The sequence below is a fragment of the Megalobrama amblycephala genome, linkage group LG24 (assembly GCF_018812025.1).
Source record: "Megalobrama amblycephala isolate DHTTF-2021 linkage group LG24, ASM1881202v1, whole genome shotgun sequence".
NCBI lineage: Eukaryota > Metazoa > Chordata > Actinopteri > Cypriniformes > Xenocyprididae > Megalobrama > Megalobrama amblycephala.
Genome location: NC_063067.1, coordinates 505,920 through 627,815, shown reverse-complemented (window position 1 = coordinate 627,815; position 121,896 = coordinate 505,920). Strand labels below are relative to the sequence as shown.

General features: G+C 36.4%; 8 protein-coding genes across 17 annotated transcripts in view; 2 read left to right on the top strand and 6 right to left on the bottom strand.

Annotated features, from left to right (window-relative positions):
- Window positions 1-1,036: 1,036 nt before the first annotated feature.
- Window positions 1,037-18,750, bottom strand: tfr2 (transferrin receptor 2). 2 transcript variants are annotated; one of them, XM_048177755.1, is made up of 18 exons: window positions 18,654-18,750; window positions 16,343-16,385; window positions 14,098-14,314; window positions 13,813-13,999; window positions 12,165-12,305; window positions 11,904-12,012; window positions 11,587-11,829; window positions 9,886-10,025; window positions 9,614-9,795; window positions 9,415-9,534; window positions 9,064-9,146; window positions 8,922-8,985; window positions 8,753-8,820; window positions 8,579-8,649; window positions 8,418-8,502; window positions 7,925-8,152; window positions 3,275-3,415; window positions 1,037-1,474 (listed from the first exon to the last, which is right to left on the bottom strand). In XM_048177755.1, exons 2-18 carry the CDS (start codon window positions 16,373-16,375, stop codon window positions 1,232-1,234), a joined length of 2,355 nt encoding a protein of 784 aa, XP_048033712.1. In that variant the 5' UTR covers window positions 16,376-16,385; window positions 18,654-18,750; the 3' UTR covers window positions 1,037-1,231. The 2 variants fall into 2 exon arrangements, with proteins under 2 accessions (XP_048033712.1, XP_048033713.1); XM_048177756.1 differs by lacking the exon at window positions 18,654-18,750 and adding an exon at window positions 18,516-18,642.
- A 57-nt stretch (window positions 18,751-18,807) lies between these two features.
- On the bottom strand, window positions 18,808-44,418 carry ctc1 (CTS telomere maintenance complex component 1). Of its 2 annotated transcripts, none has more exons than XM_048177754.1 (23): window positions 44,211-44,415; window positions 42,634-42,797; window positions 42,287-42,524; window positions 41,761-41,966; window positions 38,333-38,465; window positions 37,923-38,177; window positions 37,640-37,768; window positions 37,304-37,527; window positions 37,024-37,174; window positions 34,072-34,411; window positions 33,660-33,774; window positions 33,051-33,432; window positions 32,094-32,183; window positions 28,667-28,795; window positions 28,532-28,578; window positions 28,346-28,452; window positions 28,089-28,254; window positions 25,720-25,794; window positions 25,067-25,223; window positions 24,895-24,959; window positions 21,126-21,282; window positions 20,935-21,049; window positions 18,808-19,078 (listed from the first exon to the last, which is right to left on the bottom strand). In XM_048177754.1, exons 1-23 carry the CDS (start codon window positions 44,250-44,252, stop codon window positions 18,978-18,980), a joined length of 3,588 nt encoding a protein of 1,195 aa, XP_048033711.1. In that variant the 5' UTR covers window positions 44,253-44,415; the 3' UTR covers window positions 18,808-18,977. The 2 variants fall into 2 exon arrangements, 1 of the variants encoding a protein (XP_048033711.1); XR_007182908.1 differs by having other exon boundaries at window positions 19,045-19,078; window positions 21,200-21,282; window positions 44,211-44,418.
- A 219-nt stretch (window positions 44,419-44,637) lies between these two features.
- hmgb2b (high mobility group box 2b) lies at window positions 44,638-49,340 on the top strand. Its single transcript, XM_048177757.1, has 5 exons — window positions 44,638-44,794; window positions 46,574-46,733; window positions 46,816-46,967; window positions 47,042-47,216; window positions 48,982-49,340. The coding sequence occupies exons 2-5, from the start codon at window positions 46,584-46,586 to the stop codon at window positions 49,144-49,146; spliced, it is 642 nt and encodes a 213-aa protein (XP_048033714.1). The 5' UTR covers window positions 44,638-44,794; window positions 46,574-46,583; the 3' UTR covers window positions 49,147-49,340.
- A 6,226-nt stretch (window positions 49,341-55,566) lies between these two features.
- Window positions 55,567-69,663, bottom strand: sh3gl2b (SH3 domain containing GRB2 like 2b, endophilin A1). The gene is made up of 9 exons (XM_048179232.1): window positions 69,333-69,663; window positions 63,508-63,576; window positions 61,671-61,743; window positions 60,479-60,622; window positions 60,187-60,320; window positions 59,956-60,114; window positions 58,678-58,781; window positions 57,610-57,734; window positions 55,567-57,393 (listed from the first exon to the last, which is right to left on the bottom strand). Exons 1-9 carry the CDS (start codon window positions 69,375-69,377, stop codon window positions 57,197-57,199), a joined length of 1,050 nt encoding a protein of 349 aa, XP_048035189.1. The 5' UTR covers window positions 69,378-69,663; the 3' UTR covers window positions 55,567-57,196.
- A 4,079-nt stretch (window positions 69,664-73,742) lies between these two features.
- On the bottom strand, window positions 73,743-90,815 carry si:ch73-168d20.1 (NACHT, LRR and PYD domains-containing protein 3). Its single transcript, XM_048179233.1, is given in 18 exon segments — window positions 73,743-74,028; window positions 74,761-74,934; window positions 75,205-75,378; window positions 75,481-75,654; window positions 76,329-76,502; window positions 77,008-77,181; window positions 77,311-77,484; window positions 78,408-78,581; window positions 80,296-80,469; window positions 80,614-80,787; window positions 81,428-81,582; window positions 81,954-83,704; window positions 84,182-84,386; window positions 85,199-85,265; window positions 85,941-86,039; window positions 87,335-87,421; window positions 88,163-88,216; window positions 90,730-90,815. Coding segments are annotated over 17 exon segments (4,089 nt in total). The 5' UTR covers window positions 88,204-88,216; window positions 90,730-90,815; the 3' UTR covers window positions 73,743-73,910.
- A 92-nt stretch (window positions 90,816-90,907) lies between these two features.
- On the bottom strand, window positions 90,908-99,673 carry LOC125260727 (zinc finger protein basonuclin-2). Of its 2 annotated transcripts, XM_048179229.1 has the most exons (6): window positions 98,828-99,673; window positions 96,216-96,417; window positions 95,896-95,958; window positions 94,989-95,091; window positions 94,663-94,898; window positions 90,908-92,470 (listed from the first exon to the last, which is right to left on the bottom strand). In XM_048179229.1, the coding sequence occupies exons 2-6, from the start codon at window positions 96,246-96,248 to the stop codon at window positions 91,325-91,327; spliced, it is 1,581 nt and encodes a 526-aa protein (XP_048035186.1). In that variant the 5' UTR covers window positions 96,249-96,417; window positions 98,828-99,673; the 3' UTR covers window positions 90,908-91,324. The 2 variants fall into 2 exon arrangements, with proteins under 2 accessions (XP_048035186.1, XP_048035187.1); XM_048179230.1 differs by having other exon boundaries at window positions 96,216-99,673.
- A 4,417-nt stretch (window positions 99,674-104,090) lies between these two features.
- Window positions 104,091-117,200, bottom strand: LOC125260720 (coiled-coil domain-containing protein 171). Of its 3 annotated transcripts, none has more exons than XM_048179217.1 (24): window positions 116,902-117,200; window positions 116,351-116,502; window positions 114,465-114,615; window positions 113,975-114,149; window positions 113,470-113,660; window positions 113,249-113,395; window positions 112,932-113,024; window positions 112,658-112,818; window positions 111,597-111,777; window positions 111,267-111,378; window positions 110,905-110,978; window positions 109,487-109,576; window positions 109,168-109,326; window positions 108,062-108,229; window positions 107,844-107,987; window positions 107,233-107,752; window positions 106,949-107,121; window positions 106,436-106,570; window positions 106,108-106,293; window positions 105,729-105,874; window positions 105,264-105,309; window positions 105,003-105,128; window positions 104,605-104,733; window positions 104,091-104,325 (listed from the first exon to the last, which is right to left on the bottom strand). In XM_048179217.1, exons 2-24 carry the CDS (start codon window positions 116,470-116,472, stop codon window positions 104,203-104,205), a joined length of 3,552 nt encoding a protein of 1,183 aa, XP_048035174.1. In that variant the 5' UTR covers window positions 116,473-116,502; window positions 116,902-117,200; the 3' UTR covers window positions 104,091-104,202. The 3 variants fall into 3 exon arrangements, with proteins under 3 accessions (XP_048035174.1, XP_048035175.1, XP_048035176.1); XM_048179218.1 differs by having other exon boundaries at window positions 116,913-117,200; XM_048179219.1 differs by lacking the exon at window positions 116,902-117,200 and having other exon boundaries at window positions 116,351-116,515.
- A 175-nt stretch (window positions 117,201-117,375) lies between these two features.
- Window positions 117,376-121,896, top strand: part of psip1b (PC4 and SFRS1 interacting protein 1b) — a 17,154-nt gene continuing 12,633 nt past the window's right edge. For 4 of the 5 annotated variants that reach the window (XM_048179224.1, XM_048179223.1, XM_048179221.1 and 1 more), the window contains exons 1-4: window positions 117,449-117,614; window positions 117,880-117,972; window positions 118,060-118,121; window positions 120,379-120,517. In XM_048179224.1, coding sequence (XP_048035181.1) covers window positions 117,597-117,614; window positions 117,880-117,972; window positions 118,060-118,121; window positions 120,379-120,517 — 312 coding nt within the window. In that variant the 5' untranslated portion in view covers window positions 117,449-117,596. Of the gene's footprint in view, window positions 117,615-117,879; window positions 117,973-118,059; window positions 118,122-120,378; window positions 120,518-121,896 lie in introns of all 5 variants that reach the window. The other variant, XM_048179222.1, reaches the window with a different exon arrangement.

Below are 121,896 nucleotides of genomic sequence, written 5' to 3'. Positions count from 1 at the left end.
GGCCATGTGACATCATAGAGTTGATTGAAAGCAGATGCTGCTTTTTGATTGGACGACAGTATGACTGTCATAATTATGAGAGTCACTGCTCTCGATAATTACTGCTCACATTCATAAGAATCTCATTATCACTCAGTAATAAAAAAAAGAATCTCTTCTCAATCATAACTGTTAATTAACAAATTAATTTACGAGGAGATATTCAGTGGTCGCTTAGAGATCACCGGAAGAGACGAAAAAGTAAATCACAGTTGTGTTGAGCAGATATGAAAATACACTCTGAACCAGAAGCGATATTTTAGAAACGCTTAACGTGAAAGTAACAGTTTAATGGACGACTGGGGAAGAAAACGCTTGAAGGATTAGTTCACTTTCAAATTAAAATTTCCTGATAATTTACTCACTTCCATGTCATCCAAGATGTTCATGTCTTTCTTTCTTCAGTCGAAAAGAAATGAAGGTTTTTGATGAAAACATTCAAGGATTTTTCTCCATATAGTGGACTTCAATGGGCACCAAACGGTTGAAGGTCAAAATTACAGTTTCATTTTCAAAACATTCTACACGATCCCAGACGAGAAATAAGAGTCTTATGTAGAGAAACCATCACTGCTAAGTGTATTACTGCCCTCCACAGGTCAAAGTTTGAACTAACTGTTATATACTTGCACTAGCATATTGAATATGACAACTTAGTTCAACTTTGACCTGTGGAGGGCAGTAATACACTTAACAGCGTCTACACTGCTGGAATTCAATTAGAGAAGAAGAAGAAGAGAGCTAGTTCAAGATGAGCATTTATGGTTAAAAAGTATATAATGTTTTTTTTTTTTTTTTAGAAAATGTCTGATGGTTTCTCTAGATGAGACTCTTATTCCTCGTCTGGGATCATGTAGAGCTCTTTGAAGCTGCACTGAAACTGACATTTGGACCTTCAACCCGTTGAACCCCAGTGAAGTCCACTATATGGAGAAAAATCCTGGAATGTTTTCCTCAAAAACCTTAATTTCTTTTTGACAGAAGAAAGAAGGACATGAACATCTTGGATGACATGGATGAGAGTAAATTATCAGGAAATTTTAATCTGAAAGTGAACTAATCCTTTAACGTAAAATTATTGTCTTTCCACTTGGATTAATGATGTCCACTTGTTAAAATATTAAGCGTTTTTCACATTAAGCGTTTTAGAATATCCCATGGATAAATAAATGCTGAAGTTGAACGTGGAGCTCTAGAGAGGGTTGTCGATGTTCCAGACGTCTCCGCTGAGCGCGTTGGCGGCGCCCTGCAGCGTCCAGGTGAAGAGCGCCAGCTGCCGGCGGAAACGGGCCTCGTCGAACTGCTGCGGGTCGGAGTGCAGGAGCGACAGATGATCGGCCAGGGCGCTCAGAGTGTGATCTCCACGACCGTGAAACACGTGACGGAACGGCGTCTCGACCACCGAAACGTACTGCGACAGGAAGTAGTATTCCACCTGTGCACAATAAACACCAGCGTTTGTTTTGATTGTTCTGTTATCATTTACTCACCCTCACGTTGATCCAAACCTGTAGGACGTTTTTTCTTCAGTGGATAAACAAAAGATATTTTGTGAAATGTACAGTAATCTGAGGCTGTCCAGCTCCAGAAATGGACCATATCGTTGTGCAGTGAAATTTCAGCAATTAACCCTTATAGGGTCTTTTTAGACCCCAAACGAAGTTTGCTAAAATAAAAAAAAAGTTCTCTTTGTCCAAATGACATGAAACTTTGTACAGTTGTTAACGCTTTCTAGATCTACAAGTAAAATAAATAATTGGAGCAATATCCAATATTAATATATAAATATTGGAGCAATAATAATGTTTTTATGTTAGTGTAGGAAAGAAAGTCACACTCAGGGTCTTTGGGGTCTCCAGAGACCCCAGGCAACAAAATGTAATTTTGTAATAAAATAATTGTTTTTTAAAAAACAAAATGTAATTTTACTCTGTTTATTAATGTTTTTACTTCATATCTGTGCAGATTTTGGAGGATTTTTCGTATTTTTTAAATTTATATAAATAAATAAATAAAAATTTTGATGAGTAGGTTTTTATACAAAAACAGCTTTTTATGTAAAGTTCCCTTTATAAAAAACCCACATTTCTGACTTTCATTCATGGGGATAACATGGATAATTTGACATGGTTTAGTGTAAAATTTTTGCCCATCTTTTGGAAAATGCAGTTTTAAAAGTAAAACAATTAAAACTAACGTAAATCAATTAGCACTTTTACCAGTAAATGGCTGCAGAGCTCCACTATTTGCTATGTGCTATTTTACTATCACAATTATGACAATAAAAATTACTTTTTGTCAAAGTTTAGCATTTTTTTGTACTGAAAAAAATACGTTTTTCAAAAATGTTGATTTTGAGGATGAATTTTGTCCATTTTTGAAGTGGGGTCTCATCATAATGTAACAATATTGAAAAACTGATTTATTTTTATTACAAAAAATACTAAACTTTGATAAATACTTTGAAAAATACTTTTATTGTCATAATTGTGATTTCATAATATTTAGACATGAATCCAGCTCTTTCAGTCAGTCAAACAGCAAATAGTGGAGCTCTGCAGCATCTACTGGATAAAGTGATCATTTTTTTACTTTTAAAACTCCATTTTCCAAAAGATGGACAAAAATCTCACACTAAACCATGTCAAATTATCCATGTTATCCCCATGAATGAAAGTTAGAAATGTGGGTCTTTTGTAAAGTGAATTTTACATAAAAAGCTGTTTTTGTATAAAAACCTATTTAAAAAAATATTTTTTCATTTATTTATATAAATGTAAAAAATATGATAAATCCTTCAAAAATGGTAGAAATGTCGAGTAAAAACATTAATAAACAGAGTAAAATTACATTTGTTTAAAAAAAACAATTATTTTGTTACAAAATTACATTTTGTTGCATGGAGACCCCAAAGACCCTGAGTGTACTTCCCAAACGAAGACCGCACAAGAGTTAAAAATATTTAGCAGAATCAGAAAAAAAAAATTGGTTTCAGCCAAAATGGTTTTAGAGAGCCAAAATCATTGACAGAAACATTTAATGATGCATTCAAGTTATTGTGGCAAGTTCGTATTTACGAGTTGGAAAGTCGGAATTACGACTTCAGGTGCGTTCAAATCAAGATGGACTCTGGACATTCTATAAAGTGCCTTTGAGTTCGGAATGACATGAAGGTGAGTATATTATTGTTTTTCATTGAATTTTTATAGTGAATTATTCCTGTAGCTGTGTTCACCCTCATAATGCGTGTGTTGTAGAGTCTGGCCAGCCTTTCGTCCTGAATGTCGCTGTTCTTGATGGCCTCTTGCAGGTTTTTCGCCGCTCTGCTGTAATCGCCTCGTGCGCTGAAAACCCACTGCGGAGACAAACCGCGCGACTGACAGAGAGGAAGACAGAGACGGGCAAATCAGCTGAAAAACTGGAGTTTTCTTGGTGTAAATGTAGATTTACAGGAACAAATTTGTTGAAACTTGTCAATGTTTCCTGAAGCATTTGGGTTATGTACGTCATATAGGAACAATACAAGTCTATGATATGTGCTCACTGTAAACATTTCTGTCATTTTTGCAGAAATGCTACAGTGAAAACGTGTTAATTGGTGAAAAGTTACCTACCTAACCATACAGGATGAAAACTATGTCATTTTACTGTAAAATACTGTCAAATTTAAGTTTAAGTAAAGTTAAGTAAAAACGATGAATTACCATATAATTTATGGTAAAAAATTGTAAAAGGACATTCCGAGAAGTCCCTGTGGGACACATCAGACATGATTATATTTTTTTAATAAATAATTTTGTTTCTTCTTAATTTTATCTCTGAAAGCTTGATTCCGTCAATTAAAAAAGTAACTGCGACTTTTATCTTTGTGAGTTTATATCTCGCAATTCTAGTCTATCAACTTGTAATTCTGAGTTTATAACTCACTTTTTGTCTCTGAATTGTGATAAAGTCAGAATTCTGAGTTTGTAGACTTTTTTGTCTCAGAATTAAGAAATATAAACTTGGAATTGAAAAGAAAGTCAGATTTGCAAGTTTATAGACTATTTTTCTTTAAAAAAAAAAAGAAATAAAAGTTAAAAAAGAAAGTCAGAATTGCAAGTTTGTAGACTTTTTTTTCAGAATTAAGAAATATAATCTCAGAATTAAGAAAGAAAGTCAGAATTGCGAGTTTATAGACTTTCTTCAGAATTAAGAAATATAAAGTTGGAATTAAAAAAGAAAGTCAGAATTGCGAGTTTATTCGACTTTCTTCAGAATTGAGAAATATAAAGTTGGAATTAAAAAAGAAAGTCAGAATTGCGAGTTTATAGACTTTCTTCAGAATTGAGAAATATAAACTCAGAATTAAAAAAGAAAGTCAGAATTGCGAGTTTATAGACTTTCTTCAGAATTAAGAAATATAAAGTTGGAATTAAAAAAGAAAGTCAGAATTGCGAGTTTATAGACTTTCTTCAGAATTAAGAAATATAAAGTTGGAATTAAAAAAGAAAGTCAGAATTGCGAGTTTATAGACTTTCTTCAGAATTAAGAAATATAAAGTTGGAATTAAAAAAGAAAGTCAGAATTGCGAGTTTATAGACTTTCTTCAGAATTAAGAAATATAAACTCGGAATTAAAAAAGAAAGTCAGAATTGCGAGTTTATAGACTTTCTTCAGAATTGAGAAATATAAACTCAGAATTAAAAAAGAAAGTCAGAATTGCGAGTTTATAGACTTTCTTCAGAATTAAGAAATATAAAGTTGGAATTAAAAAAGAAAGTCAGAATTGCGAGTTTATAGACTTTCTTCAGAATTAAGAAATATAAAGTTGGAATTAAAAAAGAAAGTCAGAATTGCAAGTTTATAGACTTTCTTCAGAATTAAGAAATATAAACTCAGAATTAAAAAATAAAGTCAGAATTGCGAGTTTATAGACTTTTTCTTCAGAATTAAGAAATATAAACTCAGAATTAAAAAAGAAAGTCAGAATTGCGAGTTTATAAACTTTCTTCAGAATTAAGAAATATAAAGTTGGAATTAAAAAAGAAAGTCAGAATTGCAAGTTTATAGACTTTCTTCAGAATTAAGAAATATAAACTCAGAATTAAAAAATAAAGTCAGAATTGCGAGTTTATAGACTTTTTCTTCAGAATTAAGAAATATAAACTCAGAATTAAAAAAGAAAGTCAGAATTGCGAGTTTATAGACTTTCTTCAGAATTAAGAAATATAAAGTTGGAATTAAAAAAGAAAGTCAGAATTGCGAGTTTATAGACTTCAGAATTAAGAAATATAAACTTGGAATTAAGAAAGAAAGTCAGAATTGCGAGTTTATAGACTTTCTTCAGAATTAAGAAATATAAACTCAGAATTAAAAAATAAAGTCAGAATTGCGAGTTTATAGACTTTTTCTTCAGAATTAAGAAATATAAACTCAGAATTAAAAAAGAAAGTCAGAATTGCGAGTTTATAGACTTTCTTCAGAATTAAGAAATATAAAGTTGGAATTAAAAAAGAAAGTCAGAATTGCGAGTTTATAGACTTCAGAATTAAGAAATATAAACTTGGAATTAAGAAAGAAAGTCAGAATTGCGAGTTTATAGACTTTCTTCAGAATTAAGAAATATAAACTCGGAATTAAAAAAGAAAGTCAGAATTGCGAGTTTATAGACTTTTTCTTCAGAGTTAAGAAATATAAACTCGGAATTAAAAAAGAAAGTCAGAATTGCGAATTTATAGACTTTCTTCAGAATTAAGAAATATAAACTCGGAATTAAAAAAGAAAGTCAGAATTGCGAATTTATAGACTTTCTTCAGAATTAAGAAATATAAACTCGGAATTAAAAAAGAAAGTCAGAATTGCGAGTTTATAGACTTTTTCTTCAGAATTAAGAAATATAAACTCAGAATTAAAAAAGAAAGTCAGAATTGCGAGTTTATAGACTTTCTTCAGAATTAAGAAATATAAAGTTGGAATTAAAAAAGAAAGTCAGAATTGCGAGTTTATAGACTTCAGAATTAAGAAATATAAACTTGGAATTAAGAAAGAAAGTCAGAATTGCAAGTTTATAGACTTTCTTCAGAATTAAGAAATATAAAGTTGGAATTAAAAAAGAAGTCAGAATTGCGAGTTTATAGACTTTCTTCAGAATTAAGAAATATAAAGTTGGAATTAAAAAAAAAGTCAGAATTGCGAGTTTATAGACTTTCTTCAGAATTAAGAAATATAAAGTTGGAATTAAAAAAAAGTCAGAATTGCAAGTTTATAGACTTTCTTCAGAATTAAGAAATATAAACTCAGAATTAAAAAATAAAGTCAGAATTGCGAGTTTATAGACTTTTTCTTCAGAATTAAGAAATATAAACTCAGAATTAAAAAAGAAAGTCAGAATTGCGAGTTTATAGACTTTCTTCAGAATTAAGAAATATAAAGTTGGAATTAAAAAAGAAAGTCAGAATTGCGAGTTTATAGACTTCAGAATTAAGAAATATAAACTTGGAATTAAGAAAGAAAGTCAGAATTGCAAGTTTATAGACTTTCTTCAGAATTAAGAAATATAAAGTTGGAATTAAAAAAGAAAGTCAGAATTGCGAGTTTATAGACTTTCTTCAGAATTAAGAAATATAAAGTTGGAATTAAAAAAGAAAGTCAGAATTGCGAGTTTATAGACTTTCTTCAGAATTAAGAAATATAAAGTTGGAATTAAAAAAAAGTCAGAATTGCAAGTTTATAGACTTTCTTCAGAATTAAGAAATATAAACTCAGAATTAAAAAATAAAGTCAGAATTGCGAGTTTATAGACTTTTTCTTCAGAATTAAGAAATATAAACTCAGAATTAAAAAAGAAAGTCAGAATTGCGAGTTTATAGACTTTCTTCAGAATTAAGAAATATAAAGTTGGAATTAAAAAAGAAAGTCAGAATTGCGAGTTTATAGACTTCAGAATTAAGAAATATAAACTTGGAATTAAGAAAGAAAGTCAGAATTGCGAGTTTATAGACTTTCTTCAGAATTAAGAAATATAAACTCAGAATTAAAAAATAAAGTCAGAATTGCGAGTTTATAGACTTTTTCTTCAGAATTAAGAAATATAAACTCAGAATTAAAAAAGAAAGTCAGAATTGCGAGTTTATAGACTTTCTTCAGAATTAAGAAATATAAAGTTGGAATTAAAAAAAAGTCAGAATTGCAAGTTTATAGACTTTCTTCAGAATTAAGAAATATAAACTCAGAATTAAAAAATAAAGTCAGAATTGCGAGTTTATAGACTTTTTCTTCAGAATTAAGAAATATAAACTCAGAATTAAAAAAGAAAGTCAGAATTGCGAGTTTATAGACTTTCTTCAGAATTAAGAAATATAAAGTTGGAATTAAAAAAGAAAGTCAGAATTGCGAGTTTATAGACTTCAGAATTAAGAAATATAAACTTGGAATTAAGAAAGAAAGTCAGAATTGCGAGTTTATAGACTTTCTTCAGAATTAAGAAATATAAAGTTAGAATTAAAAAAGAAAGTCAGAATTGCGAGTTTATAGACTCTTCAGAATTAAGAAATATAAACTCGGAATTAAAAAAGAAAGTCAGAATTGTGAGTTTATAGACTTTTTCTTCAGAGTTAAGAAATATAAACTCAAAACTACAAAAAAGTCAGAATTGCGAGATAAAAAGACATAATAACCTTTTTTATTTTTGTACTGTGGCGGAAAGAAGCTTCTGTCGTTATCAGTAATGTACATTAGTGTGTTTTGTGTTATATTTTGTAATTTAGTGAATGTTATTATGGCATTATAATATATATATATCATTATTTTAGTGTCGTGTTACTCTGATGGTGTTTTGTGTTTGTCTATATACGAGTACTGGCCGCTTACGATGCTTTCTAGCGTGGCGTTATCGGGTGTGTACCTGTAGCTGCGCGGCGTGCAGGTTGAGAGTGGAGCTGAGCTTCAGTGCCGTGCTGCTGTAGCAGGTGACGTCCAGCGGCAGAATGTGATCATGGGAGAGTTTCAGCACCATCAGACCCACCAGCTCAGTGACGGCACGACCCACCGAACCCAGACGCCCCTGCAGCAGCTCCTGCAGCCGGTCCACGCTGTCCAGCTGAGTGTTGACGAACGGGTACGAGCGAGCGTCCTGAACACACACATCACTGCTGTTCATAAAACACGCAGGTTACAGAAATACTGCTCACATGCAAGATTTTAATGAAGTCTCTTCCGTTCATCAAAAATACAGTCTTTCAGACAAATAGTTTAATATGTGGTTGCTAAGGTATTCTGGGTGGTTGCTAGGGTACTCGGATGGCTGCTAGGGTGTTGCTATGCAGTTGTTAGGGTAAAAATATAGAACTTTTGAACAGTAGTTTCATAAAAATACACAGTGGAGTTCTTCATTTTACTTCGTTGAAATGCAGCTGCATGGCAGGAACTCCTCCAAACGTGGTGAAACTGTAGGCGCCGCTGTTCAGGTACAACGGCTTCACTCTGCAGCACAAACAAACTCAGATCAGAGCGAACATCTGGAGAACTGACTCATTAAGAAGACGAGCGGTTTCCTCACATGTTCCTCCAGCTGCCCTGACGCTGCACCAGAGACAGAATCGACTGGCCCGTGTGTTTGGGATGCTCAACCTGCAACACAAAGTCTTCTCAAAACACGTTTCCTGTTGTTCAGGTGAATCGTGCTGCTTCACGACTGTTTTCACTGTGAGAAGAAAGCGTAAGACACACAAACTTGTTTGATGGCTCCCTCGACGAGGTCCGTGAGCAGAGGACTGGAGTAGACGGAGAGGTTATCATCACCTACACACACGGGTTTAGATTATTCTGCTGTAGAAACACTCTCTCACATGAGTGTGTGTGTGTGTGTGTGTGTGTGTGTGTGTGTGTGTGTGTGTGTGTACCCAGGATGGCCTGATCCAGACTGAAATATGCCACAGCTCTCAGGTGCAGCATCGTCAGATAACCCTGAAAATACAGAGAGTCAAACACACATTCACAAGAGTCAACATGAGCATCTATCTAATGTTTGTGTGCAGTTCTGACCTCCAGCCACTCGGTGGCACCAACATTCCCAAAGTCTCCTCCATCCCAGCTGACGAAAAGCAAACTGCGTCTGGGGTAAAAGCCTGAAGACCATCAGACAGGTGAGTGTGAGAGTGTGTGTGTGTGTGTGTGTGACATTTTAGACACACCTGAGACTCTAGATGTAGGTTAATAATGGAAATGACTCAAAAGTTTATCATCAATATGATGGATTTATTTTTTTGATAAATATCAATATCAGCCCTAATTTTGATTCAATCAAAGAAATTTAACTCTGTATCAAAAGATCAAGTAAAAACTGGTTCCTCATGATCCGAGTCCTTTAATCTACGAATTATAAAGTGTGTTTACCGTTTTCCACCATGTTGCTGAAGGTTCTTGCTAGTTCCATCAGGAGGGCCGTTCCGACTCCAGACTTCACGGCTCCGGGGCCCCAAGAATCCCTCTGGGCCCCGACGATTATATAGTGATCTGACAGAAAGAGGCACAGATGACAGTGTAACACACTCATCCGCTGATCCGCGGCTCACGGACACTCAACGTGACGTACCGGGTTCGATTTTGCCCTCTATGGAGGCAAAGATGTTGTTGAGCAGCACCGGCTTCATGGTGTTATAGACGGCCATCTTCACCCTGCGCTCAGACGGCCCCGTGAAGCTCGGCCCCAAAACACACTGAACGTACGGCAACCGGCCCTGCCAACCCCGCGGGCAGTCGGGGCCGGACAACTGACTGACACACACACACACACACACACACATAAATACATCTCACTGTCACATACTGCGTACAAACATGAGTGAGGAAAGGGGCGGGACCGACCTCAGCAGTTTGGAAGCAACGTTGGCGCTGATTGGCTGAGCAGGAATGATTGGCAGGCCGGAGGATTGGGTGGATGGGAACTGGGTGTGGTTAAAAGAGGGAAATCCAGGTGTGAACGGGTCACCGGAGCCCAGATGCACCTGACAGGAAACAGAGCAGATGACATCACTAACTCTGAATGGTTCAGGAACACGTCTGGTGTGACAGTAAATATACAAACTGCACACAGAAACTCCACATGAAGTGAAAACATGATTATTTTTCTTATGGAAAAAACTTCAAAGTTTAATTTATCTGACTTTAACATTTTGAAATGTATTTATTTAACATTTATTGTGTTTAGTATTAACATTTATGCAAATTTAACATTTTACCATTAGGGAAAAAGTGGCAAATGATAAAGTTCTTTTAATCTTTACTTTAAAACTAGAATGAATTTTTTAAAATAATATAGACAGCAGTATAAAAAAAATATACAAAAACTGCACATATAAATACAGCATGATGTGAAATATAATTTTTGAATATTCATATGAAAAAGTGCAGTTTAAACTACTTTTATAAATTTATTAATGAGGAGTAAATACAATTACAGACAAATTCTGGCAAATTTCAACTCTTAAAAATCAGGAAAAAGTAATTAAATTTAAATCTATCATTTACAACTAGAATTATTTTTTTTAAATTTCCTTAAAGGCAAAAAGGCAAACAAAAGCACATGACGTGAAATATGAATTTTAAACATTCTTATGAAAAAGTGCTAGTAAAATGTAACTATAAAATGTTTTTATGAATTTAGTAAAGGGGTAAAAATATTAAGAAAGAAATCAAAGTCAAGGGCAAAACTGAGCAATTCTGGCAAATTTAACATTTAATTATTTAATTAATTTAATTAATATAACTATATTTATTTAAAAAAATAGACATCTTAAAATAGACAGCTGTATAACCAATAATTAAAAAAATGCAAACTGCACATAAATACCACATAAAGTGAAATATATATTTTTTAATATTCATATGAAAAAGTGCAGATTAAACTTCTTTTATAAATTTATTAATGAGGAGTAAATACAGTTTTTAATAAGAAATAATCAGAGACAATGACAGAGAAATTCTGGCAAATTTCAACTAAAAATTAGGAAAAAAAGTAATTAAAAAAAAGTTTAAATCTATAATTTAAAACTAGAATTAAAATAGATACTGGTATAAAAAATTAAAATAAAAAAACTGCAAACAAAAACCACATGAAATGAATTATGATTTGTGCTAGTAAAATGTAACTTTAAAATATATTTACAAATTTAGTAAAGGGGTAAAAATATTAAGAAAAGAGAAAGTCAAAACTGAGAAATTCTGGCAAATTTATCATTTAATTAATTAATTCTCATTAATTAATTAATTAATTAACATTATTTAATTATTTATTTAATGAACTAGAATTATTTTTAATTTTATTACTTAAAATAGACAGCAGTATAAACAATGATTAAAAAAAAACACAAACTGCACATAATCACCACATAAAGTGAAATATGAATTTTAAACATCAAAAAGTTATAGAAAAATTTAACTTTAAAATATTATTATAAAATTAGTAAAAAACAATATTAAGAAAAGTCAGTGAAAAAGTCATCTCAAAAAAAGAGGACAAATGAAGTAAAATAACTAGAATGACTTTTTGATAACGTTTTTACATACGTGTTCTGAGATGACGGCGTTGCTATGGAGACCGAGTCGCCGTGGATCCTGGGGCACGTCGGCGGGGTCGGGGTAGATGAGGACGCCCACATGCCCCGCCTCCTGCGCGTGCCACACCTTCTCTGCAAAGCTCACGGCCCCGCCCACCCGCGCCACGGCGATGGAGCCGTTGAGGGACACGCCCATCGCGCGCAGCTGCTTGAAGTCCTCGCGGCGGCCATAGTTCACGTACACCACGCCTCCCTGCAACAACAACACACATGGAGGAACACGCTCGGCTGCGCGGGTTTATGAACGGCTGCGGTCGTCGTGGTTACCGTGGCCGTTCCCGTGGCGCTGTAGGCGCAGTATCCCTCGCTGTCTAACGCAATCTCTTCAAGCTCCGCCCCCTCAGAATCGACCAACCAGAGAGTGTTCCGCTGCGTCCTACAAGAGCAGAACAGTGCGTCAGAGAGAGAGTGGGCGGAGCTAAAGAGCTCCTTTGGTGTGATTTGCTGGCAGATACTCTCTGGCTGGTGGGATTTTCTGAACAGCATTGTGGGTAATGTAGTTTAATAGGTTGAGAATGTTGCGCTGACCTGGAGGGAAACTGCAGCGTGGCGTAGTGCGAGTCGGTCCAGGTGTGATCCATGCGGAGGTTCTGCAGGTTCTGCAGGATTTCTCTGGCCACAGCGTTCCCTTCTGAAGATCCCGGAGGATGAGACGCCCGGCTCACGCGCCTGAACCAAAACACCATCACGGGTCAGAGGTCAACTTCACATTCACGTGTTCACGGGTGTCTGATGCTGGTTAGTGGTCACATGACATGCAGCCGAACTCATTTTTGGACGTTTTTGATAGTCATTTAATAATTGATTTTTAGAGTTTTATTTTAAAATCATTTATTTATTTTAATTGTACATTTTATAATTTCATTAATTTTTAGTAGTTTTATTTTTAATTTGTTTTTCACTTCATTTTAATTTGACATTATGTTTTGATTAGTGTTTTGAAGTGTTTTATTCTATCGTTTTATTTTTAAATCCTTTAATTTGACATTTTATGAATTAACTGTAATGTTGTATTTTCAGTGTTTTATTTTAAAACCATTTATTTGTCTTAATTGGATATTTTATAATTTAATTCAATTTTAGCAATGTTTTATTTTGATTTGTTTTGACATTTATTTTATTTGACATTTTTAGTAAGCTTTATATTTTTGTTTTATTTTAAATTTACTTATTGTAATTTTCTATTTTTATGATTTAATTTTAGTGAGTGTTTATTTTTGATAGTTTTATTTAAAAATAATTTATTTATATTAAGTTCCCATTTTTATCATTTACTTTTATTAAATGTTTATTTTTTTGTTTTATTTTATTTTTAATTTTATTTTATGATTTATTTGTTTTTACATTAATTTATTTGACATTTTTATGACTGAATTCTTTATTAGTAATCATATTATTTTTAGTGTTTTATTTTAAAATTATTTATTTAAATTTTTCATTTGCATGATTTAATTTTAGTGTTTCATTGTGATATTTCCCATTTTAAAATCCATATTTTAATTTGACATTTTTATGACCGAATTAATTATTAGTAAGTGTTTTATTTTAAAATCATTTATTTATTTTAATTGTACATTTTATAAATTCATTAATTTTTAGTAGTTTCATTTTTAATTTGTTTTTCACTTCATTTTAATTTGACATTATGTTTTGATTAATTTAGTAAGTGTTTTATTTCATCGTTTTATTTTTAAATCCTTTATTTATTTTAATTTTACATTTTATGATTTAATTGTAGTGTTGTATTTTCAGTATTTTATTATTACATTTTTAGTAAGCTTATAATTTTTGTTTTGTTTCAAAATGATTTACTTATTTTAATTTTCTATTTTTATGATTTAATTTTAGTAAGCGTTTATTTTTGATAGCTTTATTTTAAAATAATTTATTTATATTATTAAGTTCCCATTTTCATCATTTACTTTTAGTTAATGTTTATTTTTTTTAGTTTTATTTTATTTTATGATTTACTTGTTTTTACATTAATTTATTTGACATTTTTACAACTGAATTCATTTTTAGTGTTTTATTTTAAAATCTTTTATTTATTTTATTTTGCCATTTGTATGATTTAATTTTAGTGTTTCATTGTGACAGCTCCTTTTTCATAATTATGTATTTGAATTTTTATAATTTAATTAATTTCTAGTAAGTGTTTGAGTTTGAAATCATTGACCTGAGTGTGCTCTCGATCCGCTCCTCCCTCAAGTACTTCTTCAGCATGTCTCTGAGTTCGGCCATGTACAGCACCCCTCCCTCGGGCGAGTGGTCCGCTCCCGCCGCGTCGCTCAGAGGAATCAGGTCCCCCTCGTCCCCGCACAGATGGCACATCCCACGGAACGCCACGTATCCCAGCAGGAACGCTGCAGAGGAGACCGGACTCTGAGGATACTGTACTGATAGGAATACCAGTGTGTGTGTGTGTGTGTGTGTGTGTGTGTGTGTGTGTGTGTATGAAGACCTGTGCTGAATATCAGCAGGCCGATCAGCGTGAGGTAGACGGCTGCTTTCCTGCGGTCCATCTGCTGCTGCAGCATCATGGTCGTGATGTCACTGTTCAGCGTGGCCTCTGACCCCTCCTCCAGCGAGACCAGCTTCATTTCAACGTGAGGGACTCGCCGCCTGACTCCGCCCCCTTCCTCCACGCCCTCGTCAGCTTGAGCTCCGCCCCCTGCCGCCTGCTCACACAGAACATTTAACACAATAAATGAACATTAAATGTGTTTACGGTAATAAACGTACAGCGGAGATTTGGACATCACACTGTTTGTAGAGTATAATCACACAATCACATGAGAAACACCGTCTTTAATGACCAGATATACACCTGCTAACATTCACTAAGTGTGTTCCACCTCAAAATGAAGATTCAGACAATAAACACTTCACTGACGAGCCAAAACATTATGAGCTGATCATCTCCTAACATGGCCACATATTCCGGTCTGGATCCGGCTGACTGCGGTAACCTCGGGATAAACAGAGGGACTAAACCATTTAGTGCTTTGTAAGTAATCAGCAAGATTTTAAAATGTATATGATGTTTAACAGGAAGCCAATGCAGTGTTGACAGAACCGGTCTAATATGGTCATCCTTCCTGGTTCTAGTTTTGTGTTTTGGATGAGCTGGAGTTTGTTTATTAAGCGTTCAGGGCAACCACCCAGTAATCTAGCCCTGAGCTCATGAACTACACTGGATTTAAGTAGAAAAATACTTAAAGGATTAGTTCACTTCTGAATTAAATTTTCCTGATAATTTACTCTCCTCCATGTCATCCAAGATGTTCATGTCTCTATTTCTTCAGTGGAAAAGAAATGAAGGAAAACATTCCAGGATTTTTCTCCATATAGTGGACTTCACTGGGGTTCAACGGGTTGAAGGTCCAAATGTCAGTTTCAGTGCAGCTTCAAAGAGCTCTACATGATCCCAGACGAGGAATAAGAGTCTCATCTAGAGAAACCATCGGACATTTTATAAAAAAAATAAACATTTATATCCTTTTTAACCACAAATGCTCGTCTTGCACTGCTCTGTGATGCTCCACGCATGACGTAATCATGATGGAAAGGTCACGCGTGTACCGCGGTAAAACTACATCTCATTTTCTCCACCAACTTCAAAATCATCCGACATCGTTGTTTTACCTTTTTTCGTAAAGGGCGTTTGTCTTAGTCTTTGACGTTCACTTTGTAAACACTGGATCGGTACTTCCGCCTACATCACGCGTGACCTTTCCAACATGATTACGTCATGCGTGGAGCATCACAGAGCAGTGCGAGACAAGCATTTGTGGTTAAAAAGTATATAATGTTTATTTTTTTTAGAAAATGGCCGATGGTTTCTCTAGATAAGACTCTTATTCCTCGTCTGGGATCATGTAGAGCTCTTTGAAGCTGCACTGAAACTGACATTTGGACCTTCAACCCGTTGAACCCCAGTGAAGTCCACTATATGGAGAAAAATCCTGGAATGATTTCCTCAAAAACTGAAGAAAGAAAGACATGAACATCTTGGATGACATGGAGGAGAGTAAATTATTTTAATTCTGAAGTGAATTAATCCTGTAAAAGTGTATGACTGGATCATTATTGCAGTGATTATTATGTTTCTAGCATGTTTTATGTTTGGCAACGGTACTTTGAACCCTAAAAGATGGAGTGTGTAGCTTTTCATTTCCTAAACAAGCATGTAGGAAGACACATCATGGCCATATTCCAGGATGACGATGTCAAGATTCATCAGGCTCAAACTGTGAAAGAACGTTGGGAAGGAGGATGAGGAATCAGAGCTTAAATTCAGTGAAAGTCTTTGTGTTGTGCTGGAGGAGACGTCACAGAGTGCTCACCTCTTACACTGTCAGTACAAGATCTTGAGCAAAACTGATGCACCTCTTGATGGAAATAAAGATTTTAGTGTTAGCAGCACACAGACGACCAACAGCATGTAAAGTTTTGGCTCATCAGTGTATATAGTTATATTTTAAAAAATAAAAAATTTGACAAAAAAAATGCCAAGATTAAAATGGAAAAAGTTACAATAAAAATTACAATAGTTTCTCAATGATACTAAAGTTTTTGAACCAATGATTATGTCTATGGCAAAACACTGATTGTGATTTATATGGAGCAAAAATAACAGGTCTGAACTATCAGAGACACACGAGGAAGAAAAAATGAACAGAAGAATGAATGAATAAAGCTCTTACCGCAGTGATCAATCCTGTGACAGAATCCATCATCCTACAACACCTGAAAGTCACACACCAGTCGTCAGTTTAGTTTATTCTCATTACGGCAAAACTGAATTATTTCATACTTATTTTCTAGATCTCACGCCTGCGTCACAAATCAAACACATTCAGCTGATTATCTGAGTCATGTTGGAAATTCCTGGCATGTTTTTCACTGGATCAATGAAGTCAACAGATCTGATGCAACGCCGGCCTCGTTTGAGCTCATTTCCCATCAATCCCAGCGGTGATGATGACATTAGTCTTCCTCTCTGTCTATCTCTACTGTCCAGCGACAGATAAACCAGAGACACGCCTGCCAACACCAGAGACGAGCAACAGACGCAGGAAATGACCAAACACACACACATCCTTGTTTATACTACTTTACATCCTAATTATTGTTAATATGTAATTATTTCCAGGAGCTCATTGCTTCTGCCTTCAGTTAAACTGCTAACAGTGATTGTAAATTAATTGCCTAAATTATTACATTATTTGCATTCTTTAAATAATGATGTTGACATGCATTCTCTGTAAAGCTGCTTTGAAACGATATGCATCGTGAAAATGAAATGTGAATTGAAAAAAAAAATTGAATACTACTTTATGAGGTCCAAATGACCCCACTGAGAGAGTAAGATGAAGAATTCCTTCAGTCAGACCCACAAAGATACTGTAAGAATGTATGACAAAATCTTACCATAGTACGGCCCTTCCCTACACTATCCCTAACCCTCCCCGTCACAGGAGCCTGACGCAATTTTAGCGTTCTTATACGGGTCATTATACAGAATTGGTTCAAAGTCAGAGTTTGAAACGTCTTGAAAAACAAATTTTCCACAAATTTTTTGTTTATGCAAATTGTATAATATCCAAGCTACACATTTCTAGTAATTATGCAGTTAATTCTCATATTGTATTTTCAGAAAGTTTTGGAATATTTTTCATCTCTCCAAATTTGTCACTACCGAAACACAATAATAAATAATTTAATCAGAAGAGTTTCATTGACCTATTGAGATTTTGTTTATGTTTACCTCATAAATATAGTTTTTGCTATTTTTAAAAATAGTTTTCACTGGTAAATTAATAATAATTACAATTTGAACAATATTTCAAGTGTGATTTATGAGATTTGTTGTATTTTGAATCCAGTTTTTCTTTGTAAAAGTCATAAAGTTTATCAAACTGATTTCAAAGTGAAGGATTCATTAGTTTGAATAAACATTGAATCAAACACTATAATAACATCTGAGTTGATCATTCAATATACTTTATTTTTGACAAATCATCCCATGTTTCGGTCATGATGCACAGTTTCAGTAGTGACAGTAATGTGTTGGTAGTGACACATCACATGACACAATTTAACTCACATACTAAAACATATTAAAACACTAATGATTTGCATAACTGTACTAAAATTGTGTTTATTTCCCCCAAATAAATGATTATGAGTTCCTTTTGTCACTACCAGAACAATGATGTCACTACCGACACATGTGGTGAAGTTTCGGTAGTGACAATTTTCGACACTTTTGAGCCGCTCAAAGATGATGATCAGCACAGATCTGAACAGTTGAACACACACAAAAACTACATTTAATGGAAAAACACCCAAAAAAGGTTTGCTTATTTGCAGAAAAAAGTGTTTGTTAGTGACGTTCCTTGAAGCTCCACACAGATTTTCAGGCTTTTGAACACATTTAACTTAAAATCTCAGTTGGGAGTCTCTGCATCAGTTGGAGTTCGATCTACAGCAGCCCTTCAGATGGAGATCATGTGACCAGAACAGACACAAATACACCGATCTCTAACCACAAACCAGTGCGGTTACCGGTGTCAAACCACCAACACTGACTAAACCCACCAGAAGCTTCTTCAGAGGGTCCTCGTCTCGCTTTGAAGCTTTATTTACTCACCTGCTGCACATATTGATTTCTATAGCAAACACACACACACACACACACACACACACACACACAGAACCAAGGACACACACATCTACTAGAGACAGAATTGTGTGTGTTTGATAAAAGCCGTTAAAATGAACAATATTCAACATTACCAGATCACCACACACATAAATCTCACAATATTAAACGCAAACACAGAGAAAGTGACGCGACGTGAGAAGATATCAGACCTCCAGAAACGTGAAATCCTCACGACGGCTGAACTCACACGAACTCAAGCGTTATGACATGATCAATCCACAATGAGCGCCAATCAATCGCATGAAGAGTGAAATAATCCTCTACTGAACATGTAATGTGTGACATACCTTCTGTCCTGCTGCTGCCTGTCTGATCAGTGACCGTACATAAGCTCCGCCCTCTGTAAGGAGCTCCGCCCTAACATGCTTTGCTACCCTGTGATTGGTCAGTGGTGACACACTTCAAACTGAACTGACATGCAAGACATCTATAAATCAAACATAATAAATCAAAAATAATTTATTTCTGTTTCTGAACAAGAGTTTTATGTTACAATATTTACTGTTATTTTGTAACAAACATAATTCAGTGAACACAAGAACGGCATCAGAACATTAAACATGTGAAACAGAGCAGCATTTGAGTCATGTTGTGCGTATTAGTGTGTGTGTTTAGCGTGTGTGTATGCGTTGGCATTGTAACTGCAGTGCAGGTGTGAATTTGCAGATGAATTCTGTTTGTCCTCGATGAACCTTCCTCAGCTGAGGTTTCCCTGAAACACACACACACTTCGTTTAGCATTTCTGTGTGTTATTCTCCAGACAGGTTTTGTATGTAGATTAGGGCTGCATTAATAATCAAAAATATAGCTGCGAGCAGCAATTATCGGGGTTCAAGCGCTTTAAGACCTTTAAGCACATGTGTAAAAAGGTATTATGTTTCATTTAGCAAGCCTGTAACACACATATTGTGTGTACTTGTGAAACTCCACGTGATTAAAGGGTTAGTTCACTCAAAAATGAAAATAATGTCATTAATTACTCACCCTCATGTCGTTCCACACCCGTAAGACCTTCGTTCATCTTCAGAACACAAATTAAGATATTTTTGATGAAATCCGATGGCTCCGTGAGGCCTGAGCAATGACATTTCCTCTCTCAAGATCCATTAATGTACTAAAAACATATTTAAATCAGTTCATGTGAGTACAGTGGTTCAATATTAATATTATAAAGCCACGAGAATATTTTTGGTGCGCCAAAAAAACAAAATAACGACTTATTTAGTGATGGCCGATTTCAAAACACTGAAGCTTCGGAGCGTTATGAATCTTTTGTGTTGAATCAGCTGTTCGGAGCACCAAAGTCACGTGATTTCAGCAGTTTGACACGCGATCTGAATCATGATTCGACACAAAAGATTCATAACGCTCCGAAGCTTCCTGAAGCAGTGTTTTTGAAGTCGGCCATCACTATATAAGTCGTTATTTTGTTTTTTTGGCGCACCAAAAATATTCTCGTGGCTTTATAATATTAATATTGAACCACTGTACTCACATGAACTGATTTAAATATGTTTTTAGTACATTAATGGATCTTGAGAGAGGAAATGTCATTGCTCAGGCCTCACTGAGCCATCGGATTTCATCAAAAATATCTTAATTTGTGTTCTGAAGATGAACGAAGGTCTTACGGGTGTGGAACGACATGAGGGAGAGTAATTAATGACATTATTTTCATTTTTGAGTGAACTAACCCTTTAAGGAGGCATAAAACTAGTGACCGATTTCTTTCAAAATTCTTATAGAACAATGAGTCGAAAAGGCCCACCAAGTTTCGTTCCGACCAGCCTCTATTAGCTTTGTCTAATAGGTGCTCAAAATTCATTGGCCGATGACGGCCACGTTTTTCAAGATGCACCACAGACAACCATGGCACGTTGGACCAAGACACTTCATGTCAATTTTCAAGTCAATCGGACTAACGGTTGCAGAGTTACAGCTGTTTTCATGTTTTTTTTCAAGTTATAGCGCCACCAAGTGTCCAATCGCCACGACTTTTTTACTGTGACCAAAGATTGAGTCCATACACATGTGTACCAAGTTTGATGTAAATATCTCATTCCCTTCATTTTATAGCCATTTAGTTACAGCCATTTTTGTTAAACTGGCTCCGCCCACCCCGAACGTTTTGGCGCCCCTTAGTGACCGTGAATCGTAATTTCTACTTTTTTGATAGCTTTTGATATTCAGACTCTTTTGTTCATCTTGAGCCAAGGATTCCAACGATTAAGGCACAACAAACGGTACAGAAGTTTTGAGAAGTTTCACATTTTTGAGCGCTGTAGCGCCACCTATTGGCCAATCACGGTCAATCCTAGTCAGTCTCTCCCCAAATTGAGATCTACCATCTGGCCAAGTTTCAAGTTTCACATTCACTATGTGCTTGAACCCCTAATAAAGCTGAATTTGTGAAGCGGCTCAGTGCGAATATCAAATAAAAAGACTGTGATTTAATGAAATAAATGTATGCGCTGTGTGTTTCAGAGTGAAGCGCAGCACTGTGTTCATTTACACTTTTCCCCAAATCATGCATCCCTATTGGACGGATTTAGCGTGAGTGTGTTCACCTGTTCTCTGAGCTCGTATGCGGCAGGTGAGGTGAATCTGTCGACACACGGCGCCGCTGGAGCACACACAGTTCAGATACTGAACTAAAGAGTCGTCAGGGTCGTCGTCACACATCTGCAAACACAAACAGAGTGATCACATGATCACAGGAAAGCGCTCATGTAAGTGTGTGTAGAGTTGAAACGCTCACCATGTTGTATCCGCGTGTGTACACCTTCACGTGACCTTTGACCCTGATGTGCCTCTGAAGCCCCTCCCACTGACCTGCATTCAACATCAGCAGATCGCAGACCGTGTCAGACGAGAACCAGACGTGAGCCTCACCAGAACCGTCCTCCACCACCACCCTACACACACACACACACACACACACACACACACACACACACACACACACAATCAATGACTGAACTTTCACGAGTTTCCATCATCTACTCACACACACTCTCACACACACTCTCACACACACTCTCACACACACTCTCACACACACTCTCACTCACACTCTCACACACTCTCACACACACTCTCACACACACTCTCACTCACACTCTCACACACTCTCACACACACTCTCACACACACTCTCACACACACTCTCACACACACTCTCACTCACACACACACACTCTCACTCACTCTCACTCACACACACACACTCTCACACACACTCTCACACACACTCTCACACACACTCACACACACACACTCTCACACACACTCTCACTCACACTCTCACTCACTCACACTCTCACACACTCTCACTCACACACACACACACTCTCACTCTCACTCACACACACTCTCACACACACTCACACTCTCACACACTCTCACTCACACACACACACACTCTCACTCTCACTCACACACACTCTCACACACACTCTCACTCACACACACTCTCACTCACACACACTCTCACACACACTCACACACACTCTCACTCACACACACACACTCTCACACACACTCTCACTCACACTCTCACACACACACTCTCACACACTCTCACTCACACTCTCACTCACACACACACACTCTCACACACACTCTCACACACACTCACACACACACACTCTCACACACACTCTCACTCACACTCTCACTCACTCACACTCTCACACACTCTCACTCACACACACTCTCACACACACTCTCACTCACACTCTCACTCACACACACACACTCTCACTCACACACACTCTCACACACACTCTCACACACACACTCACACTCTCACTCACACACACTCTCACACACACTCACACACACACACTCTCACTCACACACACTCTCACACACACTCTCACACACTCTCACACACACTCTCACACACACTCTCACTCACACTCTCACACACTCTCACTCACACACACTCTCACACACACTCTCACTCACACACACTCTCACACACACTCTCACACACTCTCACTCACACACTCTCACTCACACACACACACTCTCACTCACACACACTCTCACACACACTCTCACACACACTCACACACACACACTCTCACACACTCTCACTCACACACACTCTCACACACACTCTCACACACACTCTCACACACACTCTCACACACACTCTCACACACACTCTCACACACACTCTCACACACTCTCACTCACACACACTCTCACTCACACTCTCACTCACACACACACACACTCTCACACACACTCTCACACACACTCTCACACACACTCACACACACACACTCTCACACACACTCTCACACACACACACTCTCACACACACTCTCACACACACTCTCACACACACTCTCACACACACTCACACACACACACTCTCACACACTCTCACTCACACACACTCTCACACACACTCTCACACACACACACTCTCACACACACTCTCACACACACTCTCACTCACACACACTCTCACTCACACACACTCTCACTCACACTCTCACTCACACACACACACTCTCACACACACTCTCACTCACACTCACACACACACACTCTCACACACACACTCTCACACACACTCACACACACTCTCACACACACTCTCACACACACTCTCACACACACTCTCACACACACTCTCACACACTCACACACACTCTCACACACACTCTCACACACACTCTCACTCACACACACTCACAATCACACACACTCTCACACACACTCTCACACACACTCTCACACACACTCTCACACACACTCTCACACACACTCACACACACACACTCTCACACACACTCTCACTCACACACACTCTCACACACACTCTCACTCACACTCTCACACACACTCACACACACACTCTCACTCACACACACTCTCACACACACTCTCACACACACTCTCACACACACTCTCACACACACTCTCACACACACTCTCACACACACTCTCACACACACTCTCACACACACTCTCACACACACTCTCACACACACTCTCACACACACACTCTCACACACACACTCACACACACTCTCACTCACACACACTCTCACACACACTCTCACTCACACTCTCACTCACACACACACACTCTCACTCACACACACTCTCACACACACTCTCACACACACACTCACACTCTCACTCACACACACTCTCACACACTCTCACACACACACACTCTCACTCACACACACTCTCACACACACTCTCACACACTCTCACACACACTCTCACACACACTCTCACTCACACTCTCACACACTCTCACTCACACACACTCTCACACACACACACTCTCACTCACACACACTCTCACACACACTCTCACTCACACACACTCTCACACACACTCTCACACACACTCTCACACACACTCACACACTCTCACTCACACACACACACTCTCACTCACACACACTCTCACACACACTCTCACACACACTCACACACACACACTCTCACACACTCTCACTCACACACACTCTCACACACACTCTCACACACACTCTCACACACACTCTCACACACACTCTCACACACACTCTCACACACACTCACACACTCTCACTCACACACACTCTCACTCACACTCTCACTCACACACACACACACTCTCACACACACTCTCACACACACTCTCACACACACTCACACACACACACTCTCACACACACTCTCACACACACACACTCTCACACACACTCTCACACACACTCTCACACACACTCTCACACACACTCACACACACACACTCTCACACACTCTCACTCACACACACTCTCACACACACTCACACACACACACACTCTCACACACACTCTCACACACACTCTCACTCACACACACTCTCACTCACACACACTCTCACTCACACTCTCACTCACACACACACACTCTCACACACACTCTCACACACACTCACACACACACACTCTCACACACACACTCTCACACACACTCACACACACTCTCACACACACTCTCACACACACTCTCACACACACTCTCACACACACTCTCACACACTCACACACACTCTCACACACACTCTCACACACACTCTCACTCACACACACTCTCACACACTCTCACACACACTCTCACACACACTCTCACACACACTCTCACACACACTCTCACACACACTCACACACACACACTCTCACACACACTCTCACTCACACACACTCTCACACACACTCTCACACACACTCTCACACACACTCTCACACACACTCTCACTCACACACACTCTCACACACACTCTCACACACACTCTCACACACACTCTCACACACACTCTCACACACACTCTCACACACACTCACACACACACACTCTCACACACACTCTCACACACACTCTCACACACACACTCTCACACACACTCTCACTCACACACTCACACACACTCTCACACACACTCTCACACACACTCTCACACACACTCTCACACACACTCTCACACACACACTCTCACACACACACTCACACACACTCTCACTCACTTCGCCTCAGCCTGAAACACTGCGCTGGTCGAGTCACATGGTGGGTGAGTTCGGCCACAGGACGTCTATAGGGACAAAAAGGTCACAGGGTCAAAAATACTTCTGAAACAAAAGGACAGGAAGGAATTCTGGGTAATCAGCCTACATGTGACACGAACGACGACATCACTACCTGTCTGAAGATGCTCCCGCAGAGAGAACACGTCCACTGCAGCCGCAGAGACAGCACACGCACCACGTGACCTTTGACCTGACCCACCACACCCCGCTGCATCCTGGCCCACTCGCCCAAGAGCATCATGGGAGGAGGAGACTGAGACGCACCTGACCTGCGGAATGAGGGACGGAAACACTGAATTAACACATTTTATCTCAGCTTTGAGTCTGTTTGTATATTTGTGAGAAATCAAAGACATAAAGTCACTTATTTATCAGCAGAATTCATTATCATAAAATCACATTATTCTCAATATTTGAGCTCCATTTTAATTCTGCTTTCATAAACTGAACTTTTATCACGGCTAATCGAAGCAGAATAAGAACTTTTTTGTCCGTTGGAAACTGATTGGATCGTAGAAAGTGGGCGTCGTAAACTAAATAGAGGCGGATCTGAAGACAATGATATGCACGCATAAATCATTCAACTAATAATTTGTGCATTAGTGAAAAATAATACACAATAGCACATAAAATTAAGATAAATCATTCATAATAAAAAAAAAATTAACATTCCATTGAAAAGAAAACTACAATTCTACATCCTGTTTGTTACCTGGTTCAAATGCAGTGTAAATAACCACACACGTGTACATAAGCGCGACTCACCCTGAACGGACTGAGCTCAGATCAGTGACGCTCACACAGCTGATGGGAAGAGAGCGGCAGTACACGTTACACGCTCTGAAACACACACACACACACACACACACACACACACACACACACACACACACACACACACACACACACACACTCAAGTCAAGGCCATTTATTTCTATAGTTTATCATAAACACATCAAGCAGAAAACAGAAAATCATGATGTGATTATAGTCACATCTATTAGAGCTGAACCGTAATATAGTTTCATTTTGTGATGATATAAACCATCATAATATAATATAATATAATATAATATAATATAATATAATATAATATAATATAATATAATATAATATAATATAATGAAAAAAGTGGTTTGGAGAATGTATGTATTATATTATATTACATTATGTTTTGTTATATTATATTATATTATGACGTAGTTTGGATAATATAATATAATATAATATAATATAATATAATATAATATAATATAATATAATATAATGAAACAAGTGGCTTGGATAGTGTATGGAATATATTATATTATATTGTTATATAAAATGATATTATATTATGTTATATTGTTATATTATATTATATTATGACATCGTTTGAATAATATAATATAATATAATATAATATAATATAATGAGAAAGTGGCTTGGAGAATGTATGGATTATACTATATTATATTATATTAGTTATATTATATTATGTTATATTGTTATGTTATGTTATGTTATGTTATGTTATGTTATGTTATATTATATGATATTATATTGTTATATTATATTATATTATGACGTAGTTTGGATAATATAATATAATATAATATAATATAATATAATATAATGAGACAATTGGTTTGGAGAATGTATGGATTATATTAAATTATATTATATTATGTTATATTATGTTTATGTTATATTATGTTATGTTATATTATTATATTATATTATATTATATTATATTATATTATATTATATTATATTATATTATGACGTAGTTTGGATAATATAATATAATGAGACAAGTGGCTTGGAGAATGTATGGATTATATTATATTATATAAGTTATATTATATTATGTTATATTGTTATGTTATGTTATGTTATATTATATTATATTATGACGTAGTTTGGATAATATAATATAATATAATATAATATAATATAATATAATATAATATAATATAATATAATGAGAAGTGGTTTGAAGAATATATGGATTATATTATATTATATTATTTTATATTATGACAAGTAGTTTGGATAATATAATATAATATAATATAATATAATATAATATAATGAGACAATTGGTTTGGAGAATGTATGGATTATATTAAATTATATTATATTATGTTTATGTTATATTATGTTATGTTATATTGTATTATTATGTTATGTTATATTGTATTATTATATTATATTATATTATGACGTAGTTTGGATAATATAATATAATGAGACAAGTGGCTTGGAGAATGTATGGATTATATTATATTATATTATATTATATTAGTTATATTATATTATGTTATGTTATGTTATATTATATTATATTATATTATATTATATAAGTTATATTATATTATGTTATATTGTTATGTTATGTTATATTATATTATATTATGACGTAGTTTGGATAATATAATATAATATAATATAATATAATATAATACAATATAATATAATGAGAAGTGGTTTGGAGAATATATGGATTATATTATATTATATTATATTATTTTATATTATGACAAGTAGTTTGGATATATATATAATATAATATATATAATATATATATATAATATAATATAATACAATATAATATAATGAGAAGTGGTTTGGAGAATATATGGATTATATTATATTATATTATATTATTTTATATTATGACAAGTAGTTTGGATAATATAATATAATATAATATAATATAATATAATGAGACAATTGGTTTGGAGAATGTATGGATTATATTAAATTATATTATATTATGTTATATTATGTTTATGTTATATTGTATTATTATGTTATGTTATATTGTATTATTATATTATATTATATTATATTATATTAGTTATATTATATTATGTTTGTTATATTATATTATATTATATTATATTATATTATATTATATTATATTATATTATATTATATTATGACAAGTAGTTTGGATAATAATATAATATAATATAATATACAAAAAAAGAAAAAGAAAAGAAAAAAAGGAAACTCTTTGGATAAGACTAAGAAATGAATCAAATCTGTATATAGTGCAGTGGTGTCCAATCAAACACAGGGAAAGTTTCAGACAATCACCTGTTAGATCTAGAGTAAATGATTTGAGAAGAACCATGAGAGCATCACACCTGGACACTTTCCGCTGAACGTGATGGATCTGAAGCGCAGCTCCGGCGATCAGACCGTGTGTGTACGGACCACATGACAGATCCAAATACACGTCGATCACCTGACCTGGACATTCGGCATCTTGGACGGTCAGACGGACCCTCAGATCCTCTTCAGTGTTTGGATCTGGATGATTACAGTGAAGGAGATTTCTGTGAAACAGAGACTATGACTGGATCAGCAGCTGTAGAGGGAGAAAGTGGAGGCGGAGCCAAACCTTTAGCAGCAGTCAGTGATTGGATCTTTGGTTTTGTTCCGATGTCCTCCTGTAATGAGATTCGCTGAGAAATGACTCCATAAAAGGAGACGATATCAGGGGCGGAGCTGTAAAAACACACAGACTGTCCCTCAGTGACTGACAGAAGATGTGAACGTCTACAGATCTAAAGATGATGATCGTCACCTGCTGTGAAGAACTTCAGAAACGCTCATGAGCGCAGGAACACCTGACTGAGGATGAAGAAGATACGAAAACAGATTTTATTTCAGCTGTTTTCATTTAGTTGAACTTGAGGTACTAAACTAAAGCGAACTGTACCTGTGCGTCAGGAAGCTCGTCTGTGAGCGTGTGCATGCGCCACTGCGGCTGCAGCAGGAGGGCGGGGCTACTGAGCTGTGTGACTCCGCCCCTCGCTGAAACTCCTTTGGCTTTTAACACACTCACATCCTGAGAGAGAGATGACATCATTGTGTCTTCATTCACTCACAGTATGACATGCTTTCTTCTCTATAGGCTTGGATCGAATGTGAGTAAATGACGACAGAATAATCATTTCTGGTGTACTGTCTCTTTAAGAAAGTAAATCAATTATATCTGTAAACTAGATGAGGAAAGTTTGATAAACTTTCATGTTGGCTTGACAGTTTGAAATAACTTTGAAATGCTTGAAGTTTGTAGATTTTACTCAAGGTGATTAAAATATTATAAACATGTTGTAACACATTGCTAACATGTTTTAGCATATTACAGACATGTTTTATCATTCCTAGCATGATTTAACAGGTTGCTAGTATGTTTCTAGCATGAATCAACAAATTGCTAACATGTTTTAACATGTTTCTAGCATGATTTAACACATTGCTAGTATGATCTAGCAAGTTGCTAACATTTTTCTAGCATAAATTAACACCTAACATGATTTAGTAATGTTGCTAACATGATTTAACACATTGCTAGCATGTTTCTAACATATATTAACACCTAGCATGATTTAGCATGTTAACACGATTTAACACATTGCTAGCATGTTTCTAGTATGATTTACCAAGTTGATAACATGTTCCTAGCATTAAATTAACACCCAACATGATTTAGCATGTTGCTTGCACGATTTAGCACATTGCTAGTATGTTTCTAGCATGATATAACAAGTTGCTAGAATGTTTCTAGCATTAAATTAACACCTAACATGATTTAAAATGTTGCTAACATGATTTAACATATTGATAGCATGTTTCTAACATATATTAGCACCTAACATGATTTAGTATGTTGTTAACACGATTAATCACATTGCTAGCATGTTTCTAGCATGATTTATCACATTGCTAGCATGTTTCTTACATATATTAGCACCTAGTATGATTTAGTATGTTGTTAACATGATTTAGCACATTGTTAACCTGTTTCTAATATGATTTACCAAGTTGATAACGTTCCTAGCATTAAATTTACACCCAACATGATTTAGCATTTGTTTGCACGATTTAACACATTGCTAGCATGTTTCTAGCATTAAATTAACGCCTATGATTTAAAATGTTGCTAACATGATTTAACATATTGCTAACATGTTTCTAACATGAATTAGCACCTAGTATGATTTAGTATGTTGCCAACACGATTTAGTACATTGTTAGTGTTTCTAGCATGATTTAACACATTGCTAGCATGTTTCTAGTATGATTTATCAAGTTGATAACATGTTCCTAGCATTAAATTAACACCCAACATGATTTAGCATTTGTTGCTTGCATGATTTAGCACATAGCTAGCATGTTTCTAGCATGATTTAACACATTTCTAAAATATATTAGCACCTAGCATGATTTAGTATGTTGTTAACACGATTTAACACATTGCTAACATGTTTCTAGCATGATATAACAAGTTGCTAGAATGTTTCTAGCATTAAATTAACACCTAACATGATTTAAAATGTTGCTAACATGATTTAACATATTGCTAACGTTTCTAACATGAATTAACACCTAACATGATTTAATATGTTGCTAGCATGATTAACACAATGCAGGCATGTTTCTAACATAAATAAGCACCTAGCATGATTTAGTATGTTGCTAACATGATTTAACACATTGTTCGCATGATTCTAGCATGATTTAGCACATTACTAGCATGTTTCTAACATATATTAGCACCTAGTATGATTTAGTATGTTGTTAACACGATTTAGCACATTGCTAGCATGTTTCTAGTATGATTTATCAAGTTGATAACATGTTCCTAGCATTAAATTAACACCCAACATGATTTAGCACATTGCTAGCATGTTTCTAACATATATTAGCACCTAGCATTATTTAGTATGTTGTTAACACGATTTAACACATTGCTAGCATGTTTCTAGCATGATTTAGCACATTGCTAGCATGTTTCTAACATATATTAGCACCTAGTATGATTTAGTATGTTGTTAACACGATTTAGCACATTGCTAGCATGTTTGTAGTATGATTTATCAAGTTGATAACATGTTCCTAGCATTAAATTAACACCCAACATGATTTAGCATGTTGCTTGCATGATTTAAAACGTTTCTAACATATATTAACACCTAGCATGATTTAGTATGTTGTTAACACGATTTAACACATTGCTAACATGTTTCTAGCATGATATAACAAGTTGCTAGAATGTTTCTAGCATTAAATTAACACCCAACATGATTTAAAATGTTGCTAACATGATTAACACAATGCAGGCATGTTTCTAACATAAATAAGCACCTAGCATGATTTAGTATGTTGCTAACATGATTTAACACATTGTTCGCATTATTCTAGCATGATATAGCACATTACTAGCATGTTTCTAACATATATTAGCACCTAGTATGATTTAGTATGTTGTTAACACGATTTAGCACATTGCTAGCATGTTTCTAGTATGATTTATCAAGTTGATAACATGTTCCTAGCATTAAATTAACACCCAACATGATTTAGCACTTTGCTAGCATGTTTCTAACATATATTAGCACCTAGCATGATTTAGTATGTTGTTAACATGATTTAACACATTGCTAGCATGTTTCTAGCATGATTTAGCACATTGCTAGCATGTTTCTAACATATATTAGCACCTAGCATGATTTAGTATGTTGTTTTAACACATTGCTAACATGTTTCTAGCATGATATAACAAGTTGCTAGAATGTTTCTAGCATTAAATTAACACCCAACATGATTTAAATGTTGCTAACATGATTTAACATATTGCTAACGTTTCTAACATGAATTAACACCTAGTATGATTTAGTATGTTGCTAGCATGATTTAACACATTGCTAGTGTTTCTAGCATGATTTAACACAACACTAACATGATTTAACACACTGCTAACATGTTTCTAACATGATTTAGCACCATGCTAACGTGTTTTAGCATGTTGTTAACATGGTTTAGCACATAGCTAGCATGTTTCTAAATAGCTTAAATAGCATTTCAGTATGATTCCTTTGTCAAGCTAACATAATAGTAATTATTTCAGGCTCTGAATTTCTCCGTCAATATCACATCGTTGCTCATTCGTCCGTTTTTGTGGCATCACTGATTTCAGATTGAACTCTAAATGACATGTTAAAAACAGAACTGTGATTGATGGCTGTATGTGTCAGTCAGACGGTCTCTTCCTGTCAAAATGGGCGGCTCAGAATAAACAGACTTCAAGCCGAGAGTCAAATATCATATACAATAAAACAGTGAAAGAAAGCGAGTCGTACCTCAGTGTTGAGTGCGATTAATCTGTAAACACATCCAGGATGAAGGACGGGGAACCAGCGAACACACAAACCTATGAAGTGCAACTCAATCTGCAAAACACACACAGATCTTTGAATGAATGATTCATTGACTCATAAAATATTCACGTTTAATTACTGGATGAATCTAGCTTTTTTGAACAAATCATAAATTAATGATTTAATAACCCACTCATAAAGACTTCATTTGTTTCATTACTGGATGAATCAGTGTTTTTGAACAAATCTCTTGAATGAATGATTCATTGACTCACTCGTATACACTTCACTTGTTTCATTACTGGATGAATCCACATTTTTTAACAAATCTTTTGAATGAATGATTCATTGACTCATAAAATATTCACGTTTCATTACTGGATGAATTGAACAAATAAATTAATGATTCAATGACTCACTCATAAAGACTTCACTTGTTTCATTACTGGATGAATCAGTGTTTTTGAACAAATCTCTTGAATGAATGATTCATTGACTCACTCGTATACACTTCACTTGTTTCATTACTGGATGAATCCACATTTTTTAACAAATCTTTTGAATGAATGATTCATTGACTCATAAAATATTCACGTTTCATTACTGGATGAATTGAACAAATAAATTAATGATTCAATGACTCACTCATAAAGACTTCACTTGTTTCATTACTGGATGAATCAGTGTTTTTGAACAAATCTCTTGAGTGAATGATTCAATGACTAATACATTTTTAACAGTCATTTGTCGCCACCTAATGGTGTAACGAGGTAATTGATACAATCTTTATTTGAAGCATCAAGCTACTTTCAGACGATTTGATTTACACTATTTCGATCACAAAGGTTCAATAGGAGCATCGTGTTTAAATATATAATCATGCAGTTCCATGTGAAACTCTAACACGACGGATGTGACTGATAACCCGATGGTTCTGACCTTCCGATGGTCTCCGTCTCGCTCTCGCTCCAGCGTCCTGCAGTTCTTGGGATCGTTGTCCCAGCGCTGAACGTCTCCCAGACACGTGGCTCGGCACACGAAGCCCAGCTGCAGTCCGTGAGCGTCGCCGGAGCCGTTCTGGAGCGTCACGCCCTGCTTGGACTCCAGCCTGAGGAGCAAACTCACGCACGGCGCAGGGGTCAGAGGTCGTTTGGACGTACGAGTGTCAGCGGAATCGTCAGCTCTGGGTCTCTTAGCGGTTTCTGACGTCCCTCCATCACGGGATTTCTCTGGACGGTCTCGTCTCTCCGACAGGCAGCGGCTCATGGCAGCAGATGGACTGATGATGGTCAGATCATCCACACAGAGCTGAAGATAAACCCTGCAAACACACACACACACACACACACACACACACACACACCTGTGTAAAGAGTGTCTCAGGTGCGCTCATTTTTCATTTATTTTTAGTTCTTTTTACTGTTATTATTATTTTAATCACTTTGAATGTATGAAAATTTGCTACTGTACATAAATAAACCTGCCTTGATATGTGTGTGTGTGTGTGTGTGTGTGTGTGTGTGTGTGTGTGTGTGTGTGTGTGTGTACCTGCAGTGTTTGTGTGTGATGTAACTCGGCTGATCCAGATGTTTGCAGGAAGGGAAATGTGTCTTCATGAACCTTTCCATGACTAAAGTACACTGCCGCACACACACTAGACAGCCTAAACACACACACACACACACACACACACACACACACACACACACACACACACACACACACACTGAACATCTGTAATAAACATCTGAGCCCATTTACGTGCAATTGAATATCAATATTAGTTAAAAAAAAATAAAAGAAAAAATTTAAATAGCAATATAAAAAATGGCAACTAATAATAAATAATAATAAAAACTAATTAAAAAAATGTATAAAACTAAAATAACAATTAAACTAACACTGCCATTATTACGTTTCTAATAACAATATTAATTATGTTGACCGTGAGTGTGATTACCCTGCCAGGCTGTGTCGACGTCTGAGGTTCTGGCTCCTGATTGGCCGGTTTGGACACACACACAGTCGAGCATGAGCGTCTGGTCTCTGAGCTGCAGTGTGGCGCGGGTGGAGTCCAGCTCCAGAACGCCCACTAACAGCAGCGGCTCCGAGGACGCGTGCTCCAGCGGGACTGTGTGTGCGGACCAGGACAGAGGCGCGTTCAGCTCCACCGCCGTCATGTGAGCCGCAGACGGAGGCAGGAGAGCCGGCAGAGAGAGACACGCCCACACCTCACGACTCATCCAATCACTCAGCTGCTTCACTGACCACAGCGCCACAGACGGCCAACACACACAGTACTGAAACACACACACACAGATTTACAACAACAGGAAACACGTTTGACACATTTCCCATAAGCACTGTTTTATTTAAATTAACACTACTGAACAAGAGTAAGGTAATGATCAATTAATTAAAGGTGCTCTAAGTGATCCTGGGAGGAGTAACTTCCTGTTGACGTTCAAAGTGTTGTCAAACAAAACAGAGGCTAGCTAGACCCTCCCCTCCGTGCTTCCTGAAACAGTCATGAACGCATTTAAAATCATTCTTGTCGGTTATTGGCTGGAGCGTGTTTATTATGTTTCGTGGTCCAGGCTGCACCAGTTTGTTTTTGTTGCCGTTTTTAGAGCTTGTGGCGACTACAGAGAGCGCGTGTTTTTACAGTGTGTTCAGGGAACAGGCAGCTAGCGGATAGTGAGGAGATGTTTGCTGTATGTGACAAAAAATGTTTTGGCCTAAAAATGCGTGACATCGCTTAGAGCACCTTTAACATTAATTCTGCAAAATGTATGTTTACGCCACAACCAATATACATGATTTTTCTCTATCAATTAACTGATGCATGCTTCCATGGTAACAGAGTATGTGTCAGACACGAGTTCTCTTTCGCTCTTCGTTTAGGGTTAAAAAAAAAAAACGTTCGTAAAAACTTTGTACACCGCGTAGGTGCGTGCGTTAATGTGATATTTTTAAAATAGATGTCATTTCTTTTTATTTCTATTTTACATTTTTTGGTTAGTAATTTTAGAAATTCAACTTCATCTAATATTTACATTTTATTTCAGGTTTTATTTTACTTCAGATAACCGTGGTAACAGGGAAAGTGTGTTACCATAATAATAGGGTATGTGTCTGTTACCATGGTAATAGTATGTGTGGGGTGTGTTATTGTGATAACAGGGTATGTGTGCTTGTGTTACCGTGGTAACAGGGTATGTGTGGGTGTGTGTTACTATGGTAATAGGGTATGTGTGCTTGTGTTACCGTGGTAACAGGGTATGTGTGGGTGTGTGTTACTATGGTAATAGGGTATGTGTGCTTGCATTACCGCGGTAACAGGGTATGTGTGCTTGTTGTTACCATGGTAACAGGGTATGTGTGGGTGTGTGTTACTATGGTAATAGGGTATGTGTGCTTGTGTTACCATGGTAACAGAGTAAGTGTGGGTGTGTGTTACTATGGTAATAGGGTATGTGTGCTTGTGTTACCATGGTAACAGAGTAAGTGTGGGTGTGTGTTACTATGGTAATAGGGTATGTGTGCTTGTGTTACCATGGTAACAGAGTAAGTGTGGGTGTGTGTTACTATGGTAATAGGGTATGTGTGCTTGCATTACCGCGGTAATAGGGTATGTGTGCTTGTTGTTACCATGGTAACAGGGTATGTGTGGGTGTGTGTTACTATGGTAATAGGGTATGTGTGCTTGTGTTACCATGGTAACAGAGTAAGTGTGGGTGTGTGTTACTATGGTAATAGGGTATGTGTGCTTGTGTTACCGTGGTAACAGGGTATGTGTGGGTGTGTGTTACTATGGTAATAGGGTATGTGTGCTTGCGTTACCGTGATAACAGAGTATGTGTGGGTGTGTGTTACTATGGTAATAGGGTATGTGTGCTTGCGTTACCGTGGTAACAGGGTATGTGTGGGTGTGTGTTACTATGGTAATAGGGTATGTGTGCTTGCGTTACCGTGGTAACAGGGTATGTGTGGGTGTGTGTTACTATGGTAATAGGGTATGTGTGCTTGTGTTACCGTGGTAACAGGGTATGTGTGGGTGTGTGTTACTATGGTAATAGGGTATGTGTGCTTGTGTTCCCGTGGTAACAGGGTATGTGTGGGTGTGTGTTACTATGGTAATAGGGTATGTGTGCTTGTGTTCCCGTGCTATCAGGGTATGTGTGGGTGTTACTATGGTAACAGGCGACTGTGGTAACAGGGTATATGTGTGTATGTATGTTACCACGATAGCGGTATGTGTGTATGTGTTACCGTGGTAACAGGGTATGTGTGTATGTTACAATGGTAACGGTGTGTGTGGGTGTTACCATGGTAATGGTGTTTTATACCATGGTAACGGTATGTGTAGGTATTAGTGTGATAACAGTGTATGTGTGAGTGTGTTACCATGGTAACAGGGTATATGTGTGAATGTATGCTATGAATGTACAGTAATGGTATGTGTGGATGTTACAGTGGTAATATAAGTAGTGTGTATGTGTTACCGTGGTATCAGTGTATGTGTGGGTGCATTACCGTGGTAACAGGGTATATGTGCGTATGTGTGTTACCATGGTAACGGTATGTGTGGGTGTTACCGTGGTAACGGTATATATGGGTATGTATGTTACTGTGGTAATGGTATGTGTGGGTGTTACTGCGATAACAGGGTATATGTGTGTGTGTATCTTACCATGGTAACAGTATGTGTGGGTGTTACCGTGGTAACAGGGTATATGTGGGTATGTGTGTTACCGTGGTAGCGGTATATATGGGTATGTATGTTACTGTGGTAATGGTATGTGTGGGTGTTACTGCGATAACAGGGTATATGTGTGTGTGTATCTTACCATGGTAACAGTATGTGTGGGTGTTACCGTGGTAACAGGGTATATGTGGGTATGTGTGTTACCGTGGTAACAGGGCACTGGTGTGGTTCCTGTATCATCTCTCTGTAAATGCTTCTCTTTTTCTGTGTCTTCTGTTCAGCGTCACACACAAAGTCCAACAGCCGCCCGGCGACCACACACACTCGCTCCGCTCTCACCCAGCGCGGACACAGCCTGACACACAGACAAGAGCGAGGACTGTGACCATACGCTACAGTATTTCAGCTAGGGCTCTGCATGAACTAGGATAAATATCAATTGTGGATTATTTTTCAGATAAAAACATGAAAAAATGATCGTCACCTCTCTGTCACAGCGCTCTGGCAGTAGCAGAGCCACAGATACTGCGACGCACCCAGATTCTTCTCCAGCAGGAGGCACTGCAGCGGACTGTGTGACCCCGACACCTCGACCTTTGAACTCAAGGGGCTGAAGGCGCTGATCTGCACGCTGGAGCGCAGACACGCACACAAGACGACTCGCGGAGCGAACGGGGAAGCGTGGTACGTAAAGTGGACGTTATGAAGCTGCAGAAAAAAGACGTTTTTTAAATGTTTGGATGGTTAGTTCTGATGACATCACATCTCTTTGTCCAATTGATATCTACATTTGCTTTCACACTACAACAAATACACTCACCTGAATCTCCGCCCCTGGCCTCAAGCCGCCGCCCCACTTCTGAGCCGGCTGATAGGCCAGACAAAGCCCCACCTGCCTGTCAATCTCATAAAGCCCCGCCTCTGCGTTCAAAATCTTTGTGACTGTGCCCTGTCAATCAGACACACTGTTACTACAGAGACAGGGTCACTGCAAAGGTCAAAGGCCAATTTGGCTTAAAGTTTTGTGATTATATATCAATATGGCTATAAATAATAATAATATTAATAATAAAATTACTAAAAAATATATACATACAACATACCTTAAAGCTGATGAGCGTGGAGTGTTTGACTCTGACCGCGGGGGCGGAGCCTGACGGCAGGTGTGTGTGTGCGTCTGAGGTGTCTGTGTGTGTCTCCGGCTCTTCCGAGCTCTCCTGCGGATGAAGGCGGGACTGACAGCTGTCGGACAGCACACAGCGCCCCTCCAGCCCCTGCAGGGAACACACACGCAGAGAGGAGATCCACACGCTCTGGCCGACACACACACACTGCCTCCAGTACTGATGCTTGGCTTCCTGCGGGCAAACAAACACCAGAGGGATTATGGAAGATTCATCAGACTGTTGGTTCACATTCATCTTGGACAGAAAGTCGCATTCACCGCTGGGGTTAAACATGATTTATGTGTTATTAAACCTTCATCATCTTAAAGATGACAGAAAGCACTGACCGTGATGAACACAGGCACTGAAGATCCTCCTTCACTGAGGATGAGGCAGAAGAAGCGTTTCCCACCGATCAGCAGCAGCGGACAGACGACGCTCACCTGCCCGCTGACACACACGTACACCTGATCCTTACACCTGACACACACACACAGAGCGCTAGAGCGGCACGACATTTCTTATGTTTAAAACAGAGATCATGATTCTCCTTTGATTCTGAACAGAACAACATGTCATTTACTAGAGGTGATTGAACGAATGATTCAGTGACTCACTCATAAAGACTTCACTTGTTTCATTACTGGATGAATCAACGTTTTTGAACAAATCTCTTGAACGAATGATTCAATGACTCACTCATAAAGACTTCACTTGTTTCATTACCGGATGAATCAGTGTTTTTGAACAAATCTCTTGGATGAATGATTCAATGACTCACTCATAAAGACTTCACTTGTTTCATTACCGGATGAATCAATGTTTTTGAACGAATCTCTTGGATGAATGATTCAATGACTCACTCATAAAGACTTCACTTGTTTCATTACTGGATGAATCAGTGTTTTTGAACAAATCTCTTGAACGAATGATTCAATGACTCACTCATAAAGACTTCACTTGTTTCATTACTGGATGAATCAACGTTTTTGAACAAATCTCTTGAACGAATGATTCAATGACTTACTCATAAAGACTTCACTTGTTTCATTACTGGATGAATCAACGTTTTTGAGCAAATCTCTTGAACGAATGATTCAATGACTCACTCACAAAGACTTCACTTGTTTCATTACTGGATGAATCAACGTTTTTGAACAAATCTCTTGAACGAATGATTCAATGACTCACTCATAAAGACTTCACTTGTTTCATTACTGGATGAATCAACGTTTTTGAACAAATCTCTTGAACGAATGATTCAATGACTCACTCACAAAGACTTCACTTGTTTCATTACTGGATGAATCAACGTTTTTGAACAAATCTCTTGAACGAATGATTCAATGACTCACTCACAAAGACTTCACTTGTTTCATTACTGGATGAATCAACGTTTTTGAACGAATCTCTTGAACGAATGATTCAATGACTCACTCATAAAGACTTCACTTGTTTCATTACTGGATGAATCAGTGTTTTTGAACGAATCTCTTGGATGAATGATTCAATGACTCACTCATAAAGACTTCACTTGTTTCATTACTGGATGAATCAGTGTTTTTGAACAAATCTCTTGAACGAATGATTCAATGACTCACTCATAAAGACTTCACTTGTTTCATTACTGGATGAATCAACGTTTTTGAACAAATCTCTTGAACGAATGATTCAATGACTTACTCATAAAGACTTCACTTGTTTCATTACTGGATGAATCAAAGTTTTTGAGCAAATCTCTTGAACGAATGATTCAATGACTCACTCACAAAGACTTCACTTGTTTCATTACTGGATGAATCAACGTTTTTGAACAAATCTCTTGAACGAATGATTCAATGACTCACTCATAAAGACTTCACTTGTTTCATTACTGGATGAATCAACGTTTTTGAACAAATCTCTTGAACGAATGATTCAATGACTCACTCACAAAGACTTCACTTGTTTCATTACTGGATGAATCAACGTTTTTGAACAAATCTCTTGAACGAATGATTCAATGACTCACTCACAAAGACTTCACTTGTTTCATTACTGGATGAATCAACGTTTTTGAACAAATCTCTTGAACGAATGATTCAATGACTCACTCATAAAGACTTCACTTGTTTCATTACTGGATGAATCAACGTTTTTGAACAAATCTCTTGAACGAATGATTCAATGACTCACTCATAAAGACTTCACTTGTTTCATTACTGGATGAATCAACGTTTTTGAACAAATCTCTTGAACGAATGATTCAATGACTCAGTCATAAAGACTTCACTTGTTTCATTACTGGATGAATCAACGTTTTTGAACAAATCTCTTGAACGAATGATTCAATGACTCAGTCATAAAGACTTCACTTGTTTCATTACTGGATGAATCAACGTTTTTGAACAAATCTCTTGAACGAATGATTCAATGACTTACTCATAAAGACTTCACTTGTTTCATTACTGGATGAATCAACGTTTTTGAGCAAATCTCTTGAACGAATGATTCAATGACTCACTCACAAAGACTTCACTTGTTTCATTACTGGATGAATCAACGTTTTTGAACAAATCTCTTGAACGAATGATTCAATGACTCACTCATAAAGACTTCACTTGTTTCATTACTGGATGAATCAACGTTTTTGAGCAAATCTCTTGAACGAATGATTCAATGACTCACTCACAAAGACTTCACTTGTTTCATTACTGGATGAATCAACGTTTTTGAACAAATCTCTTGAACGAATGATTCAATGACTTACTCATAAAGACTTCACTTGTTTCATTACTGGATGAATCAACGTTTTTGAGCAAATCTCTTGAACGAATGATTCAATGACTCACTCACAAAGACTTCACTTGTTTCATTACTGGATGAATCAACGTTTTTGAACAAATCTCTTGAATGAATGATTCAATGACTCACTCACAAAGACTTCACTTGTTTCATTACTGGATGAATCAACGTTTTTGAACAAATCTCTTGAACGAATGATTCAATGACTCACTCATAAAGACTTCACTTGTTTCATTACTGGATGCAATCAGTATTTTTGAACAAATCTCTTGAACGAATGATTCAATGACTCACTCATAAAGACTTCACTTGTTTCATTACTGGATGAATCAGTGTTTTTGAACAAATCTCTTGAATGAATGATTCAATGACTCACTCATAAAGACTTCACTTGTTTCATTACTGGATGAATCAGTGTTTTTGAACAAATCTCTTGAACGAATGATTCAATGACTCACTCATAAAGACTTCACTTGTTTCATTACTGGATGAATCAGTGTTTTTGAACAAATCTCTTGAATGAATGATTCAATGACTCACTCATAAAGACTTCACTTGTTTCATTACTGGATGAATCAGTGTTTTTGAACAAATCTCTTGAATGAATGATTCAATGACTCACTCATAAAGACTTCACTTGTTTCATTACTGGATGAATCAGTGTTTTTGAACAAATCTCTTGAACGAATAATTCAATGACTCACTCATAAAGACTTCACTTGATTCATTACTGGATGAATCAGTGTTTTTAAACGAATCTATTGAATGAATGATTCAATGACAATAAAGACACTTGTTTCATATTTCAGTAACAGTCACTCACATATTTTAACGTCGTCACCTACTGGTGTAACGATGTAATTGATTTAATCTTTATTTGAAGAATCAAGTTATTCTCAGAAGGTGATTTACTCTCTTCCGTAGACATCGGTGTTTATATCCGAACTATAAATGTTTATCCCAGTATTTCTGTGATCATTTTATCCCACACCTCTGCCTCAGGAGCTCAGCCGCCCGCGTCACACTCATGACCTCGCTCAGGGTTCCTCCAGGGTCAAAGGCCATGGCCTCCAGGGTCACGCACACTGGAGAGTCGATCAGCTCTAGGTAACCTGCAGCAGGTGCATTCTGGGGGATGTAGTTCCATGTGGGAAACAGCATCAGCCTCCCCAACCAAAGACAAGACGACTTCAGCATCTGGACGACAAACAAAAACATCCAGAGATTATTTATGTTTCTGAAAGAGTCTCTTATTCTCACCAGAGCTGCATTTATTTGATCAAAAATACAGTAAAAACAGTGAAATATTATTATAATGTAAATCATCTGTTTTCTATGTGAATATATAGTAAAATGTAATTTATTCCTGTGATCAAAGCTGAATTTTCAGCATCATTACTCCTGTCACATGATCCTTCAGAAATCATTCTGATATGATGATTATGATTAATATTTATGATTATTATCAATGTTTAAAACAGCTCATATGTTTGTGGAAGCACTTCCTGTCCACTCACCATACACGATACACTCCCTCCGGCGTCTCTCACCCGCCAGACCCCGTCACTCGTCCCAGCGGCCCGTCCGTCACACAGGAAGCCAATCAGAAGCAGGTTATCACGTGGGAGTGCTTTGTAATTGGGCAGCATTTGCTCCGCCCCCCTGGCTCGTTCCCGGTAGTGGGCGGAGCTCCAGCTGAGGCTGCTGCAGCAGGCGGTTCGCTGCTCTCGCGTCAGCTCCGACACGGACACCAACCTGACAGGAAAAAAGACGTTTATCATGGATATATCTGGATACATACAGAAAACCTGACTTGTGCACTGCATTAAATGAGCCACATTATACAGACGGACGTCACACTCACCTGTAGCTGACGGGCAGATCTGAGCTGTCTGACCCGACGGCTCTCTGGACCTTAGACACCACAGCCAGAGACAGACGCACCACAGACAGACCCAGAGACGAGTCGATGAGCGGGTGGAGCTGCTGTCTCACTCCCTCGAACACCTCCGACAGCCAGCGCTGCTCCTGAAACACACATGACATCATCATACACATGACTAGATGGTCACATGACTAGACACAAACACACACACTATCTGTATATAAATACATTAATGTAACTGTTAAATAAATATAAATAAATAATTGTTAAATAATTATAAATATATAAATATAATTGTTAAATAACTGTAAATAAATATATAAATAAAAATATAAAATTGTTAAATAAATATAAATAAATATATAAAGTAAATATAAGTGTTAAATAAATATAAATAAATGTAATTGTTAAGTAATTAAAAAAAATATATAAATAAATATAATTGTTAACTAAATATAAATAAATAAATGTTAAATAAATATATAAATAAATATAATTGTTAAATATATAAATAAAAATATATAATTGTTAAATAAATATAAATATATAAATAAAAATATATAATTGTTAAATAAATATAAATAAATGTAATTGTTAAGTAAATTAAAATAAATATATAAATAAATAAAATTGTTAGCTAAATATAAATATATAAATAAATATAATTGTTAAATATATAAATAAAAAATATAACTGTTAAATAAATATAAATAAATAATTGTTAAATAATTATAAATATATAAATATAATTGTTAAATAACTGTAAATAAATATATAAATAAAAATATAAAATTGTTAAATAAATATAAATAAATGTAATTGTTAAGTAAATATAAATAAATAAATGTTAAATAAATATAAATATATAAATAATATAATTGTTAAATATATAAATAAATATATAAATAAAAATATATAATTGTTAAATAAATATAAATAAATATATAAATAAAAATATATAATTGTTAAATAAATATAAATAAATGTAATTGTTAAGTAAATTAAAATAAATATATAAATAAATAAAATTGTTAGCTAAATATAAATATATAAATAAATATAATTGTTAAATATATAAATAAAAAATATAACTGTTAAATAAATATAACTAAACAAATATAATTGTTAAATGACTATAAAAATACATACATAAATAAATAAATAAATATAATTGTTAAATAAATATAAATAAATAAATATAATTGTTAAATAAACAATTATAAATAAATATATACATAAATAAATACATGTAATTGTTATGGAAGCCCATTTCAGTCACATGAGAAATAAATTATGCTGTGGTAAACTGTAATTATGACACTAAAAAGTCTAAATAATAACATTTATAGTCAAAATTATGAATAAAAAAACTGTGAAGTCCGAATTATGACTTTCTGTGATAATTATGTCTTTTTATGTCATAATTTCAACTTATGTCATAATTATGTCATGTTTTTTTTATGTTCCGGGAGTGTAGCATAATATATGGACAGAAAACATAAACAAAAACATAAACAACTGAGAGACTGTGTGTAAAGAAAAATAAATAAATGTACCGCTCTGCTGTGGTTTTTAAAGTGCTTTAGAAACTCCTCCATCCGTCTACACAAACACACACTTCCGCTGTCACTGACACAATAAAATATAATTAAATATAAGCACAAATAAATACTAATATTAACCAGTTTTGTGTGTAAGGGATGCGCGCGCTGAAACAGCCCGATCTTCTTCTGCGAGTGCGCGTGGCGTCACGTGGACCAGGCGTGTGTGTTATTGCGCCTCCATGTGGAGCGGAGAAAAATGACGCCACAATCTTATTTTCTTGATCCTAATTTTTTTTTTTTTTTTTCAAGCTTTTCTGAGTTCGCGAAGGGATTTTAAAAAATGTAGTTTATATCATTTGTATTATAATTTTAAATTATATTATAACGGTAATAGTTCAGTTTACAAACATTCGAACCGCACTGAGGGCTTCAGTCCGCCAATCAGATCTGCGGATTCCTCCGCCAGCTCAACCAATCAGGCGCCGACTCCAGGCAGTCGTGCGTTCCGCGCGTCACGCGCACGCAGCACAAGTGATCACGTGGGACACACAGTAAGGAGGAGAGGCGCGCGCTGGTCTGCAGAGAATAAAGAAAAGGTTTGTTGGATTTAAAAACTACATTTTAAATCAGTTTAAATTCGTGTTTTCGTATTTAAACGCGCTTCAGATAATGTGATGCTGTAGCGTCACATTATCTGAAGATGAGATCGCGGTTTAATGAGGTTTTTGATGGTTTGAGTGAGTCCGCGCGCGCGCTCGTGTTGTGCAGTAACCGGAGCGCTCGCGCAGTTAAACCGTTTTAACGGGGATTCGGGCAGAAACGGCGCTCTGCGATCCGTTTCACGCGTGCATTGAGTTAATCTGGTGTTTATGGATGATAGAATGTGTTTGGATTGAGAGACGAGGGAGAGGGGGGGTGGGTACGGAGGGAATTAGGCGGGAAAGAAAAATGGAGGAATCTTTGTTCAACAAAAAGCCTCGACCAACTCAGCGAAAGTGTTTAAAACATCGAAATCCGCCTGTTTTAGGTCAGAACTAATTTATGCATGCATGCATTTCAATGCAACTTATTTTTTTTTTACATGCATTTTATTTATATGCATTTTTTTTTTTTTTGTGAATTGCATTTTTAATGTAACGTGTTTTCAGCGATTATAAACATTATATTGTGTTGGATTTGAGTTGTTAATGACTGATGTCCATATAATGCAATTATTTCTTCAGTTAAATAACTTTATTTACTCTAAATATTTTTAAAAAATGTTACATTTAAATTAGTTTAACAGTTAAATTTCGTACATTTTAAGCCAGAACTAATTTATGCATGCATTTCAGTGCAACTTATTTTTAAAACTATTCATCATATTTGAGTTTTTAATGACTATCTCATTTAATGCAATTGTTACAAGTTGAATTTTATTTTTTATATATATATATATATATATATATATATATATATATATATATATATATATATATATATATATATATATACAGTGCTTCCCACAGGTTTGAAATATACTTGCGGTGGTAGCCAGGTGAAAAATCATCCTATTACCCACGGCACAAAAATGGTCTACTACATGTGACAAACAAATAATGTGTGATTTTTAACAGTATTTTTATTTATTGAAATTTTTGATGGATCTCCTTTTCCTATGTTCTCCTTGCTGTCATATAGTGTCTCTCTTGCAAATAATATTCTTAGTCTTTTCTTCCTGTGGGGGAGACTACAATAATTTACTATGAATTAAATGGAAATCAAATTAAATGCAATTTATTGTGTAACCAAAATACCAATAATGCCCAAAAAGAAAAAACTTAACTTTTAATTATAAACAAGTCTGAAATACACCGGGACTCTTATTTTGAAATGTCTATCCTTACAACCGTCTAAAACATTTTATATATAAGTTCATAAAGTAGACATTGTAATAATTAATCAACTCGAGTTCATTAGTAATCGCTTGGCATAAATCTGCACTTTTTCATTGATTGAGAATCACTTTAAAGCAGTCTGAAGCGCTGTTGCGTGAGCCTGTAGAACGCACAACAGCGCCACCTTGTGACATTGCAACATGCAGCGCTCTTTGTGAAATATCCAAATATGCAGCGTGGCAATGTCAGCTAGTAAACAGTTCTGACGCACACATAACAAGCAGATACGAAACGCATTGGGCGACGGAAGATTTTCCACTAGTTAATCGATCGTGGATACAAAAGTTGTAGAGGATAAAAATAATAAAAGCATAAATGTCTCCAAATATACTTGGGCGGCCGTTAATATACCTGGGCGGCCCGCCCAAGGAAAGCACTGATATATATGTGTGTGTATTTAATGCTTGATTTTCAGTAACTGTGTTATTTTTCTGTCAGTGGATCAGTCATGGTGAAAGGAGACGTGAACAAACCCAAGGGGAAGACGTCTGCGTATGCGTATTTCGTGCAGACGTGTCGCGATGAACACAAACGCAAGAGTCCCGACGTGCCGGTCAACTTCTCTGAGTTCTCCAAGAAATGCTCGGAGAGATGGAAGGTGAGTGCTCTCATGTGTGTCTCTCGCTCTCATGTGTCGTTGAATGAATCGCTCAACCGTTTCTCTGTCTGTCGCTCTGCAGTCGCTGAACGCTTCGGAGAAGAGCAAGTTTGAAGACATGGCCAAAGTGGATAAAGTTCGTTACGACAAGGAGATGAAGAACTACGTGCCGCCCAAAGGCGTCGGCAAGGCGGGCAGGAAGAAGAAAGACCCGAACGCTCCCAAACGCCCGCCGTACGTCCCGCACATGAGCCCTGAGCACACTGAAATACTCGTCTCGTGATTTTAACAGCTCTTTCTCTGCGCAGGTCTGCGTTCTTCGTCTTCTGCTCGGAGTATCGGCCGACGGTGAAGAGCGAGAACCCCGGGCTGTCCATCGGAGAGACCGCCAAGAAACTGGGAGAGATGTGGTCGAAACAGAGCATCAAAGACCGCGCACCGTACGAGCAGAAGGCCATGAAACTGCGCGAGAAATACGAGAAGGTGGGAGAAAATTGTTATTATATATTAAATTAGATGATTATAATATACTATTTGATTTATATCATTTTCTTTTTTATTTTATATAATTAAAATATATTGTGTAACTTATGTATAAATTTATATATATATATATATATATATATATATATATATATATATATATATATATATATATATATATATATATATAGGGTTATTATCATTAATAAACTAAAATATTTCTGTTAAATGAAATAAAATAAAAATATTAGTTGGGAAAACTTAAACTGAACATTTAAAATGTATTAAATGACATTAGTTCTGCAGGGTTTCTGTGGGTCTTAAAGTCTTATTTTGACCTTCTACAATTTAAGGCCTTAAAAATGTCTTAAATTTGAGCAGAAAGTCTTAAATTCAGTATCATGGCATTAAATTAGGGCCATGTGATTAAACGTCAATAACACACACACACAAAACTATGGAATCACCAAAACACGAGAATGATTCTGCATTCATTTAGTGTAAGTGAAAAGAAACTCAACATATACCGGTAAAAAAAAAACTTTACACTGATTTCATACTAATGCTCCATAAACAAGTTTAGTCACTTACATTTTATATGCAGTATTGATGTTTCTGTTATTTCAGCAGTGAAATGGTTCCAAACAAAGATCACCGCAGAACTGTGGCGCGTCTCACTGAAACACTGTTTCATTAATGAATGATTTGAACGAATCGTTTGAATGACTCGCTTATTAAGGCGATTTAGTTTCATGTTTACTATTTTTTTTCCCAACATTTTTTATTTGTATTTTCAAAAAAAATATAAAACAATCTCATAACATTATTTAATGCAGTTATATGATTTCCTTTGATTGGTTACAGCCCTATAGTGTCGTCTTATTCAAATTAAACGTATTGATCAAATTTAAGAATTTAAAATGAAAGATGACGCATATATTTAATAAGATTAAGGGGGGGGAAAGCCATTTATAAATGTAAGAAAGTGCCCTTGAGGTAAATATCACAAATGTAAATATGTAACAGATGAGAATATTGCTTCAGAATTATTTTTATACAACAACAAAAAAAAGTCCTATTTTTTTCCAAACAAGCAACTTTTTTACTCGGACAGTGACTGATTTATTTGTCTGAAGGACGAGCACATGATGTCGAGCCTACACTTACAGATGGAAATTCTGTCATTTACTCACTCTCATGTGTAAAATGTTCACCCAAAAATGGAAAACACAGAATTCGGTTAAAAGAATTAAAAAAAAAAAAAAAAAAAAAAAAAAAAGATTTTGAGAAAAAATAAAACCTATTTCATAGGACCCTAAATTTATTTTGTTAAACTTTTTAAAAAATGGCTGTTAAATTGTATGTTTCATAATTTCAATTGATTTGACATGCACTAATAAATTTAATTTAACCATTAAAACAAAATTTCATAGGGCTCTAAATTAAATTGCATGCACTCCAAAAAAGGAAGAAGAAAAAAGATCTTCTTCAGGATTTTTGTTTTCCAGTACTAATATCTAAACATCCTTAAATTTCCAAGAACTTCCAAGAAATGAACTGTTTTCTGAGAAATTAAAGTTAGCTTCAAACTTGAAGTGTTGAATTCAATTTGTTTAAATTCTTTAATCAGTCTTAAATACCCTGTTTTGATTGATATCAGATATTAGAAACTCAAATATGATGCATCATAAAGTTGATTTGGGGCTTGATGTTTATCTAATCACATGGGCGTGTCTAGAGTGTCTGACCTCTCTCTGATTGGCAGGATGTGGCGGCGTACCGCGCAGGGGGCGGAGCTTCTAAGAGGGGGCCGGGTCGACCGACGGGCTCAACTAAAAAGGTCCAACCCGATGATGATGATGACGACGACGACGAGGAAGAGGATGAGGACGAGGAGGAAGATGAGGACGAGGAGGAGGATGACGAGTAGAGTGTGTTTGTAATGCAGCATCACTGATGGGCTTTATCTTGTTTTTCCATCATGTACATGTTTGACGACTCCAGCAATAATGCAAGTGTTTTTTTTCTTTTGTTTTTAGATTTCTTTTTATTTTTGTACACGTCCAGCAGTCGATCCTATAATGTGTAGAAGTGCTTTTTTTATAATAAATTTTTAAAGACTGATAGTTTGGGAAATTCATTATTCTTTGTGTTTCTGACCATTTAGTGTTTAACTGACATTCCCAGAATTCCCTGGGGTTTTCATTTAAATATTAGGGGTTTTTTGGAGGTGATTTTGTGCATTATTTCAGTGTTTGTGTCTGAGACACTTTATATATTAGCGTTTAATTCAGAAAACTCGAGATGAACTTTGATCCATCGTGTATTTTCCACCTGAATTAAGGCTCCTCAGTATATTATACAGGTAAAAAATATATATATTTAGTATTTTAACATTTCAGTTAATAAAATACACATTTATTACTCTAAATTTAAGTTCAATCTGTAAAACTTAAAATGTTGCTATTTTTTTATTAAACTTTGTAAATCTCATATTTAGAAAAAAAAAAAATTATGTGGCATATGACTGCCATAATTCTGAATTTTATATCAATTTTTATGTGATAATTTTGGCTTTTCATCTCTATGACAAGTCAATTTGAACTCATAATTTCAACTTTTTGTCATAATTATGATTTTAAGTGGTAAAATTCTGGCAACCACAGCTGCCATTTTTTTACTATATTATTATTATTATTATTATTTTTAATTTTTTTTTTGAGAAACGGGGGGAAAGTTTAAAATTAAATAAAATGAATAATTAAATATGCATATTACAATTAATATAAATACAATTTGGATTCAAATAAATAATACAAAAATAATAGGTTAAGATATATTACATTAGATGTTTGAAATCAACATTAAAAATTAATAGTAAAATAAGTATTGATACTATAGAATGAGTACAAAAACTTAAATGTAACTTTACAGACAATATTTTCTAAATACGTTAAATTGATTTAGTATACAATTTAACTTATGCATGAAATTATATTTATATATATATATATATATAGGGCTGTCAAACGATCGCAAACAAAATAAAAGTTTGAGTTTGCATAATATATGTGGGTGTACTGTGTGTAATTATGTATATATGAATACAAACACATGTATATATTTGAGAAATATTTACAAGTATATGTATTCATTTATATTTTTATATAATTTATATATATAAATAAAAATATTTTGTACATAACATATTTCTCTTAAATATACACATTAATTTGTGTGTATTTATATATACATAATTACACACAGTACTCACACATATATTATGCAAACTCAAACTTTTATTTTGTTTGCGATTAATCTTGATTAATCGTTTGACAGCCCTAATATATATATATATAAGGATGGGGTCCCTCATATTTTCTCATATTTGATGATTAAAACAGCTCAAGGTAGTTTTTTGTATGTCCAATAATAAGATTTTGTAGGAATGTAGCGTGACTTACATCTGACCTTCCTCTGATCTCATTTCGTCTCTTCATGATGTTCGTAGAGCAGAATCTGTTCATGCAAAAGTCATTTTACAAAATGCAAACCGCCGCAGTGACTTTGTGTTTATTCTCACATCAAGCGGTACATGTTTGTCGTCCAGCACAGGAAAAAGAGCAACTGAAATAAATACATGAACGATAATGGCAAAGATACACTATAATAACCGATTCATAAAGGTGAATCTCTGTAGTGAAAACATCAACATCACGTGCAAAACATCCCACGAACACATCGACTTCATTCACACCGACTCAGAAACACGTCACTTTACAAGTCTTTCACTGCGTGTTTCTCATGATTCAAGTGTTTATACTGCCATTCAAACACACTCACAGATAATATATATATATATATATTCATATAGAGCTCACAATGTGTGTGATTTCAGAATTATTGCCATATCAGATGTGACTGACAGGAAATCTGTGTGATAATACTATCAATAATAACACTGCAGATGCTTCATATAATCAGATCCAGTAGAAACCATAAAGATTTGAGATTCAGAGTGACTCTGGAAGCAAATTAATGACACAAAAGAAAAAATGCTTTGGTAAATCTCAATTATGGCATAAAATGTTAAAATTATGAGATTAAAAACTGTCATAATTTAAACATTTTATGTCATACTTATGACTTTTAATTTCACATTCATAATTATGACATGTCGTTATTACAACATTTTGTCACAATTATTAATGCTTTAGTGCATTTCAGCTTTTCTTCACATAATTATTACTTTTTAAGTGAAATTTGACTTTTTAGCTCATAGTGATGCACAAGTGATAATTTCAACTTTTATCACATAATTACGACAGTCGCAATTTCAACTTTGTCATTATGAATTTTTAAATGTTATTTTGACATCTCATAATCTCATAATAATAATTGTCATTATTACAACATTTTGTCACAATTATGAATTTTTTTGTGAATTTCAACTTTTCATCACATAATTGTCATAATTTCAACTTTTTGTCATAATTATGACTTTAAGTTTTCATCTTATAATTGCCTTAGTTTGTCACAATTACAATTTTTTTATGTAAAAATTATGAATTACAAAAGCATTTCTTTCTTATGTGGAGGAAATTAATTAATTATCGATAAATCTTTTAAAGAAATGCCCAGGTTATATTTCATTATTACAGTAATATAACTATACAAATTATATTTTGCATAAATAAAGTCTGTTTTTAATAACATTAAGGAGTTTTGCACTGTGACAATATTTTCATGACAATTAAACATTTAATCCTAAATTCTCATTACTGTAATTTGTAAAAAAATTTACCATTAACCGACATCAGTGACTTAAGTGTCACTTTACAACTGACAACTTAAATTCTCTCTAAATCTCTGTGAATGCTTGTCATGAAAAAAATGTCACAGTGCAAATAAACGACTGTCCATTAATTATCCCAAAAAATAAAATATAATTATTTCTCTCTGTTGGTTTGTGGTGAAATACGAGCTGGACGTGATCTTCACAGGTGCGACGCGACGCTCACTGAACGCAAAAAAAACAATCACAGCCAATCAGAACACACAGTGCCACATGGGCGGAGCTAAACGTCAAAACACACCAGAAATCAAAACAAAACATCTTGTGGTGCTTTGCTTGCTGCGTTCACGGCTATTCAGGACGAAAACCCTCGATGAACATGAAGGAGATGCGATGCGTGTGTCGTAGCGTCGCACCTGGTTTAGACGCTTCATCAGCTACCATGACAAAAATAATAAACTCTCCAATATGTTTCTAAACAAAAACTTATGGAAGCTTATTACTGACATGGAACAAAAAGATAAGAAAGGTAATTGCAACCTTTGATCTCATTATTCAGACTTTTAACTTTAGACTTTCGCAATTTATATCTCATAGTTCAGACCTTTTTTCAATTCTGAACACTGTAAAAGTGCAAAGGTCAAACATGTCCGTCTAGCGCATTTTTACATTGAAAAACAGTAGAAAAGTAAGGAAATATTAATTGTAAGTGTGCAAGGAAATATTTTTCAAAATCGTGTATAAAATCAAAATCACAAAATTGATCAAAAAATTGTGATAGTACTTTTTGTCCATATCGCACAGCCCTAATATAAACTGAAAAATGTGAGATAAAAAGTTGCAATTACTTTTTTATTCCATGGCGAAAAAAACAAACTGCAAGATTAAAAACTCGCAATTACTTTTAAAAAAATATTCCGTGGCAGAAAAAAAATTAATTGTGAGATATAATCTCAGAAGTCTGTTAAAAAAGTCAAAATTGTGAGAGTCGCAATTATTTCTTAAAAATTTTATTCCGACACGTCATCATTTCAACTTTTTGTCATAGTTATAACTTTTTAAGTGAACATTTCAAATTTTCATCTAATTTTTATGGATTAGTTAGTATATCCTAATTTTAACTCTTTTGTCGTAATTATGACTTTTTAAGTGATCGTTATGACTTTTCATATCCTAATATAAACTGTGAGAAAAAGTCATAATTGTGAGAAAAAAGACGCAATTACCTTTTAATTTTTTTATTCTGTGGGGAAAAAAAACGAATTTTGAGATGTAAACTCTGAATTGTGTGAAAAAAATTATAATCGTGAGATAAAAAGTCTACATTTTAAAAAAATTTATTCTGTGGGGAAAAAAACTAATCGCGAGATCCAAACTTAGAATTCTATGAAAAAGTCATAATTTTAATATTAAAAAGTCAATTACTTGTTCATTTTTTATTCCATAGCAGAAAAAAAACTAATAGCAAAATGTGCGAAAGTCTGCGAAAAAAGTCAAAATTGTGTGAGAAAAATTCGCAATTACTTTTTAATATTTTTATTCCAACATTGTCAATTTTAAACTTTTGTCATAGTTACGACTTTTTAAGTGAACATCACAATAACTTTTAAATTTTTTAATTCCACGGCGAAAAAAAAAAAAACGAATTACAAGAAAAAAAAGTCATAATCGTGAGATAAAAACTCGCAATTTTTATTTTTTTATTCTGTGGGGAGAAAAAGAATTGCGAGATGTAAACTCAGAATTCTGTGAAAAAAGTTTTTAATTTTAACTTTTAATAATAACTTTTTAATTTTTTAATCCCATTGCGAGATGTAAACTCGGAAGTCTGCGAAAAAAGTCATAATCATGTGATAAAAAGTCACAATTTTTATTTTTTTTATTCTGTGGGGAAAAAACGAATTGCAAGATGTAAACTCAGAATTCTGCGAAAAAAGTAATAATTGCGTGATTATAAACTCGCAATTACTTTTAAAAAGTCACAATGACCTTTTTTATTTTTTAATTCCGTGGCAGAAACAAGCTTCCACTGACGCTCGTCTGTCGACATACAGTACGGATTTCAAACGAAGGCCGGAGACGTTGAAGGCATCAAGCGACACACAGCGCGAGCTGTGCTGAAGAACATGGTCCATCAACCACTAAACAACAAACGCTGCTACACTTCAGCCTGTTAGACGGCCGATTATACGCTATACATGTTCATCAGCTGCAATCAATCGATCAGTTTGAACATTAAAAATAACCTTTCTCACAGCACATGTGCTCACAAACGTCACGGCACTAACAACTAACCACTAAAACTACAGTGACTAGCATCATAATCTACTGTGGGAACGATCGCACACACACACGTACGTTAATAACCAGCTCACTTAGTTAACACAATCTTGGCATTTGTGGAAATACCACTTATTATTTCAAAAATAAGACTTTATATGCTGCTTTAGGAGACATCTGCGATCAGAGAAACCTTCATGAAGTTCAGCTCAGCTAGTTTAAGATGGTTGAACATGGCTGATCATTTATGGTCGAGATCAGCTGGACCATCTCAGTTAATGTGCTAACTGCTGGTTGACCAGTAACAAACCGGCCTGACCACCCTGTTGTTTTCCCTGCAGAAAACTGAAGTGTGCTCATTATCCTTATTGCATTTTCATATTTCACTGGAAATTATGTAGTTTGAGAATAAATAAATAAAGTTTGGGTTAACCCGCATTAACAAAAGTTTCCCAACCACACTGCAAAACAAAACAAAACAAAAATTCTTTTTTGTTCAATTTTTGAGTAACACTTTACAATAAATTTCCATTTGTTAACATAATAAAAAAATACTTATTTATTGATCTTAGTTAATGTTAATTTCAGTGTATAATTTAATATTATTTAATGGACCTGAGTTAACATGAACTAATAATGAAGAGTTCTATTTTTATTAGCATTAACAAAGATTAATAAATACTGTGACAAATGTATCGCTCATTGTTAGTTTACACAATGAATGACTTTAACTAATGGGACATTCTTGTAAAGTGTTACTATTTTTATCTTGGTTTCCAGTACAAATATCTAAATACGCTTAATTACATTTACCTCAGACACCGTTACTGACAATCCTCATTTTGGCTGCGTGAGATTCTCCAGCTTTGTTGCTGTTGAGCTGTTAAAGCTCCGCCCTCTTCTGGAAAGGGGGCGGGAGCAGCAGCTCATTTGCATTTAAAGGGATACACAAAAATGGTGTGTTTTTGCTCACACCCAAATAGGGGCATTATAGTTCCCCTTTAAGCAGAAACTTCAACTTTTTGTCATAGTTATACATTTTTAAGTGAACATTTCAAATTTTCATCTCATTATTATGGATTAGTTAGTATATCCTAATTTTAACTCTTTTGTCGTAATTATGACTTTTTAAGTGATCATTATGACTTTTCATATCACACAGCCCTAATATAAACTCGCAACTGTGAGAAAAAGTCATAATTGTGAGAAAAAATACGCAATTACCTTTTAATTTTTTTTATTTTGTGGCGGAAAAAACGAATTGTGAGATGTAAACTCCGAATTCTGTGAAAAGAGTCATAATCGTGAGATAAAAAGTCTACTTTTTTTTTTTTTTTTATTCTGTGGGGAAAAAAAACAAATTGCGAGATCCAAACGTAGAATTCTATGAAAAAGTCATAATTTTAATATTAAAAAGTCAATTATTTGTTCATTTTTTATTCCATAGCGAAAAAAAGTCAAAATTGTGTGAGAAAAATTCGCAATTACTTTTTAATATTTTTATTCCAACATTGTCAATTTTAAACTTTTTGTCATAGTTACGACTTTTTAAATGAACATCACAATAACTTTTACATTTTTTAATTCCACGGCGAAAAAAAAAAAAAAAATGAATTGCGAGATGTAAACTCGTAACTCTGTGAAAAAAAAGTCATAATTACAAGATATAAACTCCGAATTCTGTGAAAAGAGTCATAATTGTGAGATAAAAAGTCAAATTTTTTTATTTTTTTATTCTGTGGGGAAAAAAAGCGAATTGCGAGATCCAAACTTAGAATTCTATGAAAAAGCCATAATTTTAAGGTTAAAAAGTCAATTACTTGTTCATTTTTTATTCCATAGCGGAAAAAAACTAATAGCGAAATGTGCGAAAAAAAGTCAAAATTGTGTGAGAAAAATTCGCAATTACTTTTTATTATTTTTATTTCGACATTGTCAATTTTAACTTTTTTTCATAGTTACGACTATTTAAGTGAACATCACAATAACTTTTTTTAAATAAAAAAAACCCACGAATTGCGAGATGTAAACTCAGAATTCTGTGAAAAATGGTCATAATCGTGAGATAAAAAGTCAAAATTTTTTTTTTTTTTTTATTCAGTGGGGTAAAAAAAAACGAATCGCGAAATGTAAACTCAGAATTCTGCAAAAAAAGTTGTCATTGCATGATTAAAAACTCGCAATTACTTTTAATTACTTTTATGTTTTAATTCTGTGGCAGAAACAAGCTTCCACTGACGCCCGTCTGTCGACATACAGTACATTATAGGAGTCCTTTAAGCAGAAACTCGCTTCATTGTGACTGATTTCTATTTTAAAAGTTATTTTGCTTCTCCAGTAAATGTATCTTGATTTATGAATATTTGTGCTGGAAAACAAGACTGAGGAAGAACATCAGTTTTTGCAGTGTCGGCGCAGGTTTAGGCTAAAATGCATCAGCAGGCGATAAAATCACGGAAAATCTTTTCTGGCAGGATCCGGCAGAACGTGAGTTAGAAGAAAACCGTGATTTAACGTGTGTAACAAACAGCAGCAGCGACGTAATCTGTCCTCGTTTGTGATGCGAGATCCAGAACTTTCCTAAAAGCATGCTGGGATAGAGCTGGACTAAGTGAGGTTTATCAGAAGAGTGAAGCGAAGGCAAAATACAAATAAATAAAACTGAAATACGAGAAAAAATATAAAGAGACTCATGATTCACCACGAGTCCAGGAGCGCGAACACACACACACACACACACACACACACACACTGAGCACTGTTTCTCCACTCAGACGTGACTCCGCAATGTCTGTAATCTTCATCATCATCATCCTCCGAGTCACAGGAACAGGAAGTGAAGCTGTAGCACAGATGCACGATACAGGCTGTTGGGCTGCTAGGCAGGAGCAGGGGTGGGCGGAGCCTAGTGAGGCAGAGGCACCAGGATGTCCACGTAGTTGACGGGGAAGAATCCTGATTGGCCGTTGATCATGCCCTCGTACCAGTTGTCGTCGATCTGATTGGTCAGAGTGATGATGTCGCCCTCTTTGAAGCCGAGCTCGCCCTCGTTCTCCGGCTCGAAGTCGTACAGCGCGCGACAGCACGGCTGATCCAACGGCGCTGAGAGACAGACAGAAAAACTCGTCACTGTGACACGAGTGCAAATTTAAAAATGAATGTACTGTACCTGATATTTATCCAAATTAATTGATATCGAATTGAAATTGGAATTGAATCTTATGCTTGTGAATCAAGAGTTAATCGTGAAATTTGAGTCAGTGCCCAGCCATACACCCGTGTGTGTGTGTGTGTGTGTGTGTGTGTGTGTGTGTGTACCTGGTGAGCGCGCAGGTGATCTGGCAGAGTTGATTCCTCCGTTGTGATTCTCACTGGGCAGGTGAAGCTCCATGCGCGGTTTAGGGATGAACTCCTTCCGCGGTTTGTTGGACATGTCCTTTATCCTGTAACACACACACACACATATTGTAATCAAGCACATGTTTATAATTTAAAGGGTTAGTTCACCCAAGACTGAAGTTTCTGTCAGTATTTACTCTCCCTCATGTCGTTCCACACCCTTCGTTAATCTTCAGAACACGAATTAAGATATTTTTGATGAAATCCGAGAGACTCGTTCATAGGCAGCAATATAATCAACACTTTCAAGGTCCAGAAAGGAACTCGTTGACATCGTTAAAACAGTCATGTGACTGCAGTGGTTCAACCTTAATGTTATGAAGAGACGAGAAAAAACAAAACAATAACCACTTTATTCAACAATCTCTTCTCTTCTGTCATTATCTTACACAGTAATCACAGTGAAGCTTCCGTGTTTACACCCGAATGCCGGCTCAGTATTGGCCAAAGCTGGTCATGTGATCAGCACGACACATGTGCGTGAAGCCGGCCAATAATGAGTCGGCGTTCTGATGATGAACCTGGAAGCGCTGGACGTAAAAAACATTTGAGAATGACACAGAAGAGAAAAGATTGTTGAATAAAGTTATTTTTGTTTTGTTTTTGCGCACAAAAAGTATTCTCGTTTCTTCATAACATTAAGGTTGATCCACTGCAGTCACATGACTGTTTTAACAATGTCTTTAGTACCTTTCTGGACCTTGAAAGTGTTGATTATATTGCTGTCTATGAACGAGTCTCTCAGATTTCATCAAAAATATCTTAATTTGTGTTCTGAAGATGAACGAAGGGTGTGGAATGACATGAGGGAGAGGAATTAATGACAGAAACTTCAGTTTTGGGTGAACTAACCCTTTGAAGGGCACATTTACAGGCACATCTGATAATCTACAGTGTTTACTGTTGTGAATGAATGTCTCTCCCAGTGGATATACGCGTCACGTGAGAGAACCAGGTGCATGATGGGAGTGTGGAGCATCAGCTGACCTGTCTTCCAGCTTGCTGGAGAGCTGCTGCAGGATCTCAGCGGCCTGTTGATGATACTCCACCTGAGCCTGAACCAGAGCCGCCAGCTGACTGACCTGCTCGATCTACACACACACACACACACACACACACACACATTAGCACACCACCGACTGCAAACTGTGCACTATATACTCTAACAATGTGTATATCTGCAATGGACTATACGCACGGAGCGTTCTTTATAACTTCCGCTTTAATATAATCCAGCTGGAGAACGTCCGGTGAGAGTCATGTGCTGGTGTGTTGAGCATCAGTAATACTTAGTTTATCATCAGAATATAGTCACTTAAATAGTCAGGCACAGCATTAATTTACTTATTCAAATGTAAGACGGCATAAAAAATAAATAAATGAAGACGTTCCTCAGTGTTCCTCCTCGACTAAATTCAGTTCGACCATCAGTTTTCACACTTTTATGTGAAAAAAAGCTTCAAAAATGGAATATTTATTGTGCACTTTAGTTAGATTAACTGAATAAATGTGTGTTTTCACAAGTGTGCTGAAATCATTGACTGACAGCTGCTGTGATTATAAAGAGAGAGCGGCGCTCGCTTTCTGTCATTCATTCACAAGAAAAGTTTTGTTTTTCAGGAGATTTTCTGAGTATTTCATACTTCACATTGACAAAATGTGTTTTTAAACCTAGTGATTTTATAATGTTTAATATTTAGTCAAAAACGAAGTGAAAAACGATTAGAGGAAATGCGCAAATAAATGCTACTTTGCCGCCACCTGCTGGTTAAAGTGGTAATTATTGTCTTTTTTATTTTTAAATAAGTGTTTTCTATCAAATGTTGAATTTCCTACATTTTTAAACGTTCGGTTTTACAACGGGGACAATCTCAGAAGGATGAACAAATAATGTTTGTGTTCATCACATTAAAAATAACATTTGAAGTGCTGAAGTGTGTCTAATTACAGATACAGCGTTTTTAAACGCTCCCAATAGCTTCGTCTTTATTGCAATCAATAAAACTGGTTTATTGGCAAATTAGGTAAATGTGATAACTGCATTAAAATATGAACACAACATTATAAAGTCAACCATTGATGGTTTTGTGTCGATGTACAGCGAGTACAGAATGAACAGCTGACAGTTCACCGGAAATGCCCGAGCTGACTTAACCACAACCAGGAAGTAACCGTGCATATAGTCCATTTGGACTAAAAATGTAAACCATTATTTTGTGAGGTTTGCATTGTGGGATACAGCTCTCTACATGAGTGTGACCGTACGTCGTTCTCCAGCAGGTTAAACATGCTCTGCTCCGCCACCTCTTTAGACTCGTCAAATTTCTCCAGCGCCTGCTTGATCTCGTCGTCCGTCACTTTCCCCTGACGCTTCTTCTTATAATCGAAGTCCAGACGACGACCTTCCATCTTCTTCAGATGGTGCTGCAGGAGAAACACACACGTTTACACGCGTTCATCGCTCTCTCTCTGTCGGTGAACAGACTCGAACCGCACCTGAATCTCTTTGAGGTCTTTCTCGTGCAGGTTCTGCAGCGGGTCGATGAAGTTCTGTTTGACGTTTATATCTAAAGCGTCTTTCACCTCACCGAGCTCACGCATGGATTCACCGGCGTCCAGCAGAGCCAAACCTGAACACACACACACAATATCTCCTTCAAAATTAATACTATTTTTCCAACATAAGTTTGCAACTGACTCAATTTCTGATGTTGTTTTCTAAGATTCATGACTTATTTTGACTCTTTCTTGGTTGATTGAATGCTGTTATTTATCCAGGAAGAGTTACCGAAGCTGGACTCTTCTCCGAGCTCGCGGCCGAACCTCGTCATGGCGTCGCCCAGCACCGTCTCAGCCTGCGGGTAACCCGGACCCTTATCCTGACCGCGGATCTTAGACATGGTGTTGATCATGCTCAGACGCGCCCTGGACGCTGAAACACACACACGTTCAGAAGAGCTGCTGATCCACAGAATCACACTCACACACAGACACACACACACACACACTCACACACACACACACACACACACACACACACACACACACACACACACACTCACACACACACACACACACTCACACACACACACACACACTCACACACAGACACACTCACACACAGACACACTCACACACAGACACACACACACACACACACACACACACACACACTCACACACACACACAGACACACTCACACACACACACACACTCACACACTCACACACACACACACACACACACTCACACACACACACACACACACACTCACACACACACACACACACACACTCACACACACACACACACACACACTCACACACACTCACACACACACACACACACACACACACACACACACACACACACACACACACACTCACACACACACACTCACACACACACTCACACACTCACACACACACACACACACACACACACACACACTCACACACTCACACACACACACACACTCACACACACACACACACACACACACACACTCACACACTCACACACACACACACACTCACACACACACACACACACACACACAGACTCACACACACACACTCACACACACACACACTCACACACACACACACACTCACACACTCACACACAGACACACTCACACACAGACACACTCACACACAGACACACTCACACACACACACACACACTCACACACACACTCACACACTCACACACACACACACACACACACACACACACTCACACACACACACACACACACACTCACACACACACTCACACACTCACACACACACACACTCACACACACTCACACACTCACTCACACACACACACACACACACACTCACACACTCACACACACTCACTCACACACACACACACACACACACTCACACACACACACTCACACACACACACACACACACACACACACACACACACACACACACACACACACTCACACACTCACACACACTCACCAGGGTTGGGCTGCAGGTATTCTGTGGTTTTGGTCATGATGTCAAGCACCGCTCTGCTCGTGGTGTCCACTTTCTGCACACAAACAAACACACAAGAGTTCACACCAACATAACACACACCACCAGTCAAAAGTGTGGAAACATTACTATTTTTAATGATTTTGAACAAAGTCTCTTATGCTCATTAAGGCTGCATTTATTTCATAATAAATACAGAAAAAACTAAAATATTGTGAAATATTTTTACAATTTAGAATTATGATTTTCTATTTTAAAATAATGTAATTTATTCCTGTGATCAAAGCTGGATTTTCAGCATCATTACTCCAGTCTTCAGTGTCACATGATCCTTCAGAAATCATTCTAATATGCTGATTTATTATCAATGTTGGAAACAGTTGTGCTGATTAATATTATTTTATAACCTGTGATACTTTTTCAGGATTCTTTGATGAATAAAAAGTTAAAAAATATCAGCATTTATTTAAAATAGAAATCTTTTGTAACAATATACACTACGGTTCAAAAGTTTGGGGTCAGTAATTTTTCTTTTTTTTTGGAAAGAAATTAATACTTTTATTCAGCACGGATGTGTGAACTTGATAAAAAGTGATCATAAAGATTTATATTGTTAGAAAAGATTCATATTTTGAATAAATGCTGCTCTTTTTAACCTTTTATTCATCAATGAATCCTGAAAAAAGTATCACAGTTTCCAAAAAAAATATTAAGCAGCACAACTGTTTCCAACATTGATAATAAATCATCATATCAGAATGATTTCTGAAGGATCATGTGACACTGAAGACTGGAGTAATGATGCTGAAAATTCAGCTTTGATCACAGGAATAAATTACACTTTACTATATATTCACATAGAAAACTGCTGATTTACACTGGAATAATATTTCACAATATTATTGTTTTTTCTGTATTTATTATGAAATAAATGCAGCCTTAATGAGCATAAGTTCAAAAACATTAAAAATAGTAATGTTTCCACACTTTTGACTGGTAGTGTGTGTTTTGCATGCTGGTGCTGATATGATTCCAGCAAGACCACAACAAAAACCAATCACGTCCACGTGTGGGCGGGCTTTAGCATATCATTAACTGACCGCACAAGAGTCTCAAAAGAAGATTATATTTTTCTGCTGATATGTAAATTCGTGTAGATTTAGCTAAATGACGTGTGTATGATGCATATTATGATGAACTATAATCCTTTCTCCACTGACGTTCTGAGTTGTTCAAAGCGTTTGTAAGGATACTGACTGAATATGAACATGAATTGTGTAACATTAGCAACACATTATTGGCTGTTTGATAACATAGTCAAGCAAAAGACTAATCATATTAATTATCGTTATGTGTCTGACGTTGTAAAGAGCGATACCATTGTGCAGCGTTTACTTCAGTAAGTTGACCGAGTGGATCTCTGAGCTTGTGCGAGTGAGTGGAGGCGGGGCTAATTAGCATATTCATAGATCTGTGTATATTAAATGAGGCATGAGTGTAGAGTTACATTAAAGCTATTTTAAGGCAGGAAAAAATGTTTGAATATGTAAACTTCAGATGACATTGATTAATAATATAATAATAACGTCACCTTTTCTATAGTGCTTTATATGATTCAAAGCAGCTTTACTGTACAAACACACCTAACAAAAATACATTCCAAGAGCGTTTTGCTAACGTTCCCATTAAGTTACTGTTATCACATGTCCCATTGTGTGTGTGGGAGTGTGTGTGTGAGTGTGTGTGTGTGTGTGTGAGTGTGAGTGTGTGTGTGAGTGTGTGTGTGAGTGTGTGTGAGTGTGTGTGAGTGTGTGTGTACCTTTTCCATTTCTTTGAAATCATCGTCCAGTTTGGTTCCTTCAGCTCCTCCCACCTTCTCACTGACTTTCTACAGGTGAGAAACACACAATATAAACGCTCCTGCAAAAAATGATTTTCTTACTCTGTATCTTTGTTTTCCAGAAATATCTAAACATTCAGTAACACTTTACAATGAAGCTTGTTAACATTCGTTGCGTACAATGAAAAACACTTCCAAAGCATTTAATAATCTTAGTTAATAATTTCAGCATTTACTAATACACTATTGAAATCAAAAGTTGTATCCGATGAACCCAAGCTGGCATGAACTGTTTTTATTCACTAACATTAACAAAGATTATGATAATAATGTATTGCTCATTGTTAGTTTATGCATTAACTGACTGTAAATGTTACCAAGCATGCAATTTTGCATCTCCTATCTTGATTTAAGTCTTGTTTTCTCAATAATTCATCAAAAGTAAGAGCGTTTACACTTAAAACAAGAACAAATATCTGCCAATGGAGTCAGAAAAATCATGTTAATTAAACAGAAATCAAGATCATTTTACAGAGTCCATTGGCAGATATTTTGACACTTTTCTGTTTCAGATTTTGAAGTCGTTTTAAATTTCCAGTAAACGTATCTTGATTGTTTAGATGTTTGTATTGGAAGAAACACTTTCTGCAGTGCGACTGGATGATTGTAAACTGTAGATGCATCACTCTGATATTAATTATGGGCTGTTTACTTGTTTTCCTCCACAGAACCAGTGAGGATCTTCACAACACAGAAGATAAATGTGACGAAACACACTAATGATTCATTAACAATGTTGAGTCATTATTACTTTAATATCATACGCTATATATACGACGCTTTTTTTTTATTCCAGGCTCTGAACATCGCTGTGAAAGTGATGCTGCGTGAGATGGACTGTGTGCACGAGAGCCAGTTTCCATAGCAACAGCGACCTGATGATACCATCCGACAGAAAATAGAGATGTACGACCCCCATCCGTCTGTCTCTCATCACATCCACACATCTGAGCTCTGAATGTCATTCTTCTATATCGTATTTTCAGACTTTTGTGTGTATTTTACTGTTTTACTGTGTATTATAAGTTTAGATTTCACTTGAAAGATTAAAACTGTGAAAAATCAATAACTGTCTGAAATCCAGAAAACAGGAAGTGGAAAAACTGATGACATCACAAAGAACACCTACAACATTCTCAGGAAGCAGTAAGTGTCCGTTCATCAGCTGTGAGTCATTAATTCCTCGTCCTCATGTCGTTCCACACCCGTAAGACCTTCGTTCATCTTCAGAACACAAATGAAGATATTTTTGATGAAATCCGATGGCTCAGTGAGGCCTGAGCAATGACATTTCCTCTCTCAAGATCCATTAATGTACTAAAAACATATTTAAATCAGTTCATGTGAGTACAGTGGTTCAATATTAATATTATAAAGCCACGAGAATATTTTTGGTGCACCAAAAAAAACAAAATAATGACTTATATAGTGATGGCCGATTTCAAAACGCTGCTTCAGGAAGCTTCGGAGCGTTACGAATCAGTGTGTCGAATCAGCGGTTCGGAGCACCAAAGTCACGTGATTTCAGCAGTTTGGCGGTTTGACACGTGATCTGAATCATGATTCGACACAAAAGATTCATAACGCTCCGAAGCTTCAGTGTTTTGAAATCGGCCATCACTAAATAAGTCGTTATTTTGTTTTTTTGGCGCACCAAAAATATTCTCGTGGCTTTATAATATTAATATTGAACCACTGTACTCACATGAACTGATTTAAATATGTTTTTAGTACATTAATGGATCTTGAGAGAGGAAATGTAGCCATTGCTGGCTATGCAGGCCTCACTGAGCCATCGGATTTCATCAAAAATATCTTAATTTGTGTTCTGAAGATGAACAAAGGTCTTACGGGTGTGTAACGGCATGAGGGAGAGTAATAAATGACAGAAATTTCATTTTTGGGTGAACGAACCCTTTAATATGCTCTTCTGTTTAAATACGGAAACAGCGTTAGTAGTATAAAATATTGGTCCACATGTACTGTTACATCATCATCAGTCAGAGTGATACTCTGTGACGTGATCGCTGCACGTGTCAATCAGACGCTCACTTCCTGTGTAAGTGGGCGGTTCTTGATAGTCAAAAGTGTTTCTGCACGAGTGTAACGTTCACACATCTCTCTCTCACTCATGTCTAGATCAATCCGTCAGTCTGAAACGCCTGTTATGTAAGAAGACCGATATGAACTGAGGGAAGCTCTAACTGTCCGTCCATACTGTGTGTGTGTGTGTGTGTGTGTGTGTGTGTGTGTGTGTGTGTGTGTGTGTGACAGTATAAATTAAAGATGTGCAGTGCAGCAGGTTTACTCTGAGCATGTATTATTCATCTCTCTCCTCTTGTACGTGGTTTTCATATGTTAGTCGTATCTCAACACACTCCTGGCGTGTTTATGACGTTCAGATCAACTCAATCTGTTCACAACTTCAATCTACTGTCTATTCTGTGTTTATTTATATAAAGACAATAACATATTCATACACAAATACATTTACATACACATAAATATATACAGACACACTGTAAATGCAATTTTTAAATACATTAATTAATTATTTAAATATTGATATCACAATATATTTTATAAAATAGTAAGACTAGTATCATGATTAAAATTATAATTATATTAATATAATGTATAATAAATGTACCCTATTAAAATTTCATTTGCTTCTGTTTTGTTTCTCTGCTTTACTTTTCTAATAGTATTAATACATTTATATAAATTAAATTAAGCATTAATATGAATTACCTGAAGCAGATCTGTACAGGTGGACAGGGTTGGGGAGTAACGAAATACTTTGTTGCGCATTTAAAATACAAAATTTGAGTAACTATATTTCATTAGTTACATTTTAAATGGGCGGTAATCAAATTACAGTTACATCCGAAAAGTATTTTAGATTATCAAAGTGATTACTTATTACTTATAATGTAATTTATTTAATTTAAACATTAATGTAAACAGTGATTCTCCAACTCAGTCCGCAAAATCATCCTAAGCTACAGTTCTGCTCATAAGTTTCATACCCCTTGCAGAATATGCAACATTTGAATAATTTTAAATAAAAATTGCATGTTATTTTTATTTAGCTAGTACAGTCCTGAATAAGCTATTTCACATAACAGATAATCCACAAGACCAGCGTTGCCAAGTCCGAGGTTTTCCCGCGGAATTGGGCTACTTTAACACTGTTGCCGCAGGTTGTTTTTCATGTCCGCGGGTTGAAGCGACCTCAAATAACATGATATTTAGCCCCTGGAATGCAAATTTTATGCGATTGGGCTAGTTTTGGACTAGTTTTGAGTAGCAATTGGGTGGGTTTTGTTGTGAGAACCTGGCAACCCTGCACAAGACTGAATTTATAAAAATTGTCCCATTAAAAAATTGACATACCCTTGAATCTTAACGGCCCTGTCATTACCTGGATGATCCACCACTGTTTCCATATTTTGCGATAGTTGTTTGTCCCTTGTAATTGTAAAAAAAAAGCTAATTTCAACTTATTTCACAATTCTTACTTTTTTTCTCGCAATTGCGAGTTTGCATCTTACAATTCTAATTTTTTTAATTGATGTAAACACACAATTGCAAGTTATACAGTCAGAATTGCGTTTTTTTTCTCGCAATTTTTTATATCTCACAATTCTGACTTTTTCCTCAAAATTCAGTTTATATCTCAGAATTCTAAATTCTTTTCTCAATATTGCAACTTTATATCTCACAATTCTGACTTTATAACTCGCAATTGCAACTTTATATCATGCAATTGACCCTTCGCAGGGAGTTTGATTGACAAGCGATCTAACCAATCAGAACACCGAATCCACCATTTTGTCCGACAAAGCAGTCAGGAGTTAGCAGATTAACCTTGGTGGATTTAAACTTGAAAAATGGTGTGTACTGACGTCTTTCCACATTTGAAACAACATACCTTCTGATGTTCATTCATGTTTATTTTATGTAATAAATGAACTAGTAGGAAGAGATGATCGGTTCACGAGCCGCTTGAGCTGAGGTGCGCTACAGCGATCTGTCACGACACGTTAAAGAGCCACAAAACGGTTTTTATTGTTTGAATTTATTAAAAAAACGACACAGTTTGAAAGCTGGGACGTTGTTTAATATCATCAGTAACCTGCTCTGTCTTGTCTGTCGACGTGTTGTCAGTGTCCTCTTTGCTCCGCGATGTATTTTTCACTGCATGTGGCGTGACAGCGCCATGGTTTTTCGGACAAAGCAACAGTAACTAAGGGGGGCGGGTCTTTGCGAAGGGTTAATTCTGAGAAAAAATTCAGAATTGTGAGCTAAAAACTCACAGTTACCTTTTTTTTTGTTACATAGTTATTCGTATTAAAGTATTTAGATTAAGTTAAAAAAACTTGGGTAATCTAATGGAATACATTATAAATTACTTTTTAAAGCATGTATTTTGTAATCTGTAGTGAAATTCATTTTAAAAGCCCTGCAGGTGGAGCTGGGGAAGGTGGAGGGTTTCTGAGAGCACGCTGCAACTGTTACAGCAAATGCTGATCAGTATTTAAAGGTTGAGCAGCGAGCTCATTGGCTACTGATACAGCAAGAACCAATCAGTTGTGCCCTAAAGAATGATGTGATTGTGAGCAAATTGAGTTAAAGACTGCGCCATCTAGAGTTTCATGACAGAACTTTGTACTTAACTAATGGAACATTATTGTAATGTGTCAACATAAATTGAATAATTATACAATTATTAAAATATTATAATAAATATTTATTAAACATATAATTTAATGTTCCAAATAAAGCACATTTGCTGACATCATCTCATCTTGTTTAAACACACACACACACATAATGTGTGCAATCATCCAGTTTCACACACTAATCTTTCCATATCTCGAAGCATCATGAGTGATTCTAGACTCTCTTTCTTCTTCTGCTGTTTGTCTGATGAATTCAACATTCAAAATTTATTATCCAAATCCAATGCAACTTTAATTACCAGTGAAGACTGAACTAACCACTAATGTGACATTGTTTCTGTTCCCTTTGAGTATTGATTCATGTTGACGTGTGCGCAGTAAGGACAGAGTATTGATTCACATTTCTATTTCTGGTGGGCCGGGAGCTATTTTAAACAAACATGTGCCATGGTATGTATTATCAATAATCCTTACTTGGATAAAATAAATGAATAAATGTAAAGTATATGATGTGACAAGATGACAATCATCATTATAGCAACACTCATATAACATGAGATGCAATAAAGAAGTCTATCAAACTAACCATTTAAATTTATATTGTGAAAGATATATATTTTTTTTTGGATTTCAAAAGTATTCAACATGAACTGTTTTTCAAAGGCGTGAATGTTTAATGTTTAAAGTATTTTTTTTTTATATTCGAGACTTTAATGTTTGTGTCTACACAGAAAGTGACTTTTAAAAAAAATAAACACAAATATTTGTCTTTTTCTCCTCAGGTGAGCATCATTTCAGCGCGCGCGGCCGATTACATAACGCGCGTGAATATTCGCGATCACGTGACGGTGTCTGGTCACCCGCAGGTCTCGCGCTGTTTTCATACATTCAAAAACGACCACACTGACTGCAGATAAGCGCCAACAAACTCGTTTTCTGAACTCTGACTCAAATGAAGAGTGTGATGAGTGATGACTGATGGTTTCATAGAGACCAAACCCATCATTATCATCATCATCATCATCATCACCGCGAATAACGGACGGATTCAGCTCTTACCTGAGTCGCTTTGTGAAACTGCTTTTTCAGCCCCGCCACAGACATTTCCGCTCTTTGTTTATTCCCTTCCGCTCCTCTTTAATGAAAGGGTTTTTTAGAGGCTTTTGAGGTAAAAAATATCCGTTACGGTCGCGCGGACTCGCCGAGTGTCTGGACCGATGATCGCGCGCGTGACGTCACACGACCCGCCCTGAGCGCGCGCGGATGGTGAAGAATCAGACATGAACCAATAAATCATCGTTTGTGCGAGTTTGAGCTTCAGAAATACTTTCTGGAGGTTTTCAGCACCGCGGACAGCAGCTGATCACATGAGCTCTGAGGACACGTCATGAGCATCATATAATCACTTCTCTTGAGGGAGACCGGGGCTAGTTGTCACATAGTTTGCATACTCCGTTTGTTTCAATTATTTATATTTTTACAAATTGTTTTTTTATTAGTAGCAACATTAATTAAAGGGTTAGTTCACCCAAAAAGTGAAAATAATGTTATTAATTACTCACCCTCATGTCGTTACACATCTGTAAGACCTTCGTTGATCTTCAGAACACAAATTAAGATATTTTTGATGAAATCCGGTGGCTCAGTGAGGCCTGCATAGCCAGCAATGACATTTCCTCTCTCAAGATCCATTTATGTACTAAAAACATATTTATCAGTTCATGAAATCAGTTCATGTGAGTACAGTGGTTCAATATTAATATTATAAAGTGACAAGAATATTTTTGGTGCACCAAAAAAACAAAATAACGACTTATATAGTAGTGATGGCCGATTTCAAAACACTGCTTCAGGAAGCTTCGGAGCGTTAAGAATCTTTTGTGTCGAATCATGATTCAGATCGTGTGTCAAACCGCCAAACTGCTGAAATCACGTGACTTTGACGCTCCGAACCGCTGATTCGACACGCTGATTCATAACGCTCCGAAGCTTCATGAAGCAATGTTTTGAAATCGGCCATCACTATATAAGTCGTTATTTTGTTTTATTGCCGCAACAACAATTTTCTCGTGGCTTTATAATATTAACATTGAACCACTGTACTCACATGAACTGATTTAAATATGTTTTTAGTACATTAATGGATCTCGAGAGAGGAAATGTCATTGCTGGCTATGCAGGCCTCACTGAGCCATCGGATTTCATCAAAAATATCTTAATTTGTGTTCTGAAGATGAACGAAGGTCTTACGGGTGTGGAACGACATGAGGGTGAGGAATTAATGACAATATTTTCATTTTTGGGTGAACTAACCCTTTAACAATTAAGAAATACTTCTAAAGCATTTAATAATCTTAGTTAATATTATTTTCAACATTTACTAATACATTAATAAAATTAAAATACAATTCAGTTATTATTGTGTCTTGTGAAATCTGTTATGTGAAATAGCTTAATCAGGGCAGTATTAATATAACAACATGCAATTCTTATGATGCGTTTCTTTTTATTATTATTATAAACATGTTTCAGATTCTGCAAAGGGGTGCAAACATATGCACTCAACTGTATGACGGTGGGGTTTAAAGTTTTACCTTGAAAATCTAGTCATCTTATTCCTGAAAATCAACAAAACATGAAACGGGGTAAATTGTCAATTTATATAAACATTAAATAAATGTAAAACTCTTCTAAAGAAATGTTTTTGTGGTGTTTCGGTCGTGTTATTTAATGTAACCAGACCGACATGCTTTTAATAACCAAAAATACACTCATTGGACTCGGGCGCCACCTATTGGTATAATGACGTAAACTACAGAAACAGCTGCAAAAAATATGAACAAGTGCTGTTGGATTCATAAGATCGAGTGTGTGCTTCTTTCCCCACTCACAGCCTTTACGTCATCACGTGGACGGCGAGCAGCGGGAGTTTATTTCTGTCTATGACATTCATGATGTCATTTTTTATTTATCTGATAAAATATGCCGCTGGAAAGTTAAAATGAACATTTATGTTTTCCCCGGAGCAACTTCTCTGAAAGTTGATCATGTTGACATCCGAACTCACGTTTTTTTAAAGACGTCGGTTAGAAAACGGGCGGGGTTTTAACTCAGTGGAGAGTGGTGTTGATTTTCAAAATTTAAGGGTATATAGGCCAGTGCTGACCAAACATTTTTAAAAGGGGGCCAGATTCGAAGTTGTGGACACACCTATATATATATTACATGTTTTGTTTCTTGGAAACATGACCGATTTGACAATCTTGAGCTGACAGTAGAGTAGCTTGAGATAGGACACAGATGTAAATTTAATACACAAACAATATCTGTAAAACTTTTAACAACTTTGTTTTAAAGGGTGGAATTTAAATATTATTACTGAATTAGAACTCTATTTAGATCACCATGGACCTCACTGGTAAACAGTAAAAAAATATTGTTTCTATATCTAGAATGGTTTTATGTTATTTAGTCTATTAACACATTTAATATAAAATAAAAATGCACAAAACTGCAAGTTTATGACAAAAATAGTCTGTAACTTGGCTTTACTACTCATTTAATATGTCTACATTAAAAATTAAATAAAATGAGAGATTAACCTACATTTATGACAAAATACCATGGTTACAGTTAGTGTTACCACAGTAAATCCATGATAATGTTGATGAATTGTTGGTTGAAATGTATTCTAACTGGATGGGCTCAATGTTTCTCCTGATTTGCACGTTAGTGTTGTTGATTAAGTTGGCGCTGTTTCAACTGGCTTTAAATTCAATTAAATCATAAAATTCATTCCGGGCCGCATTTGGCCCACGGGCTGGACTTTGGACACCCCTGATATAGACCATTTAGACCCTTTTCACAGACTATGATAAGGCGTTTTAACAGCCATCAATATCGTAAATTCTGCAAAGTTTTTTATATTTTCTTTTTTTTTTTTTAAATGTATAAACATTTATAAGACTATATTATTATATTACCATTGCATTACCATTAAATTACAAAAAAAATGTTAACGCTGCTGTGAGGGTGTTTCTAATACACCGGCTATGAAAGAGATAGTAATAATTACATCTTTCTCTCTTCTGACTGCCGTTTTCAATCGTTCTCTATTTTTTCCTCTTTTTGAAAGTTGTGAAAAACACTATAGTGGAGTTTTTCTTTTGCTATTTGTGTAAATGGAAACAAACAAAAATATTTTAGTCTTATTTAAGTCTCTCATTCACCGCTATAATATTTTACCCAACTATGATGACTTCCGCTTCTGGGAAATGTGAAAAGGGTCTATTAACTTTTAAGTTTGTTTCGAAATGGATCAAGTGCTGGACTCCTGAAACATAAATCACTACGTTCATCATTACTTACTGATTGTAATTACTGACAACGTGTAATTCGAGGTACAGTATATATTCCCTTTTTAGGCTTGTAAAATACATATTTTAATGAAAATATATAAATGCATTAGATTCTTAAGCCACAAACATGAAAACCTGTTAACTGTTCAATTAAGTGAAACAGAAAAACCTATATCTTTGGAAAGTTGGTTGTATTTACACATTTACACATTTACTTAAAGGTGCCCTAGATTCAAAAATTTAATTTACCTTGGCATAGTTAAATAACAAGAGTTCAGTACATGGAAAAGACATACAGTGTACAGTGTACAGTGACAATACAGTGAGTCTCAAACCCCATTGTTTCCTCCTTCTTATATAAATCTCATTTGTTTAAACGACCTCCGAAGAACAGGCGAATCTCAACATAACACCGACTGTTACGTAACAGTCGGGGTGTACGCCCCCAATATTTGCATAATGCCAGCCCATGTTCCCAACATTATGAAAGGGATTACACAAAGGCAGCCAGTTAACGTCTGGATCTGTGCACAGCCGAATCATCAGACTAGGTAAGCAAGAACAACAGCGAAAAATGGCAGATGGAGCAATAATAACTGACATAATCCATGATAGCATGATATTTTTACTGATATTTGTAAATTGTCTTTCTAAATGTTTCGTTAGCATGTTGCTAATGTACTGTTAAATGAGGTTAAAGTTAGCATCGTTTCTTACTGTATTCACGGAGACAAGAGCCGTCGCTATTTTCATTTTTTAAACACTTGCAGTCTGTATAATTCATAAACACAACTTCATTCTTTATAAATCTCTCCAACAGTGTAGCATTAGCCGTTAGCCACGGAGGACAGCCTCAAATTCACTCAGAATAAAACTTTAACATCCAAATAAATACTTTACTCACATAATTCGAAGCATGCATACAGCATGCATGACAAACATCTTGTAAAGATCCATTTGAGGGTTATATTAGCTGTGTGAACTTTGTAAATGCGCTGTAATATAGTCGACAGCTCATGTGGCAGGGAGCACGCGATTTAAGGGGGCGGCGCCGAGTGTAAATCAGTGCATTGTTAATGATGCCCCAAAATAGGCAGTTAAAAAAATTAATTTAAAAAAATCTATGGGATATTTTGAGCTGAAACTTCACAGACACATTCAGGAGACACCTTAGACTTATATTACATCTTGTGAAAAAGCATTCTTGGGCACCTTTAAAACAAAAGAGAAAACATTAATTTGACTTTACAGTGAGCATCCAGTAGATCAGAGAGCGGCATCACTGTTTAGTGTCCTGGTTATAGTTCAGATTGAGTTCTCTCTGGTGTGATGGGTTTGAACTCAGAGCTGAAATCAGAGCAGCACATCCTCTCGCTCTAATATTGCAGTGAGACAACCTGCAGAGACAAAGAGAAAAACTCAAAACACTTTATCCAGCAGGAGCAATGTAAGAATATATGGCTGGTTTACATGAGTTGCGTCCCAAATGGCATACTATAAACTATGCACTTATACATTATGTACTTATGTACTATGTACTCATCCATGTAGTGTGTGCATTTTATAATGTTATTTTGTCATTCAGCAGAGTCTGATACCCCCTACCCCTCCGGTATGTAATTAAAGCTGTGACAATCGAGTGCATGAAGTGTACAACATTTCACACTTCGTTTTTTTCCGTTAATTTAGTGCATCATCTGGGTATTTAAAGTGCACTTTTTCTTTTTGAAATTTTCAGTGTGAACACACTACTCACTATTTATACTTAAAAACATCATAGAATACCACATAAGTACGCAAATTGGTATGCACAAATATTTAATAATAAAGCTGTAGTGATAATGGTCTTAATAGTAGTAATATTAAGTAGTAATGTCATAACAGGAATGTAGTGGTGCAAAAAAGTTCAAGTATGCATCTTGTTGTTTGTATAAAGTCCGAAGTTTTAGCAAATGAAGATATTTAGCACTTTCTGGAGGCAGATAAGCTGTAGTGTCCATGTGTGCTGCTGCCTCCCCTTGACAGACACTTTTTAATTACTTCAAATTCAAGCTAAAGAAGTTTATCTGAATGTACCACTGTGCCTTGATTTAATTCAATAATTATAGTGATAATACTATATCACTCACTCTAGTTTCTCCAGTTTACAGCGTGGGTTCTTCAGTAGAACAGACAAATGCTTCACTCCTGAATCTCCTGGTTCATTGTAGTTCAGATTGAGTTCTCTCAGATGAGAAGGGTTTGATATCAGCACTAAAGCCAGAGCTGCACAACCTTCCTCGCCAATACCACAGCTCTCCAACCTGAGGATAGAAAGACACTTACAGCTGATCACTCATAAATTATAAATATACCTCCATCAAATGCTAATGTTAAGATTTTTCACCAGCATTGTTTTTAGACAGTTATAACTTTTGCTTTAGTGTGTCAGTAGAAATGATCAGTTTACATTTCCGAACATTAATTTTGCTATATAATCCAGCGATATTTTGACCAACTGTATGGTCCACACATATATCTGATCTCACCATCATCAAGTCTGTCTGGGTTTAGAGATATGAAATATCACTCACTGTAGTTTCTCCAATTTACAGTGCTGATCTCCCAGTAGGTCATAGAGTTGCTTTACTCCTAAGAACCCTGGATTATTAGAGTTCATATTGAGTTCTCTTATGTGTGAGGGGTTTGATCTCAGACCTGAAACCAGAACAGCAAAACCTTTCTCACTAATACTGCAGTCATCAAGCCTGCAGAGAGAAGGAGAAAAATACCTCAACACTAATGCATATCAACAAGAGTGAGTGACACTATGTATGAAAATCTGTTTAAAATTGTGATATGTTACTTACTGTAGTTTCTCAAGTTTACACAGTGGATCCTTCAGGAGATCAAACAGCATCTTCACTCCCAAGTCTCCAGGTTCACTCCTGCTCAGATTGAGTTGTCTCAGATGTGACGGGTTCAATTTCAGACTTGAAATCAGGGCAGTGAAACCTTCCTCACCGATACTGCAGTATTCCAGCCTGCAAAGAGAAAGAGAAATTCTCCTCATGCTTAAGCTCAATACAAGATCAATGAGATTCAGAACTGTAATCCTGCAGTTTGTCTTTTCTGCAGCACTAAAAGGAACTGCAAAAGTAATGACTCCAAACATGCACTGTTCGGTCATACAGGCAGTTCTGCACCAAGTACAAGTCCCTTTAAGGTAAGTCATTTCACTTGGCGACCATCTTTGAAACACCTCTCGCACAGGTATTTCAGTCATGCAAGGACAAAAAAAGTTAAAAATCTGATAAATCTAATCTGGTTGTCCTGATACAAGAGTCACAAGGAAATAATATCTTAGAAACTCTGCAATCCAAATTCAAATAAAATAAAATATTTAAAACTCAAAATATTGACAAATTAATAACCATGATTCATTTTTTATTGATGCTTTAAGAACTGATGAACTGAAGTTCTTCAATAAAAACAATAGTTTTTCTTTTTAGCATTTTAACTTAGATTAGAGTAAGGTTATTTTAATATACTGATAATCATTTATTAATTTAAATATGTTTAAGTCATCCTGGGTTGAGAAACACTGAAATATACATGTTTGTTTGAAACAAACACTTCCTGCTGATGCTGGTATGGTACACTGATTATTTCTACGGGGGAAAAAAAACAAAAAAAAACAACCCTAAAAATCACTCACTGTAGTTTCTCCAGTTTACAGTTTGGGTCCTTCAGTAGGTCAGAGAGAAGCTTCACTCCAGAATCTCCTGGTTCGTTGTTGTTCAGATTGAGTTCTCTCAGATGTGAAGGGTTTGATATCAGTGCTAAAGCCAGAGCAGCACAACCTTCCTCTCCGATACTGCAGTCATACAGCCTACAGACAGAAAAGACATTCAGTGTGTATGTACACATGTGATAAAGTAAGTTTTAGCTTTTAAAAATCACATTCTGAGTTGCAATTTTTATCAACATAATTGCAATTGTGCAGTCCTACAAAATACTGATGTTGATGATGAACCGAACATACAGTAACCACAATATCAGTCCACTGAAATGATTTTACATTGTGTGTTATGGGGTTTATGTATGGTCATTGTAAAAAAAAAAAAAAACAACTGTAGAGAAGAAAGTTTGGAATTAAATATGGTTAGACTTTATTTCAGTAGTCCACTTTAGACATTCTACTAAATATAAGTAACTTTGCAACTACATGTCAACTAACTCTCAGAGTATTAGTAGACTGTTCCGTTAGGGTTAAGGTTAGTAGAATAAGTTGACATATAGTTGCAAAGTTACTTCTATCGAAATAAAGTGTTACCTTAAATATATACAAAAATATGAAAAAAATATATATAAATGATATTTAAGATATCACTTACTGTAGTTTCTCCAGTTCACAGTGTGTGTCCTTCAGTAGATCAGACAGAAGCTTCACTGCTGAATATCCCAGTTTATTCCAACTCAGATTGAGTTCTCTCAGATGTGATGGGTTTGATATAAGAGATGAAGCCAGAGCAGCACAACCTTCATCTCCAATGCTATCGTATTTCAGCCTGCAGAGAAGAGAATGACTAAAATTTACTGCTCAACACAAATTCTACATTTAATATAAAATGAAGAATGAAACATTTAAAAATTTAAGACTAACTGATTTGATAAAATGATTAACTATCATCACTCACTCTAGTTTCTCCAGTTTACAGTGTGGGTCTTTCAGTAGAAAAGACAGAAGCTTCACTCCTAAATCTCCTGGTTCATTGTAGTTCAGATTGAGTTCTTTAACATGTGATGGGTTTGATAACAGGCCTAATACCAGGGCAGCACAACCTTCCTCTCCAATACTGCAGGACTCCAACCTGAGGAGAAAAACACACTCAGGGTGTGTTCACATTTGTAGTTCACTTCTCTTGGATCTTTTGGTCCGGACTTTTGGTCACTTAGCATTTACACTGTCATTTGTAACATCCAACTTAAAGATATAAAACAACAACAACAACAAAAAAAACATTGTATGACATATATTTTGTGATGAAACACCTGAAACAATGCTGTGCGCTGGGTAAACGCTTATCTGTGTATATATAATGGTATTTTTACCAGCTGAGATCTTGTGAAGAGCTTATAAAATGTGCAGAGTCGGCAGCAGGACTGTCTCTTTTACACACACAAATTAAGATGTGCTACAAGGAGATGCATTTCCAATACCTGTACCAAACTGTAATGGGAAACAATGTGACTATGACAAGAGCCAGGAAATTTTGGGCATGCTGTCCTTTTTAGGGTTGTATTTTGTGACATTACATCCTGTGGGTCCATTTAGATGCCTGTGGTCCATGTTGCCTTCATATTTTAGTCAACCCGCACCAGAGTACATTTGGAAGTGGACCGAGACCCATATTTTCAGTGGTCTCAATCCGCTTGTTTGGTGCATACCAAAGTTCAGATGGCAGCATTCACGCTTATTTAAATGAACCGCACTAACATAGCAATTGCACCAGAGTTTGCTTTAGTCCATCCAAACCTGCCAACAGCTCAACACTCATATTCTGATTCTGAAAACTAACAGACAAGTGACTTAAGAGACCAGTTGAACATTTAGAAATGTGGGCTGTTGTTAACAGTACCTTAACTAAAGTACTTGGAAAGAAACATTCACTCCAACATTCATATTTATGGGCTACCAGACACACCAGCTTACACATCTAGTTCAAATATATTTCTTTAAGTAATGTTACCAATGCTATGCATTTTGCAGCCCTTAATATGAAACATCACTCACTGTAGTATTTCCAGTTTACAGTGTGGGTCCTTCAGTAGATCAGACAAACACTTCACTCCTGAATCTCCTGGTTTGTTCCTGCTCAGATTGAGTTCTCTAATATGTGAGGGGTTTGATCTCAGACCTGAAAGCAAAGCTGTAAAACATTCCTCTCCAATACTACAGTCATCAAGCCTGCAGACAGAAAAAGAAAAACACCTCATACTTGAGGCTCTTGCCGACATTTGCACCAGGAACAAACATTTTCCTGATGACAAAATGACAATTATTTTTCTTCTCATCAAGCAACAACACATAAGCATTAATTTTCCATTCATAATTAGTTATAAGTATATGAATGGTTTATGTTAAAAAGATTGTATTATGACTGAGAGTCAAGGAGTCAGATACTGATTAACAAACATGTCTATCATATCTATTATATATCTTCCCTCTGGTGAAGTGTTATTATTGTTAACTACAACTATAACCATAACCAGGATAAAACAAAACAACAACAAATTAAAGGGTTAGTTCACACAAAAATGAAATTTGAAAGATGAACGATGGTCTTACAGGTTTGGGACGACATGAAGGTAAGTACATAATGGTAAACTAACCCAGGTGAAAAAAAAGTACATTTCTATTATGTACTTAAAGTGCTCTATTTTCGTGCACTAATTTTGTACTTAATATACCAAAAATTCTTCTTTAGTACTTCTTAAGATAATCTTAAGATCACTTTAGTGTACTCAACTGTGTTATTGAGACACCATGAAATATGAACTTAAATGTGCTTTTAATATACTATCTCTGTATTTAAAAAATATATTTAGATACTATTTATAGTACATTTGAACCCATAGTGTACTACAAGTGGTAACTAAATATATTTTATAAATACAGCGATAGTATATTAAAAGCACATTTTAGTTCATATTTCATGGTGTCTCAAAATAGCACAGTTGAGTACACTTCTTAAGATTATCTTAAGAAGTATTTAAGAAGAATGTTTAGTATATTAAGTACAAAATTAGTGCGCGAAAATAGAGCACTTTACCTTTTTTTCACCTGGGAACCCTTTAACATTAGTTAATGCATAACTAACAATGAACAATATAATTATAAAATATAATTCTATAATTAATCTTTGTTAATTTTAACGAGTAAAAATATAATTGTTAATCATTTGTTTATTTTAGTTCACAATGCATTACTTAATATTAACAAATACAACTTTTAATTTAAAAAATGTATTAGTAAATGTTAAAATAGTGAGATATTTATGAATTTGATTATATGCTTATCCATTTGTTTGTGAGTGCAGTGTGCACAGAGACTCCGCCCACATGCTCTTCTGATTGGCTGTGATTTTGGATTGATTTGGTTGAGAGTTACAGTGCACCTGCAGAGAGACTCTGCCAACATGCTTTTTGATGGGCTGTGATTTCGGAGTGATGTGGTTGCGAGTGCTGTGCACTTGCAGAGAGACTCGTCCCCCCCCACACTCTTCTGACTGGCTGTGAAATTTAATTTATTTGGTTTTGAATGCAGTGTGCTTGCAAAGAGACTCCACCCACATACTCTTCTGATTGGCTGTGATTTTGGATTGATTACGTAATGTCTCACGTAAAGTCGTGTCGCGTCTGGTGTTGACAAATCTTTTCGCATCCTGTTAGGATATGGTACAACAATGACACTAAAATTATGTTCAGTTTCCTGCAGAGTTTAGGGCAGTGAAAAAAAAAAAAAAAAAAAAAAATCTATATATATATATATATATATATATATATATATATATATATATATTTTTTTTCATTGCCTCATTTTAAACACATTTGCTTAAAATAATGAGTTAACATTGTTAGCTCTAATGATGAAATATCACTCACTGTACAGTATCACTTACTGTAGTTTCTCTAGTTTACAGTGTGGGTCCTTCAGTAGATCACCGAGAAGCTTCACTCCTGAATCTCCTGGATCATTATTGTTCAGATTAAATTCTCTCAGATGTGAAGGATTTGATATCAGTGCTAAAGCCAGAGCAGCACAACCTTCCTCTCCAATACTGCAGTTATACAGCCTACAGAGAGAAGAAACACTCTGTGCTTACATGTACGGCTCAACACACACACATTAATTAAACTGTATTGCTTAAAATGTGAATGCAACTATTGTTTGCGAAATAATGTATGAAAAATGACTTAACATATCCAAAATTACTCACTGTAGTTTCTCTAGTTTACAATGCGGATCTTCCAGTAGAACAGACAAAAGCTTCATTGCTGAATATCCTGGTTTATTAGAGTTCAGACTGATTTCTCTCAGATGTGATGGGTTTGATATCAGACCTGGAACCAGAGCAGCACAACTGTCCTCTCGAATATTGCAGTTACACAACCTGCAGAAACATTTGCATTAAATTTCAAATTATTTATATTTAGCACACACGTAATATCAGAACATAAAAACATTCAGAGATTAAAGAAATGTAATAAAGCTGGATTGAAACACACTTCGCAATAGAGAGCATCAGTGCTGCACAATTTTTCAGCACCATTGGTTCTAGAATTATAATATTTATATTTATAATAATTATAATATTCATTAAAATTATACTATAATTAAAATATTTTTTAATTAATTTTTCCCATAGGGATTTGAAATATTCTTCATTAAAACCATTATAAGCCATGAACCAAATCAACCAGCTAAGAGCAGAATCAGAATATTACAAAATTTGATTTGAAACAAAAAAAGTACTTGAAAGACTGTCTCGATTACATTATTCACAATGCTTCATGGGAATGGGCAGAGCTAACAATATCTTTTGACATGTTGTGCTTGTCTTGACTCTGTATCATAGGTAACGTAGCTCACAGTAGGTCTAACTTGAACAGTTTATAAGTTATCATTAAAATTAGCTTCCTTATGGAGAAAATTAATGAGTTTTTACTTCTGGAACCCAACTTTTGCACTCTATTAAAAAAGGCATCCACACAGATGCACATTGCCAAACATACTTATACAATCGATCTTACTTCAATATCTCCAGTTTACAGTGAGGACTCTTCAGTCCAGCAGAGAAAAGCTGTACTCCTGAGATCTGGAGGTTGTTGTCACTGAGGTCCAGCTCTCTCAAACGTGAAGAGTTTGAGCTGAGCACAAAGGCCAGGGCTGAACAGATTTGATCTGACTGGGAGAGAAAGAACATTTCTGTATTGTTATCTCCAATAACAGCAAGCAGTATAGATTTGCGAGGACACTAACTTTAACCAGTTCATATAATCCTTGAATATGACCCTACTTTCTGACCCTTAGACTATTTAAACTTGTGCTTATAAGTGTGCTAATAAATAAATGTGAGAAAAGGTGGGAACAATAGCAAAAAGTTTAATCCATATGTTTTGATCAAATACTTTCTTTGTAAACAGATCATTTGTTCCCAAAAATTATACAAAATTGTGTCAGCTAGCTGACAACATTTTGTGTGACTCTAGTGAGCAGTCCACGTTTTTCCCACCAAAACTGTTGATGTGTTGTTCTGTACTTTTTATTTCTTTATACAAGCAACTAAATACTACAATATACTCACTCTGCTTTTCTGGAAGCTTTGACCACCGGCAGCAGCCTCAGAAGACACTCCTCTGATAGATCATATTCCCTCAGTTTAAACTCATCCAGGTCCTCTGTCGAGTTCAGCAGTACAAACACCAGCGCCGTCCACTGGGCCGGAGAGAGCTTGACTCCGCAGAGGCGATGGGCACCTGTGCTGCGGCTCAGGTACGTCTGGACCTCATGCTGAAGGGAATGATCATTCAGCTCGTTCAGACAGTGAAACAGATTGATGGACTTCTCCAGGGAAGGATTCTCTCTGATTTTACTCTTAATGAAATTGACCGTTTCTCGTGTACAACTGGAGCTTCCTCTAGGTGTGAATAATCCCCGCAGGAGAGTCTGATTGGACTCCAGCGAAAGTCCCAGAAGGAAGCGGAGGAAGAGATCTAGGTGTCCGTTCTTGCTCTGCAAGGCCCTGTCCACTTCGCTCTTCATAAAATCTGTAATTGAGCACTCATTATTGTCCTGAGCAAAGGATAGGAACTTATACAAGGCAGCGAGAAACTCTTGAACGCTCAGATGAATGAAGCTAAAAACCTTCTCCAACTGCAGTCCAAACTCCTCTCTGAATATCTGGGTACAAACTCCAGAGTACACAGACGCTTCTCGGACATCAATGCCACACTTTCTCAATTCCTCCTCATAGAAGATCAGGTTCCCCTTTTCCAGTTGTTCAAAAGCTAGTTTCCCAAGTGACAGGATGCTCTTTCTGATCTCCTGAAGATCACATTTCCCATCATATTTCTGGGTCTTCAGTTTGGTCTGGACAATCAGCAGGTGTGTGAACATTTGAGTGAGAGTCTTGGGAATCTCTGCACCTTCTGCTTCACCAATCTTCTCCAGAACAGTGGCAGAAATCCAGCAAAACACTGGGATGTGACACATGACGTACAGGCTTCTCAAAGATTGGACGTGTGCAATGATCCTACTAGCCATACGCTGATCTTTTATCCTTTTCCGAAAATACTCAGCCTTCTGAGGGTCTCTGAACCCTCGGACCTCTGTGACCTGGTCAACACACTCTGAAGAGATCTGATTGGCTGCAGCTGGTCGCGTGGTGATCCAGAGGTGAGCAGAAGGAAGCAGGTTTCCTCTAATGAGGTTAGTCAGCAGCACGTCCACTGAAGCCGATACGTTCACATCCCACAAAATCTCATTATTCTGGAAATCCAGAGGAAGACGGCACTCATCCAGACCATCAAAGATGAAGATTGTTTTGAAGTCATTATATTCTATTGGTTTCAGTTCTGCGAAAAAACACAGAAGAAGCTCCATCAGATTCATCCGCTTCTCCTTCATCAAATTGAGGTCACGGAAAGGAAGAGGAAATATGAAGTGAACATCCTGATTGGCTTTTCCTTCAGCCCAGTCCAGGACGAACTTCTGCACAGAAGCGGTTTTTCCAATTCCGGCAACTCCTTTGGTTAGAACTGTCCTGATGACTTTGTCTCGTCCAGGTAAGGGTTTGAAGATGTCATTACATCTGATCGGTGTATCTAGACCTCTGGACGACAAGGTCTCGATCTGTCTCACCTCATGCTCGTCGTTGATGTCTCCAGTCCCACCCTCTGTCATGTAAATCTCTGTGTAGATCTCGTTCAGAAGTGTCGCATTCCCTCCATTGCAGACTCCATTGCTGATTCTCTGATATTTCTGTTTCAGTCTGGATTTCAGTTGTTGCTGACTCACTGAGATCAGCTCTGCAATATCCAAAAGAGTCAATGTTTTTTGTTGAAATCTGAAATTGCTATATGTATACCATAAAGTTGCAATGTGTAAATGTTACACCGTGGGTCCCCTTGCATGTCAAGTCACCATTTTATGCCGGCATGTTTCTACAGTAGCCCTAAATAAAGCCCAAACTGCTCTACAGATTGGGTTTGATTGACTAGCTACTCTTTGCTGTCTCAGACGATGACATTTATCCTGTGTTGGCCACTGTAACTTCTCTACATTGCAATTCGCAACCTCACTGCTAGATGCCGCTAAAATTTACACACTGCACCTTTAAATGAACAGAAAAACAATGCATTATGAAACTGTGAAAAAATTACTCAAAAGTTTAACCCTACAAAGCCTACTGTATAATACTAAATGATCAAAACTTTGCGGAAAAACATGTTGCACACAATCTACTACATGCCTCAGCAAAAGATAGTTTCAAATGGGACTCATACTGGTCTGTAGTGTGTTAGCGAGGTCCGTCTGGTTCATCTTCTGCAGGACATGAAGTGAGATCTTTAGAACTCCCTCGCTCACTCGACTCTGACCCTCATCATCCTCCTCCTCTCTCACAGAGCATGCCTGGAAATCTGGCCTCAGCAGTTCCTTGAACCTTCTCAGCTCTTTCTTCATCAAAGAGATGTTTGTGTCCTCAAGCTCCTGAAATCGGAAATCACAGCGATTATTCAAATATTAAGCACTTCTGAATAACACATTTTAAATGTATCTAAACCACACTCTTAGAAAAAAGGTTCCGTGTGGTTCTATATAGAACTCTAGGGTTCTTGACTCAATTTTAAAGAACTCTTTTATGCCAAAAAGGTTCTGCACAGTGATGTACTACACTCTTTAAGGCTGATTTATACCTCTGCATCGGACATACAGCAGAGCCTCTGCACTTTAGACTATGCGTCGGTTTTCATTTATTCGTCTGCATCGTTGTCATGTACATTGTCAGAGAAGCTTTAGCAGTGATGGTAGCAAATAAGGCAACAACTTCTGCTGCGGTTTGATGCAGCATGTCCCCTGAAACTGAGCGTTTTTCATACCTATGCAAGTTTAAAAAGCTCACTCTTCTCCGCTTGCTCCGCGCCAGTTTTTTGACCTGAGGGAGGGATTCTAGCAGACCAATCACAGCACTTGCGGTCCACATATAATTGATGAGTTAAATTTTTTGTGACGTGCACGTCAGGCTACGCTGTAGGCTATGTGTGCTACAAGCAGCCTATACCGTAGCTACAGCGTACACTCGATGCAGAAGTATAAATCAGCTTTAAAACATACTCAACACACATTTATTAAATTAAATTACATCCTTTGAAATTTTATAATTGCACTAAGCTACATTGCAATTTTATTTTATTTTGATTAATCACGCAGTCCTAATGTAAACAGTGGGAATCCCAGGTAATGTTCAGTCAAGAGGCCTATAATTCCTATAGTATTTGACTAAAAACTCAAATAAAACTCACCCTGAAGATGGCATCCAGTGACATCTTGCCATTTGAGGATATTGATCCCTCCTGTTTTTTACTGTAGCTGAACATGTAAATATTTACTCAATCATACAATACGTGACAGTAAATACACTGACTGTGTCCATTCTTCAGTATCAAGTACATGATTAACATTACAAGCCCTTGATATAATCACTGAAAACATGAGGCCACAGTGTCGACCGATTATAGTATAATTTAAAGAGGACCTATTATGCCCTTGATAAACACTTAATGTTGTTTTTGGTCTCTACTAGAACAGGTTTTCTTGCTGCTCCTCTCTTCCCAGTCTGTCAGTAACGCTCTGTTTAGTTCCTGTCTCTATGAAGCCCCTCCTTCTGAAAAGATCAGTTTGCTCTGATTGGTCGGCTGGAGCAGTGTGTTGTGATTGGTCAAGTGCGACCAGTGTGTTTGGGAAATATCCCGCCCTTTACCACAACTGCCAGTTTCTAACTCAACCAGGCCCCACCCCTTTATTCTGCATGTGAATTATTTAAATGAGGAATATTGTGATGTGTTCGTTCCTGGAAGAAAACTCAAGATTACAATGGAGGCGTTTCAGGGAGTTCAGAAACAGTGACACTGACATAGAGAAGAACTCCCACTGGAGGGACTTTGGAACAGGAACATTACACAATAAAGAAAAATGAACATGGGAAAAGCAAAATAGGTGCTCTTTAAATAGTCACTAATATCATCTGATAGTCACTAATATCACCTCAGTTTAGCAGAAGAGCCTCCCAAACTGAATTTAGGCGGCGGATCCATTGACACGTGAGACACACAGCTGGGCTCAGGTGAAGGCGAGACGGATCTCCTTTTAAAAAGAATCCAACAAACAGTAAATAAGTCAAAAGCTGCTATGAGCACAAATGGCAGATATCTAAATGCAAAAACTGAGCAGGTACCATGAGTTGAATGAGCCTAGTTTCATTTTGCAATAAATATTGAAAAGGAATTTTAAATCTCATCTTATTTTAAAGGGTTAGTTCACCCAAAAATGAAAATGATGTCATTAATGACTCACCCTCATGTCGATCCAAACCCGTAAGACCTCCTTTCATCTTCGGAACACAGTTTGAGATATTTTAGATTTAGTCCGAGAGCTTTCTGTCCCTCTATTGAAAATGTATGTACGGTATACTGTCCATGTCCAGAAAGGTAATAAAAACATCATCTAAGTAGTCCATGTGACATCAGTGGGTTAGTTAGAATTTTTTGAAGCATCGAAAATACATTTTGGTCCAAAAATAACAAAAACTACGGCTTTATTCAGCATTGTCTTCCCTTCCGGAATCCTTTCCATTGAACTGATTCCATTGAATCCTTTCATCTGTCGGCGTTGGTAATGCACTTTTACGTCGTTGTTTTTGGCGATTAGGACATCCGTGACATGGACACTTATGCACCATTTAAAAAAATATAGCAATACCAAAATACAAACAATGAAGAATAGCTTGAATACAGCGTGCGTCTCCCTCAGACTGTAAACGAAGCTCGGGCGCACCGGATAACACGTCAGCAGCGTCACTGCGGAGTCGTGAACCCAGATTGACAACAGACCCAGAAGAGAATACAATGCTGAATAAAGTCGTAGTTTTTGTTATTTTTGGACCAAAATGTATTTTCGATGCTTCAAAAACTTCTAACTAACCCACTGATGTCACATGGACTACTTTGATGATGTTTTTATTACCTTTCTGGACATGGACAGTATACCGTACATACATTTTCAATGGAGGGACAGAAAGCTCTCGGACTAAATCTAAAATATCTTAAACTGTGTTCTGAAGATGAACGGAGGTCTTACGGGTGTGGAACGACATGAGGGTGATCATTAATGACATAATTTTCATTTTTGAGTGAACTAACCCTTTAAGTATTTATGCCATTATTTTATAATTTCATTATTCTATATATAAAATCTTGAATTATGTGGGAGTTTACTCAGTTGTAAGTCACTTTGCACTAAATGTAAGGAAATACATAACTGTCTGAAATACATAACCGCAGAGTAATATTTATGTTACTAAGCCTCCAATAGTCTATACTGACATGTCTTGTCATATTCATATAGAATACAGCAGGCAATAACAGTGTGACGTTCCTCACCTCTGTTTAGCAGAACTGAATTTAGGTGGAGGATCCATTGACACGTTGGACCCACAGCTGGACTCAGGTGAAGGTGAGACAGATCTCCTTTTAAAGCATCCAAAAAAAACAACAGCAGTTTAATACTGTGGCTATTTGTGAGTAAAACATAACTTTAAAAAAAAACTGTATTCATGAATGATTCAAAATATTATGTAAATTCATGGGTAGCAAAAAGTCAAAACAATTTTTTAAATTATTTATAAGTATTTTATTTAATTATTTGAAAACAAGCAGCTTTTTCATTACAAACTATCAACTACTGTCTTTGACAATGAGAGGCTTTGGAGTCAAAAAGGTTTGATCGAAACCAAAGTATTGTTCAGTGTTATTTCAAGCAGTTAACTAATGTTAACAAATGAAACCTGACTGTAAAGTGAAAATAAAATAAAAATGTATTGGGTGTCATCAGCTTTGTTTATGATAACTGGAGCACTGTAGTTTTGTTATGTTTGACACACACTCATGTCCAGTACTGTTATTGTAATGTTAATGAACATTTGGAAATTAATTAATACATAATAATAAAGTTAATGTTAGCTGTTCTTGGATTTATGACAATGGCCAATGAAATACACACACTTTCTCCCCTACAAAGTAACACAATCGCTCAGACGATGGAGAAAAATAATTTACAGCACCTTTAACATGTTGATTTAATAGTAAATGTTGTTAATTGTAAATAAGTATAAAGTCAGACTTTAAATAATAATCGATCTAGCTGCAATCTATCAGTATGTAGGCATTCATTTGAAGTTAAAATGATGTTTTGTGATTGCTTGTTGTCACCTCTTTCTGGAATCCATGATTCCATCTAGATTGTTCTGCATACCTGTGAACAAACTAACAGACATTAGAAATGATTCCTTTCACAAACATTTCTCTGTCTCAGCAGCTGGAGAACAAACTCAGGTTGACATACAGATGCTGGTCATATCAATTAGAATATCATCAAAAAGTTGATTTATTTCACTAATTCCATTCATAAAAGTGAAACTTGTATATTATATTCATTCATTACACACAGACTGATATATTTCACAATGTTTATTTCTTTTAATTTTGATGATTATAACTGACAACTAAGGAAAATCCCAAATTCAGTACCTCAGAAAATTAGAATATTGTTGAAAAGGTTTAATATTGAAGACACCTGGTGCCACACTTTAATCAGCTAATTAACTCAAAACACCTGCAAAGGCCTTTAAATGGTCTCTCAGTCTAGTTCTGTAGGCTACACAATCATGGGGAAGACTGCTGACTTGACAGTTGTCCAAAAGACGACCATTGACACCTTACACAAGGAGGGCAAGACACAAAAAGGTCATTGCAAAAGAGGCTGGCTGTTCACAGAGCTCTGTGTCCAAGCACATTAATAGAAGAGGCGAAGGGAAGGAAAAGATGTGGTAGAAAAAAAGTGTACAAGCAAATAGGGTATAACCGCACCCTGGAGAGGATTGTGAAACAAAACCCATTCAAAAATGTGGGGGAGATTCACAAAGAGTGGACTGCAGCTGGAGTCAGTGCTTCAAGAACCACTACGCACAGATGTTGCATTCCTTGTGTCAAGCCACTCTTGAACAACAGACAGCGTCAGAAGCGTCTCACCTGGGCTAAAGACAAAAAGGACTGGACTGCTGCTGAGTGGTCCAAAGTTATGTTCTCTGATGAAAGTAAATTTTGCATTTCCTTTGGAAATCAGGGTCCCAGAGTCTGGAGGAAGAGAGGAGAGGCCACACAATCCACGTTGCTTGAGGGTCCAGTGTAAAGTTTCCACAGTCAGTGATGGTTTGGGGTGCCATGTCATCTGCTGGTGTTGGTCCACTGTGTTTTCTGAGGTCCAAGGTCAACGCAGCCGTATACCAGGAAGTTTTAGAGCACTTCATGCTTCCTGCTGCTGACCAACTTTATGGAGATGCAGATTTCATTTTCCAACATGGACTTGGCACCTGCACACAGTGCCAAAGCTACCAGTACCTGGTTTAAGGACCATGGTATCCCTGTTCTTAATTGGCCAGCAAACTCGCCTGACCTTAACCCCATAGGAAAATCTATGGGATATTGTGAAGAGGAAGATGCGATATGCCAGACCCAACAATGCAGAAGAGCTGAAGGCCACTATCAGAGCAACCTGGGCTCTCATAACACCTGAGCAGTGCCACAGACTGATCGACTCCATGCCACGCCGCATTGCTGCAGTAATTCAGGCAAAAGGAGCCCCAACTAAGTATTGAGTGCTGTACATGCTCATACTTTTCATGTTCATACTTTTCAGTTGGCCAAGATTTCTAAAAATCCTTTCTTTGTATTGGTCTTAAAGTAATAGTTCTAATTTTCTGAGATACTGAAAATTTGATGATTTATCTGCTTAGTTGTCAGTTATAATCATCAAAATGTAAAAGAAATAAACATTTGAAATATATCAGTCTCTGTGTAATGAATGAATATAATATACAAGTTTCACTTTTTGAATGGAATTAGTGAAATAAATCAACTTTTTGATGATATTCTAATTATATGACCAGCACCTGTATATGGAGTGGTATACTTGGGTAACATTATGGTTTACAAGATTTTGTAACCATGAATTCTATGGTTACAAAGTTTCTTTTCCCAAATGATATGGTTTACTTACATTTTCCATGCGGCTCAGATGAGCTAAAGTTCCCATTAAGTTATGAAAGCATTATTTCTGAATGTTCTCTTAATGTACAAAACGTCCAGGGCTGGATTTCTCGACTTACCACATTACAAAGACAAAGATGCAGGTCTCACGGAGCCATCGGATTTCATCAAAAATATCTTAATTTGTGTTCTGAAGATGAACTAAGGTTTTACGGGTGTGGAACGACATGACGATGAGTAATAAATGACATTATTTTTTGTCCTAACAAAAAATAATGTCCTAACCGTCGCGGCTGTTTAGGACAAAACTTCTGATTAACATGGAAAAGATACGTTTTATCGCTTGTCGCGGCGTCGCGTCGCGTCTGGTTAGGACACGGTGTAACGTTATTTTGTGGCCACAAGTTCATTATGCCGAGAAAATGACAATCTTACATTATGGAGTCCTTATGAGAACATGTTTTAACTTTTTTTAAAGAATGGATTCGTCCGATTCCAAATCTTTAAAATGAACTGGTCTGAAAAACCTCCAACGATGTGATCATGTAATATTTGGCCACAGTAAAACAAACAACAACAACAACAACCAAAGTTTTCAGCGGGCCTGTCACGAAAGAATGAGGAAATGGAGCCTCTCATTAAGACCACTATTATAATTCATATATTTAATTTTAAATGTTTTTAAATCGAGATCAAATGACCAGAAGTGTGGAGTGATCCTTGATACTTACTCGATTTTCCTCTCTTAGTGTGGCTGTTATTCCTCACATTATATTCCTCACATTATATGGATCCTTCCTGATGCATCATCAGTTTCACTTTCGTTCTTGCGCAGACAGGAAACACTGGCGCTCGTGCATATTATTGTGAAACAACATGTAAGCAAACAGAAAAAAAAGAAACAGTAGCTTCCAGTGGTGAAATAATCGTTTATATAAATAATAAACACTTCACACCGAATCATCATAATAAAATGAAGTCAAGTTGTTACATGTTTTTAAACTCAATTAATAAATTCATAAACAACTTTTGAATGGTCATCAGTTGAAAAAGATTGGTTTTGGTTAACTTTATTTTACTGAGTTCCACTTGTTCTGGTCCTACAACAGAATTCTTAAAGTTTCGGGGTCGATTTTGAGTAAAGACAGTTTTTTTCTTTTCTTTTTACATCATTGTTGAAACATGTAATATAATAAGGTAAAATAAAGTTATATTTTGTTTTTGAGTTCACAAACACAGTTAATTTTTTTTAATAATAACAATAGCGCACTGATGAATCGCTCACAATAAAAGCAGGAACACAGAGTCAGATTTGATTTCACATTGTCACAGGTTGCTATGGTGATGACCTCTACAGTCACAGGTGGGGCCACCCAGCTCCTCTTTGACCTTTAGTAGAGGTCGAAATCTTCCTTTCCATTCGTCGTCCACTCTTGAAATCTCTCCAGTCATCCAATCATTTCTCTCTTCCATGTTGCTATGATAACCGCACTCCGTCTTATCGAGGTGTTTGTATTGCGTATGGGTGTTGAATATATGATGCTTGTTGCCACGGAGACCGTCGTGAACAGTCGTGATGTGATCATCATCCTCACTGCGAATCTCTCGCTTGAGCTTCAGCGGCGTGCTGGACTTCCGTGACTTCTTCTTTGGCGTCACGTCGATCACGTCACCGAGGCCGTTCTGATTGGCTGTAGCTCCGCCTCCTGAGATACCGTGAGCTTCACGGCCGCCTGGAAGGTCTTTCCGATGGTCAGTGTTGTTGGTTGCCATGGAAACAGGCAGCGGCGTCCGGCGAGGTTGAGCGGTGAATCTGCGGGCGGCGTGCTGGAGCGTGGCGTGCAGGCGCGGGTTGGGGTTTGCGCTGTGCCGGTTGCGGCTGCGCAGGGAGCTGAACATCATGTTGCAGCCGGCGATCGTGCAGCGATGCTTGATCTTCAGGTGCACGGCGTTGAAGTGGATCTTCAGCGTTCCTTTATCGTAGAACGTCTTGGCGCAGGCGTCGCAGCTCACGCGGCCTTTACTCGAGGACGATCCGTGCCGGCGCTCGTGTGCTCCCGAGGAATCTGCGATCGGAGGACGGAGACGCTGCTCGTCGTGTTTTTGTAGCAGCGACGTTCCTCTTGGGTTTCTGGGTCTCGTCTCGCCGCGGTTCTGTTGGCTCAGCCGTTGTAGTTTCTGCGTGGCGGGATGAGGCACCAGAGCCGGTGAGGGAGGGAACGGGGACGGACTGATGTAGTGAAAGGGCTGCAGGAACGCTAGAGTTCCTCCCGGCAGATTCTCGAAGTGCTGCAGCGTTTCTCTGGGACTGTGACGGACGTCGGCTCTGAACGCCGTCTCCGGCCGGATCTCCTCAGACATGAGCTCCACGATGGATTTCGTTTCGCCAAAACGCAGAAACTGACGCAAGGTCACGACCTCGTCTTCCGGGCTCATGGTGACCCAGCGATCCAGGACCTTCCCCATGGAGTCCTAAAGGATTGGATTTAAAGGGATAGTTCACCCAAACATGAACATTCCTGCTGTCATTTACTCACCCTCATATGTACAATTCTGTTCAATTTAAATAATCGTGTTCAATTCTGTTCAATTTAAATCAATTCTGTTCAATTCTGTTCAATTTAAAACAATTCTGTTCAATTCTGTTCAATTTAAATCAATCGTTCAATTTAAATCAATCGTGTTCAATTTAAATCAATCATGTTCAATTTAAATCAATTCTGTTCAATTCTGTTCAATTTAAAAATCAATTCTGTTCAATTCTGTTCAATTTAAATCAATTCTGTTCAATTTAAATCAATTCTGTTCAATTCTGTTCAATTTAAATCAATTCTGTTCAATTCTGTTCAATTTAAAACAATTCTGTTCAATTTAAATCAATTCTGTTCAATTCTGTTTAATTTAAAACAATTCTGTTCAATTCTGTTCAATTTAAATCAATTCTGTTCAATTTAAATCAATTCTGTTCAATTCTGTTCAATTTAAATCAATTCTGTACAATTTAAATCAATCGTGTTCAATTCTGTTAAATTTAAATCAATTCTGTTCAATTTAAATAATTTCTGTTCAATTCTGTACAATTTAAATAATTGTGTTCAATTCTGTTCAATTTAAATCAATTCTGTTCAATTCTGTTCAATTTAAATAAATTCTGTTCAATTTAAATCAATTCTGTTCAATTCTGTTCAATTTAAAACAATTCTGTTCAATTCTGTTCAATTTAAATCAATTCTGTTCAATTTAAATCAATTCTGTTCAATTTAAATCTGTTCAATCATGTATCAATTAAATCAATTCTGTTCAATTCTGTTCAATTGAAATCAATTCTATTCAATTCTGTTCAATTTAAATCAATTCTGTACAATTTAAATCAATCGTGTTCAATTTAAATCAATTCTGTTCAATTTGTTCAATTTAAATAAATTCTGTTCAATTTAAATCAATTCTGTTCAATTCTGTTCAATTTAAAACAATTCTGTTCAATTCTGTTCAATTTAAATCAATTCTGTTCAATTTAAATCAATTCTGTTCAATTTAAATCAATCATGTTCAATTTAAATCAATCGTGTTCTATTTAAATCAATTCTGTTCAATTCTGTTCAATTGAAATCAATTCTATTCAATTCTGTTCAATTTAAATCAATTCTGTACAATTTAAATCAATCGTGTTCAATTTAAATCAATTCTGTTAAATTCTGTTCAATTTAAATAAATTCTGTAATTTAAATCTGTTCAATTTAAATCAATGTTCAATTTGTTCAATTTAAAACAATCTGTTCAATTTAAATCAATTCTGTTCAATTCTGTTCAATTTAAAACAATTCTGTTCAATTCTGTTCAATTTAAATCAATTCTGTTCAATTTAAATCAATTCTGTTCAATTCTGTTCAATTTAAAACAATTATGTTCAATTTAAATCAATTCTGTTCAATTCTGTTCAATTTAAATCAATTCTGTTCAATTTAAATCAATTCTGTTCAATTCTGTTCAATTTAAAACAATTCTGTTCAATTCTGTTCAATTTTCTGTTCAATTTAAATCAATTCTGTTCAATTCTGTTCAATTTAAAACAATTATGTTCAATTCTGTTCAATTTAAATCAATTCTGTTCAATTCTGTTCAATTTAAAACTTTGTTCAATTTAAATCAATTCTGTTCAATGATTCTGTTCAATTTGTTCAAATCAATTCTGTTCAGTTCATTTAAATCAATTCTGTTCAATTCTGTTCAATTTAAATCAATTCTGTTCAATTTAAATCAATTCTGTTCAATTCTGTTCAATTTAAAACAATTATGTTCAATTCTGTTCAATTTAAAACAATTATGTTCAATTCTGTTCAATTTAAATCAATTCTGTTCAATTCTGTTCAATTTAAAACAATTATGTTCAATTTAAATCAATTCTGTTCAATTCTGTTCAATTTAAATCAATTCTGTTTGATTCTGTTCAATTTGTGAGTGTGTATGTGAGTGAGTGTGTGTGTATGACTGTGTGTGTGAGTGAGTGAGTGTGTGTGTGTGAGAGTGTGTGTGTGAGTGAGTGTGTATGACTGTGTGTGTGAGTGAGTGAGTGAGTGAGTGAGTGTGTGTGTGTGTGTGTGTGTGTGTGAGAGTGTGTGAGTGTGTGTGAGAGTGTGTGAGTGTGTGTGAGTGTGTGTGTTCACCTGCAGCATGTATCCTCTCACATAGTCACGCAGCGTCCAGCCGAGAGTGTGTATGATGTTGAGCACCTGTGTGTGTGTGAGGACACTGAACAACCGATCCAGCAGGATCTTCATCTGGACAGGAAGCGCCTGCGTTCCATACAGGATCAGACTGCTGATGTCAAACACCACGTGACTCTGGACGATCTCCACCTGCCCCGAACACAGGACCGCCGGGCCGCACACCTTCCCCACAGCTGCACAGCATCACACACACACACATTAACACATCACTTATGAGGGGAATCAAGTTTTTTTAAATCTCACACGACAAACATGTTTCATACCGTGGGCGACCCAGCCGTGACCACAGCGATCACATGACCTGATCTGACGTCGTCCTGGCAGGAAAGACTCACAGTGACAGTCTGCATGTGTGCAACCAACCACCTGCGGAAAAATGACACCAATGAAATCAAAATGGATTTTCTTCATCATTACTTGATTCTCTCTTGCAGCATCTCTTCTCTTCTCTGATGATGATGAGGGCGGGGCAACCTGTCACTCACATGAGATCCTCCAATAGCAAACCACAACCATCCAATCAATTCCCCACAGACAAAATCAAGCCCCGCCCTACATTTGTTCTTGTTTGAGAAGCGTTTCACGCAGATATACGACACAACAGAGAAGAAAAGTCGATCTTTCATCCCGACTTTAAATGATTTTTATGATCTCTAAGTGAAAAATTAAAGTACAAAATACTTCAGAAGTTTCAACATTCGTCTTTAAGTATTAAAAATAACAAAAACGTAAAGTAAATAAACCAGACAGATGAAATCTAGAGACAAAAGAGTCACTTTAAAATGTTTAATCAAAGTCTGAGTCCGTTTCAAGAAAATTATAATAAAATTATAATCATTTTAATAATTAAAAATAATGATAAATTACAGTAACTCTGAGTAATTTAGTTTAATTTTAATACATTTTTTATTTGAAATGTTTATATAATAATTCAGTTCACAGTCAAATTTGAGCATTGATTATTATAGGTTAAACTATTTATCTCATGTTGTGACGGATGAGATGAATGACCAAAGTTTTACACTGAAATCTGTTTAAAATGCAGAAAGATTTCAATCATAATAACCAGCAAAAAACACTCAAATAATGTGAATTTGATGGAGTACGAGCACTAGCTTTAACACCAGTCAGATAAAGCACAAGTTTAGCATCGTTTCTGTCCATCCGTACCTCCTTCAGCTTCACAGACGCGGTCCGTTCATCGCACTTCAGAAGAGACTCGTCACGGTCCGTCTGTCAAACACATCATCTCTGAATACTAATAAACACTAATGCTGGAAACATTAAGACAAACGTGGACTTAAACTCCAATAAATGACAATAAAATTGAGTGAACAAATTAAACTAAAGTTCATGAATCATGTTCTACTTTAATCACAGTTACATTTACAATCCAAAGAGATTCATCTTAAACAGACCATCTTTTTCAAAATTCCTAGAGATCATATTTCTCAAAAGATATGATCTAGTGTTGTGTACATATGCGATACCTCCTGGTGGAGTGTGCGTGTCCACGTCCCCATGCCGGTTCTCTGCTCCGGTCTGGATCCGTATCCGGAGTCATCCGCTGAAGTTCTGACCCAAGTGAATATAAAGACTCCTAATCACTCCCTCTCTCACCGCAAGACTCCGCCCACTCTTAATGAGAACAGTAGAGCGGCCGCGTCTGATTGGATGAGAGCTTTCCTTTGTCTTGAAGAGAGAGAGAGAGAAATAGAAAAAGAATGGGAGGATGTGAAACTGGTGTTAGTAAAACACACACTGAGAAACCGGGAAAGAGCTCAGGGCTAAAACTGCTCCGAAACACATCCGAAAGATTCCAGATGTGCTGATCAGCATTTTAACACCCTCATATACATTACAGAGAGAGACTAAACGTTCTTACAACTCTAGAGGAGCGTCTCCTGGATGAAATCTCACAGTTTGTAAGACGGTGTTCTAGTTTTATGTTGAAGTTCTCTGCAAAGGTCAATATAAATGCAAATATATGCAAGAAAACAAAGCAATCACAATGTGATATGCAAATAATAGAATGATGTAATTCAGTCTGCTTTTGAACATTGAAACAGGATATTAAAAGTGTTAAAAAATTGTTATTTAAAAATGAGGTTTACACAAACAAAAAATGGTCTCGTTTGTTAACTTTTAATCTTAAAAGTATTTTACTATATGTTGAGATTAATATTAATGAAAATTAATTAATGCTCTAGAAATATTGATCATTGTTAGTTCATGTTAACTAGTGTAGTTAACTACAAATTAAACTTTATTGTAAAGTTTTATTCAACAATGAAACTATTAAAACAAGGTTTGAATGAGTCTTTGAGCTGAATTAAATGCAGAAATTTGTAGTGAAAAATAATAATTAAGGCCTGTTCACAGTAAAGATGATAGCTGTAAAGTTTTAAGAATCATTCGAACTCTAAGAAATTAGCAAAATCCACTATAATGACTTCAAATGTTTTGACTGATTTTCCAATAAACACATTTTTAAGATTACATTTTGATGTGAATAATTGTGTACTTTGTGAAACGTAACGAAAATTTAGATTTCTTCTTTGTTAATTTGTGCAAACTTTTTGGAAAGATTTTTTTTGTAAACAAAGATATAAATTTTGTTGTTAATTTATTTTTTTTTTTTTTATTTAATTTAATTTAAGCCCAACTGATGGAGAATGAGGAGCAAATCTATGAAACTTGGTAAAGATAAGAAAGCCCTTAAGATGATTTCACTTTTGGAAAAGTATAAACTAATTTGAGAAAGCCCTTTTCTTTTTAGTTTTTATATATCTATTTTATTTTTGTAAAAACAATTGTATTTTAGTGATTTAATATATGCCGTGCTTGTTTGTAAATTTTTGAAGCATTCAATAAACAACAATTATCCAATAAACACATTTTTAACATTTTGATGTGAATAATTGTGTATTTTGTGAAACATATAAAAAAATATGTTTTTTTCTTTGTTAATTTGTGCAACCTTTCTGGGTAGATTTTTTGGTAAACAAAGATACAGATTTTGTAGTTAATTTCTTTTAAGTGTAAAAGTTTTAAATTTAAGCTCAAATGTGGGAGAATGGAGTTAAACTCGAGAGCAAATCTATGAAACTTGGTAAAGACAAGAAAGCCTTTAAGATGATTTTACTTTTGGAAAAGTAAAATTTGAGAAAGTTTTAATATATCTATTTTATTTTTGTAAAAAATATTGAGTTTTAGCGATTTAATATATGCCGTGTTTGTTTGTAAATTTGTGTAAAATTCAACAAACAAAAAAATATTTAATGATAATGACTTAGATTAACGATATCACGATTCTTTTTTCAACTGGTATCTGATAAAAACACCAACAGCCAATCAGAATCCAGAAACGACATGGGGGTTGTGAGTTGATGAAAACTAATAATTAATTAAATCATAAAAAAGTAAAATTAAGATCACTTTAATTTTTTATTATATAATTTTTATTCCGCTATTATTTTTAAAAATCGAAATAACACACTAAAAAAAATCTGTTTTGTTTAATATTCTCAAGAAGTGATAAAAAAACTACTTCCGTACAGCGAACAGGGAACGTTCTGGCAATGTTCTCTCGAAGTTATGAACAAACGTTCTTCCAGTAACGTTAATAGAACGTTCGTTCAGAGTTATCTGGTCTTTAATAATGTTCTCAAAACATGAGCACAAAAACTTTATTTATTTATTTTTTCTGAAACATTTTAATTGGATGTTCCTCAAACATTTTTTCAGAGAAAATTCAAAAGTAACGTTCCCATAATGTTTGAAGAATAGATGGAATGTTCCCTGAACGTTCAGAAAAAACGTTTTCATAACTTAATGCCAATTTTACCAAACGTATGTTCAAACGAACATATTTTTGTTAGCTGGATTATAGCTGATCTACATGCAGCAGTTCCTGAGCGAAGACAAAACTGCTCCAGGATCAGAATATTCCAGTCCGGAGGGACAAACCGGCGGCATCAATCCCGCAACGGCGTGTAAACCAGGCCTTTGGCAGCGGAAGAGCCTGAATCCAACACCTAGAAACACGAGGATTAATACTTAATAACGGAGACGGTGAGTGTCTGTGCCGCTGTTAACGAACCTGATGGGACCGTCGTTGTGAATTAATGAAGGTTGTTGTGTTTAAGTAACTGGGGACGGCATCAAAGCGTCTCGCGCGCGCCTTCTATCCGGCAAACTTCGCTACCTGCTAGCCGCGGCCAATCGGAGGACTCAGGTGACCCTGCCAAAAAAACACACACCCATGAGGAAGAGAAAGAGGAAGAGAGGAGGAGGAGAAAAACCTACTTTAATCCTCTTTCCCTCTGATGCCACTTTCTGCTGTCCCACATTGAGATGTGAACGTGTGATCAGACCCGCTCCGTCTCTTTGTGGTCGATCCAACTTGGCACATTGGCGATATAAAGGGGGACAAACACACACACACACACACACTCGAGGAGGAGGCAGAAACTCACCGCACAAGTCTGACGGATGATCTCTGTCATAATTAAAACTCAAATCACTTTCAGAAGTTCCCTGATGAGGTTGTGTGGAGGAGGAAAAAACATCCTGGTTATTTCATTTCCTAACTAGACTTTCTGAAGTAAATGTGAGTGGCGATAGTAGAAAACTTACCGTTATTGTTGCTTTCATCCATTTCTGATCACTTATAAAAGTACAGGAACATTTACAGAATGTTAAATGTAAATTACAAACAAACATTCGAGTAACGTTAATAAAACGTTTGTTCAGGTCTTAATTAATGTTCTCAAAACGTCAGAACAAAAACATTATTTATACATCGTTCATAGAAGGTATTTTCTGAACGTTTATAACGTTGTCTAATGTTTTTTAAACGTTACTAACTTCTCATTTCAGAACGTTCAGAGAACATTCAAAAGTAACGTTCCCATAATGTTTGAAGAATGATAAAATGGAATGTTCCCTAAAAATTAACTAAAATTTACACAATAAAATTGTTTTCCATTGAAACAGTAATATACAGGGAGTGCAGAATTATTAGGCAAGTTGATTTTCTGATCATATTTTTTTCCCAAGCACATTTTACCAATTCCAATCCACATCAATCTTAATAACTACTATTAATATTGTTTTTAATCATTTATAAGTGATATATAATTGTTCATGAAGGCTGGAAATGAAAAATGCCTTATATTCAGGTGTGCAGAATTATTAGGCAAGTTTTCTTTTACAGGCAAAATGAGCCAAAAAAGAGATTTAACTCAGACTGAAAAGTCAAAAATTATTAAATACTCATGAGAAGGACGCAATACTAATGCAATACTAGAAATTGCAAAGTTAAAGCATGACCAATGGACAGCAAAACGCTCATTGGGTCAGCGGGGTCATACAAAAACAGGTGGAAAAGAAAAGACGCATGTTAACTGCAAAATAATTAAGAATTAAGGTGAAGAATTATGTGTGAAACCATCAGGAACCCTTTAGTCTCCAGCGCCACCATTTTCCAGAACTGCAACCTACCTGGAGTCTCCAGAAGTGCAAGGTCTCAGGATCTCAGAGACTTAGGATAGCTAAAGAATCCTAAAAAATGACCCGCACTTGATAAGAATCACAAGCTGAAGTGTTATAAAATACATGAAGACTGGGTTTTTATAGGCCTTATAAACCGACAGCTTGAGAGTGACTCCTGAAGGACCAGCACCACATCCTCTTGTACCACTGTTTGAAGAATTTATCTTCCAGAATCTGGCAGTAAGTTTTGGAAGATCATTTTTAGTCCATCTCTGCAAGACAGACATTTCAGGATAAGAGATGGACTAAAAGTGAACTCAAACACCTTACTGCCAGATTCTGGATAAATTCTTCAAACAGTGGTACAAGAGGATGTGGTGCTGGTCCTTCAGGAGTCACTCTCAAGCTGTCTGTCTATAAGCCCTATTAAAACCCAGTCTTCATGTATTTTATAACACTTCAGTTTGTGATTCTTATCAAGTGCAGGTCATTTTTTAGGATTCTTTAGCTAACCTAAGTCTCTGAGATCCTAACACCTTGCACTTCTGGAGACTCCAGGTAGGTTGCAGCTCTGGAAAATGGTGGCGCTGGAGACTAAAGGGTTCCTGATGGTTTCACACTTAATTCTTCACCTTAATTCTTAATTATTTTGCAGTTAACATGTGTCTTTTCTTTTCCACCTGTTTTTGTCTGACCCCGCTGACCCAATGAGCATTTTGCTGTCCCTTGGTCATGCTTTAACTTTGCAATTTCTAGTATTGCATTAGTATTGCGTCCTTCTCATGAGTATTTAATAATTTTTGACTTTTCAGTCTGAGTTAAATCTCTTTTTTGGCTCATTTTGCCTGTAAAAGAAAACTTGCCTAATAATTCTGCACACCTGAATATAAGGCATTTTTCATTTCCAGCCTTCATGAACAATTATATATCACTTATAAATGATTAAAAACAATATTAATAGTAGTTATTAAGATTGATGTGGATTGGAATTGGTAAAATGTGCTTGGGAAAAAAATATGATCAGAAAATCAACTTGCCTAATAATTCTGCACTCCCTGTACTGTAAAAACAATGCATTCTGGGTAATATTATTTGTCGTTTTCGAGAAAATAACCTATAGGATGCTTTCTCAAAAATGACAAATATTACCCAGAATGCATTGTTTTTATGTATATTACAATGCATTCTGGGTATATTATATGTCTTTTCGTTAGGCCTCTTTTCTTAATGACAAATATTACCCAGAATGCATTGTTTTTCTGGAATTTTACTGTTTCAGTGGAAAACGGTATTTTACTGTGTAAATTTGTTTCGTTTTTTTTTAGTTCATTTTTAGAGTGTAGGTTTTCTGTAACGTTCGCATAACCAAGAACACATTAAAAAAAAATGACATTTTGAACAACATTCCGATATGAGGTTTTCAAGAACATATTTTTGTTAGGCGGGTAAACGCTCAAACATGCTGACAACCACTTTTACTGTGTGACCAACATTACGACTAAAGGTTTAGAGAAATAAAAGCATCTTTCCCCTCAAAATGATTTAAGCTTGAACATCTTTTACTTTTCAACGTCGAGCAAGAAAAGCAGCCGCTGACATCATCAGCCATAAACTGACTGGAGTTAATCAGACTGTAATGAGCGTCAGCAGTGAATGTGGACGCTCATGTATTCATGATGACGGAACGAAGGGACTTTAAGCACAGAAATGTGTCGTTACAGCAGAAACGGCTGACAGGCTGTTTGTGAAACTGCTTTTAATCAGACGTGAGATTAAAGCGGCTCTGAACTCTTTTGTTAGTTTCTACGGCCACATGATCCTCTTAAAGACACCAGTGACCAGAAGAGAGAGTTTACAGTATTTACACACACACACACACACACACACACACACACACCAATTTGGGTTGAATATGGACAAACCCAGCGGTTGGGTTAAATGTTTGCTCAGCCTGCTGGGTAGTTTTATTTAACTCAACTATTGTTTAAAAATTACTGTATTTCTTGCTTAAAATGAACCCAAAATATCCTGGAAATTAACATTAATATATTTAATAAATGAACATTTATCAATAAGTTTAATTAATAATAATCAAACAATAAATATTTATTAAATTGCTTATTAATAAATGTTCACCTTTTGATTATTATTGTTTCCTCTAGTAATTATTAACAGTAAAACTGTTTTCACTGATTTATATTTGTGTGGAAACCGCCAAATATTTTTATTTTTCAGGATTCTTTAATGTATAGAAAGTTCAAAAGAACAGCATTTATTTGAAATAGAATCTTTTTAACATTATAAATGTCACTTCTGATCAATTTAATGTGTTCTTGATGAAGAATTTTACAATCTGCTGCTTGCTTTCTTAAAATTTCGTACATTTCGTCTGTTTCTTACACAAAACCATCAAATAACTTGGAATATAGTGACATGTTATGATACTTTTATGGTGCTTTTTGGTCACAGTCTGTTTTATGAATTATGCAGTAGCGTTCGTTCCTGATATGACGGAGTATAAAGGACTTTCCTCCAGAGACGGTGGAGCTGCTGCTGACGCGACAGAACATCAGTCTGATCGCCCTCGTGTCTCACGAACTGATGCTTCAGCGAAACGCTCTGAGTCTCTGAGTTTGAGTCTGAAGCAGCTGAAGTTTCATTCTGAGCGCCTGACGATCAATGACCATCATTGAGCAGCTCGACCTGTCAACTTCTGACCCAATGACAGTCTGGTCATCTATGAACTGGAGGAAGGAGCAGATTTACGTCTCTCTTCATCTCTGGACGGCGGCTGGAAAGAGGATTTTCTCAGACGAGAGGAGGATTAAACAAACTGTCACTGTGACTTATTCAGAGAATCAGTGTTAAAGAACCACCAGACCTATGAAATAACCAGATTTTCAGCTTTTATGAGAATATTATATAAAAAAATAAAAAAATATATATTTGTTTTTTAGGCTTTATTTGTTGTATTTAGTGTAAATATAAGTTGAAGTTTGATGTTCTCACGATTAATAATAATAATAATATATATATATAGGCTTGTTTCCGCCATGAAATAAAAAATAAAAAAGGTAATTGCGATTTTTATCATACAATACATACACTTTTTTTTCTCACAATTGTGAGGTATAAGCTTGCAATTGCCTTTTTTATTTTTTCATTCAAGCTTCCATAGTATTTTCAGTCCAGGATAAATTTGCTTTTACATAAAACTAATTTAGAAAATTGTAGAAAATGCAGAACATTTACTCTGACATGCAAATTAAGTCGGCATGAAATTAAAATTCACCTCATCTATTTTCTAAATGCATGTTATTGATCTTAATGTGAACTATTTATCCATGTATATAAACTACCATTCAAAAGTTGTAATTTTATTAAAAGAAATTAATTTTATTCATCAAGGACGCATTGAATTGATCAAAAGTGACACTAAAGGCATTTATAATGTTACAAAAGATTCTATTTCAAATAAATTCTGTTCTTTTGAACTTTCTATTCATCAAAAAAATCTTGAAAAATAAAATTATAACTAATTGTTTTGAAAATCGATAATAATCATAAATGAGCATCAAATCATCATATCAGAATGATTTCTGAAGGATCATGTGACACTGAAGACTGGAGTAATGATGCTGAAAATTCAGCTTTGATCACAGGAATAAATTACACTTTACTATATTCACATAGAAAGCAGCTGATTTACATTGTAAAAATATTTCACTGTTTTTACTGTATTTTCGATTTTCTGACCAGTTCTGTATATTTAGAAAGTCAAAAATACTGCAGACTTTGCCTGATTTAGGGTGCGTCCCATCTTACCCCACCGTGATGTTTAGTGTAAATGAGTGCGAGAGACATTCGCATCAGTAAATCACTGCAGATTTAATAACACTAGTAAACAGTGTGACTAATAAACATCATCCACGGGGAAACCGAAGTCAAACATCATAAAGAGTGTGAACAGAGCTCAGTTCGTCAGTGTTTTCTCTCTCTCGTGAGATCTGAGAGTGTGTTTCTGGAGGAACCTTTCAGTGCGACCGCAGCGTCTGACGGACACGTCCCACAATCCACCTCTGCTGGCGGCTCACAGGACGAAAACTGCCAAACAAACACACAGAGAGACATGCAGATGTGTTCATGACCAGATTCAAGGCTTTCACACAATACGGCTCTAGTACTATTAGTTTTCTAATAGTTTTAGTTTTTAAACGTTTTGGAACATTCAGAGATCATTCAAAAGTAACATTCACATAATGTTTGCAAAATGTTCCCATAACGTTCGAATAACCAAGAAAAAACATTTTTAAAACTTAAAAAAAAGCTGGACGCTCTGAACATTCAGAGAAGATTCAGAAATAGCGTTTTCATCACTCTTACCGGTTTGTCCCGCAGGCAGGCGTCCTTCAGCGCGGGGATGTGAGACTCGTATGATGAGATCCGTCTCTCCTGGGATGGTATTTTAGAGCACGCCAGCTGATTCAGCTCCAGGAAACGCATCACCAAACGCTACAACACACACACATTACTTCTTCACAGTGTAATGCAACATGGGACATCACTTACAACTCCCATTTCACTTTCGGCTCTGGAAAGGGGAGTATGTGACCGTTCTATGATGTCAGGAAGTATACACTTAGTGTTCAAAGTTGAAGTTTGAATCATTGATTCTGTTTTTTACAGTGAAGCTGCTCTGAAACGATCTGTACTGCATGAAGCGCTGCAGAAATAAAGCCGACTCGACTTGAAGTATGTGATTTTTTTGTGAGAGTTTGTACCTGGCATGCCTCTCTCTCTGGGTTTCCCATGATGCTTTGTGAGTCTGAGGGTATGAGGGTCATTCTGTAGAGCTGTAGGGTGAAATCATCCTGTGATGGGGCTCTTTTGGACAGAATGACGTTCATCTGAAAACAGAAAGAGACAACATGAAGCAACAGGGAACTGATCCGTGGTTCAGCTGATGTTTTTAGTGTGTGTGTGTGTGTGTGTGTGTGTGTGTGTGTGTGTGTGTGTGTGTGTGTGTGTGTGTGTGTTCTCGCCTCTTTCTCCACAGACTTCATGTAGCTCATCAGAGACTCTCTATTCCTAGAAACACATGCAGAAAAATCTGTGAAAATCATAAAAATGGAATGTACAGTAAAACACAGAATGTTATGAATAAATCAGCCGTAGAGTGAGTGTGTGTGTGTGTGTGTGAGTGTGTGAGTGTTTTCATGATTTATGAGGACACAAATGTGTATAATGACATGGGTATGACACTGGTATTACGACGTAAACATGAAATATGAGGACATTTCATGAGTCCTCATATTTAAAATAGCTTTAAAAACACACTAAACAATGTTTTATTAAAAATGTAAAAATGCAGACAGTTTCCTGTGATGGTTAGGGGAGAGAATGTACAGTTTGTACAGTATAAAAACCATTACGTCTATGGAGAGACCTCACTGAGATAGAGTGTCTGTGTGTGTGTGTGTGTGTGTGAGAGAGAGAGCGTGTATTACTTTGCCGCCGTGTACAGTGCGTTCTCTGCGCTGATGATGTTTTGCTGCAGCTGTTTGTTCTCCTGCTGTGATTGGCTGAGCTGTTTTCCCAGTGAGCGCAGCGACTGATCCTTCCTCCTCAACTCCATCTTAGCGTCTGACAAACTCTGATGAGACAATGAGAGTCCGGATCATTCCTCTTCCTCACTTCTGCTATGGATCTGATTATCTATAACATCTCATCGTCACGTCTGATAACTGTTAGTGCATGTTTACAAAGAAAAACGGTGGAAGATCAGCGCAAAAATGTGTTTTGAGGCTGCTGCACTGTTTATTTGTGTTTATTATGGTCAGTGGAAACGTGGGTCCATTCTCAGAGTGTGTGTGTGTGTGTGTGTACCTGCACAGCCTGTGCGAGTGTGCGGTCCTTCTCCAGCTCTTCCCCCGTGTGCAGCTCCATGCTGAGGCCCAGCTGCTGCAGCTGAGAGGCCTGATCGTGCAGCAGAGCCTGAGCGCGCTGCTCCCTCTGTAGGGCACTGCTGAGCTCCTCACACACTCGCTCGAACTGCTGGAGGGGAGCACACGCCTGACACACACACAGACCAAAAAAAGTTTATGATATGATAAAGAAAATATGATAACAAATACCAGGTTGCAAAATCAAGCAGAATAACGGACTGTTTTTGCACATTCAAGTTACAAATCTAGCGTTAAAAAGCCTGACTCACGGTGTGTGTGTCTCTGCCGGCGTTTGTGCGCTTGATGTGCGAGAGCTCCAGCCGCAGGTTCCTCCGCTCGACCTCCGCCGAATGCAGACGCTGTGTGAACTCCAGGATGTGCTTCTGAAGAGACGCCATCATCATCTGCACACACACACACACACACGTGTTACAGCTGCGGCACTAAACCAGCGGCTCACGCTCAGGCTCAGTTCTTTAAAGTCACCATGAAATCAAAATCAACCATTCTTATTGCGGTGTTTATTCTAAATGATTCATCATTATTGTGTTAAATTCATGTTCCTGGTAATCTTGAATCAGAATATCTTCTCCTCCCTCTTCTCTGATGATGAGGGCGGAGCAACCTGTCACTCACATGAGATCCACCAACAGCAAACCACAACCATCCAATCAATTCCCCACAGACTAAATCAAGCCCCGCCCTACATTTGTTCTTGTTTGCGAAGCGTTTCACTCGGATATACGACACAATAGAGAAGAAAAGACGCTTCACGTGTGTACCTTGCTGTTGCAGAAGCTGTGTTTAGTGTGCTGCGCGTGGAGTCCGTCACGCAGTCGCCGTGCCAACGAGTCCTTCCCATAATGCCCACAGCACTGAGAGTCCACGTCTGACAGCAGCCGCTCCAACAACTTCCTGCACCCGCTCTGAGCCGCTGACATCACACCAGCCGCATCTGGCACAGTCACATGACCAGCATTAGAGCAGTAATTTCATTTCAAGCTACAAAAATATTTGTATCAATTTAACTATAATAACACTAGTGCTGCCCGTGTGCGTTTCTCACCGGTTCTGCTCATTTCCCCCTGGACTTCCTCCATGCACGTGTGCGCAAGCCGGAGCAGCGCAGTGGACCTGAGCGTCTTCATCACCCTGCTGCCGTTTTCTTCCTCCTCTTCCTCTCTGAGCTTCACCTCACTCACGCACACCTGCGGCCCGGAGCCCACGGCCACCCTGAACATCACGGCGGAGCTCCGTCCCAGAGTGCGCAGACGCCCCGCCGCCAGCACTGCGATCGCACAACGCCGGAACCTGGCGTGACCTTTGACCCCGCCCTCGCCGAGCGCGTGCAGCAGCTTGCTGACCTCCGTCTTCAAGGCGTCCGCGTCACTCATGCGCTCCTGCAGCGCAGCCTTCTGCCAAGCCAGCAAACACACCTGCCTCCGCAGCGCGCGCACGCACCCCGCTAGCAAACCGCACGCCGCCCACAGACACTGCAGATGCATCACTTCCTGTTCCTGCTCGGCCCGAGTGCGCTCCAGAGAGTGGACACGCCCCTCGGACTGCTCCAGCTGCCTACTGAGATCCTGCAAAGATAAAATAATCAACATTCAAGCAGGAACACCTGTTCTAGTGGAGCCATAAATCGGTGACGTGTGTGTGTGTGTGTGTGTGTACCTGTATTTTCAGCTGCAGCTGGTGGTTGAGGTGTGTGTAGTGTGTGTTGAGATCTTCTCTCTGTTTGACCCAGCTCTCCTCTCTCTGTCTCAGCTGTGCGTTCACACTCTCCAGTGCTGCCGATTTCCCCTCCAGACACGACACCTGACGCACAAACAACCTCTCAAACTCCAGAACTGCACATCTACAGCATATCTTTCCCACAAGCCCCTTCTCACCTTCTGATTGGCTGCGGAGAGGTCAGAGGTCAGCGTGTCCACGTGCTCCTGCACCAACGCACTAAGCTCCGTCCATGAGAAGCTGCCCAGCATGCTGTGCGGCGGCGTCACCAGCACACACCCGGCGATCAGACGCTGATAGAGCGTGTGCAGGAATGCCAGTTTCTCCTAAACACGGTAATAAAAATACAATTTTATTAGACCATTAAATCCTGATCAAGCAAAGTATTTCATGAAGATCAGGAAATGAACACTGAGTGTAAGTGTGTGAATCTGGAAGTGCTATTTAGTATCACTGATATACTATTAAAGTTTTTATTAATATTTTGAATTTGTATATATTCCACCTTAATTTTAGTTATTTTTCGCAATTTTGTTGTGTGTTTGTCATTATGATTCTGGCAGGGTTATCCTATTATCACTGATATTCAGTACTATTATAGATTTAATAAATATTTTAAAGTATATTTTACATATTATATTCTATTTTCATTTTAATTTTAGCTAAGAGTTTAGTTGTAGTTTTTATTAATATTTTGAATTAGTCATTTTTTATATTTTCTGTTTTAATTTTAGCAATTTTGTGTGTTTTTGTCATTATGTTTCTGGCAGTGTTATTTTAGTTTCACTAATAGACTATTATAGATTTAATAAATATTTTGAATTATGAATTAGCTTTTATTTTAATATATTCCATTTACATTTTAATTTTAGATAAGGTTTTAGCTGTAGTTTTTATTAATATTTAATAGTATTTCTGTCATTATTCATTGCTACACAATTATGGTTTTCATTAATAGTTTTCAGCTATGACTTAGTTTTTTTTTTTATATATTCAATTTTAATTTTAGTTAAGGTTTTAGTCATTTTGTTTTGTTTTTGTTATTTTCATTAGTTTTTGTTTTTAAAATTGTGTTTATATAGTTTCCATTCATTTTTATTTTAGTTTTCGTTATTTTAGTACTTCAAGTTAAAATAAAAAAGAAAATGAGAAATGTGGCCTTGGCAACTAGCTGAAATAAAAAAGGTCTAAGATTTGATATTTCAGTTAAAATTTATTTTATTCAAGTAACAAAACTGTTTTCTTATGCTTTTAGTTTTGGTACCTGGCAGTCTTTGTGATGCTGCTGTCGCAGTGTGTTCATCTGTGTGTGTATTTGTGTGTGTTGCTGTGTGAGTCTGCGCAGTTCAGCTGCAGCGTCTGTGACACACGCACGCAGACGCTTCACCTCTTCACTCACACACACACCGCGAGCCTCACACTCCTGCAGACAGACAGAAAGACGATCATTTCATCTGAAACTGAACTCTGCGTCGCTCTGATGTTTCCTTCAGGACACCTACATCGAGTTACAATATAAAGCATCCAGTCGTCCAGATCCCGAATCATCCGAGTTCATCGGTAGAACAGTGACAAACACACACCTGGATGTTCCTCTGGAGATCAGTGATCGTTTCGTCCTTCTGTCTGACCTCATCATTCAACTTCTGCATCACAATCACAGAGTCCTGCAACTACAAATCCAACATTCACAAATTACACACAGTAAAAAAGAATTCTTAAAGCAAGACACTACAGGTGAATAGCCAATCTGATTAACAAGATGATTATATTATTGAAAAAAAAATTATTATTTTTTTTACAAATTTTCTGAAATGTTGTTTAAAATGCAAATGACACATTATCTAATTAAATATGCACTTATTTGCATACATTTCCAGAACATAAATCTGAACATTGGATGAATCCTGGTTCAAAATTCTTGTTTGATTTTGTGGACATACTAGAGTTTTTAAAGAGCAAATTTTGGATTTCTCTTTTTATCACTCCATAAATCAAAAATTGTTGTCAACAGCCGGAAAAAAAACACATTTTCACCATGTTTTAGGAATAAAATGTTATATAAATGAGTGTGAATGATATATGAACAAACCCCTCAGTAAAAACCTTCAGAATATAGTCAGGAATAAAACTCTAAATTTTGGTGTTTGTAAGTACTGCTGAAGTGGAGGAAAAAACTCATTTTTGAACATACAGCCTTTAAAGATATGTATTGTAATTGAATAAAGTGCAGTAAAATAAACACTAAAAAGTGAATTTTGGATGTTTTCTCTCCACTAGTCTGAAACAACACTTTTTGAAAATCCAATGCATCTTGCCTTAAGAAAAGTTAAAAACTGAAGGCAACATGATGCATTCAGATTTTTAAGTTCTCTCAACTATTATCTTAATAGTCAAATTTATTTGTAAAGTACTTTTCACAATACACGATTCAAAGCGGCTTTACATAAAAACATTTTATACATTTATACTATATAATATAAATGAATAATCACTAATAAATTTTTTGTTTTGTCCATTTGAATTCGTTTGTTCACTAAAAGCGCAATGCCTCATTCAGCCAATAAATGTGTAAAATCAACCACAGAGTTTGTGTTGTTGTAGTAATTAGTAACACACTAAACTGATCTATCACTCTGGTGTCTGTACTTATAGTTTTATAAGGGAAGTGAGCTTTGCTATATGTGTTTCTGAAGGAGCTAATATTTTTATTTTATTAATTAGAGTTGCCAAAGATCTGCAGTATTCATCATATATGCCCTATTCTATTCCATCAGTGGAAAACACTAAACCGTTCACATTAAAATGTTTGCATTATTTATGTTTGAGCTCAAGAACAGCCAAATAAAGTTCATGAGCTCATGCATTGTGTTCAAGGAAAAAAATCCAGCAAAATCTATCAAAATGTGCTTGATTAATCCCTTTAGTGCTTCAAAATATGCAGTATTATTTGCATTAGCACAACACCTTAAAGTATATTTTGCATGTGTGTAGGTTGTACCTGTGTGTTGTAGTAGTGTAGCGTTCGCCGCAAAATGTCCATTAGAGCAGATGCATCGTGTTTACATCCTTCCCCTAAAAAGCAAACACACACACATACACACGTGTAAAATGCCTTCAAGTCAAGCTACATTTATTTTATAAAAGCACTTTATACAATACAGATTGCTTTAAACCAGATTCACAGTAATAAACAGGGAAAAACTGTGTTAATCAATGTTGGGAAAGTTGCTTTTAAAAGTAATACATTACAAAATGTTGTTACTCCCTAAAAATAACTAAGTTAAATAGTTACTTTTTACGGAAAGTAATGTGTTATGTAACTTTTTCTCACCTGTCTGAGGATCTCTTTTTTTCACTGACCTGTGTTGTGTGTGTGTGTCGCCCCCTGCTGCTGATACTGCTGTAGCACCTGATCAATATCGCTCAGCAGACTGTCATATGACTCCTGCATGCAGACAAGAGCCTCCTGCACCTACAACACACACAAACAGTGTTCAGAATGAACAAGCCTCACTTTGCCAAATGAGGGGGTAATTTATGTGAAACTGCAGCATAACACATTAAATCAAACTGAGAAAATGACACTTGGAACATCACCGATGTAAGAGAGAATGTGTGAGAATGGCCAGTGTGGCGCCATAAATGATATAAAAGTATATTGGCATGGGTAAGAGACATCAGAGTGTTTACCCGGCTGTGTTCATGTTGTCTCTCTGTCCACACTTTCTCCTGCTCCTGCAGTTTGACTGACAGCTTAACTGACTCCACCCTTTCTTGCTCTAACTGACCAATCAGCTCAGCAGATGCAGCCTTCTCATGATCCAGCTGACCAATCAGATCAGTTTTCATGGTCAAGAAGTCCTTCTCCAACCTGAACACATCCACGTACATGTGATTCCAGATACATGGAACAACATCAAAACAGATTGGAAGAAAAAACACTTTTCATTCTTTACAATACTCAATAGTGAAGCTAACAAATAAAAATCTATGTACCGCATCTTTATCATGCTGTTGCTCCCAGACAATAATTTCCTAAATGCTTAAATGCACTGGCATCTCCAAATGCTTTAATAATGCAAAAAAAAAAAAAAAAAACTCTGAACATTGGATACATCCTGGTTAAAATTCTTATTTGATTTTGTGGACATACTAGAGTTAAAGGTTTTTAAAAAGGGAATTTTGGATTTCTCTTTTTATCACATTATACATCAAAAATTGCTGTCAACAGCCGGAAAAAACAAACACATTTTCACCATATTTTAAGAAATAAAATGCTATATAAATGAGTGTGAATGATATATGAACAAACCCCACAGTAAAAACCTTCAGAATATAGTCAGGAATAAAACTGTAAATTTTGGTGTTTGTAAGTGCTGCTGACGTGGAGGAAAAAACTCATTTATAAACACACAGCCTTTAAAGATTTCCTAAGTGCTTAAATGCACTTGCATCTCCAAATGCTTTAATAATGCAAAATGAATTCATTATTTATCTTGTGTTTTTTAAATGTTGTTTAGGTTTAATATATTTTTATTTCAGATTTAGTTTGTTTTAGTTTTTATTTATTTCCAGTTAATAATTTACTTGAGTTTATTTTTAATTTCTAGTAAGTTTTTCAACTAATATTTATATTTTATTTAAATCGTTTCAAATGTTTTTAGTAGTTTTAGTTAGCGATAATAACCCTGCTCTAGCCATAATGTTCCAATGACAAAACCTGGAATAAACACGGGGATGTTTGATCTTACTGAGCGAGTTTCTGGCTCATGTCATGTGACTTGTCTCTCTCGTGAGCGTTCAACCGCTCCACCTCCTCAAACTTCTGCTTCCAGAGCTCTAGACTGGCCGTGACCTCAGCGTGACCTTTCTTCTCCACCTCCAGAGCGCCTTCCAGATCTCTCATCCTCATCTGCGCACACACACACACACACACACACACACACACACACACACACAGATGAATGAGCGCGACACTGCTCCAGCGTAACTGCATGTGTTCAGTCATAAACACACGTGTGTTACCTGGATGATCTCAGAGCTGAATTTAGACTGCAGATGTGCGGTGCGTTCAGACTCCACGCTCTGCTCCAGATCCTTCACCTTCTGCATAGCTGACTGCACACACACACACACACACACACACACACACACACCCATAATTAATGCACGTACACATACGATCATGCATCTGTCAAAATCAGGCGCAAAACACTCATATTCACTGTATGTATGTATATATATAATATATATATTTATCGAGTGCCATGATCTACTGCACCAGATAGCAGATTTGACCATAAAAATCGTGAGACTCATGTTACTATAATCATGATGCTGACCTCCAAATCAGAGCGTAGTCTCTGTTCTCTCTCTGCGCTGCGGTTCAGCTCTGCTGATTTGTGTTTCAGTTTCTCTGCATCTTTCTCTCCGCCTCTCTTCATTCTCTCCATTTCACATTTCAGTTTATGTAGGGTGTCATTCTGCTCCTGTTAACACAAAAACAGTCAACAGTCAAAAACAGTGTCTATAGATGATAAGTGAGACAGACGCATGGACAGACCTGTATCAGTGTCTCTAGTTGTCTCTTTTCGGCCTGCAGCTGGTCATTCTCAGCATTTGCGCTCAGGAGCAGACGGTCTCTCTCGTGCAGCTCCGTCTGGAGGCCCTGCAGGTCATCCTCACGCGCCTGCTGCGTTATCTCTAAAGATCTCTGTAGATCTGACACTCTCTGATGCAGCTCTGAGCTGAGGACTAGACACACACACACACACACACACACACTCGCTGTCAGGATCATACAATGGTTATTTCCACACAAACAATGAACACTCTCATCACTTTGATGAGGTGCGTCTCAAGCGACCAACCAAAATATTTTGTTTTTATTATCTTGGCATTGTTAACCTGTTAACTGTCACCCCTGTTTTCACCAAATCACCCTGTTTCACCAAATCACAGGTGTGAAATGAAATGGTTGTATTTCATGAATGCTGTGGAATACAGAGATGAGGTCTGTCTCAGCAGACACTCAGCAGATTAGTGACTTGACACACACACACACACACCATCTAGCCTGTGATTGTGTTTCCTCAGCTCCTTCATCTTCTCCTCTGCGTTTCTCCTCTCCGCTGCCGCGTCTCTCCTCACCACGGCAACATCGTACTCCAGAGTCTGCCGCTGCGCCTCTCCGCGCTCCACCTGCGCCCGTAACCGGGCAACCTGCGCCTCATACTGCGACACCTGCAGGGATATGACATGACAGAGCGCATTACAAAACTCATTTCTGCACTGAAATCACATTATTATGTCATGTTTAATTCAGCAAATGCTGAGCTAAGGCTGCTCTGTGCCTGCTCAAAATTCAGCGTAAAGATGAATAAAGATGTAATATAATGAGAAGTATATAACAGTAAATTGTAAAAATTGTGGTTAATATGACTTTTAAAGAATTCGTCACACTGAAAGCGGATGGCTAAGTGCATTGTGGGATACAGTATTTCATGCAGTGTCCTGATCACATCTGTCAGAGGCAGAGCAGCAGGTGTTTGTTTGTACCTCTTCATTGTGTTTGGAAGTGAAATCCAGTTTGTCCTTCTCCAGCTGGTTGATTTTCCACCTCAGCTCAGCCGCGAGAGTGAAATCATCACTCGTCTCTCTCTCACCGACCCGTCTGTCTCTCTGCAGCCCATCAATCACGTCTCTGAGCCTGTAAACACAGCGCTGTGAGGACACATACATACCAAGGCCCATTTACACCACAAAAGAACTTTAATCATGCTCTGGTAAACTGTAATGAAATTATGACATACTAAATCAAAACCACAGCATAGAACGTCAGAATTAAATCAAAAGTCATAATTATGAGGTAAAAAGTCAAAATTATGACATACTAAGTTAAAATTCTGACAAAAAGTCAAAATTGACAAAAAGTCGAAATTCTGAAAAAAAGTAGAAAATAATGACATACTAAATCGAAATTATAACAAAAAGTTGAAATTATGACAGTCAAAGCTGACATACTAAGGCGATATTGACAAAATATCAAAAATATGACATACTAAGTTAAATTTTGACGAAAAGTCAAATTGTGACAGCTGAAAATTCTAAATTGACAAAAAAATAAAATTCTGACAAAAAGTAGAAAATAATGACATACTAAATCGAAATTCTGACAAAAAGTTGAAATTATGACAGTCAAAACCAACACACTAAGCCGAAATTGACAAAATGTCAAAATTATGACATAGTAGGTTCAATTTAATTGTGACAAAAAGTCGAAATTGTGACAAAAAGTCAAAATTATTACAAAGTCAAAATTATGACATACTTAGTTAAAATTGTGACAAAAAGTTGAAATTGTGACAGTCAAATTATGACAAAGATGAAAATTCTGACAAAAAGTAGAAAGTAATGACATACTAAGCCGAAATTGACAAAATGTCAAAATTATGACATACTAAGTTAAATTTTGACAAAAAGTCAAATTGTGACAGTCAAATTCTGACAAAGATTAAAATTCTGACAAAAAGTCTAAATTGACAAAAAAAATAATAACACTAAATCGAAATTATGACAAAAACTCAAAATTATGACAAAAAGTTGAAATTATGACAGTTAAAACTGACATACTAAGCCGAAATTGACAAAATGTCAAAATTATGACATACTAAGTTAAAATTTGACAAAAATTTTGTTTGGCCAAAAAACAAAAAACGAAATCATGACAAAAAGTAAAAAATAATGACAGTCAAAATTATGACAAAAAGTTATGTCATAATTTTGTCATATGTCACAAAATTAATGTCATAATTATTACCTTAAAAAAGTCAAAATTATGACATACCAAGTAAAAATTTGGACTTAAAGGGTTAGTTCACCCAAAAATGAAAATTCTGTCATTTATTATGTTTAACTCATGTCGTTCCACACCCGTAAGACCTTCGTTCATCTTCAGAACACAAATTAAGATATTTTTGATGAAATCCGATGGCTCAGTGAGGTCTACATTAATGTACTAAAAACATATTTAAATCAGTTCATGATTCGACACAAAAGATTCATAACGCTCCGAAGCTTCCTGAAGCAGTGTTTTGAAGTCGTCCATCACTAAATAAGTCGTTATTTTGTTTTTTTGGTGCACCAAAAATATTCTCGTCGCTTTATAATATTAATATTGAACCACTGTACTCACATGAACTGATTTAAATATGTTTTTAGTACATTAATGGATCTTGAGAGAGGAAATGTAGCCATTGCTGGCTATGCAGGCCTCACTGAGCCATCGGATTTCATCAAAAATATCTTAATTTGTGTTCTGAAGATGAACGAAGGTCTTACGGGTGTGGAACGACATGAGGGAGAGAAATTAATGAAATTATTTTCAGTCTTTGGCTTACACACACACACACACACACACACACACACACACGTTAGAAACAAACCTGTTGATCTCCTCCTGTGGGGTCAGGGCGGACGGGTGAGACGCCCGCAGGGTGGAATCAGGGCGGCTGGAGTCTTTACGTTTGGCTCGACTGCCATGGCGTGGACGGAGGTCAGTGGGCATGACCTCAACGTGTCCTTACAGGTCTGAGATCTGTCAGAAAATACTGTATAAGCACTTTATCATGAACAAATATAGCTTAAAATGAGAATGTCAGTGAGAAAATACATTCATGTTTTAGGTGGATTTACAAAGTTCCTATAAAGACAAAGAGAAGGAGAAACATAAAGAATTACAATTATGAAACAAACACAGAATATTATATATAAATATAACAAAGAAAACCGGTTTAGAGATGCTTTTAAATATAGCTCCACACAACAATTTGACAAAAACTACAGTTTATATACACGTAATTTATAAATATAATACATGAATTATATGATACACAGTAAAAACTCAAATCAAACTGAATTTAATTCACGTGTTTGTTTCTAAAAGCGATAAACGGTCAATTCAAAATAACAACATTAAATCTAAACACCAGCCCACCATTAACATGCCTGTTACGCTCGTCTGTCCGTGATTGGTGAATTACTGCAGTGAAACGACATTAAAGTGTTTAAATCCGTGTAGTTGCATTTGTAAACACTCCTCAGCGTCTGTTTGAATCTGACGCCATTTTCCTCCTCACCATGACAACAACGATAAACGAAAAACACCGCGAAATATTCATCAAAACACCTATCGCTCGCGTTTTACTTTTTAATTTTTACTTACGTTTTTTTTTTTTTAAATGATTAAATAAAGCGTTAAAATATTTTAAACATCTTTATTTTGCCGCTTCCTGTCGCGGAATTTTAACTCTTTAACGACCGATGATGACGAACAGTAACGAAATTTAGTTTTCAATCCGCGAAATTCTTTTAAAATTATTTCGTGATTAAATAACACAAAATATGTTGTTATTCGCCTTAACATTGTGAATAAATCCATGTTATTAATTAAATTTAGAATAATTATAAACCCAAACCTCCCCTCTCCCTGTGTGTAGTGGTACATTCCTCATGCGCGCTGCTGAGCGGGACGCGGACTGAACCATTCCACCGGTGCTGAGGGGAGACGCACACTCTCGCAAGTCTCCATGTCCTTTCATTCATCTCGTGAGAATATTTTTAATTATTAGCATATTTTACGTTTTGTTTTTAGGTAAAAGTGTTTTTAAGATAGTTTTTGAATAAGTAGATATGCAGAAGGGAGTGAAGGTGAGTTCATAAACCAACAATGGGCTTGTGTTAGCCTAAGCTAGCTAAACACGGCTATCATTTTATTTACTTCAGTGTCTGTAGCAATAAATTAATAATAATAAAGTCATATTATTGTTTTAAAAAGGCAAATTCATAGCCATAAGGCTAATTTAATGCATGTAATAGTTGTCTCTGCTGGTAAAGTGTTTTGTTTGTTGTTTTTGTGTGATGGTAACACATGCTGAGTGTTATTTGTATTAATTAACCCTTTTTTTTTTCTCAGATGAAGATGACATCTGATCAGAACACAGACGATTTTATTCCAGGCGATATAGTGTTTGCTAAGATGAAGGGTTATCCTTTCTGGCCTGCCAGAGTGAGTTTATACAGCAGATATGAGGCATATTGTACATGAGGTCAACTGAAATCTGACTGTTTGTGTGTTGATTTGTTTGTCACTCAGATTGGTGAAGGAAAAGCCCCGAAAAATAAGATCCCCATCTTCTTTTATGGAACACACTCAACGTAAGTGAACTCAAATCAAACATACACGATGAAGCGACCAAAACAAAACACGCATCCTTCATTAAACCAAAGATATGCTATCTGTCGTACTCCTGTCCGCGTATATATGAGTGTTTTTATACAGAGAAACCTTGAAGCTCTAACTATAATGCAGAAATATATATCTATGTATACAACTGTTCATCTTAAAGGGTTAGTTCACCCAAAAATGAAAATTCTTTCATTAATTACTCGCCCTCATGTCATTCCACACCCGTAAGACCTTTGTTCATCTTCAGAACACAAATTAAGATATTTTTGATGAAATCCGATGGCTCAGTGAGGCCTGCATAGCCAGCAATGACATTTCCTCTCTCAAGATCCATTAATGTACTAAAAACATATTTAAATCAGGTCATGTGAGTACAGTGGTTCAATATTAATATTATAAAGCCACGAGAATATTTTTGGTGCACCAAAAAGCTCTCTGAACCGCTGATTCGACACGCTGATTCATAACGCTCCGAAGCTTCCTGAAGCAGTGTTTTGAAATCGGCCATCACTAAATAAGTTGTTATTTTGTTTTTTTGGCACACCAAAAATATTCTCGTGGCTTTATAATATTAATATTGAACCACTGTACTCACATGACCTGATTTAAATATGTTTTTAGTACATTAATGGATCTTGAGAGAGGAAATGTCATTGCTGGCTATGCAGGCCTCACTGAGCCATTGGATTTCATCAAAAATATCTTAATTTGTGTTCTGAAGATGAACGAAGGTCTTACGGGTGTGGAACGACATGAGGGTGAGTAATAAATTACAGAAAGTTCATTTTTGGGTGAACTAACCCTTTAATTACTCACCCTCGTGTTGTTTCACACCCGTAAGACCTTCGTTCATCTTCAGAACACAAATTTAAGATAATTTTGATGAAATCCGAGGTATATGACTCGTCCATAGACAACAATATAATCAACACTTTCAAGGTCTAGAAAGGTACTAAAGAATCGTTAAAACAGTCATGTGACTGCAGTGGTTCAACCTTAATGTTATGAAGAGACGAGAAAAAACTAAACAAAAACAACGACTTTATTCAACAAATTAGTCTCTAGCCTGTCATTTTGCTACGCTATTTACTTGCGTGTTTACGTCCGAACGCCGGCTCCAGTATGTCAATTTTGTCTGTAATAATTTCAACTTTGTTGTAATTTTGACTTTTTGTATTAGTATGATGACAATTTCGACTTAGTATGATTCAATTTTAACTTTGTCAGTTTTGACTGTCACAATTTCGACTTTTTGTCACAATTTCAACTTGTCATAATTTAAATTTTTATGCCATAATTATGACTTTTCGACTCATAATTTTGACTTTTTGTCATAATTCTAACTTTTTATGTAGTAATTTCATTTAGGTGTAGGGCTGGACGATTAATCGAAAAGTGATCGAAACCGAACTTCTATCCGACGTAATTATCCCATGTCGGTTATTTCGATTTTTTTTAATCCTGTTAATACTTTCCCCTTAAAAACATGCTACAGTGTATTAGTCACATGACTCCGTCCAGTCAGTGGCATGGAAGCAACTCGGAGACGAACGGCGAGTCAACACACACAGACGGCGTGCGAGCGGTGAGCCCTCAGTGAGAGCTTTCGCTAAACTTTGTCAATTGTATGTCTTAGGGCCTGCCATATTGGGAAGATCTTAGATCTCATTCATGAGATCTTAGACCAGACGAGCAGAAATCTTTAAGAAATGTTACGAACCATATTTAAAATAACTGCTGAAAGTGAGCTGTTTTGTCAGATCACTCTTTCATTAGGAAAAAATATCCCACGTTTAATAGTCAAGCATATTTACAGTACAAACCGTGTAAGTGAACTGTGAGGGCAGAAAAAAGAAACAAAATAATCATTCTTTAGTCGTAATTTAAGTAAAATGTTCAATTAATCGAGGTTTTGATTTTTAGGTCATAATGGTCCAGCCCTACTTAGATGTAATACCATTTTGACTTGTACTAATACTAATTTTGACTTTTTATGCCTTAGTTTTGATTTAGTATGTCATAGTTTAGGATATAGAGAATATATTAGGATATCTTCCCAAGAAAAGCACAAACAGTTAAAATATATATATGGTATTTTAAATGTCTTTTTCAATAATAGATTTTTGTGTAAATCTGGATACCGATCACGCGTTTGAAACATTTATCATTGTCACTTGCTATCTAGTAATAACCAGCATTGTGTTCTGAACATCTATCCTATTCCAGAACTTTTCTCTTCCCCAAAGACATCGTCCCCTACTGGCCAAACAAAGAGAGGTACGGCCGGCCCATCAAACGGGGCGGGTTTGAGGAGGGCATGTGGGAGATTGAGAACGACCCGGGCGTGGGCCTCAGAGGTCAAAAGGTCAGTGATTTTCGCTGTTATGGCCCGATGACCATAGCGTTAAAAATATCGCTTAAACTATAGCTCTAAAGATATCACTTTAAACCGTAGCGCTAAAGATATCGCTTTAAACTGTAGCGCTAAAGATATCGCTTAAACTATAGCGTTAAAGATATCGCTTTAAACTATAGTGCTAAAGAGATCGCTTTAAACTATAGCGTTAAAGAGATCGCTTTAAACCATAGCGTTAGAGATCGCTTCAAACCATAGCGTTAAAGAGATCGCTTCAGACCATAGCGCTAAAGAGATCGCTTCAAACCATAGCGCTAAAGAGATCGCTTCAAACCATAGCGCTAAAGAGATCGCTTCAAACCATAGCGCTAAAGAGATCGCTTCAAACTCTAGCGCTAAAGAGATCGCTTCAGACCATAGCGCTAAAGAGATCGCTTCAAACCATAGCGTTAAAGAGATCGCTTTAAACCATAGCGTTAGAGATCGCTTCAAACCATAGCGCTAAAGAGATCGCTTCAAACCATAGCGTTAAAGAGATCGCTTCAAACTCTAGCGCTAAAGAGATCGCTTCAAACTCTAGCGCTAAAGAGATCGCTTCAAACTCTAGCGCTAAAGAGATCGCTTCAAACCATAGCGTTAAAGAGATCGCTTTAAACTCTAGCGCTAAAGAGATCGCTTCAAACCATAGCGTTAAAGAGATCGCTTCAAACTCTAGCGCTAAAGAGATCGCTTCAGACTCTAGCGCTAAAGAGATCGCTTCAGACTCTAACGCTAAAGAGATCGCTTCAAACCATAGCGCTAAAGAGATCGCTTTAAACCATAGCGCTAAAGAGATCGCTTCAAACCATAGCGTTAAAGAGATCGCTTCAAACTCTAGCGCTAAAGAGATCGCTTCAAACCATAGCGTTAAAGAGATCGCTTCAAACTCTAGCGTTAAAGAGATCGCTTCAAACCATAGCGCTAAAGAGATCGCTTCAAACTCTAGCGCTAAAGAGATCGCTTCAAACCATAGCGTTAAAGAGATCGCTTCAAACCATAGCGCTAAAGAGATCGCTTCAGACCATAGCGCTAAAGAGATCGCTTCAAACCATAGCGTTAGAGATCGCTTCAAACCATAGCGCTAAAGAGATCGCTTCAAACCATAGCGCTAAAGAGATCGCTTCAGACCATAGCGCTAAAGAGATCGCTTCAGACCATAGCGCTAAAGAGATCACTTCAAACCATAGCGTTAGAGATCGCTTCAAACCATAGCGCTAAAGAGATCGCTTCAAACCATAGCGTTAAAGAGATCGCTTTAAACCATAGCGTTAGAGATCGCTTCAAACCATAGCGCTAAAGAGATCGCTTCAAACCATAGCGTTAAAGAGATCGCTTCAAACTCTAGCGCT

What these genes read in the sequence shown, in the direction of transcription:
- tfr2 (XM_048177755.1), bottom strand. Translation starts at nt 16,375, where the DNA reads ATGATGGATTCTGTCACAGGATTGATCACTGCG. An exon ending in TCACAGGATTGATCACTGCG is followed by an intron (nt 14,315 to 16,342) that starts GTAAGAGCTTTA and finishes CTGTGTGAGCAG; the next exon opens with GCGGCAGGGGGCGGAGCTCA. An exon ending in TCTGGATCAGGCCATCCTGG is followed by an intron (nt 8,821 to 8,921) that starts GTACACACACAC and finishes CCGTGTGTGTAG; the next exon opens with GTGATGATAACCTCTCCGTC.
- hmgb2b (XM_048177757.1), top strand. Translation starts at nt 46,584, where the DNA reads ATGGTGAAAGGAGACGTGAACAAACCCAAGGGGAAGACGTCTGCGTAT. An exon ending in AATGCTCGGAGAGATGGAAG is followed by an intron (nt 46,734 to 46,815) that starts GTGAGTGCTCTC and finishes GTCGCTCTGCAG; the next exon opens with TCGCTGAACGCTTCGGAGAA. An exon ending in AACGCTCCCAAACGCCCGCC is followed by an intron (nt 46,968 to 47,041) that starts GTACGTCCCGCA and finishes TTCTCTGCGCAG; the next exon opens with GTCTGCGTTCTTCGTCTTCT.
- sh3gl2b (XM_048179232.1), bottom strand. Translation starts at nt 69,377, where the DNA reads ATGTCTGTGGCGGGGCTGAAAAAGCAGTTTCACAAAGCGACTCAG. An exon ending in ATTTCAAAGAAATGGAAAAG is followed by an intron (nt 61,744 to 63,507) that starts GTACACACACAC and finishes GTTTGTGTGCAG; the next exon opens with AAAGTGGACACCACGAGCAG. An exon ending in CGGAGAAGAGTCCAGCTTCG is followed by an intron (nt 60,321 to 60,478) that starts GTAACTCTTCCT and finishes GTGTGTGTTCAG; the next exon opens with GTTTGGCTCTGCTGGACGCC.
- LOC125260727 (XM_048179230.1), bottom strand. Translation starts at nt 96,248, where the DNA reads ATGGGGACGTGGACACGCACACTCCACCAGGAG. An exon ending in CACGCACACTCCACCAGGAG is followed by an intron (nt 95,959 to 96,215) that starts GTATCGCATATG and finishes TGTGTTTGACAG; the next exon opens with ACGGACCGTGACGAGTCTCT. An exon ending in TGAGAGGATACATGCTGCAG is followed by an intron (nt 92,471 to 94,662) that starts GTGAACACACAC and finishes CCAATCCTTTAG; the next exon opens with GACTCCATGGGGAAGGTCCT.
- LOC125260720 (XM_048179217.1), bottom strand. Translation starts at nt 116,472, where the DNA reads ATGCCCACTGACCTCCGTCCACGCCATGGCAGTCGAGCCAAACGTAAA. An exon ending in GACAACATGAACACAGCCGG is followed by an intron (nt 111,379 to 111,596) that starts GTAAACACTCTG and finishes TGTGTGTTGTAG; the next exon opens with GTGCAGGAGGCTCTTGTCTG. An exon ending in AGCTGCAGCTGAAAATACAG is followed by an intron (nt 107,753 to 107,843) that starts GTACACACACAC and finishes TTATCTTTGCAG; the next exon opens with GATCTCAGTAGGCAGCTGGA.
- ctc1 (XM_048177754.1), bottom strand. Translation starts at nt 44,252, where the DNA reads ATGGAGGAGTTTCTAAAGCACTTTAAAAACCACAGCAGAGCG. An exon ending in TTAAAAACCACAGCAGAGCG is followed by an intron (nt 42,798 to 44,210) that starts GTACATTTATTT and finishes TGTGTGTTTCAG; the next exon opens with GAGCAGCGCTGGCTGTCGGA. An exon ending in CATACGAGCTCAGAGAACAG is followed by an intron (nt 19,079 to 20,934) that starts GTGAACACACTC and finishes TGTGTGTTTCAG; the next exon opens with GGAAACCTCAGCTGAGGAAG.